The sequence below is a fragment of the Pleurodeles waltl genome, chromosome 3_1 (assembly GCF_031143425.1).
Source record: "Pleurodeles waltl isolate 20211129_DDA chromosome 3_1, aPleWal1.hap1.20221129, whole genome shotgun sequence".
In the NCBI taxonomy this organism is placed as follows: Eukaryota; Metazoa; Chordata; class Amphibia; order Caudata; family Salamandridae; genus Pleurodeles; species Pleurodeles waltl.
The window spans coordinates 1553356111-1553500289 of NC_090440.1; positions in this window are offsets into that span (position 1 = coordinate 1553356111).

Consider the following 144179-nt stretch of genomic DNA (forward strand, 5'->3'; position numbering starts at 1 on the left):
GGTTCTTCCCTGTGTCTCCAAAGGTGAGTCCTTTCACTTCTGTAAAGTGTTTCTGCCAGGCTTTTGATGGCATTGGCACCGCCCCAGAAAAGGTGGTGGATTGTCTTGTCATAATATGGTGGTCGGTACTTTGACTTCCACCTGGCTGTAGGCCGCTACCGCTGTGGTGACTGTTGTTTCCACCATGGCGGTCGGTGTGGAATATTGGCTGTCTTTCAGAGATCTTTCCGCCATGGTCATAATTTGGCAGTAGTTAACACCAGCCTGTTGGCGGTATTACTGCCACTTTACCACCAGGGTTTAGTGAGGGCCATAGTCTTGGGCTTAGGTTGGGTGGTGCCGTTGGTGCAGGAGTGCTGCTTCCAGGTTCCTTCCCGGAGGCTGGTGTGTCAGACACACATCTCCAGAAAAAGGTTGAGATAAGCATGCCACTGGTTGAAAGCTGCTTCCTCTCAATAACCACTTTCTTGGGAGGAACTTTCTTTGGAGACATCCTAAAGCTCTCAGTTCACAGTGACACTTAGCTGCCCTAGCGGAAGGGATTGGAGGACTGAAATCACTCTACAGGCCTTCTCATTGGCAGTGTTGCGGGTGATGTCTCTTCTTCTCTTGTGCACCTAAAAGCAACCAAGCAAGAAAAACATGTAGTTAATGAAACATGGCATTGCTGCAGGTTCAAATAGTACAGACAAGTGCAATATTAGTGTGGTTGGTTACTTATGTGTTAGACCTGGCATCATTTGGTGTGTTTCCTCTGTCTTTTTCCCTTCTGACCTCCTGTTTTTATGGGATGCTGATTTATTGTCTTTGCACACTTTACTACTGCCTGTCAGTCCTAAAGTGCAAGTGCTCCCTATGTAAATTGTATTAGTAATTGGTTTATCCATGATTGGCTTATTTGATTTACTAACAAGGTCCTAATAAAGTGCACTAAGTGTGCCCTTGTCCTGTAAATCAAATTCTACTAGTGGGCCTGCAGCTCTGATTGTGCCATCCACATTAGTAGGCCTGTAAACATGTCTCAGACCTGCCACTGCAGTGTCTGTGTGTGTAGTCTTCCACTGCCAATTCGACCTGGGAAGTGTACACACTTGCCATGCCCAAACCATCTCGTTTTATACATGTAAGGCACCCCTAAGTTAGGCTCTAGGTAGCCCCATGGGAGGGTACAATGTATGTTAAAGGTGGGACATGTACTGATGTGGTCTACATGTCCTAGCAGTGAAATACTGCCAACCCCGTTTTTCACTGTTGCAAGGCCTATCTCTCTCAGAGGTTAACATGGGGCTGCTTTTAAATATCCTTAAAGTGCAGGTTCCCTTTGAGAGCAGATAGAAAAATGGAGTTTGAGGTCTCTGAACTCCCAATTTAAAAATACACCTTTTGTTAAAGTTGTTTTTTAAATTATCTATTTGAAAATGCCACTTTTAGAAAATGGGCATTGTTTTGCTTAAACCATTCTGTGCCTCTGCCTGCTTGTGTATTCCATGTCTGGGTCAGACTGACAGTTGGGCTGTTGTGAATTCCCTCTAGACAGTGACACAAAGGGAGCTGGGGTGTAGCCTGCATATCCTGATGGGCCATCTGTGATAGCGTGGAGGGAGGAAGAGTCACTTACAACTGAAAGGGTTGTGCCTGCCCTTACACAATGCAGTCTCTGACCCCTTGGTGTGGGTCTGGGGCCAAGCCTGGGCAAGGCAGGATCATGTCAACAATAGAGACTTTCCTTCAAAGTTTGCCTACTTCAAAGGCAGAACTGGGTATAAGTAGGGGACTCAAAACCCCAGACTTTTAGAATATTTCTGGATCAAGGGGATCCTCTGCTATTGGGAAGAGCAGCTGAAGAGCTGGAGGAGTACTGCCCCTTTGCTGTGTTGGCCTGCAGTTGCTGCTTGCTTCTGCCTTAAAAGAGAGCAAAGGGTGAACTTTGCTGTGTATCCTGCTTAACAGAGTTCTCGAAGGGATTGGAGTAGAGCTTGCCTCCTGTTGTAAGTCTCAGAGACACAAAAGACTTCAGTTTAATCTGTATATAGCACTGGGAACTTTGTGTTTTGTGCTGTTCAGGACAAAAAATCACTGCAACGCCACCAACTACGCTGCTGGTCTGCACAGTAACCTGCCGGTACCGCACGGAGCCACACTGCCCCACTTCACACTACAACCCTGGGCTCACCGACGGCACCATCCAACGCCGCCACCGAGCCGCTGCTTGCACCATGACCTGTGGGCCCCACACTCCGGCATCGCCTTGCTCACACCATAGCCTAGACATAACAGACGTCAGCACTATCGACTCCAGTGTCGTGACCAGGCGTCCCTGCCTGCACGACGACCCGTGGACGCCGCACAGAGCCTGTCCCGCGCTGCACCGCCGACTTGGGCCTACCGATGACAGCACTTCAGCAACAACGGCACCCCTGCCTGTGCCATGACCTGGTGACACTGCACGTTGCACCGCCCCACTTCACACCACAACCCTGGTCTCACCGATGCCGCTGGACATCGTCACTGAGCCGCTGCCTGCACCTTGACCTGTGGGTACAGCACATCGCATCATCCCGCACTAAACAGAGAACAATTCACTTACCTGTGCCTTTTTCATTCTTTTCCTGCATGTGCCTCCCGGGAGTCCTAAAAGAGAAGACGAAGAAGAGAGTCTCAGAAGGACCATCAACCAACCACAGAGAACAAACAAACTTTTGTTCAGCATTATTTCATAACAAATAAAGAAACTTACCAACGCATCTGACCACTGGCTATCTGTCCTCATTGTGCCACCCTGTCACAAGTGGTGTCAGGAATGGGATTTATCACCAGCAAAGCCCACAACAAGCAGGGACCGCAATGGAAGAGAAACCTACCCTCGCCGACATGATAGCCCAGTTGGCAGAAGGGCAAAGACACCTCCAATTGGTATGGGAGGAGCAGTTGAAAGAAACCAAGGAGGAAAGGGAGGCTCTGCAGACCGCCCTGAAAAGCCAGGCCACAATCATGGCAAATAACCAACTGGTACATGAAACCGCGTTGGGCAAATTAACCGACACCATCGCACATACCAAGGTACACCCTAATGTCCTGAGTAGCGTCCTTCAGAAATATCAGGAAAATGAGGATCCTGACTCCTTTTTCACCAATTTTGAATGAGTGGCGAGTTCTGCTAATTGGTCCATGGACAAATGGGGACAATACATCACCTCCTTTCTTACGGGCCATCATCAGGCCGCCTACCAGGCGGTAAACCCGGGAGGCAAAACTCCTTATAATGAAGTAAAGAAGGCTATTTTGGAATGAATTGGTTTAGATCAAGAAAGCTAGAGAGTAAGGTTTCGGCAGACAAAATGGATGTCGCAAGAAAACCCTCTTATATTATCGTGTCTATCATGCAGGGGGTAAATGGCTCCACCCTACTAAAACAACTAAGGAAGAAATGTTTGACGCCATTGTACTAGAACAATACTTGAAAGCCCTCCCAGCCACTACCCGTAATTGGGTCAGACAGCATCCGGATCCGACCAACCGCACAGCAATAGATCGAATCCGAGGGGCCCATGCGAAACTCACTCCCTCGGCTTCCCAGATGTCAGCGGGGAAACCCATACAGCCCCGCCAGATGACTGGTCCGGGTTCTGAAAAGTTAGCCCCCGTACATCCCTCGTCCACAAGGGAGGCCCTAACCGTGCCGCAATGTTTCCATTGTTCTGAATGGGGACATATCGCCTGTCATTGCCCCTTAAAAAGGGACCCTGAAGAACCCATGGAAATAGGTATGACGAGGGGACGCTTCCTGTGGTCTGGATGCAATAAAACAAAGTACACTATAATCCTGAGACTCAATGGTAAAGAACTGAGGGTGTTGATAGACTCTGGGTGTAGCCAAAGCGTGGTGAAACAGGATCATGTACGCCCAGAGCAATGGATTCCACACACTCAAGTCCTTATCACTTGTGTTCATGGAGAACAGAAAACCTATCCCGTAGCCACAGTCTCCCTAAATTGGAGGGACCAAGAAGAATGCCTACCCGTGGGTGTTATCCCTAACCTGGGCGAAGACATGATTTTTGGAACGGACTATGAGGGTTTTGCTCACCTGTTAGCTAATACTTCTCGGGATCATGTAGCCGATACCTGGTGGGAGGAGGCGCCCTTTGGTTCCATCGACATAGAGGAACCCCAGCTCAGGCAGAGACACAGTAAAAAGAAAAGGAGAGAACAGAGGCAATACCATTATAACTACAGAAAAGAACCATTCCATCCTCCCAATGATACACCCACTGCGGTACTGAAAGCAGCCGGTAGTTTTCGACAGGCCCAAAGGGAAGATCCAACCCTGAAGCACGCCTGGCAACATGTCTTAGTTCCTGCAGGGCCCTCGGTAGGTCCAACATTTGCCATGACCAATGACCTGTTGTATCGAATCTGTCCTAATATCCTGGAAAAGCCCCTCAGTTAGTAGTACCTCAATCATATAGAGAACAAGTCCTCCACTTGGCCCACGGGGATACTGGGGAAGGGCACTTGGGAAGGGAAAAAACAGAGGCCACAATACTAAAAAGGTTCTATTGGCCAGGAATATACGGGGACATAAGGAAACATTGTCAGAAGTGTCCGAAATGTCAATTCATAAACCCATCCCCTCACCGATTGGTTCCCCTACAACCCCTGCCCATAATAGAAACACCGCTTACCTGGGTGGGACTAGATCTCGTCGGACCTTTGACCCCGTCCAGTAAAGGCCACCAATATTTGTTGGTGTTAGTCGATTATGCTACAAGATATCCGGAGGCTATTCCTATAACCAGCATGAACACCAAAACCATAGCTCAGGCTATGATTGATTTTTTCTCACGAGTAGTATTCCTAAAGAAATCCTTACTGATCAAGGGACCCCTTTCATGTCCGACTCATGGCTGAGATATGTCATACCCTGGGAGTAAAACATATCCGTATGTTGGTATGCCATTCACAGACGGACAGTTTAGTTGAACGCTACAACAAAACCATCAAGACATTGTTACGAAAAGTCATTAGTGAGTCGGGAAGAGACTGGGAAAAGAAGTTACCCTTAGTCCTCTATGCCTTGCGTACCCATATACAGTCATCTACCGGATCTCAGCCCCTTCGAGTTATTGTTCGGTAGACAACCTCGTACCCTACTCGAGATGTTAGCAGAACAGTGGAAGGAGTCTGAAGACAAGGAAAAGGATCTTTTAACCTATACCAAAGATCTTAGAAATAACCTACATTCCTTGTGGGAAGAATCCCACAGTAAATTAAGGGAAGCACAGGCCAAACAGAAAGCACACTACGACGTACAAAGTACTTCTCAAAGACTAGAAGTAGGAGGTAAAGTACTGGTATTATTACCCACCAGTGAGAATAAACTGTTGGCACGTTGGCAAGGTCCATATAATGTATTAGAACAAGTGAACCCAACCACCTATAAAATCGAGATACCAAGGGGCACAGGTAGAGAAGAAATCTATCATATTAATCTGTTAAAGAAATGGTACGATCAGAGAGAGTCACACACATTGATGTACATCACGACAAAAGGCGATCAGGAAATACCCTTGTATCATCTCCAGTATAGTGGTCAGGGGAACACCCCATGCCCCAAATAAATAACTCCTTAAAACCCGAGCAACAGAAGCAGCTTGAACACCTAGTTCATTCCAACCTGGACGTGTTCTCTAAAATACCCGGCCGAACTTCATTAATTCAACACCCCATTGGCGAAAACCATGTTAGATGCAGGTATAATTGAGCCATCATCCAGTCTCTGGTGTTCTCCTGTCGTCTTAGTGCCAAAACCGGATAGGAGCACCAGATTCTGTATTGACTTTAGGCAAGTCAACGCAGTGTCCCTCTTCGACTCCTATCCTAGGCCCCGCATAGATGAACTCTTGGAACGGTTAGGCCAGGCCACATATATGGCTGCCATACAACAGCAGGAGCACAATAACATCATCTCATCCCGAATAAAGGGCGGAGACAGCTACAAGGCGAAGGAAACAGACACAAGCGAAAGGGAGAGAGAGATAGTGAGAGAGAATAAAGGAAAAAAAGAAAAGAAACGAAAAGGAGAAGAAAGGAAACAGCGAGTACAAGAATCTGAAGCACAGAAAAGAAGGCAGGATCAGTGATAGGAGAAACAAAAGGGGGGGAGAAAGGGAAGGAAGAGAACTAAACAGAGAACAATTCACTTACTTGTGCCTTTTTCACTCTTTTCCCGCATGTGCCTCCAGGGAGCCCTAAAACATAAGACGAAGAAGAGAGTCTCAGAAGGACCATCAACCAACCACAGAAAACAAACAAACTTTTGTTCAGCATTATTTCATAACAAATAAAGAAACTTACCAACGCATCTGACCACTGGCTATCTGTCCTCATTGCGCCGCCCTGCCACAGTCTTGTTTTATATAGATAAATATTGGCTATTCTTCTAAAACTGGTGTGGTGTCCTTGTGTAGTGTTTTCACTGCATTACTGTGTGTTATGTGCAAACGCTTTATACCTTGCTTCTGAGATAAGTCTGACTGCTCATGCCAAGCCAAGGGGGTGAACAGGGGTTATCTGAGCGAGTATCTCCCTTATCCTGACTACAGTGAGGGTCCCTACAGGGTGCAAACCAACTGCCAACTAGAGACCCAATTTCTAACATTATGTAATAAATGATAATTTATCCAAACGTTGTAATGTCAAACCACACCAGCTCCACATCATAAAATGCCATTACATATCAGGCAACACATCATATATCTATAGCTCCATCTATTTTAAAGGAGAAACCTGTGGTAGTGAGAGAGGTGCATGGGTAAATGGAATAATCCTTACAAAATACCCATGGTCTCAAGGTGGTCCAGGGGCAATGGAATAATCAATAAAAAATGAATTATGCTGCTAATGTGTCTGCAGTGCACCATAGCCAGGGTGTCCAGGGGGAATCGGAAGTATACTTTAAGAAACAAACTGCTGCAGCACAGTTGTGCACCTATGGTAGATGGATGGATAGAGAAAGGCAAAATGCAAAAACAAATTACATAAATACATTTGAAATCTAAAGTTTTCATTGAAATTTTTTTTAACTCTAAAATAAAAAAGGAAAAAATAAACAAAGAAATTAAAATTACAAAAATTTAAAATAAAATGAAAACATTAAAATAATAGAACTAAAATAAAAGATTAAGTTAAAAAGAGATTAATAATTGCTGATGTTTGTAAGGGAGGACTAGAAGAAAGAAAGCCATTGTGAGGTAAGGAGGTGCAAAATAAAAATTGCAAAACAGGCATGTAATAAATTAAGCACTGTTCATCAAAATCATATTTTTGTATACACACTCTACAATGATCCCCAAGCATAAAACTGGTATCACATCCATCCTGCAAGCCTATGGCAAAGGCACACTGGCTGGATGCACAAAATGTCCGCCAGCCACATGTACAAATAACAACAGGAAGCAAGGAGGCAGAGAGAACAAAGAACACATGAAAGTCTATGGCAAATGCACACTGGCTGGATGAACAAAATGGCTGCCATACAACAGCAGAAAGCAATCAGGCATGGAGAACAAAGAACACATGCAAGCCTCTGGCAAAATCACACTGGCTGGATGCACCAAATGGCCATTAGCCGCATGGTCAAAGAAAAGCAGCGAGCAAGGAGGCATGGAAAACAAAGAACACATGCAAGTCTATAGCAAAATCGCACTGGGTGGATGCACAAAATGACCACCAGCCACCTGGTCAAAGAACAGCAGCGAGCAAGGAGGCATGAAGAACAGAGAACACATGCAAGTTAATGGCAAAAAAACACTGGCTGGATGCACAAAATGGCCACCTGCCACATGGTCAAACAACAGCAGCGAGCAAGGAGGCATTTGGAACAAACACATTTAGGCCTGTGGACGTACACTACACAAAATGGCTCCTGGCCACAAGGCATGGAAAACAAAGACAAATGGCGGCAGATGACAAACAAGTGGCTGAGACACAGACAACATAGGTGCACGAGCATGTTGCTCCCTTTGGAGTAAGTGTGACTACAAAGGGCAACCCCCCTCTGTTAGTTCCCAGACCAGAAGCTATCCACCTTTTTTCGCAGGGCCATACCCCCTCAAATTTTCCAGGTAGGCCTATTTTCTTAGAGCACTTATCTTTCCAAATGAGCAAACAATTCTGCTCCTCACCTTTAGGGATCCTTGACCCTGATGAATGATACAGAACTTTTTGGCTCTTAGTGTGGGCAGAAACATGTTGGTCCCCATTTTTTAGACCCCTTGAGTCATCAGACTCAAAAGAGTCCCCATCCCCGTTTTTACTCTTACCTACGAACACCTACATTAAAACTTCTTAACTAAACAGGTGATTTTTAAGGTCATTTTATCTTTCACTACCCTTATCTGGATCCCTTGTATTATCCAGCAAGATTCAATCTCCGCACTCCCTCTGTAGTTCTTTTGACAACAAGGTTGAGTCCGCCCGGTAGTTTCATCTTACCTGGGTGGGGTTAGGTGTTCATATGATGAAGCATGACACTATAATGTGTGTGAGTCCACCTAGTCCGTAAAGGGAACTCCCTCAAAGGTCCAGCCACCCTTCACACCCATACATCCTTTTCCATTACGGCGAGCGCTCAACCAGCGTACATTGAACAGGCCACAAGAGACCTGTTCTCCCATATTCCACCCCACACACTTTGTGTGTTTGCAGTTTCTAGCTTAGACGGGAGTTAGTGTGGGGTTGGGTTACTCCTGATACTCTCCCTTTGTGTTGTAATAAGATGACAAACACACACATGCACACACACAGGCCAGAAAAAGGGGTCATGGTGGTAACATTAAAGGAAACACTAAAATTAATTCAGCAATGAAAACATGAAAATTAGCTGAGCTAGAAACACTTTACAACAACACACATCCTCCTTTGCCATCAAATATTATCCCATATATACACTTTTTTGAGCTGTGCAACAATTTGCCTTTACAAAACATGAAAATTCAATGAAATGCAAGAAAAAAACTATGCCCATGCTTGAACTCCAGGCCACCCACCACAATGAAATTTAAACATCAAATAAAACTACAAAGAAATACTGGTGCATGTCATATCAAACAAAACAAAACCTTTATACAGTAGTTTGTTAACTTACTTGTGTGATATCACAAAAAAAAGCCCTTGAATCTAAAAGTATATATCCAGGAGACAATGAGAGTGATTCTTCCACCTTGAAATCCAAGTGAAAAGTGACCAGGAGATGGACCACGCCCTTGGAGGAGCCTGCTGGACAGGAACAGGAAGTTGGAGTTTCTGGGGCAGTTCCTTCCTGTTGGAAAAAAAAGTTTAAAAAATCTTCCCACCCTAAAGAAAAACTTAAACTGTCTGTTCAGTGGCATAACAAAGGCCCCCACATCAGCGCAGTGTGGAAGAGCCCCCTCAGCACAGTACACTGTGCATGGGCGGTAGGCCCCTGACTGGGTCCAGTAGAGAGGGAGACCCCTTCCAGGCACTGCGCAGGGCCCCCCCTCAAGTTTTGTTATGCAACAAGGTCCATTGGAGAAGAAAATCCACTCAAAAACTATTTTTGAGTAGATTTAGCTGCTTCGTGAGGTGAAAAGCTACGTGAGGTGCATATGAAGTTGAGAGCCTCACTATATCGGAGCCATTGCGGCCGGAAGCCATGTGAACAGGTGGAAAATCTCATGGACGAGAGCTAGCGTCCTGAGAATATTGTGGCACTCTCTTGCGAGCGCCAAAAACAAATCTCGCTCACGCAAACAGATAAAAAATTAACTCCACCTCATGCCGGATAATGGAATTCAGGAACTCCGCACTGCTCCATGTAGCGCAAAGTGCCCGAATTCTGAAAACTCTGCAAGCAGAGCAGAGGTTTCCACTTAGGCCTAGTAAAAAGAGTAATCTTATATTGATTAGGACTAGATGAAGAGAGCTACTGTCTTACTTTTCATAAGGAGAGGGGAACAATTAGAGACTCTCCTAGGAGCTTTTTCTTTAAATTAAAAGATGCTGCAGATAATTGGCTAAAGCCCAATAAAGCACAAAGGAGAAATTAGTCATTAAAATCTATGTAGAACAAGTTATAGAAGCCCTCCCAATAAATATACAAAGATGGCTGAAGCAACATTTGAGACTCACCTTGCGACTGCAATTGAGGTGGCTAATTGATACTCCTGAGCACACTATACCAGATGTTCCCTCTAAAACATACAAATAGGTAAAACTCGCCTCCTCGGCACAGACAAAATAACACAGAGACCCATAACCTACAAGAGTAAGATATCTCCTCACCCTGGGCCCGCTGGAAGCAGCAATACGACAGGGCCACAAATTTTTGAATGTGGTGAATGGGGATACATAGCCAGATTTTGCAATTCCAGTAAGAGGGAACAAGAACCCATGGAAATGCATTGTGGTACCAGACCAATATATTTTACACATGAAGAAGGACTTAGCTGCTGCCTAAACTTGCAGGTGAGTCATACATTAGATACCACCTTATTAGATTCCGGGTGTACGTTTTCTGTTATCAGGGACAACCTGGTTTCTCCTTCTCAAATTATATCACAACAAAAAGTTATTATCAAATGTGTGCATGAAGATCAAAAAGAATATAACATAGATAAACTCCCAATGGTCTTCCCAAACAGAGTACAGTTACAATTATAGAAGTAGGAGTACTCCCAAACCTTCCAGAAGAATTAATAATAGGGACAGACAATCCTCACTTCCTTACTTTCTTAAAAAAAACACTTTAAAGGAAGAGAGACCCTGGTTAGAACAAGCTCCACTTTCCCAAGAAGTTAAAGACTATCCCACTAACCATTAATTACCTAAGTACTGGAGAGAGAGAGAGAAATCCATAAACAGAAAAAACCTCCCAAAGAATACATAATAAAAACCAGAGTTTAGGAATTAAATAAGAGCGTCTCAAGCTAATGATGATTCCCTCTAATATACATGGTGGCAAATGCAAGTAGATGAGAAACAAAAAAGTCAGGTACACCCTTGCATTAGTATACAAAAGGGGTTATTTTATTGAGTGGAACCGTCTGGTGATAAAGTCCAGTTGTTGGTTCCTGCTGACTTTCATGAGCAAGTACTTTGTGTCGGTCATTCATTTAGTAGCAGGGTACTTTACACTACAGAAGACATCTTACAGCAATTTTATTGGCCTGGTATATACCACCAGATTAAAAGGTACTGTCAAGAATGCCATATTTGTCAAAAAAAGAATACCTATAAGCCTAGTATAGTATAGTAGAAATTTTCTCTAGGTTAATATTTCCCAAACAAAATCTGGACAGATAGAGGTACATCTATTGTCTCTAAATTGATGCAATAATTGTGTCAAAACCTGGATAGTAAACATTTACGTACTTCTGTTTACCGCCCTCAAACAGATGGGTTAGTACAGAGGTATAAAGGGACATTAAACTTAACACTAAAACAGATGACAGGAGTAGGTAGAAATTGGGATCAGTTATTGCCTTTAGCACTTCATGTCTTTGGTAACCAGGTCCAGAGCAGTTTAAGGTATTCGTGAATTTGGGATTCTCTAGGGACGGAAGCTAAGAACCCTGCTAAAAATGATTCAAGAGGCCTGGGAAGATGCATCTACAGACTCTAAAACTCTCCTAGAATATACTATGCAACTCAAGTGCAGCTAGATGAAACTCAAACAAAGCAGAAATATTTTTACAATAAAGGGACACAGTGGAGGGAATTATATGTCGAAGACTGGGCTCTCATATTAATGTATACTAGTGAGAATAAACTGATAGTGGAATGAATAGGAAAATTCCCATATAAGCTCCAAATGACTGGATATAGATGGCAGAATTATTACATTCATTTTCTGAAAAAATGGCTATGCCCTGTCTCCTTGAAGTAAACATAATAAAACCTTCTACAATGAAAGGCACAATGCTGAACGAGTTGTTTCTCAGTGATAATCTTACAGAATAATAGAAGCAAACGCTACATCAAACCTTATTCCGTTTCTCAAGAATATTTTCTGATCAAGCCAGAAGAAACCTATTAACACACCATTCTATAATCATGGAACCTGGGGAATTATAAAGCAAAGAACTTAAAGGATTCCAGAAGCCCGTAGGGAAGCCAAATGCTACAATTAGGGGTGATTGAATGCTCCTTTTGTGAATGGTCCTACCCCATAGTGTTAGTCCTTAAACCAGACGGTAGTATATGCTTTTGTATTGACTTCAGAGCTGTCAACTGTATTTCCAAGTTTGATAATTACCTCCTGCCCAAATTGATGAAATGATTAAACAACTGGGAAAGCAAAATATGTACCGGCCATAGACCTTACAAAGGGTTATTGACAGATTCCTCTTAGGGCAGCAGATTATGAGAAAAACACTTTTGTTACACCCCAAGTGCTCTTTCAATTTACTGTACTACCATTTGGATTGCATGGCACCCCTGTCACATTCCAAAGATTCCTGAACCAGATTCTAGAACCACATAAATCGTATGCACTCACATACCTGGATGATATTGTCATATTTAACAAAACTGGTATTTTTACTGCCCTTCAATGGCCTGTGCTACATGTTAACTCAAAAAAGTGTGCCCACTATAAAGTCAAATATCTAGGATATCTTCTTGGTAATTGTGTGATTGAACCTCAGGAAGGGAAAATAAGAATCATTACCAAAGTCCCCTTCCCTACAGGTAAATATGAACGGAGGGCCTTTCTGGATCTTCTAGGATATTACCGTAGATTTATCTCTAACTACTCTCACATATCAGCTTCTCTCTCATTGATATGTTAAAGAATAGCCAAAATTGGCTTCTTACCCCTTTGAAGAGGCCCTATCTGCTTTCTCTGCCTTGAAATGCTTGATTTCCTCCAGACAGATCCTTTAATCCTTTGATTTTAGAAAACACTTTCTCTTACAGATTTAGGGGGTCATTCCAACCCTGGCGGTCGGTGTTAAAGCGGCGGCTAACCCGCCAACAGGCTGGCGGTTAAAAAAATGGAATTCTGACCCTGGCGGAAACTGCCAACAGAGACCGCCACTTTAACACTCCGACCGCCACGGCGGGACAAACAAACAGCGCGGCGGTCACCGCCAACAGACAGGCAGGAGTCAATGTACCGCCCACCCTATCACAACCCACCAATCCGCCACCTTTTCCGGGGCGGTAGCCCCGCCGATAAAAACACGATGGAAACAGCCATTTCAAACGGAAAACGCTCACCTCCATACACCCCACGAGGAATCTGGACAGCATGGAACCCGAACTACACATCCTACCAGCTATTGTATTCCTGCTCCACTACCAGGAGCACGAACGCCGGCGCAGAAGACAACGGTGAGTACTGCACCTACGACACAGGGGAGGGAGGAGGAGAAAATATTACGGGCACACACACACGCGACACACCGACCACCACCCTCACCCACTACAACACACACATCAATGCATAGCAATACATCACTGTTACAACCCCCAAAGCCCCCGGAAGAATGCAAAGACAAAAGGAAATGATCATAAACAGTCGAATATATTGTATTATTGGCTTATAAAAATATCACACATTTAAAACTAATATATACATAAATATTAAAAGTCCGATAATTTTAGCAGTCATTGTCCGTGGACCACTGGGCCCAAATCACATGGGCAAGGCCCACACAGGATACCTGACAGCAACGGAGAGAACACTGCAGGGGCATCAGATAGAAAAACTACAGGCACCTCAGGGGGAAGGGAAGGGGGGGCACCTCAGCCACATGAGTGCACGACGCCAGATCCACGAGGGGCCTCCATGGCCACTGTCCCATCCTGGGGAGTGCAAAGCCACAGTCTCTCAAGTCCATACAGTGGGTGGTTTGCCCACTGTACCATCCTGGGGAGTGCAAAGCCACAGTCTCTCAAGTCTATACAGTGGGTGGGTTGCCCACTGTACCATCCTGGGGAGTGCAAAGCCACAGTCTCTCAAGTCTCTACAGTGGGTGGTTTGCCCACTGTGCCATCCTGGGGAGTGCAAAGCCACAGTCTCTCAAGTCCATACAGTGGGTGGGTTGCCCACTTTTCCATCCTGGGGATGTCCATACAGTGGGTGGGTTGCCCACTGCTGCATCCTGGGGAGTGCAAAGCCACAGTCTCTCAAGTCCATTCAGTGGGTGGGTTGCCCACTGCTGCATCCTGGGGAGTGCAAAGCCACAGTCTCTCAAGTAGATGACAGTGTCCACTGGTTCTGGAGGGGGACTGGTGCCCAGAGTGCTTCGTGCAGCCCTGCCCGACACAGATGCGGCACTGCCCCTTCCGCCAATGGGTCAGCGGTGCTTGAGATGAAGGGCCCAGTTCAGCGGTGCTTGAGACGGCGGTGCCCTGTTCAGCGGTGCTTGAGATGAAGGGCCCAGTTCAGCGGTGCTTGAGACGGCGGTGCCCTGTTCAGCGGTGCTTGAGACGGCGGTGCCCTGTTCAGCGGTGCTTGAGACGGCGGTGCCCTGTTCAGCGGTGCTTGAGATGAAGGGCCCAGTTCAGCGGTGCTTGAGATGGCGGTGCCCTGTTCAGCGGTGCTTGAGACGGCGGTGCCCTGTTCAGCGGTGCTTGAGATGAAGGGCCCAGTTCAGCGGTGCTTGAGACGGCGGTGCCCTGTTCAGCGGTGCTTGAGACGGCGGTGCCCTGTTCAGCGGTGCTTGAGACGGCGGTGCCCTGTTCAACGGTGCTTGAGATGAAGGGCCCAGTTCAGCGGTGCTTGAGACGGCGGTGCCCTGTTCAGCGGTGCTTGAGACGGCGGTGCCCTGTTCAACGGTGCTTGAGATGAAGGGCCCAGTTCAGCGGTGCTTGAGACGGCGGTGCCCTGTTCAGCGGTGCTTGAGACGGCGGTGCCCTGTTCAGCGGTGCTTGAGACGGCGGTGCCATGTTCAGCGGTGCTTGAGATGAAGGGCCCAGTGCAGCGGTGCTTGAGACGGCGGTGCCCTGTTCAGCGGTGCTTGAAACGGCGGTGCCCTGTTCAGCGGTGCTTGAAACGGCGGTGCCTTGTTCAGCGGTGCTTGAGATGAAGGGCCCAGTTCAGCGGTGCTTGAGACGGCGGTGCCATGTTCAGCGGTGCTTGAGATGAAGGGCCCAGTTCAGCGGTGCTTGAGACGGCGGTGCCCTGTTCAGCGGTGCTTGAGATGAAGGGCCCAGTTCAGCGGTGCTTGAGACGGCGGTGCCCTGTTCAGCGGTGCTTGAGATGAAGGGCCCAGTTCAGCGGTGCTTGAGACGGCGGTGCCCTGTTCAGCGGTGCTTGAGATGAAGGGCCCAGTGCAGCGGTGCTTGAGATGAAGGGCCCAGTTCAGCGGTGCTTGAGACGGCGGTGCCCTGTTCAGTGGTGCTTGAGATGAAGGGCCCAGTTCAGCGGTGCTTGAGACGGCGGTGCCCTGTTCAGCGGTGCTTGAGACGGCGGTGCCCTGTTCAGCGGTGCTTGAGACGGCGGTGCCCTGTACAGCGGTGCTTGAGATGAAGGGCCCAGTTCAGTGGTGCTTGAGACGGCGGTGCCCTGTTCAGCGGTGCTTGAGATGAAGGGCCCAGTGCAGCGGTGCTTGAGATGAAGGGCCCAGTTCAGCGGTGCTTGAGACGGCGGTGCTCTGTTCATCGGTGCTTGAGATGAAGGCCCCAGTGCAGCGGTGCTTGAGATGAAGGGCCCAGTGCAGCGGTGCTTGAGATGAAGGGCCCAGTACAGCGGTGCTTGAGACGGCGGTACCCTGTTCAGCGGTGCTTGAGATGAAGGGCCCAGTTCAGCGGTGCTTGAGACGGCGGTGCCCTGTTCAGCGGTGCTTGAGATGAGTGTCCAGTTCAGCGGTTCCGGCCCAGGCAAGGATGTCACTCGCCACCTGACATGTGGCTGGCGGGGCCTTCCTGCCCATCTGTCTGTTGGCTTGCGAGGCCCTCCTGGGCTGCAGTACCGGGCCTCTGGGTGTCCTCCTGCACACCTGGGATGGGGCTGGTGTGGCCCTCCTGGGCAGCTGGCCTGCTGCCGGACTTGTCGGGCGTGCTGCACTTCCCACCCTTCCCTGGTCGTCTGTGGCCCTTTCCCACCTTTGGCGGTGTGCCAGGTGGCACCCCACTTCCAGCCGGAGCCAGGGTAGGGATTTTGGTCCCTGGTGTCTTTGGCCTCTCGCGCCGGGCACTGGTAATCTTTGGGTGCTTTTCCGGGGGTGGGCTGGCCGTGCCTTGGCTCCTAGCAGAACTAGTTGCCCTTGAGGGTGGGGGACTCCACAGTCCTAGGACAACAGTCTTGATAGGTCCTGGTTTTGTGGTGGCTGAGGTGCTGATTGCAGTCTTAGGAGATGGACGGGGTGGGGGAGTTGTTGGAAAGAGGTCAAGTTTGGAAAGGAAAAGCAATTTGGAAAGAGAGGGACGGGTAGGTGTAGTGGGTATGGGAGTGGAAGAAGAGGATGTGGTTGTAGGAGTGTGAAGTCTGGTGTCTTTGGGTGCAGGTGCTTGGGCTGGAGGCTGTCTTGAGGTGGATGGCTGTTGGGTGGGTGGCTGCCTACGTTTGTGTGGTTTGGAAGAGGGGGTGACAGACACACTGGGAGAGGACACAGGGGACATGTAAATGGTAGTGGGGGTGGTGACTGCACGTGTGCGGAGTGTTCTGGTGGGTGTGCTGGTGATGGACGTAGTGGCTGAAGATGTTGTGCATGCAAGTGTGAGTGGAGACGTCACAGGGAGGGAGGAGGGAGACGAGGAGGAGGGGGACACAGTGGATGCAGTGGGTGTTGGTGTGTCTGCATGTGGATGTTGCTTGTGTGAATGCTTGTGTGATGTGTGGTGCTTATGTCTGGATGAGCTTCCCTTGGGTGTTGAGGTGTGTGCAGGCTGGTCTGATGGTGTGTCTGGGATAGGCAGAGGTACTGGGGATTGGGTCTGGGTGGAGGAAGTTGGAGGGGGGAGGCTAGAGACAGGGACAATTGCTGCCGTCAGAGCTGAGGCCAGAGCGTTGAACGATCGCTGATGGGCAGCCTGACCCGAATGAATGCCCTACAGGTATGCATTACTCCGGTGCACCTCCCTTTCTACACCCTGGATGGCATTCAAAAGGGTAGACTGCCCAACAATGATGGTCCTCAGGAGGTCAATGACCTCCTCACTGAGGGCAGCAGAGGTGACAGGGGCAGGGCCTGAGGTGCCTGGGGCGAAGGAGATGCCCACCTTCCTGGGTGAGCGGGCACGGGGCAAACGCTGAGGGGCTGCTGTGAGGGCGGTGCTGGTGCGCTGGGTGGCAGCTGTACCTGTTGTTGCGGGGGCACGGATGTTGCCGCCACTACAAGGGAGCTCCCTTCAGAGGACGAGTCGCTGCCACTGACATCAGCACGAGTCCCCGCTGTGGAGCTCCCATCGCCCTCCGTCCCACTGGTATACTCAGAGTCCGTTGCATGGCCCTCCAGGGCCATGTGGGATGCAGCTCCCTCGTGCTCCGATGCCACTTCTCCTCCAGCTGATGATGCTAATGCACACATGAACAGGAAGACCACAAAAAAGGGGGGGGGGGAGAAAGAAAGACATGTTGAGTGCATGCATAGGCGACACCGTTGGCGGAGAGGACAGACACAGAAGCCCCCTGCACTACGCTGCGCACTTGGGGTCCACTACTCAATCAGTGGGACATGGCCTACAAGCCTATGGACGACAACTGCACACATAGATGACACAGGGCCATGAATACCTGAACTTGGCACCCTACAGAGGTGGGGGGCAGGGGCACAGGGCCATGCCTTACGGAGGGGCCTAGCCTACAGCCCTCCTCCCCCACCCAGACACCTCCACTGCGCGCAAAGTCACCAGAATGAGAGTGTACTCACCCCCTTGTGTCTGCTGTGAATTCCTCACGCGCCCATCCAAATCGGGGTAGGCCACTGCCAGGATCCGGGACATCAGGGGGGTCAAAGTACGACTGGCACCCCTCCTACGTTGGGAGGCCATCCCCAGCTGAGCTTCCGCCGTCTTCCTGCTCCAGCGTCGGATGTCCTCCCACCTCTTCCGGCAGTGGGTGCACCGTCTGTTGTGGACCCCCAGGGTCCGGACGTCCTTGGCGATGGCACGCCAAATAGCGACTTTCTGGTGGGCGCTGACCTATGTGACATGTATAGGGGTAGAAAAAAATCATCACCTTCTGCATGCTCGATGTGAGTGTCCCCCCATCCCCACCCTTGCCATGTGGCACATGCTCTCATCTGTCGTCTGATGCATGCCTCAATCGCTCCCCTCCCCACCATCTTTCATCCACCCGACTCAACCCAGGCATTGGCCACAAAGCATGGTCCCAGTGTACTTACCTGTTGGTCTGGAGGACCGTAGAGTAGCGCATACTGAGGGAGGACCCCATCCACGAGTTTCTCCAATTCTTCAGAAGTGAAGGCAGGGGCCCTTTCCCCAGTCGCAGCAGCCATTGTCTCTTCCAGACCGAGGTCACAGCAGCACTTGCAGTGTAGGTCCTCTCCTGTGGAAGATTAGGTATCGAGTGATTAAGTAGATAGAAAATGGCGGTCACGCCCGCGGCGGTGCGTACCGCGACCACCGGCGCACATCGTCATTGGCTCGTGAAACCCATAGGGTTCAATGTTAACCAATGCTGCTTTGCGCCGCGGTCTTCGACGCCTACCGCCACGGTGTGCCACGCCAGCGCATTGACCTCACATCCCATTGTCACACTTCACAGGTCAGGCAGCCGCCATTTCAAGGGCCCACATGGCTTAATTTCTACTGCGTCACACATACATAGGCCTTGCATCAACACTCATACAAACCATTCAATGCATAGTGAATCGTGTTGTGTGCAAGCTGTGGGAACGTACCTGTGGGTTGATTGACTCTGTGCTCGCTGTTGTCCTTCCTAGGCACCGTCCGCTGGGACATGCGAGGAGATGGAGGAATCTTCCCGTGTACAGACCGCTGGTGGACCTGTCGACAATGGAGGAACGACATGTCATTCTGACATACAGGCATGACCGAGCCACTATACATGAACTGTGTGCCCAGCTGGAGGCAGACCTGATGTCACCCATCCGCCAACCCACAGGGATCCCCCCTCTAGTGCAGGTGCTGTCAGTACTCCATTTCTTAGCAAGTGGGTCATTTCAAACAACAGTGGCCATATCATCAAGGATGTCCCAGCCCATGTTTTCCAAGGTGTTGTCCAGAGTGTTGTCTGCCCTGCTCAAACACATGCGGAGCTACATCATTTTCCCTGAGGTGGGGGATTTGCCTACAGTGAAGGGTGATTTCTATGCCCTTGGACATATCCCCAACATCATAGGTGCCATTGATGGGACACATGTGGCTTTGGTACCCCCCAGCAGGAGTGAACAGGTGTACAGGAACAGGAAAAGTTATCAATCCATGATTGTACAGATGGTGTGTTTGGCTGACCAGTACATCTCCCATGTTAATGCCAAGTTCCCTTGGTCAGTGCATGACGCCTACATCCTGCGGAATAGCAGCATCCCTTTTGAGATGGGTCAACTCCAGAGGCACCGGGTGTGGCTATTAGGGGACTCTGGTTACCCCAACCTGTCCTGGCTACTGACCCCAGTGAGGAATCCCAGGACCAGGGCAGAGGAACGCTACAATGAGGCCCATGGGCGGACTAGGAGGGTGATCGAGCGAACCTTTGGCCTCCTGAAGGCCAGGTTCAGGTGCCTCCATATGACAGGTGGATCCCTAATGTACTCACCAAAGAAGGTGTGCCAGATCATCGTGGCCTGCTGTATGCTTCACAACCTGGCATTGAGCCGCCAGGTGCCTTTTCTGCAGGAGGATGGTCCAGATGGTGGTGTTGTAGCAGCTGTGGAGCCTGTGGAGAGTGAAGAGGAGGAAGCCGAAGAGGACGACATAGAGAACAGGAACACAGTAATACAGCAGTATTTTCAGTGACACACAGGTAAGAGTAGACACCAGCATATTACATTTACTTAAAGACTCCTACCTCTCTACTGTCTGACTTTTTCCCCCAGTGTATGCTAACTGTGTTGTGACTTTCCCTTCCGTTTTCAGAGCTGTGGGCCCCACTGCGTGACATCTGCTTTGTTTTCCCATGGACTACAGCTGTGTGACAGCGGTTTGTTAGCATCACAATGTGAATGAACATTTTGGCACGGTCATGTCTAATACATTTGTTCTAAATCACAGCCAGACTCCAGATTGTTTTGTGCAATAAGTGTTTTTATTCAAGTGCTCTAAATTGGATGGGTGGTTGCAAATCGGTGAGGGGTGATGGTGGAGGATTGTCCATGGCAGAGTCCAGACTATCAGTTTCACAGGTGCATTGTCCAAATGCCTGTGGGAAGTGGAGCAGGGGCAGTTTAAGGTTGGACAGGGTGACAATGTGGGACAGTGGGTTGACAATCAGGGCGGTATCCTTTGCTGGCGGGGGTCTTGACATCTTACTCTGTCTTCTTCCTGGATCTCAGGCCCCGCTTGCGGGGTGGTTCTCCTTCTGCAGGGGGTGGGGTTCTGGTGGCCTGTTGGTCTTGTGTCGGGGCTTCCTGTCCACTAGCGCCGGCGGAGGTGGTAGGCAGTTCTTGGTGCATGCTAGTGTCAGGGGCCCTTTGAGGTGCCACAGTGTCCCGCAATGTCGTGTCTACCTCATTCAGGGCCACTACGATGGTACCCATGGCGGAACTGATGTTTCTTAGTTCCTCCCTGAACCCCATATACTGTTCCTCCTGCAGAAGCTGGATCGCCTGAAACCTGGCCAGGACCGTCGCCATTGTCTCCTGGGAGCGGTGGTATGCTCCCATGATGGAGGAGAGGGCCTCGTGGAGAGTGGGTTCCCTGGGCCTGTCCCCCCCCTGTCGCACAGCAGCCCTCCCAGTTCCCCTGTTTCCCTGGGCCTCTGTCCCCTGGACCGTGTGCCCACTACCACTGCCCCCAGGTCCCTGTTGTTGTTGGGGTGGTGGGTTAGCCTGGGTTCCCTGTAGTGGTGGACACACCGCTGATTGACGTGTCCTGGGGACAGAGGTATGGGCCCGCTGGGTGGGTGCTGTGCTGGTGTTCCCAGAGGGGGGAAGGTCTACTGTGGCCTGTGGCTGTGCGAGTGGAACCGACTGTCCCGAGGTCCCCGATGGACCGGGCTGGTCATCTAGATCCAGGGAGACAGAGCTGCTGTCCTCACTGTGGGCCTCTTCTGGGGGTGGAGGGGACATTTGTGGACCCTCCTGCGTGGTGACGTGGCGTTCGGGTCCTGCAGGGGTATAAAAGCATGGTTATTGCTTCTGTGTGTGTCATAGCGTGCAATGGGTGGGTGCCCGTGTACCCCAGTGCTGGCATTCCTTTGTGGGGGCTGTTGTGACGGTGGTTGGGGGGGGGTTTGTATGTGTATGTGCAGTGGGCATGCTTAGGTGATGGGTGTCCATGCTTTGTGGACGCATGCAGGGCTAGGTGTTGGGATGGGTGGGTTGTGATGGTGAGACAGTTGCAAGGAGTAGGATGTGATGGGGGTGAGGGTGAGGGTGGGGGTATGAGTTGGCATGCAGGTGGGGTGGGGGGGAGAAGTAGTTAAGATTTGCCTTACCAGAGTCCATTCCTCCGCCTACTCCTGCGAGGCCCTCAGGATGCAGGATGTTCAAGACTTGCTCCTCCCATGTTATAAATTCTGGGGGAGGAGGTGGGGGTCCGCCGCCAGTCTTCTGCACTGCGATGTTGTGCCTGGATACCATGGAATGCACCTTCCCCCGTAGGTCGTTCCACCTCTTCCTGATGTCGTCCCGATTTCTTGGGTGCTGTCCCACAGCGTTGACCCTGTCGACTATTCTGCTCCATAGCTCCATCTTCCTGGCAATGGTGGTGTGCTGCACCTGTGCCCCGAACAGCTGTGGCTCTACTCGTACAATTTCCTCCACCATGACCCTGAGTTCATCATCAGAGAACCTGGGGTGTCTTTGCGGTGCCATGGGGTGGTGTGGGTGATGTGTAGGGTGGATTGTGTGGTGCTAAGTGTGGTGATGTGAATTGTTGTGTTGTGTGAAGTGCGTGCAAATATTGCTGGGTGACAGTGAATTGGGCGTCTGGGTGCTCGGATGTCTTTTCTCGGTGCGTGTTCATGAATCTCTAGCAGTGGAGGTTTGTGGGTGATATGGGTGTATGTTTTATATTTAATTGGGTGTGTGGGAGTGGTGTGTGTATGTGTCTCAGGTGTGTGTGTTTTGAATTGTCCAATGTGGTTGTATTTTGTAAGTGTGTGTGTATTTTGAGCGCAGCGGTGTGTACCGCCAATGGAATACCGCGGTTGAAAGACCGCCGCGTGGATTCGTGTGTCGTGATAGTGTGGGCGTATTTCTGTTGGCGTGACGGTGGAGGTTTGGTCATCGCCAGTTTCTCGCTGCCCTTTGGTGTGGCGGACTTTTGTGGATGTCTGTATTTTGGCGGTTTGCCTGTTGTGGTCAGAATGACCGTGGCGATTTACCGCGGCCGCGGCGGTGTTATGGCGGTCTTCTGAACGGAGGTAAGCGCCTTTTACCGCCGAGGTTGGAATGACCCCCTTAAAGCCTCAGACAGTAGGCTAGGGGCTGTCCTATCCCATCTGAATGGCAAACAAGAAGAAAACCCCATTCTATTTATTAGCCACAAGTTGTCTCCATGAGAACTGTCTTACCCTTCCATTTAAAAGGAGTGTCTGGCTATCAAATGGGCAGCTCAAAGACTCCAATACTATTTGGAAGGAAAACCATTTGTACTCTATACAGACCATGCCCACTCACCTGGATGTGCCTCAATAAGGGCAACAGTCCTAGAGTACTTTGTTGGTTTTTGTCTCTTCAACCTTTCTGATTTGAGGTTCAGCACAGAACAGGATGTGAGCAAGCGAATGACAACATCCTACCCTGCTCCCCTATTTTTCCCTACTGGAAAAATCTAAAGGGGGAAGTATGTAAGGAATCAGAGGATAAAAGTGAGTACTTACCCATAACCCCAAGTGCTTTGCTGCTCCCCTCTGTGACGGATCCAGCTCCCCTAGAAAAAAAGAGATAAAGAGAGATTAAACAGAGAAAACAGTTGATACAAAGACACAGTCAAAAATCATCCTCTATCTCCAAAGGCAGAGAAGCAGGAAGAGAGAGGATGGTGAGGATGGAAGTCAGGCAGAGGAGACAGGGAGACTAATAATTAGAAGTACCAAAGAGGCTACAGCATGTAACCGAAAGGAAGAGACCCTGAGTGGTGTCGGGACATCACTACAGAGGAGCACGAGGAGACCAAACCACAAAAACCAAAAGCAGGAGGCCCACTTTCTAGCCCCCATGCCTCCCAGGAAAGTGGGGTAATGGAGAGCCACTTGGTTCCTGCCACACTCACTGTGGAACATGGTTTTGTCATGTGAGCAGTCACAAATGTGAATGAAGAAAACCCAATCACAAGGGAGTAGGCTGGTAGAAGTCCTATTGAGGGCAGGTAGAACAGCAAAGTATTTTTGGGGTTTTGAATGGGAGTAGGTCACACTCCGGAGTAAATGAGCCACACAGCAAGAGAACTTTATTTATATTGTGGCGAGACAATCAGAGGAAGTGAAAGAGAAAAACAGTGACTCATTTGAGCACCATGTTTTTCCACTTTGGCTTTAGTTGGTTTCGGCTATAGAAGTTCCTCAAGAATACAAAGAATGGAGGAAGAGGGATACCTTGAAAATCCCTGATAAGAGAAGAAATTAGGAAATGACAGAAAGAGTAATCAGATAAGAAGAAAGCAAAAAATTAGTATACTATAGGAAATGACAGAAGGAATAAAGAAAGAAGACAGAGGAGTATAGGGGAGACTAGAGGAAAGACAGAGAAGGGAAACTTACCTGACCTTCTTTCTTTTCTGAGGTCTGAAAAGGAATAACATAGAAGATGAGAAGAAGAAGACTTCTGGATGGAGGACCTTGACTGACAGATGAAACAGGAAGGCCACCAAATCCATGTGAAACATTCAAGAAAATAATCTTTTTGACAAATAATATAAGAACAAACTAATTGGCTTCACAGTTCATTTCTCACACCCATATGTATAACATGCATATAGTGATGAAACACATCACTGAAATAGGCAAAGTAAGGTTATAGTTGGGTGCTTAAATGAAATAAAAACTAACATTTAAAAAACAAAAAAGATACTGAAATTCACAAAGTATAGTGTACTAACCCAAATATAACGTGCATTCATGCACTGCTTATGAGCTAACATGTTATATCATTCATAATATGTTAAATGACATCTCTGATGACAACTGAAATAACACTATTGAGGACATCACTGATACCATCATAGTCATATACAGCATAGAGTTATTCTGTGTACACATGAGGGTGCATAGCAAGAAAGCAGTGTAACTCTGGAGACAAATGTGATTGTACTTATTGACAGTTATGCAATACTCCATTTACAAATCACTACTGGGGTGCAAGTGGTACTCCACCTTACATGAGGTATAGACCGATCACACCTAATTGGTTTAAAGACTAAAGTTTATGTTACCAATAGATTATTTACCAGTGGATGTCTGGGCATTTACATGTGTTTAATAGTTGTAATGCAATGCTGTAGTCAAATTCTATGCAATGAGTACATTTAGAAGGTGCGGATGGTTATTTCCACAAGTTAGCTGACGATTTTGAGGAGTTGCAGATTTTTTAATACTGTACAAGGTAGGAGTGTCCCACTTTGAAGTGTTTTATTTCACACTAGTGTTATAAGGATGGTACTAAGATTGTATTCCATTGTGCCCATCTCCAGAAGGCGTCCTGCATTTTATCAAATTATGGAGGACTGTCATAAGATGTAAGTCTTTTTAATGGATAATATATACCTGTTGACCTCGTCATTTAAAAATTAAAATTGTCCTCCTCTTGACTTAACGTTGCAGGTCAAGTAAAGCCTTTAAGAGGTGAATCCCTTTACAATGACTAGAGTGCAAACTCTTTTTTGGTGGGCATTCAAGTTAGAAAAAAACTGGTGGTCTCATTAAAGTCCATAGAGCCATTTTGGGCACAATTATGGATACAGTTGACCTAGGACAACCTCACCCATGGTGGCGGTCCAACCGCTGCATCCTTGGTGGTCTGACCACTAGATTATGCTGCTGGTGGCCGGACCGCCACAAGACCACCACCAGGATCTTAGATCCCAATGTGCTGGAAGTGAGGAAAGCTGTGGTCAAGCACGACAGTGCCGATGTCAGCACCATCGCTGATCACAACTTGCCTTTCTTCCGGCCTTTTAATGGCTGGGGGGACGGTCAGCACAGTCGGAATGCGCACTGTCTGCAATGGCAACAGGATGTATTCCGAATGTGCTGGTGGCGCGGACAGTGTGGCGGCATTGGCCTCAGCTCTCCCTTAGAGCCAAAGTCAATGCCATGCACTGTCTCTGCTGACCGGCCCTGCAGGAACATCATAATACAGCAGTGGGGAGGCTGCAGGCTTAGCAGTATCCTCCCCACCGCCGCATTGGTGGTCCAGCAGTCAGACCACCTACTTCATAATCAGGCCCTTTGTCTGTTAGATGGGTGAATACCAGCAAAAAGAGGGTAACATCACCAAATGTGAGTGTCTTGACAGATATGGTATGTGTCGAGCATGTGGTAAAAGGTTATGGTTATTATCATGTGATTGGTGATAGAAAATTGACACTAGTGTGGCTTGTTAAATTAATTCAAGTCCATAAACCCTATCTTAATGACTGAATAATGTCATCAGTGATGTCACCATTTATGTCATTACATATCATGAGTGTTGTAATATATAAGGCTTTAAGCAGTGCATGGTGAGGTGAATATTATGTCTGTATATACATATATATATATATATATGTGTGTCTGTATATTATTTTATGCTTAACATGTTCATAGTTCATTGCATCGTTTCTTTGTAACTTGTTTGATTAGATGCTTAAGAGTCTCCGTTTTTATTTTATCTGTCAATATATGTAAATATTACCATAACTATTTATCTATGAGCATTTCACTGCTGAAATATTGAGGAAAGATAAAATAATGTAAAAAAGTACAAAAATAATTTAACTTCAAATACTGCAACTCTTAAAAGTCGGTGTTTATACAATACAACTCAAATCTCACATTACACCTATTCCCTTATGATGTAATCATGCATCTATATATTTATTACTTCAGTCCTACTGTACAAGAGGAAAAAAAACGACTCTCTCAAAAGCTTTACTCTGTTTCACCATCACCCTATACCTCTACCAATCTATCCTCTATCTCCAGTCTCTGACTCATCCCAAACACATTCTACTACTATGATCTAAAAAAAAAATCTTCCTAGACTTCCCTGCTCTACCCCTCCTGGCTTACCTCAAACCTCATTTATCTCTCCTTTAACTTATCCAGATCTCCATTTTACTACTATGAGCTCCCCAATCCCTTTGGCCCATTAAGGGAGGGGTAGGGCGTAGGTTACCAGAGGGGGTTGTGCAAGTGCTCAGCTTAGAATATGATTAAAAACAGAAACCCAAGTCTTGATGCACTACAGGCAATTCTCACTAGTCCCACCCACCAGCATATCATTACTAAATAATACATAATATTACAGTGGTATGAGGGACCTATCCATTCTGCACTGTTTCTACTCATTCTAGCAGAATGGACTTTCTCTTGCACTTTGACAGAATGGACTTTCTCTTGCACTTTGACAGGAATGTTCACATCGATCTGTAACTCACACATCATTCACTTCAAATTCCTGCACCAGATGTATTATACACCTACCAGATTGTTGAAATATGGGCTTAAACAAGATGATAAATGCATACGATGTGGGTCTCTCTGGCTGGATTTTCTACATTTAGCATGGTGATGTGCATTGTTATTCGAGTACTAGGTGCAGGTCATGAACGTCCTTACAGAAGTAGATTGTTGGACCAGTGTTGTGCACTCCTCGAATCTGTCTGTTAGGATATGACAATGCATTGCAGCCAGTGAATCATATACTGGTGGTGATGTCTTTCTTACTGGCCAAGAGGAGGGTGGCTATACACGGGGGAAAGCCATCTCCAAAACTAAGCCAGTGGTACCATGACTTTGCATACTGTAGAGATCATTTGGAGATATATGCTGAGGAGCTACTGCAAGCTTTGAGACCAAAGGATATTTGGGCACCAATAATCACATATCTATTGTCCCTTCCAGAAGAAACTCCTGTGAGTCATGTTATGTAATGTTTTGCATTGTTGCCATAAGTCTATGATGAGATGATATCACTTTTCGACCCGTCAAAACAATTATGACATGTATTGTTATTGATGGCAATTGCTGTCATGTTGTTGTATGTGTTTCTTATGATGAAAACCACTAAATAAGATAGTAAAAAATAATATGGTTTAAGAATAATTTACAAAAAATAAAAAAAATAAAAAATAATATGATTTAAAACAAGAAAGAAATTCACTGAAGAAAGACAAAGGTTAAAAATATGTTATATTTAGGTATGGTAATAATATCTTAACTGCGGTTAAAAAAATAGAAATTCACTGAAAAACTAGAAGTTAAATTGGTGTTATAGTTAGATGTTGAAATGAGATAAAAACTAATGTTTAAAAACTGAAAAAACCCTAATTGGTGATACAAAATTGGGCACAGATGTAGCTTGGTGAAGTACTTGAAGTCCAGAAAGCATATTGGACACTTTCAGAATGATTGTATGATGTCATTTGAGATATCTTCATTCATGCCATCAATGATGTTGTTTAGCATGTCGCAGATGATGTAATATATCAGGTCATGAAAAGGCCTTGGCGAAATTTTTATTACACCGGCATACTTGCCGTCATTTAGTGTAGCGCAATTTACGTGCAATTATGAGGTCAGACCATTAAGTCATGTCAAGCAACAAGGCTTCTGTACCGTGAGAAATCCTAACAAGAAATGGAGGGAAACAACTTGTCACAAACGTGAGCAACATCTTCCCAATGACAGCAGTAGTTTCTTTAACAAGGGCAGTCAACAAACATTCCAGATAAGTTTCTAACCCTGAGCCATCAATTCAGGTAAGTTTTGAAATCCACACTACAAATTCGAAACCAGCAGTATCAATCCCAGTATGAACGTCAGTTCCTTTAACACAGGCGGTCAACAAATATTTCAGGTTGATTTTTATTACCCGAGTGGACTGTAATTTCCGGGTGACAAGCACAACTCCAAACCTAAGCAGCAGTGTTTTGAACATAAGCAACTGAAATATCAACTTGAAATTACATTTTCGTTTGAATATTTACCCTAATGGACAGTCCATGTTTATTTAAACTGAAAGAACAGGGCCATACAGACTGACAGGGTGCTATACATATGGTAGAGACTTCCTCTTCCTGTCGTGACGTCTCCTCCCTATGATTTGTGCAGACCTTGGCCAGTTTGGATTAAGATTTTGGGGGGAAAACGTAATTCTCTTTTTGTCTGTAATCTTTGCTTTTTTGGGAAAAATCAAGTAAATTAAATGCAGCACTTTGCAAAAAAGCTTGTTGTTTAAGGGAGGGCAATCGCCAACATTTTTGTTATTTTTGTGTTTCATTTTTGGTTTTGTATTATTGTTGTTTTATGGCTGGAGTACGGCGTAGGAACCAATGTGGCACTTACTTTTTTAGAATATTTTTTAAGGGAAAATGTTTGCTGCCTCCTCCATAGCTGCTACTAGGATCTGGGTTGGATTAAAAAAAAAGTGAATAAAAGACAAAACCAGTAAACACAAATATGAAATAAATATGCGGCGGGAGTGGAAATAACGTAAAACAAAAAGGTGACAGTGGTGCCAAATGAGTTGGATTGGGTTGGATGGGGCCTTGGGATCGGAAAAGTTGAGGCAATGGTTAGGCAGGAGCAGACTGGTATAAACAAAATGGCCATGTGCTGGTGAAATGTGAAGTGCTGTTCATGTTGTTTTTTTGCACCTGAAATGTGTCACACAAGTCATTTTTCTGACAAGAAAACCGTGAGTAAATAAACATTTGTTAAACAGGTTTAAAGAGTATGGGCCTGATTGTGACTTTGGCAGACGGGATACTCCGTCACAAACGTGACGGATAACCGCCCACTTTTTTACAAATTGTATAGGATATAATGGAACTGGTAATGCAGCTGGTGGGATATCCGTCACGTTTGTGACGGAGTATCCCATCCACCAAGGTCATAATCAGGCCCTATGTGTGCAATTTATTGTTATGACATAGTAGCAATACATATTTCCTACAGAACTATTCATATGTAGAATATACACATAATCAGATTAAAAATATTTATCAACACAGGTATATGCAGTCCATTGCTGTTTGAATATGGTGGTTATGAAGGAAAGAGCTAACTCTTGGGTAGTCTTCTGAAGACAAGATAGTGATCCCTGGATCTTATATTTGGGGGTAATGAATTCCATAGTTTGGCTGCTTGAACAGAGAAGGATGTACCCCTATAGTCTTTTTCTTGTATGGTGGTGTTCTAAGGCAGGGTGACAATTGAGATTTTCCTAGCCTTGGTGTCTGAAAGGCTAGATTTTATTAAAGACACAGAGGCGAGTATTATGCAGTCTTTTCTTGCTTTAATTTTTAATAGCAGCCAAGTAAAAGAACTACAGTACCCAGAAAAACACAAACTACAACAATGACATCATAGCTGAACAGCCAATAGGGTATCATACAGCAATACTAATATCTTAACTGCGAGAAACAAGTCCTCTTTTCTTGATGCGAAACTAAAGAGGAGAAGTAACAAACAAAACGGCATAGAAAATAGAAACCAAAGTCACAATGTCCATGCAACAATCTCGAAAATGCCGAAAGCGGAGTGCCGTCTGGGAAGAATAGACGTTGAAGGTCGAATCCAAAATCGGTAGGAGTTGTTCGTGTGAATCATGACGAGCCAACGCTGGAAGAGGGAGTTGGCACTGAAAGAAAAATACAGGGCGGGTTAAAACAGTGGTGGGATAATACTCGCCTCCGTGTCTTTAATAAAATCTAGCCTTTCAGACACCAAGGCTAGGAAAATCTCAATTTTATTACAAGACCGGAGGCTCATATTATGCATGTTCAAAGCATAGCAATGACTGAATCTGAAACATGAGAAATCGGCTTACAATAAAAAGTCCTAAACATACTTTCATTCGACCAATCTGCAGACTTGAGAATATCCTGTAAAGAGGATCCTGCCCAAAAGGCGTGAGAGGCCATAGCACCTCTAGCCGAATGGGCACCGAAGGAACTTATATCAATGCCAGCTAGGGACATGACCCATTTAACCCAACGAGCCAGAGTAGGGGAAGAAACAGGGTTATGTGGTTTCTGAAAAGAAATAAGTAATTGGGAGGCAGAGGATGATCTCAAATCTGCAGTACGAGTCACATAACTTTTCAAACAATTTCCAACACATAGTTTGGGTTGAGAGGGAAAAAATGGATAATTAACACAAGCTAAATTAGTTTTTGTACGTCGCTTGACCTGGAAAGAAACACGAAGGGGGGAGAAGAAAAAGGAAGTAACATCCAATGCCTTAACGTCTGAGACACGTTTTATAGAGACTAGACATAAAAGCATGGTTAACTTGGCCGAAAGCTGTTTGAGAGAGAGCAAATCATTATTGGGCCAAGAGGAGAGAAATCGTAATACCAGATTAACGTCCCACATGACATTATATTTAGGAGACGGTGGAAAAACGTATCTTACTCCCTTTAATAATTGGCAGACGAGAGGATGTTCACCAATTGACCAACCATCGACTCTTTGATGTTCAGCAGAGATGGCAGATCTGTAAATGTTAATAGTGTGATAGGCCTTACCTTGAGAGGCTAAAGAAGCCAGGAAATGTATAACTAAAACTACATTAGCTGAAAAGGGATCTGAATTCCTGTCCAAACACCAGCTGCTCCAAAGGGCCCATGCGGACTTGTAGGCTCTGGAGGTTCCAGGGGCCCTGGCCTGCTGGATGAGTTTAGCAGCATCTTCCGAAATTCCTGGGGTTCTCCAGGACGACCCGAAATTCTCCAGGCTATGAGGAACAAAGAGCCGCTGAGAACTAACTGATGTTGTTGGCCTTGGGGATCCAAGAGGAGGTCGGGAAAGTGAGGAAGCCAGACGGGTCGATCGATTGCCAACTCCAATAGAGTTGGGTACCACGGTTGGGTCTGCCAGAAAGGAGCTACGAGTACCAGAGTGGACAGTTGTCTGCGTACTTGAGCAAGAACCCGGGGAAGGAAAAGGAAGGGAGGAAATGCGTAAAGAAGGGATGACGGCCAAGTCTGAAGGAAAGCATCCGTGGCTAGAGCCTGCGGATCTGGCCTCCAACTGAAATAGGAAGGAAGGTGAGAGTTGAGGCGAGAAGCGAAAAGATCTATGGACATTTCGCCAAAGATGGAAGTAAGATGCCTGAATATTGAAGGGTGCAATTGCCCATCGCTGGAATCGTGAAGATGTCTGGAATACCAATCCGCTACTGTATTCAGTCTGCCTGGCAGAAACACTGCCTTGACCGAGATCCGACGAGGAAGACAATACTCCCAAAGATGCTTCGCCAACGTGGAAAGAATCTTGGATTTGGTACAGCCTAGGTGGTTGATATACCTGACCGCGGACAAATTGTCCATCCTGAGGAGGATGGTGCAACTTACTCTGTTTTTTTGCAAAAGTGCGGATGGCCAAGGAACCTGCAAGCATCTCTAAACTGTTGATGTGCAAGAAGAACTCCTTCAGAGACCATGCGCCCCCAGTCGAGAACTGACCACATCTTGCGCCCCAACCAGTCCGACTTGCATCAGATTCTAATACAAGATCTGGGGCGGCAGAGAAGATAGTTCTGCCGTTCCAGGCATCTAGATGTGTCAACCACCACAGAAGTTCTTCCTTGGATTCGGCGTCTAGGACCAAGGGATCCGAATAAGCGAGACCCTTGTGAAGATGACGGATCTTGAGCCGCTGGAGGGCGCGATAATGTAAAGGACCTGGGAAGATGGCTTGGATAGAGGAAGCCAAAAGTCCTACTAGGCGTGCCAGAGTCCTGAGGGAGATATGAGGGAGGGATAGGGATTGACGAATCTCTTTCTTGATTAAGGATACTTTGTGTTGAGGGAGCTGCAGCACCGACAGAGTAGTGTCTATCAGAAAACCGAGAAACTCTAACTTTTGAGTCGGAATTAGCACCGACTTCTGAACATTGATAAGAAAGCCTAGGCTGAGAAGAAGGTTCTGACAAAGTTGAAGATGGTCTAGGAGCAGACGTTTGTCCTGTGCCATCAACAGAAAGTCGTCTAAATAAAGGATTAGACGAACTCCGTGAGAACGGAGAAAGACCGCAACGGGTTTGAGAATTTTGGTGAAACACCAAGGTCCGGAAGAAAGCCCGAAGGGAAGAACTCTGAATTGATATAAGGAGTCTAGCCACTGGAATTGAAGGAATTTCCTGTGCGAGTGATGAATTGGCACTGTGAGGTAGGCATCCTGAAGGTCTAATCTGACCAGCCAATCGTGCTGAAGCAGAATGTCCCTGAGATGGAGAATAGTTTCCATCTTGAAGTGTCGATAAACAATAAAGTTGTTGAAAGCCTTTAGGTTCAACACCAAATGAAATTTCTGATTTTTCTTTTGGACGAGGAAGATGGTGCTGAGGAACCCCGAAGGGTCGAACGGGACAGGTTTTATCACACGTTTGGAAAGGAGAGAGTGGATTTTGACGCGCAGAAGCTCGGTTATATCTTGGGAAAAAAACAGGGGAAGAGGAACACTGGATTGAATTGGGGTTTGATAAAATTCTAACAGGTACCCTTGAATGGATTGAATTACCCAGGGATCTGAGGTGAGAGAAAACCATGAATTTAGAAACAGAGCCAATCTGCCTCCTACTGGAGGAAGGCCAGAACTGGAAACACTTACCGGAGGTTTGGTCTCCCCTGTTGGCGTAGCCCCTGTGACGGTAGCCTCTTGATCGACGGGGATAGAATCTTGGTTTATATCCCGTGTAGGTCTCAAGCTGGGATTGCTGATTGTAGGAGTCTCTGTTGGCGTATTGGCCTCTGATGGAGCGGCCGGCAAAGCGACTCCTGCCTTTGCCGGCCCTGGCAAAAACCCGAGATGAAAAGATCTTTTTCATAGAAAGTTGGGCCTTGTCCAGGGAGGCAAAGGTGGACACATATTTCCCCAGATCTTTGATAAAAGAGTCCCCGAATAATTGGCCCTTAGCCAACGGGCCATCATCCTTGGAGGCTAAAGAGGCCAGTTTAGGATCAATCTTCAATAGGAGACTTTTCCTCCTTTCAATAGATAGCTGAGTATTGGCATTCCCCAGCATGCAGATGGCGCGTTGCGCCCAGTTCGAAAGAACTTCAGGATCTATAGGACTGTTGTCCATTTTAGCCTCTTCCGCCAAGTCAAAAATTCTGGTGAGAGGATACACCAAATCCAGGAGCTTGTCCTGACAACCTGACCAAGCTCTATCAACGCCCTTCTTGGGATCTTTGCCAAATTTGATGAAAAACATCAGCATGTTGGGATCAATAACCGGGGTTGAAGTAATGTTATCTGGTAGTGAGGGACGAGGACACTCAGACTTAAGCTTATTGCGAGTAGCTTTGTCGAGGGGATGGCGTAAAAAGAAAGAAACATAATCAGATACATGATCAGATGGATACCACTCCTTTGAATTTGGATGAACCATGAAGGAAGGGTCGAATAAGGGTTCGCCAGCATGGTCAACCAAAACATGAGACACAGGGTGAATGTCACCACCGTCACTCAGAGAAATTTTACGCCTTTTCTCCAGAGGCCCACACAAAAATGGATCTGCAGATCCGTCGATATTATCATCATGACTGGAATCATCATCGTCATCATCAGTGTCTCTCAATTGTGCAACATTCACTGGAGAAGGAGGGGGACCCGATTTAGATACCTCTCGGGTGGAAGGACCAGAAGAAACGCCTTTGGACGGCACCGGGAGGGTGGCCGCACGTTTCTTGCCTTTATTAACAGGCAACTTGGAAGAAGACATAATTTTGGAAAAGGAGGCTTCTAAATTTTTTGTGATATCTGACATGGAAACAGCCACTGCCTGTTGTACAGAATCCTTAATAAAGGATTTTAAATTTTCTTGAAAGACTTGGGAATCTTCTTCCTCAGTCATAATGACAAGCCAGTAAAATATACTAAAATAAGTATATAAAATAAGTATATAAAAATAATAAACCTGAAATCTAAAGGAAACTGGAGAAACAGGGGTTAAATATGAAGAAGAAGGGAGGGAGTGGCTGAAGGGGCAGGAACCAGGAAATAGGGGCGGTTACCAAAATGAAGGTAGAACCTGGGCGAGACCGAAAACGTGAGAGCGGCTGAAATGAAGTGCAGAAACTAGCCGGGAGAAAACGAGCGAAAATACGCTCGAAATGCCGGAATACTGGACGCAGCGCGGGCCCTGTCAAGAAGGTATGCTGAATATGAGAGGAATGCCAGGAATGTCCGCGCGTGCCCGCGCGCGTCTACAACGGCCGAAAAACGACCGTTGAAAGACGCGCTGCAGAGAAAAAAGAAAAAGACGCGCGTTTAAGCAGGAACAGCAAACGCGCGTTTATACTGAAACATAGTGCAAAGAGAAATAAGTGAAAACAGTTGGTATAAACATAATATGGAGAAAATAATGAAGGTACTTATCTTGACTGCGAGCAGCAAGAAAAGAGGACTTGTTGCTCGCAGTTAAGATATTATATTGCTGTATGATACCCTATTGGCTGTTCAGCTACAATGTCATCGTTGTAGTTTGTGTTTTTCTGGGTACTGTAGTTCTTTTACTTGGCTGCTATTAAAAATTAAAGCAAGAAAAGACTGCATAATATGAGCCTCCGGTCTTGTAATAAAATCTTGAGCTGAGGTTTCTTTGTTGAATGTATTTGGTTATTTTGTTTCTGATAAAAGGTGATCCTATTCCATGTATAGTTTTGTGGGTGATACAAAGCAGCTTGAAGGTGGATCTTCAGGCAACGGGTAACCAGTGTAGTGCTCTCAAGGCAGGGGAGATGTGGGCTTGTGGCTTTACATGTAATAGGAGCCTGGCAGTGGAGTTCTAAATAAGTTTTTTCATAATAGATAGAGATGATCCATGGTAGAGGCCATTAGCATAATCCAGTTTGAATAGTACAAGTGAGATAGTAGCCTGCACCTTGTGTGGATATCCGAGATGAGGGAAGATGCGTCGCAGAGTCTTCAAGGTGATGAAGCTTGTTTGTGCTAATTTGTCCACTTGAGCATTAATTGTTAACTTGGAGTCAATGGTAATTCCAAGGTTTTTAACTTCCTCAGATAATTGAGAACGTGATCTGAGATTGTCAGGCCAGGCGCATAGTGGGTCATAATTTTTCCAGTCACCACATGTGAGTATTTCCGTTTTGGAAGCATTTAGTTTGAGATGGCACCAAGTCATCCAATGATCAACGGACTGAGGCAACTGAAGATTTGTGAGTTTTCAATGTCTTTGGGGCATTCCAATTTAAGTAGTATTTGTGTGTCATCTGCATAGTTGTAGCATGTGAGTTGAAAATCATTGATCAACTCTGGTAATTACATCATGTAGATGTTGAAAAGCAAAGGTGAGTTGATTGATCCTTGGAGGACCCCTCTTTTCGTAAGGTACAGTTTGGACAAGAAGGGGGAGAATAGATAATATTAGTTCTGTTTTGAAGGTAGGATGTAATCCAGTCGAAAGCAGTTCCTTCTATGCCGGCTTCATGGAGTCTGAATTTGGGTGTCATGGTCAACTGTCTCAAAGGTAGCCGAGAGATTCAAGAAAAGTAGTGCAGCAACTCCATTGTGGTCGACTGTGTTTTTCAAGATCAGCCCAGATTGCTATGAGTGCCGATTCAGTGCCTCTTCCTGGGTGGAATCCAGTTTGGTAGTCTGAAAGTATTCAATTGTCTTCAATGAATTGTGACATCTGGGCGAATGCTACTCTTTCTCTCAGTTTGCCCAGGAAAGGTCAATTTGTGATTGGTCTGTAATTGTTGGGGTCCTATGGGTCTAGTTTTGTTTTCTTTAATAACGGACGTATGTATGCCTTTTTCAGGTATTCAGAAAAGGTTCCTGTAGTTAAAGAGTTGTTGATAATTCGTCTTACAGGTGTGGCAGCAGAAGTAGATAAGAGAATGTTCTTGAAGATGTGTGGTGGACAAGGGTCAGAAGGGCAACCGGAAGGCCTGCTTGCTTTGACCAAATCCATAAATTCACCTTGTGATATTTATTTGAAGGACTGTAGAGGCTGGGTTGTTTTTTTCTTAGAGGGTATTTTAGGAAACGGGTTGGTGCTGATAGTTTTCTTCTGTTTCAAATAGAAGTCCAATGTGTTTGCCTTGGTTGTATAATGAGTTGCAATTTGCTTGTGAAATCTTGAGTAGTGGGATGACTTCCTTCCATGCATTTAGGTTTGTGAAATTCATTGAGGATTTTATAAAATTCTTTGGTTGCAGATTTGGTATTTTGAATTCCATCTGAGTAGTACCTTTCTTTTAGCTTTTTTGATTGATGATTTGTATATTCTGTTACGTTTGTGTAGCTGCAGTTTATCTTGAATGCTGGTTGTTTTGAGCCAGGTCTGCTGCAACCTTCTGATTTGTTGCTTTATTTTTTTAAGTTCTGGGCTTCTCCAAGGTGTTGGTTTTCTTTTGTCCTGATTAGTTTTTCTGAGTAGTTTTAGGATATCAAAAGCTTCCTGTAGCCACTCATAAAGTTTTGGAACATAATTAATTGCATCTAGATCTGTGTTGGCTGTTAGTTGTTTTTCTAAGTCTACAAAATTGAGTTTGCTCCATGGTCAATAGGTCCATGTATGTAAGTAGTTGTGGGGTGTGCTGATTTGTGGTGTTTCATGTTGGAAAATTAGCAAATGGTGTTCTGACCTAGTGATTGGCATGATGCTATGAACGGAAACTAGTTCTGGCTTAGGAAAAATGACATCTAGGATGTGTCCAACGATGTGTGTGGGATTGTGTACAATCTGATGTAGGTTCAATGCGACTAGGCCAGTGGTGATAGCTTTTGGATGGAGCATATTGGGTTTGTCAAACCAAATATTTAGGTCCCCAAGAATGCATAGGTTGGAGTATAATGTAATAAGGTTTGAGACTGTATCTAGAAAAGCGTCTGGGAATGTTGAGTTGTTAGGTGGAGATCTGTAAAGGAGGAGAAAGTTACAGGAGGAAGTTGGAGTAGGGTGGCATCTAGTGAGGAGGGCTTCACAACTTGTGTGGAAATGTTGTCTGTTTTACTGAGATTTATTGCTTGTTTGAATATAATAACTAGTCCGCCTCCTCTCTTGCCCATACGGTTTTATGTGATAGTTTGATAGCCCGGAGGAACGGCTTCATGCAATACTGGGGCCATGTCATCTCCCAACCATGATGCTCTTAAGAATAGTAAGTCAGGTTGTGTGTCTGTGAGCAGGTTGTAGATGTGGTGCTCGTTTTCTGAGAGTGATCGAGGATTTATGGGCAGGCAGTTTAGAGAAAGTGTTAGTGGTGGTGGTGTTTTGTTAAGGAGAAGGGTGAGCAGTATATTTTGAGCTTGTAGTAGGTGTGTTGTTAGTTGTGATAACTGTGTAAGAGTTACAATAGTCCTGTTTTACAATATAGTGTTCCTCTTCCAGCGGGCTTAGGAGGCATTTTGCTGGGTCTGTGTGTGTCTGTGGTGGACTTGGTGGCTGAGAGAGACATGAAGAGTATACTTTTGTTTTGTAGGGTACCCTTATTATGTAATAGACAAGGGGATGCGAAGTTGTGAGTGGGATGTTGTTTATTTTGTTTGCATCTGTTTAGTGTGGAAGGAGTGTGGATTAGGGGTGGTGGAAGAGCATGTGGATCATAATGTAAGGCTCTAAATTGTGCAATGGATGAGAGGCAGGTGAATGAATGTTGTTGTGTCGGGGTGCTCGTGGTAGACGTTTGTGAAGATTGAGAATGTAGGGGTAATGTTTGGTCAGGATTTGTATTCTTTGTGTAGTCATGCGGGGAGTGAGTGTGACAGGAAGTATAATGAAAGTTTGTGTTATTTTGATGTGCTGATGTGTGTGGTCTGTATTGTTTTTGTGGAATAGCGAGAGGGGATATTGATCTAGTGGTTTTCTGTGAAGGATTTGGATGTCAGTTAGTGCTCGTGAGTGGTATTAGAGTATTACAGGGAGTGTTGATGTATTTTGGAGATGAGTGTATGAGGTGTGTAAGAGGGGATGGATGTGTGTCAGGGGTGTTTGTGTTAGTTGTGATAACTGGAAGAGGTAATATGTGTGGTAGAGTGGAGTGTGAGGATTGTATGGGTGTGTGTAATTGGTGAAGAGAAAGGAAGGGTGTTTGTAGATGATGTGTGGAAGGCTTGGTTTAGGTATTGTCATGATAAAAGGGGGTCTGGCAGCAGCAAATAGAGGGTAGTGCTATTGGTTTGTATGAACAGGGAGTGTGTATCTGGATGGCCGAAAGTAATGTATAATGTGGTTTTGTGTTGTGTGGGCGTTGGCAGGTTGTATTAGTGGGAATGGACAGAGTAGTGTTTGCTGTGGGAATGAAGGTGTTTTACTGTTTTAGGTGTGGTGGATATTGTGTATAGGTGTGGTATGTGGGGTTTTGTATTGGTTGATGAGACACTGCAATCTGAATGGGGTCATTTTGTGATTCAGGATTTGGATGTCTTTGCTGATAATGTGTTTGCATGTTGATTGATGTGTAGAAAGTAAGGTCCTTTCTGGTCAATGGAGAATTGGGCAGCATTTCTTGCCCCAGGCCCGACCAGTCCCGTACAGGCCCAAACAGGCAACTGCCCTTGCCCTCTCTGCCCTTAGCTGAGACGCTGGGCTGAGACGCCCAGAGCCCTAGGATTAAATAGCCCTATTGGCCAATAGAAACCTAGTCCTAATCCTAACCAATCAGATTTGTAACCCTAAATCTCACAACCAATGGGAGACCCAACCCTATTCACCAATCATATCCCTAATCCTGACAACCAATCACAACCCCAACTCTAAAAACCAGAAACCAATAGGAATCTCAACCCTAGTACCAATCACAAACCCAACCCTAATCCTTAAACCAATAGAAGGACGAACCCCAACAACCTATCACATCACCATGTGCAACAACCAATAGAAACATATACAAAGGCCAAGTTAACTGAAACCCTAGCCGCTGTGGGAAGGGAGGAGTTAGATGTTGCTCTATTCATAATATCCTTGGATACAGACAGTCTGAATTCACACTTCCAAACTAGCAGAGTCTACTTTCGGGCTAAGGGAGCGATTGTAAAAAACACTGAAAAACTGCTTGTCGTGCTCTCCAAAATTTGACTTTTTCAAGGCAAAAACAGGTAATGCAGACAGTTTCTAAACACAATTTAAATCACAGAAACAGATTAAGCAGTCTCCTAAACACACACTGGTTAGCCACTGAGGTATATATAGCCTTTTGACTTAAAAAAGAAGGGGGGCTTTATGCAGTCTTTTGCCACAAACTAGGAGGGAAATTTCAAACAGTCACTGCTAAAAACAACACTTTAAAAAGGCCAAGCTTGCTGAAACACAGAGAGTCTACAGTTAACAGGCATGGTAGCAGTAGAAAACACTTTTAATCTTTTGACACCACGTTTAACATGAAAATATTTATCATTTATAAATGTGTGAATTAGTAATAAATATTAACATGAAAGTATTATTTCCAAGTAAAAACAGTAGAAACGAAATGTATTATGAGTATTAACTGAAAATGAATTAAACACACTTACATTGAAATAAATGGATTTCATAACGAATAATGTGTTTAGAAAATATATACACATTTAAATCTGTTTGACATAACATGAATGATGTTTTAGACAAATAATTTGGTATGCATATTCTATTTTAATTAAATGTGCGCAATTGTTTTTATTAATATATTAAATGTATTAATGTGCATTTATGTTTCTTATCTTGACTAGGCCTTAAGATTAATTTCGCAAGCAGTTATGGAAAATTGTATTTGTTTGTTCTGTCCCCTCTGACCTGAATTCTTTCCCTAGGCAGCAATGTACTGTTGAATGCTCAGTTGTACTGCAGGAGAAAAGACATCTCAGATGCAATAATGTAATAATATTTGTTCTAGCTGTTGAAATGGAGTAGGAAGCTATGTGAAAGAATATTAGTTTAGTTTATTGTGGATCGTGTGAAAAGAACTGCAAGTTGCAGATTATTAGAAAATGTAATATTTTGAAGTACCCTGTAATCGGAGCAAGATGAAAATGTACTTTTGCTTAGGACATTTCTGAAAGTTGCAAACTTGGTGGTGCCATATGCAGTGATTAGATGCTGAAACTGATGCCCAGTATGTGCCAATCTGAAGGATATCAGATGGATTTGGTTATCCCCTTCAGAATCTTCTTGAAGTTAGACCTCCTTCTGCCTCATACCTGTCTGCTCACACATCTTTTCTTTAGTTTCCTGATGAGTTTCCTCATCATAGTCTTAACTGTCCTATTCTGTTAATTCTGAACTGCTGATCTGTCCTATGTGCAGCTCATGTTCTGCACTGTTCTGATGATGATGTCAACCGATGCCGGAAGATGGTAACCGCTCTGTCTCGATAAATCAACACTGCCTGCTGTCCCATGAGGAGAGGTATAACTAACTGTGCTTTCTAGTTTACCTTTCTAGTTAGTAACTTACACCAGCACATTTTTGTAGTGAGTTATTCTAGATAGAATATTTCCAAGTTATTTTTGTCTTCTCTTATTTTTGCTTTTGCCCACATGTGTTAGCCCGTTCCCACACATGAAAGTTTTAGTTCTATTATGGAGTTTATTCAAAGTATTCAAACATGGGAGCATGAGATAAATGGAAAGGCAGATGGGTGAATAAAAGAAGCCAACTGCATCTTCCAATGAAGTACAGTAGGCTGAAAGAACTGTAAAAATGATGTAAATGACAGAAATTCAAGGAGGGAATTTTGTTCCTGTCTCTTGGAGTAGAAGTGACATACTGTCATTTACAAATGATTACCCAAAGTTGCGGCAGAAACCAGTGGAATGGTACCAGCAAACAGACAGGTTTGTCAAGCTTGTGAAGTGCTTGTAGGAAGATGTAAATACTTTATTTGAGATTGTGGTTCCAGCAGATTTGTGGGCTGAGTGCAAGAGTAGCGTTGATTAACCAACACGTGAGCCACTGAGACATGCAGTAGCAGGTGCATTGTCTAAAGAACTGATGACAACTATTACAAAGTGATTGAGTTTCTGAAAATTAGAGTTTCCCCTAAAAACATTGATTGGCAAAGAATTGACAAAATATTTCAAGAGGCAAAGGAGTCTCAGTTCATGCTTATTGTGAGAGATTGATGAAAGTATTTAGACAATTCAGTCCCCAGAAATTATTGAGCCAAGAAACATGATTCATTTTGTGTTTAGATTCATTCAAGGTTTAAAGCCTGAGGTTAGCAATATGATTAAGAATCATTTCATTTGCTGCCAAGGAAAGCTGATTGATGAAATGTTGCAGTACACAAAAACTGGTAGTGATGTGATTGATATGAACAAGCAAAGGTTGAAGGAAAAGGCAATGGTGATACAGATTAAGTCAGCTCAAGCAGGAGGAATGTAGGGAGCACAACAGCAAAGCAATATGGGGCCTCAGTTCAGAGATAGAGGTCATGGAATTTGAGTAGATCTGAATGCAAATGTGGCTGATGTTCAGAACATGAAGAAAATGCCTCCTTGTCATGCGTGCGGCAATGTCAGACATTGGAGACAGGAGTGTCCCTTTAATAACGTAAAGAATTTGGTGCAAGATGGTGGTGTTGCGCAGATGGTTGACAACAGTAAATTTCAAAATCAGAAAGCTCAAAGGCCCCAAAATCAAAGATAGATGTCCCTAATGGAGCATTCTAAATGCAGGTTCCTCAGCAGCATGTACAATTTCCCCAACAGCAAATCCAAGTCCCACAGCAGATGCATATACTACATAGCTCCGATGGCACAGCAACAGGTGATTGTTCCTCAGCAGAATGCGAACCAAAGAACAAATGCAAATCTAAATCAGTTAATCACACAGTAACCATTGATTGATATCAGTGATGATGAAATGAGTGAAGAATGCATGAGTGAGAGTTCGGAAGAGGAAGAATGTGTGTTGGTCTCCTCATTGGAGGTGTGAGAGAACAGGGCTGATTGCAGAGGCCCCCTAACTTTTTGCCCTCATTTTCCACTTTTTGCTGGTGTTTTCCTGACTCTGATAGTGCCCTGGGTACTGCTAACCAGTCCCAGGGCCTGTGCTCTGTGTAAAATCAGTCTGTAAATTAGGCTAATTATAATTGGCTAAGTCAACCTACCTATAAGGCCCTAGTATATGGTAGGGCATGTAGGTTTAGGGACCCCAGCATAGGTAGTGCCCCATAGGTGCACTGCTGAGGTGCCCAGTGTCATTTTAAAGGCAGGCCTGCCTTGCTGGCTACTTTTAAATTAAAGTTATATGCAAATTCGACTTTGGAATTAAAAGTAGTTCCAAAGTCTTAAACAACCTTATTTTTACATATGTCACCCCTAAGGTGTGCCCTATGTGCCCCTGGGGCTGGGTGCCATGTAACTATAAGCAGGGACCTTATAACAATAGTTTTATAAGCCCTGGTGAGGTAAAAACTGTCAAATTTGTTTTTCCCTCATTGTAGTGAATGGCCTCCATAGGCTAGAATGGGGAGACTTTATTTTAATTTTTAAAGTCCCCTTAAGTAACAGATACCAAGAGTTTGGTATCAAATTTATTGTTATAATAAATCCCACAACTTCCAGTTGTGGTATTTAATATAACTTGTTCAGATAAAGAGTTTTAAACTTTACCTGAAAAGTTGCCAACTTCAGCCCTGCAGTGTTTTTGCTGCTGTGTTGTGACTGGCCAGCCTCTGGCAGCCTAGTCAGGCTGCCTTGATGAGGTGTGAAGTGGCCTGGCTTCACACAAAGAGATGTGCCTGTGGGAGGAGATATCCCCTCAGCAGATGGTGAGGCAGGAAGGGGGAGGACTGCCAAACTGGTCTTCAAAGGCAGAGAAGGACATTTGGAGCAGCCCAGCAACACCCCCACATCCTGCAAACCCAGACAATTAGGGGCCCCCTTGATTAGATTAGGAGAGGGCAGGAGAGGGGTGTGTTTAGGATTTTTAGCCCCACCAGTGGGTGGGCTCAGCCAGATGTAACCTCCAAAAATCACTTTCAGCTATGATGGGTTTTTGAGGAATGTTGCCCCCTGGGATTGATTTTTGCCACACTTCCCAGGAAGTGGTCATTGCAGGGGGAAGGACCCTGCACCTGATTGGAGAACCAGGACCCCCCTGTTTTTCACCCAGGTGCAGGGATAAAACTGGCAGGTGCAGGGATAAAACTGGCAGACCTGCACCCACACCTCAGTTCCCTACCAGATCCCTACCAGGAAGAACTACAGAAGAAGAAGGACTGCCCTGCTGGACCCGTGGCCTGCACCTGGACCCTGCACTCTGAAGGACTGCACCAGCTGCACACTTGGGCTTCACCACAAGAAGGACTTTGCCTGGCTTCAACTGGTTCAAGGAGGGAATCCCTGTTTGCTACAGGTGAAAAATTGCTAACCTGAGTCCCCTGCACCAACTCCGAAACCAACCAGCTGACCACTGTCCAGTGGCTAAAAATGAGTTTGCGCCAGGTGCATTCTGGGAGTTGTAGTCCACACCCCCCAAGGAGCATCTCAGAGCTTCTGGAACCTTGGGGTGAGCTGTGGACCCCCAAAAGAACCTTAAAGGAACATCTGGAAGAAGATCCAGAAGTTTGGAGAACTTTTGAAAAAAAGCTCCATAGAGGGACCGACCCGCCGCAGCAACTCTAGCCGGCTTGCCTCAACCGTGACCCGGCCTGACTTGCAGGTTTGCCCCGGTGAAGAAAATCTCACAAAAAGAGACTAAAGCGGTCATTCTGACCGCGGCGGTCGGCGGACGCCGCCCGCCAAGCGGTTCCCGCCCAAGGACTGCTCCGCGGTCAAAAGACCATGGCGGCCATTCTGGCTTTCCCGCGGGGCCGGCGGGCGACTGCCAGAATACCGCCGGCCAGCCCAGCGGGAAAGCCCCTTCAACAATGAAGCCGGCTCGGAATGGAGCCGGCGGAGTTGCAGGGGTGCGACGGGTGCAGCATCACGGCACCCGTTCCCGCCATCCTGGTTCTGGCGGTGGACACCGCCAGAAACAGGCTGGCGGGAAAGCGGTCGGAATCCCCATGGCGGTGCTGCAAGCAGCGTCGCCATGGCGGATACCCTGGGCCAGTGGGAAACCGGCGGGAAACCGCCGGCTCCCCTTTTCTGACCGCAGCTTTATCGCACCGGTCAGAATCGCCCAGGAAGCACCGCCAGCCTGTTGGCGGTGCTTCCGCCGCCCTCCGCCATGGCGGTCATGGACCGCCAGGGTCAGAATGACCCCCTAAGTCCGAACGTAGGAAGTTGACTGGGACCTCCCAGCCAGCGTATCCGAGGAGGGCTCCAAGGATGTCGGATCAAGATCCAGGTTTGCCCCGGTCGAAGGATTTTCACCACGACTAAGCCCGAAGGTAAAAATCTCCACCGAGGGCTCCCGCGACGCGTATCCGAGGAAGAGTTCCAGGAGGTCGGATTGGACTGGCAGGTTCGTCCAGCTGAAGAAAATCTTCTGAAAAATGACTAAGTCCGAAGGTAAACTTTTGACCGAGGCCTCCCACGGGCTGTAGCCAAGCCGGGCTCCATCGCGGTCAGCCTTAAACTATGACTTTGCCCCGGTCGAAGTGCGACCTGATGACCAGATTGGCGCTTTTTGTTTCTAGGCACTAGAACATAATCATTCTTTACAAATTCATATCTCCGGTTCCCCTTATCTGATTTTATTCGTTTTTGTGTCATTTTAAAGATAAAAATATAATCTATTTGTATAAATTGGTTTTGGATTTTTAAACTGTTTCCTGTGTTCTGTTTAATTACTGTTTTGTGATATTTGAATGCTTTACACTCTGTCTCCTAAGTTTAGCCTTGCCGCTCGTTGCCAAGCTACCCAGGGTTGAGCTGGGTTTAATTTTCTGAGACCTAACTGGACCTAAGTGGAGGTTAGTGGCCTATTGCTAAGTATAGGTACTTACCTGCCCTTACCAATAACCCATTTTCCAACAGGAGGTGAATCAGCGTGGTTCTTCTGTGCGAGTGTCATGGGTCATGATGTTTCACTTCTGGTTGACACAGGAGCAACTTGTGACATTGTCAGATCTGCAGAAGTCCCAGATGTGCCCCTGTCAGGAAGAACAGTTTAGGTTGTGGGAGTAGCAAATCAGCAATTGGTGAACTCTATTACAGAGAGAGCCCAATCAAGTTAAAATTGGAATCTTTGAGGATCTGCATCAATTTGTAGTTTGCGATTCAAGTCCTGTGAGTCTGTTAGGAAGAGACTTGCTATGCCAACTAAAATGTTCCATTACTTTTACACAAGAAGGAATTCAGACTAATAGCTATGATGAAACTTTCAGTAAAACAGATGAGAATTATCCTCTCATTACATTGTTTCCTGCTGTGACAGTTAAAAAATTACCAGACCAATTGCAAGAGACAGTAACACTGAGAGTTTGAGATCTCTCTGGAAAAGATATTGGACTTATTTGAGGTGTTGATCCAATTAAAGTAGCTGTGAAGCCAAATACAGTTTTACCCAGAACTCCACAGTATCACATGAATCCAGAAGTAATTAAAGGTATTACCCCAGTAATTGCACATTTCATTGAGCAGGGTGTGTTAAAAGAAGTGATGGGCAGTCCATGTAATTCACCAATTGTGGGTTTGCGAAAGCCAAGTGGGAAGTATCGCATAGTTCAGGATTTGAGAAAGGTGAACTAAATTGTAGTATCATGTTGTCTTACAGTGCCAAATCCAGCAGTGATTTTATTTCAGATTCCATTTGAAGCAGAATGGTTTACACTGATTGATTTGTCACAAGCATTTTTCTCAGTGCCATTGCATGAGGATAGTCAGTTCCTCTTTTGTTTCCAATTCTGCAACCGTGTGTGTTCATGGTGTCGTACTCCACAGGGGTTTTTGTAATCACCATCCATTTTCAATCAGATCCTGAAGAAGAATTTAGAGTCTTTGAACATGCCATTTCAGTCTGCCCTTGTGCAGTACATTGATGACTTGATGGTTGCATCCAATGCACATGAAGCTTGCAGGCAAGATACCATTGCTTTATTGAATCATTTGGGCGAGAACTGACACAAGGTTTCCCCTGCTAAGTTACAGTATTATCAGAAAGAAGTGACATTTTTGGGTTACCAAACTGATAAAGGTGTGAGGAAAGTGCCCCGAGAGAGAGTTGTAGCCATTATGCAAATGAATCTCCCAGTTACATAGGAAGATGTCAGAATATTTTTGGGAATATTGAGCTATTGTTGCCAATGGATCCTGATTTTTTCAGTAATTTCCAAACCATTGCAGAAGTTGGCACATGAAGAAGTCACAGATCCAGTCCCGTTCTCTGAAGAATGTCTGAAAGCTTTTACTGAATTGAAAGAGTTTTTGCAGAACTCCTGCTTTGGGAATGCCTGATTGCATGAAAGGTTTTGCACTGTTTTGTCATGAACGTGATGGTTGTGCTCTTTCTGTTTTGACACAGTCACATGGAGGAACAACAAGGCCAGTGCAATATTTTGCCACCATATTGGATCCTGTAGCTGCTGCTTTGCCTGGCTGTCTGAAAGCTGTGGCTTCGGCTGGTGTGACCATTAGTCAGTGTGAAGGCATTGTGATGGGAGATCCTTTTACTGTCTTTGTCCCGTGTTCAATTTTAAACCCTGCCACATTAATGCCTATAATTGGTAAAGATACAGTTGATGTTAATGAAATGGAACATGACTGCCTCAATGTCACTTAGCAGTGCACCAAACTCAGACCTGATGTTCAGGATACTCCTTTTAGAGGAGACTCACCAAGTTGTCATTGTTGAGACCGTGAAGGTAGTCTGAGAGCAGGATATGCAGTTTGCACCCTCTCAGGAGTTGTTGAACCCTCAAGGCTTCAAGAAGTCGTTTCTGCCCAAGTAGCCAAATTGGTTGCTCTTACAGGAGCATGCTGTGTATCAGAACAGCTCAAAGTAGCAATATTCAAAGATAGTCAATATGGATTTGGTGTAGTCCATGATTTTGGGCAGTTATGGCACCAGAGAGGTTTTATGACCTGAGAAGATTACCTGCGGTTGTAAAATGTACAGCACATGTAAAATCGAATGACTGTTTTAAATTGGGTAATGCCTATGCTGACCAAATTGCCAGATTTTGTGCACTTCGTTACGTCACCTTCTATGAAGAGTGGAGTAATGAAAGTGACACCAGTGAGACAAATCAACATTTCTTGATGTCAGTGGTTGATACTTGAGATGAAATTAAGAGTCTGCAGGAAGAAGCAACAGAAGAAGGAACACAAAGGTTGGATAAAAACAGGTTGTGCGCAATGAGAGGGAGATGATGTCTGAATTTCAAATGAAGGGACAATTGTGTTGCCACATTGTCTTTTGAATTCAATGGCTATATATTATCATAGCCAGGTTCATCTCGGCAGAGATGCAATGATTCGCACATTCAAACAGACATGGTACAACCCCCAGATTTAGATAGGTTGCAGAAGTGGTTTGTCACATATGTGTTACATGCCAACAAATGCACTTAGGGAAACGCACAATGGTTAATTTGAGCCACATAGGCAGATCGGAAGGTCCATTTAACAGAATGCAACTTGATTTCATTGAGATGACTGCCTGCAATGGATTGAAGTATGTGTTAGTCATTGTGTATGTGTGGTTTCCAAATGGATCAAAGCTTATCTAATACACAGGAATAATAGTCTCACTGAAGCTAAGTTGCTGCTCAGGGAACTTTTTCCATGCTATGGATTCCCAACTTCTTTGTAATCAGATTAAGGAACTTGTTTTAATAATGAGATCATAAAGTTGTTGTGTGTAGCACTAAACATTGTGCAAAAATTGCACTGCAGTTACAGACCAGCGGCATCTGGATTGGAGGAGAAAATGAATGGCACACTGAACAGCATTGAAATGGCCTGATGTATTGCCACTTGTTCTGATGAGCATGCGTAGCACCCCTGACAGGAAGACATGACTGTCTCCTCATGAAGTCCTGATGGGTTATGCAATGAGACTGCCAGCAGTGCCTGAAAATGCACTTGTGAACATAACAGATGACCTATGCCCTCATTACAACCCTGGCGGTCGGTGTTAAAGCGGCGGTAATACCGCAAACAGGCTTGCGGAAAAAAAATGGGATTACAACCGTGGCAGAAACCGCCAACAAAGACAGCCACTTTAACACTCCGACCGCCACGGCGGTAGTAACAAACAACCCGGCGGTCACCGCCAACAGACAGGCGGGAGACAAAGTACCGCCCACCCTATTACAAGAGGCCTAACCGCCACCTTTTCCGGGGTGGAACCAACGCTATCAAAAGCACGGCGGAAACAGTACACAGAAGGGAAAACACTCACCTCTCGACACCCAACGAGGAACCAGGACGCCATGGAGGCCGAACTCCACATACTGCCCATGTTGGTGTACCTCCTCTTCTATGAGGAGTACGAACGGCGGAAGCGGCGGCGACCACGGTGAGTACTGCGTCTACAGCACAGGGGAGGGGAGGAGGAAACAGAGTGACACACACACGCAACACCCCCACCCTCACCACCACACACAACAACAGACACACAAATACATGCAGCAACATTACATATACACCCCCCACCCCCTGGAAAAACGCAAGGACAAAAGGAAATGATTGTAACCATTGTAATCAAGAAAAATCCAGTATTCGAAAGTCAAAATTCAGTATATACAAATATGTACACCAACTACACAAGTCCGGATAGTGTACTAATCCTTGTCCATGGAGCACTGGGCCAAAAATGCATGGGCAAGGCCCACACATGATACCTGACTTGAAACGGAGAGAACATTGCAGGGGCATCAGATCGAAAATATACAGGCACCTCAGGGGAAGGGGGGGCACCTCAGCCTGATGAACGCACAACGCCACTGCTGCACGAGGGGGCTCCATGCCCATTGATGTATCCTGAGGAGTGCAAAGCCACAGTCTCTCAAGTCTCTCCAGTGGGTGGTTTTCCCACTGCTGCATCCTGGGGAGTGCAAAGCCACAGTCTCTCACGTCTCTCCAGTGGGTGGTTTGCCCACTGCTTAATCCTGGGGAGTGCAAAGCCACAGACTCTCAAGTGGATGTCATTCTCCACTGGAGGGGGCTTTGTGCCCAGAGTGCTTCATCCTGCCAAGGACTGAGGTAGTGGATGCTTTTCTCCACTGGTTTTGGAGGGGGCATGGTGCCCAGAGTGCTTCATCCTGCCAAGGACAGAGGTAGTGGATGTCAATCTCCACTGGTTCTGGAGGGGGCCTTGTGCCCGGAGTGCTTCATCCTGCAAAGGACTGAGGTAGTGGATGCTTTTCTCCACTGGTTCTGGAGGGGGCATGATGGCCAGAGTTCTTCATCCTGCCAAGGACAGAGGTAGTGGATGTCAATCTCTACCGGTTCTGGAGGGTCCTTGTGCCCAGAGTGCTCCACGTGCAGTGTGGCTGGTACAATCCCCTCACCTGGGTGTGCGTGCCACGAGATTTGCGAGGTTCAGGTAGCATGATACACCATGGAGGCAGAGACATACCCCACACTGCTATGGCTGCGCCTTCCGGCTGCAGGTGCAAACAGTGATGGAAGAAATGCCTCATGGAAGCTGCCCAGGGTCCAGGAACTCTCCTCCAGCCTCAGACGACTGACCACTGGGGATGGTAGCCATGTCAGCGGTGGTGCCTGTGGCGGTGTCTGTCGCGGCAGTGCTTGCGGCGGTGCTTGCGGTGGTGTCTGTTGCGGCGGTGCTGGCAGCGATGCATGGGTCAGTACCTGCAGAGGGACACAGCAGGACTTTTCCTGCAGCCTCGGACGGCTGCCCACTGGGGAAGATTCTGGGGACTGTTGCTGAGGCTGTAGACGTGCCGGGGTGGTACCTGTCACGGCGGTGCTTGCAGCGGTGTTTGTTGTGGCGGTGCTGCTGGCAATGCATGGGTCAGCACCTGCAAAGGGACACAGCAGGACGGCTGCCCACTGGGGAAGATGCTGGGAACTGTCGCTGAGGCAGTAGACGTGCTGGGGCGGTGCAGGTGATAGTGCATCGTTTGCAATGGGTGGTTGACACTGTACTCCAGTTCTTGCATTATTGGCTTGGTCCTTGTGTGATTGGTGATTTTGGGGCATGAGGGAGTCTCTGTAGTTGACATGCTTGGGTGATGGGTGTCAATGCACTGGTGTTACATGCAGGGCTTGGTTTTGGGATGTGTGGGTTGTGTTGGTGGGGTATCTGTGGGTTGTTGGGGTGATGGGTTTGAGGGTAAGGGTGGGAGTATGTGATGCCATGCAGGTAGGGTGGGGGATATAGTAGTAAAGATTTGCCTTACCAGAGTCCAGTCCTCCTGCTACTCCTGCGAGGCCCTCAGGATGCAGTATAGCCAAGACTTGCACCTCCCATGTTGTTAGTTGTGGGGGATGAGGGCGGGGTCCACCGCCAGTCCTCTGTACAGCAATCTGGTGTCTGGAGACCAAGTAACGCACCTTCCCCTGTAGGTCGTTCCACCTCTTTCTGATGTCATCCCTAGTTCTTGGATGCTGTCCCACTGCGTTGACCCTGTTGACGATTCTGCACCATAGCTCCATCTTCCTTGCAATGGATGTCTGCTGCACCTGTGATCCGAATAGCTGTGGCTCTACCCGGACGACTTCCTCCGCCATGACCCTGAGCTCCTCCTCAGAGAACCTGGGATGTCGTTGAGGTGCCATGATGTGGTGTGGGTGATGTGTGAGGTGGTGTGTGTTGTGATGTGTGAGGGTGTGTGTTGGTGTGTGTTATTTGAGGTGCGTGGATGTTGTGTAAGTGATGGTGTTGTGTGTCTGTGGATGCTGGTGTTGTTTTTGGTAGTGTATTTCTCTGGCATGGTTTCAAAATTTTGGTAGTAAGGGTTTGTGGGTGATGTGGGTGTGTGCTTTATATTGGATTGGTTGTGTGGGAGTGGTGTGTGTATGTGTATCAGGTGTGTGTATTTCAAATTGTCCAATGTGGTTGTGGTTTGTAAATATGTGTGTATTTTGAGCGCGGCGGTGTGTACCGCCAATGGTTTACCGCTGCGTTGATTCGTGGGTCGTGATAGTGTGGGCGTAATCCTGTTGGTGTGACGGTGTCGGTTTTATTATCACCAGTTTATCACTGACCTTTGGTGGGGCGGACTTGTGTGGGTGTCTGTATTGTGGCGGACTCCGAGCTGTGGGTCGTAATACCTGTAGCGGAATTCCACGGCCGCAGCGGTATGTTGGTGGTCTTCTGCACGGCGGTAAGCGGGATTTACCTCCAGGATTGTAATAAGGGTCTTAGTGCTGGATTATTACAAAGGTCTAGAAGATGTGGTTCACTCTTTGTCGCATCAGGTTGAGCAGCCACAATTCAAACGGCCACAGTGTTACAGCTTGAAAGGTGGTGACTGGGTCGTAATGAAAAAGCACGTGAGGAAGACTTGCCTGGAGCAAAGGTGGTAAGGTCCATTCCAAATTATCTTGGTAATGACAACAGCTGCAAAGTGTGCTGGTCTTCCAAACTGGATACAAGCAAGACACACGTGCAAAGTTCTGTGTCCTCTTGAAAACAGATTCTGATTCTGCAAGAGCACATGCAGATGAAGAGGGTGTTTGACTTGACCAAACTGTGAGGATGGAACCTGTGGCTGAAGCAGAAAACATGCAAAGTGGTGTAGGCCCAAGCGGTCTGCACACAGATAAAGGCACAAACAAAGACACAGATAAAGGTGCAGACAAAGGTGCAGACAAAGGTGCAAGCAGCCTGCAATCAGACAGAAGTGTAGGAGACCCAAGTCGAAGTCAAAATCAACTGATTCCTGCCAGTGCGGCAAACATTGTGAAAGCAGTTGTACCAAGAAAGGGAACTGTGAATGGAGACAAATGGCCTACAGCCACACATGAACTGGTTTCTGATAAACTCCCGTCAGTAACAGATGCAGTTGAAGAGTAAAATCAGAGTGAAGATGAAGATGGTGCTGTAAGGAAAATTAAAAGAAAAAGAGTGCCAAGTCACAGATACTCTTACCCTGAATGGATCTATTTTGCTACAAATGAATGGGAGAACGAGTTTATGGCCTTTTGTTTTGACTGTGAGAATTCAGTTGAACATTCTGGAACCTGAAATTACATTTGAACTAATTTTGACGATCTTGTCTGAGCTATAGCACTTTATTGGAGATCGACAACTGCTGTAAATAGTGCAAAGAGATTTTGAAAGAAAATCTTTGTTATGATTTTTGCTTGTTTTTTCTTTTTCTTTTTCTTTCCTTTTCTGACTCTATGGAACCATGAATCCTGGACAGGGCAAACACAGTAGGTGTGCATTGGTTTCATAATGGTGTTCATGATTTTGTGCATTTTATTAATTGCAGGAATGAGTGTTTCAAAGAAAGAAGAGGTGCAAAGTACAACAGCTCTAGTTCTGAAAATAACAACATCTGAGCAGGATAAGTTTTATGAAGATGAGGGATTGCTTCACTTAGATGATGGAGATTTGTCTTCCAATGTGTATTATAGCTTGCTGTTGAGAAAGTGAACATGACAAATGTGCATGATTGTTATGTGTGTACATAAATTCCTTCATCAGTGCAAGAAGGAACCACTTATCACAGCGTGCCACTTGCTTATGGGATTAGTTGCTGTCTGTTATTAACACATTTGTACAACCGGGAGTACATTCAATATTGTTCCTCAAATTTTGATTTGGTTTTCTCTTTTGTTCCCATTAATCAGCATTTGAGCAGCATTGTAAAGGCTAGAAACATAGACATCGTAGGAATTTTCTTTGAGCCTACACTGACATTTGGCACAGCATATACACACAGGAATAATTTGACATGTATTCTCACACAGGTAGAAAAGGAGTTCATTAATCAAGTAGATGATAGAAGAAAAGCAATGAAAGATAATGGTATAGTTAGCAAAAATAAATCATTTCATAATACACCTAACACACAAGGACGTTTAGCTTTAGATTGGCCACATGTAGGAAAGCTTTGTATATGGAGGCCGCAATCAAGAACTGACAAATTTGCAGGAACAACTGAATGCAGACATGAGTTCCTATTCAAGAGTGTATAGGATTTTATTCTAAGTGGACCAGACCCGCTATACCTGGTGTTCATTACATCTGTGGTAAAACGCTTATTACAAATTGCTGAAAGGTTGGTATGGTACATGCTATCTAGGAGTGGTTTTCCTGAAAAATTACCAAGCGGACAACATTGACAATCCAGAAAGGATTGAGATACCTAAAATTAGATTTAAGAGAGGAGCAAGTAGGTCAGACATTACATGAGATATTTTGGGAACTATTATTCCATCAGTGGGAGTGATCTTGAATGTTATTAAGAAAAGGAAGTTATCAACGATTGTAGATAAGATCTCAACTGATTTTTCAGGTGCAGTGCTGCTAATGGACACAGAAATGGTTGATGCAAGGTCTATGATTCTTCAGAATCGCCTCGCATTAGACATTCTTTTAGCAAAAGAGGGCGGAGACTGCAGAGTTTTGAAATCACAGCACTGCTGTATGTATATTCCTAATAACAGCAAGGAGATACTTATCTAATCTGGCAAGTCTGAAAAATTACTTAAGTGACCTAAAAGAGACAAATGTTTGGGAAACAGTAGGTGAAGGATCTTCTAAGGTAAGATATTGGTTTGGTAATTTAGGAAATGGTTTTGTGAAGATTATCCTGAAACCTCTACTGATTGTGACAGTGTGCAAAATTTGTGCACTTTGATTTTACAAAGCTTATAATTTCTGGAGAAAACAAAAGCAAAGAATATGAGAAACAGGTATTATCAGACGATAAAGAGAATTGACAATTATTGAAACCTATATCTATGTGTTAGCAAACTGCAAGGTTTTGACTTTTCTCATAAATTTATAATTCTTTTGTGACAGCATAGATTGCCGTCGAAGGAGGGATTGAGCGAGATCAAGTTTTAATAATAAATTGGTGGCACAGAAGTAGCATATGACAGCTAATAAATTTGCATTCAAAAGGCCTAACAGAAAAAAAACATAGAAATATGAATCGCATTTTGACACCACATTTAATGTGAATGTTTTGCATTTATAAATGTGTGTATTAGTAATAAATATTAACGTGAAAGTATTATTTCCAAGTAGAAACAGGAGAAATAACTAAATATAAATTAAAGACACTTAAATTGAAATAAATGGATTTCATAATGAGTTATATGTTTAGAGAATAAATACATGTTTAACCCCTTCGCTGCCAGGCCTTTTCCCCCTCCTGTGCCAGGCCTTTTTTTGCCTATTTGGGGCAGTTCGCGCTTAGGCCCTCATAACTTTTTGTCCACATAAGCTAACCAAGCCAAATTTGCATCCTTTTTTTCCAACATCCTAGGGATTCTAGAGGTACCCAGACTTTGTGGGTTCCCTTGAAGAAGGCCAAGAAATTGGCCAAAATACAGTGAAAATTTCGTTTTTTTCAAAAAAATTGGAAAAAGTGGCTGCAGAAGAAGGCTTGTGGTTTTTCCCCTGAAAATGGCATCAACAAAGGGTTTGCGGTGCTAAACTCAGCAGCTTCCCAGCTTTCAGGAACAGGCAGACTTGAATCAGAAAACCCAATTTTTCAACACAATTTTGGCATTTTACTGGGACATACCCCATTTTTGCCATTTTTTGTGCTTTCAGCCTCCTTCCAGTCAGTGACAGAAATGGGCATGAAACCAATGCTGGATCCCAGAAACCTAAACATTTCTGAAAAGTAGACAAAATTCTGAATTCAGCAAGGGGTCATTTGTGTAGATCCTACAAGGGTTTCCTACAGAAAATAACAACTGAAAAAGAAAAATATTGAAATTGAGGTGAAAAAAACATAAATGTTTCTCTACGTTTTACTCTGTAACTTTTCCCTGCAATGTCAGATTATCGAAAGCAATATACCGTTACGTCTGCTGGACTCCTCTGGTTGCGGGTATATATAGGGCTTGTAGGTTCATCAAGAACCCAAGGAACCCAGAGCCAATAAATGAGCTGCACCCTGACGTGCGTTTTCATTCTATACCGGGTATACAGCAATTCATTTGCTGAAATATAAAGAGTGAAAAATTGCTATCAAGAAAACCTTTGTATTTCCAAAAAGGGCACAAGATAAGGTGTTGAGGAGCAGTGGTTATTTGCACATATCTGAATTCCGGGGTGACCAAACTAGCATGTGAATTACAGGGCATTTCTCAAATAGATGTCTTTTTTACACACTCTACTATATTTGGAAGGAAAAAATGTAGAGAAAGACAAGGGGCAATAACACTTGTTTTGCTAATCTATGTTCCCCCAAGTCTCCCGATAAAAATGATACCTCACTTGTGTGGGTAGGCCTAGCGCCCGCGACAGGAAACGCCCCAAAACGCAACGTGGACACATCCCATTTTTTTGAAAGAAAACAGAGGTGTTTTTTGCGAAGTGCCTACCTGTAGATTTTGGCCTCTAGCTCAGCCGGCACCTAGGGAAACCTACCAAACCTGTGCATTTCTGAAAACTAGAGACCTAGGGGAATCCAAGGAGGGGTGACTTGCGGGGCTCGGACCAGGTTCTGTTACCCAGAATCCTTTGCAAACCTCAAAATTTGGCTAAAAAAACACATGTTCCTCACATTTCTGTGGCAGAAAGTTCTGGAATCTGAGAGGAGCCACAAATTTCCTTCCACCCAGCGTTCCCCCAAGTCTCCCGATAAAAATGATACCTCACTTGCGTGGGTAGGCCTAGCGCCCGCGACAGGAAACACCCCAAAGCGCAATGTGGACACGTCCAAAATTTTGGAAGAAAACAGAGGTGTTTTTTGCGAAGTGCCTACCTGTAGATTTTGGCCTCTAGCTCAGCCGGCACCTAGGGAAACCTACCAAACCTGTGCATTTCTGAAAACTAGAGACCTAGGGGAATCCAAGGAGGGGTGACTTGCGGGGCTCGGACCAGGTTCTGTTACCCAGAATCTTTTGCAAACCTCAAAATTTGGCTAAAAAAACACATGTTCCTCACATTTCTGTGGCAGAAAGTTCTGGAATCTGAGAGGAGCCACAAATTTCCTTCCACCCAGCGTTCCCCCAAGTCTCCCGATAAAAATGATACCTCACTTGCGTGGGTAGGCCTAGCGCCAGCGACAGGAAACACCCCAAAGCGCAACGTGGACACATCCAAAATTTTGGAAGAAAACAGAGGTGTTTTTTGCGAAGTGCCTACCTGTAGATTTTGGCCTCTAGCTCAGCCGGCACCTAGGGAAACCTACCAAACCTGTGCATTTCTGAAAACTAGAGATCTAGGGGAATCCAAGGAGGGGTGACTTGCGGGGCTCGGACCAGGTTCTGTTACCCAGAATCCTTTGCAAACCTCAAAATTTGGCTAAAAAAACACAGGTTCCTCACATTTCTGTGGCAGAAAGTTCTGGAATTTGAGAGGAGCCATAAATTTCCTTCCACCCAGCGTTCCCCCAAGTCTCCCGATAAAAATGATACCTCACTTGCGTGGGTAGGCCTAGCGCCCGCGACAGGAAACACCCCAAATCGCAACGTGGACACGTCCAAAATTTTGGAAGAAAACAGAGGTGTTTTTTGCGAAGTGCCTACCTGTAGATTTTGGCCTCTAGCTCAGCCGGCACCTAGGGAAACCTACCAAACCTGTGCATTTCTGAAAACTAGAGACCTAGGGGAATCCAAGATGGGGTGACTTGCGGGGCTCGGACCAGGTTCTGTTACCCAGAATCCTTTGCAAACCTCAAAATTTAGCTAAAAAAACACATGTTCCTCACATTTCTGTGGCAGAAAGTTCTGGAATCTGAGAGGAGCCACAAATTTCCTTCCACCCAGCGTTCCCCCAAGTCTCCCGATAAAAATGATACGTCACTTGCGTGGGTAGGCCTAGCGCCAGCGACAGGAAACACCCCAAAGCGCAACGTGGACACATCCAAAATTATGGAAGAAAACAGAGGTGTTTTTTGCGAAGTGCCTACCTGTAGATTTTGGCCTCTAGCTCAGCCGGCACCTAGGGAAACCTACCAAACCTGTGCATTTCTGAAAACTAGAGACCTAGGGGAATCCAAGGAGGGGTGACTTGCGGGGCTCGGACCAGGTTCTGTTACCCAGAATCTTTTGCAAACCTCAAAATTTGGCTAAAAAAACACATGTTCCTCACATTTCTGTGGCAGAAAGTTCTGGAATCTGAGAGGAGCCACAAATTTCCTTCCACCCAGCGTTCCCCCAAGTCTCCCGATAAAAATGATACCTCACTTGCGTGGGTAGGCCTAGCGCCAGCGACAGGAAACACCCCAAAGCGCAACGTGGACACATCCAAAATTTTGGAAGAAAACAGAGGTGTTTTTTGCGAAGTGCCTACCTGTAGATTTTGGCCTCTAGCTCAGCCGGCACCTAGGGAAACCTACCAAACCTGTGCATTTCTGAAAACTAGAGATCTAGGGGAATCCAAGGAGGGGTGACTTGCGGGGCTCGGACCAGGTTCTGTTACCCAGAATCCTTTGCAAACCTCAAAATTTGGCTAAAAAAACACAGGTTCCTCACATTTCTGTGGCAGAAAGTTCTGGAATCTGAGAGGAGCCACAAATTTCCTTCCACCCAGCGTTCCCCCAAGTCTCCCGATAAAAATGATACCTCACTTGCGTGGGTAGGCCTAGCGCCGGCGACAGGAAACACCCCAAAGCGCAACGTGGACACGTCCAAAATTTTGGAAGAAAACAGAGGTGTTTTTTGCGAAGTGCCTACCTGTAGATTTTGGCCTCTAGCTCAGCCGGCACCTAGGGAACCTACCAAACCTGTGCATTTCTGAAAACTAGAGACCTAGGGGAATCCAAGGAGGGGTGACTTGCGGGGCTCGGACCAGGTTCTGTTACCCAGAATCCTTTGCAAACCTCAAAATTTGGCTAAAAAAACACATGTTCCTCACATTTCTGTGGCAGAAAGTTCTGGAATCTGAGAGGAGCCACAAATTTCCTTCCACCCAGCGTTCCCCCAAGTCTCCCGATAAAAATGATACCTCACTTGCGTGGGTAGGCCTAGCACCAGCGACAGGATACACCCCAAAGCGCAACGTGGACACATCCAAAATTTTGGAAGAAAACAGAGGTGTTTTTTGCGAAGTGCCTACCTGTAGATTTTGGCCTCTAGCTCAGCCGGCACCTAGGGAAACCTACCAAACCTGTGCATTTCTGAAAACTAGAGACCTAGGGGAATCTAAGGAGGGGTGACTTGCGGGGCTCTGACCAGGTTCTGTTACCCAGAATCCTTTGCAAACCTCCAAATGTGGCTAAAAAAACACATGTTCCTCACATTTCTGTGGCAGAAAGTTCTGGAATTTGAGAGGAGCCACAAATTTCCTTCCACCCAGCGTTCCCCCAAGTCTCCCGATAAAAATGATACCTCACTTGCGTGGGTAGGCCTAGCGCCGGCGACAGGAAACACCCCAAAGCGCAACGTGGACACATCCAAAATTTTGGAAGAAAACAGAGGTGTTTTTTGCGAAGTGCCTACCTGTAGATTTTGGCCTCTAGCTCAGCCGGCACCTAGGGAAACCTACCAAACCTGTGCATTTCTGAACACTAGAGACCTAGGGGAATCCAAGGAGGGGTGACTTGCGGGGCTCGGACCAGGTTCTGTTACCCAGAATCCTTTGCAAACCTCAAAATTTGGCTAAAAAAACACATGTTCCTCACATTTCTGTGGCAGAAAGTTCTGGAATCGGAGAGGAGCCACACATTTCCTTCCACCCAGCGTTCCCCCAAGTCTCCCGATAAAAATGATACCTCACTTGCGTGGGTAGGCCTAGCGCCGGCGACAGGAAACACCCCAAAGCGCAACGTGGACACGTCCAAAATTTTGGAAGAAAACAGAGGTGTTTTTTGCGAAGTGCCTACCTGTAGATTTTGGCCTCTAGCTCAGCCGGCACCTAGGGAAACCTACCAAACCTGTGCATTTCTGAAAACTAGAGACCTAGGGGAATCCAACCTAAAATCGGCCAATCTGCCCCCAAGGGGAGCGACCCTTGCCTGATGGGTCGCTCCCCATCTCGAAAAAAACAAACAAACAAAAAAAAAACACAACAAAAAAATTTGCCCTGGTGCCCTGAGGGTTCTGCCCCCCCCCTGGGGGCAGTTCGGCCTAATAATAGGCCGATCTGCCCCCAGGGGGGGAAGAAATGGCCTAAAATAAATTCCCCCCCAGCCCCCACCCCCCCCGGGAGCGACCCTTGCCTACGGGGTCGCTCCCACTGCGTGACATTGGCGCCAAAAAACAAATCCCCGGTGCCTAGTGGTTTTTGCCCCCTTGGGGGCAGATTGACCTAAAACCGGCCAATCTGCCCCCAGGGGGGCAGAAATGGTCTAAATACAATTTGCCCAGGGGGGCAGAAATGGTCTAAATACAATTTGCCCCCCAGGGGAGCGACCCTTGCCTGATGGGTCGCTCCCCATCTCGAAAAAAACAAACAAACAAAAAAAACACAACAAAAAAATTTGCCCTGGTGCCCTGAGGGTTCTGCCCCCCCCCTGGGGGCAGTTCGGCCTAATAATAGGCCGATCTGCCCCCAGGGGGGGCAGAAATGGCCTAAAATAAATTTGCCCCCCCCAGCCCCCACCCCACCCGGGAGCGACCCTTGCCTACGGGGTCGCTCCCACTGCGTGACATTGGCGCCAAAAAACAAATCCCCGGTGCCTAGTGGTTTCTGCCCCCTTGGGTCAGATTGACCTAAAATCGGCCAATCTGCCCCCAGGGGGCAGAAATGGTCTAAATACAATTTGCCCCCCAGGGGAGCGACCCTTGCCTGATGGGTCGCTCCCCATCTCGAAAAAAACAAATAAACAAAAAAAAAAAAATTGCCCTGGCGCCTAGAGGTTTCTGCCACCCCCCCCCGGGGGCAGATCAGCCTAATATTAGGCCGATCTGCCCCCGGGGGGGAAGAAATGGCCTAAAATAAATTGTCCTCCCCCCCAGGGAGCGACCCTTGCCTAAGGGGTCGCTCCCTTTGCGTGAAATTCACGCAAAGAAAAAACTCCCTGGTGTCTAGTGGTTTCTACCCCCCTTGGGGGCAGATTGGCCTCATCAAAATAGGCCAATCTGCCCCCAAGGGGGCAGAAATGGCCAAAATATAATTTTCCCCTAAGGGGAGCGACCCTTGCCTAAGGGGTCGCTCCCCACCAAAAAAAAAAAATGAAACATAAAAAATAAAAATAAAAAAAAAATGGTCCCTGGTGCCTAGAGGTTTCTGCCCCCCCTGGGGGCAGATCGGCCTAATAATAGGCCGATCTGCCCCCAGGGGGGGGCAGAAAAGGCCTTCCCGAAAATATGCCCCCGTTGGGAGCGACCCTTGCCCATGGGGTCGCTCCCTTTTGTCAATAACAATAAAATAAAATAAAATCCCTGGTGTCTAGTGGGGTTTCAAAAGCCGGATTACAAGCAATCCGGCTTTTGAAACCCTCGGAGAGACTTCAAAGGGAAGAAAATACTTTTCCTTCCCTTTGAAGCCCCTCCGGGCCTCCCCAGTGATTGAAAGAGAAATGCTTTTGCATTTCTCTTTCAATCGCGCTGGAAGCAGAGCTCCCAGCGCGACTAGGGAGGCCCCTGTGACAAATCAGCGCGCGCTCGCGCGCTGACGTCACAGGGGGGGTGGAGGGGTGGGGGGGTCGGGGGTGGAAGGGGAAGGTGTTCTCCTTCCATCCCCGACTTGGGGGCGGGGGGGGGTGCACGGGGGGCACGCTAGCGCGCCCCCAAGTTCCCCTGTGCCATGGACGAGATGATCTCGTCCAAGGCACAGGGGAACTGTAGCCTTGGACGAGATCATCTCGTCCAAGGCACAGAAGAGGTTAAAACTGCTTTGACGTAACATGAATGATTTTTTAGACAAATGATTTGCTTTACATAGTTTATTTGAATTTAATGTGTGCAATAGGTTTTTATTAATGTATTAAATGTATTAAGGTGCATTTAGGTTTATTAACTTGACTAGGCCTTGAGATTAGTTTCACAAGCAGTTATGGAAAATCTTATTTGTTTATTCTGTCTCCTCCCACCTGAATTATTTCCCTAGGCAGCAAATTAATGTTGAATGTTCTATAGTATTGCAGGAGAAGAGGCATGTATCAAATGCAATGATTTGACAATATTTGTTCTAGCTGTCGAATGGAGCAGGAAGCCACAGTATTTATGTGAAAGAATATTAGTTTAGTTTATTGTGGATTGTATGAAAAGAACTGCAAGTTGCAGCTTACTAGAAAATACAATATTTTGGCAGAACCCTGTAGCTGGTGGAAGATTACAACGTACTTTTGCTGAGAACATTTCTGAAAGTTGCAAACTTGGTGGTGCCGTCTGCAATGATTGGATGCTGAAACTGATGCCCAGTACGTGCCCACCTGAAGAACCAATCAAATAGATTTTGATTATTTTAATTAGTGAAGGACTTTGGAATTGAAGTCAGACGCCTTCAGAACCTTCTTGAAGTTAGTCTTTCTTCTGCCTCGTAGCTGCTGCTCACACATCTTCTCTTTATTTTCCTGATGAGTTTCATCATCACAGTCTTAACTGTTGGATTCTGTTATGTGGTTTAATACTAATAAGGCCAACTAATTCTGAACTGCTGGTCTGTCCTATGTGCAGCTTATGTTCTGCACTGTCCTGATGGTGCTGTCAACCGACGCTGGAAGATTGTCTGCATTGTCTGCTGTCCCATGAGGAGAGGTATAACTAACTGTGGTTTCTTGTTTCCCTTTCTAGTTAATAATAACCAGCACATTTTTGTAGTGAGTTATTCTAGGTAGATGTTTTCCAAATTATTTTTGTCTTCTCTTATTTTTGCTTTTGCCCTCATGTGTTAGCCCATTCCCACACATGCAAGTCTTAATTCTGGTTAGTTAAAAGGATGGGCCAGCTCTGATAATTGATTATTAAAACTGCATTTTGATGATTTACTGGTGTCACCATCCTCTGCTTTGAATTCTAATAATAATGTACATATTGTGCTGTTGCTAATCTACATAACTCTTTTGGATGTATTGATGTTTAGTAAACTGAATCTTTTCAGATGTTTCGGTTAGCCTATGGTTTTCATGGGTGTTTATAATTTAGTTTTGTGCACCCTTTATGTGACATTGATTTTGGGATTTGTAATAAAGCTTTGAAACTTTATTGGGTTTGTAGTTAGATTTAATGTTCAAATTTTTATGGTGTTTAGTATTGTTTATATCATAATGTCATTGATTTGCAATTGAATGTTTCTAACTTCTACATTCTTTGACAAGTCTAAAGATCTAGTCGACCTCCATAGGTGAGAAAAGTGATGGTGTCTCACCTGCGCGCTGGTGGTTGTTGAACCCGGAACAGGAGATTGAAAACTCCTTTCCAGGGCCCCAGCAGCGCTCCAGAGCTCACCTCAGATCATCCAGAAACCTAGATGCAACTCAGTTCACAGTATGTATTATATTTGTCATATGAAAAAAAAACTACACACACATACAAAAGCAATATTCATAGGGAGTGCAAAATCGAGTAAAACGCGTAGCGTGTAAGCAAGACTTTATTATTAGCATGAGCGACTTTAAGAGGCCCTTGTTGAGGAGTCGACCTGTATTTGCCTGTAAAGTTAACTACATTAATATAGGTCCCGGCGAAGACCCATTTTAGGGTCAGTTTTAATCACTGCAGGTCTGAGAAGCCCCGCTTCGGACTAATGTCTGCTGGACATCACCAAGGTGTTAGCACCACTGTCGAACAGCACAACCACAGATTGGCGGACTGTATGCCTCTCTTTGCAACCCATTTAAATACATCTAAATCATAGCTGCAGATGTAGCAGTGTATCTAGTTTGAACCGATCAAATGCATATTATTTTACGTGTCCTTTTCTTATAAATTCATGCCCTATAAACTGACAGCTGTGACATGCTCACTGCTGCATCTTTAGAGAGGTTTTCCTTTTTTCTGGCAGTTTTGCCGTAGTGAACACTGAAAAATTATGTGTAACGAGAAACCAGTCCTGCTGTTTCTTTCATACCTGTCACTCTTTTGTCTAACAGTAGTCTCCCTGTGCCTCCCCAGACGTTCCAATTTACATGATGTCACATGCTCAAATCAGGGATTCTGCGAGCTCAAAGGGAATTAAAGTATTAAACTACAATCGCTCTGTTTCAGGCAAAGAAATGCGTGGGATTTGTATTTGTCAAAGAACATTTACCCCCTGCTATAGTGGTAGCAGAAATACAATCGAAAGAATGAAAAAGACTCAGCCTACAAATGTAAGAGGGGTATTTAACTGAGATTCCTGTGGCAGCGGGCCATTCCACAGCCAGAGAGTAATAACGCGGAGAACAAAAGTCTCTGTCAAGCAACAAAATCCATGAGGATCTTTTCTTTATACAGAGCAATTGAATGTGCATTTCTAAAGTTCCTGCCAGCACAAGAGCGTGTTTTTGTCAATCGGTGGACCTAGTGAAAAATATAGAGGTCACATGGAAAACTAAGCAGCATTAGATTTTAAATTTAGAGAATTTCGATATTGATGTCCTCACTGTAGATCCCCTTCTCTGATATGGTGAATTGCCGCATTTACAGTGCTTTAAATGGGCCGGTGCTGTCCGGTACTGAGTACCGGTACTTTTTTATTTTGAGAAGGAGAGTACCTGCATTTCTCAAGAAAAACGTAATACTTTTGATTGGAGAGTACCCACACTTCTCAGAGATTAGCAGGTACTCTGGTACAGGGTACTTGCACTTCTACTTTTCCATTTCAAGCAGTGCGCATTTACATATCAATGTACATGGGGGAGGAGATGAGAGGAAACCCTGGAGCTCTACAGATACTCAAAGGTGTCATTTGTTTGTCCATTATTTTTCAAATTCATACATAACAATACTTATTGCAGGTGTGAGCATCAATGTAGAAGACACTGATCAATAAAATGACTCTTGGCGCTGTGCATTCATTTCTGTTTGATGCTGTTGAGAATGGGGTATTAGTTTCAGTGATCGGGGCAACAGTAGCTACGGAGGGGCTTGGCATGGCCATCGGCTTCTCCCCAAGCCACTGGCTGCTCGCGAGGTTCACAAGTTAAGACTTTGGGACAGATGTACTTACATTAGGAATATCGATTTCCTAATTGCAATTCTCTCCGAATTTCAATTAGGAAATTGGTATTCCGAATGTATGAAATTCTTTTGAGTTAGTTAGCGATTCATAGTGGGTTGCAAAGCCTCTTTCATATTCATGAGGTGGGTTGCAAATTGCGACGCATTAGGAATCGCAGCCATCACAAGGATGGTAGCCTGCTTAGGTCAGCATACCACCATGTCTGAGATTACTTTTCAATAAACCAATTTTTTTTAAATTGCATCCTATTTTCCTTAAATGGAAACATGATGTGATTAAAAAGAAAAAAATGAAACTTTGCAGTTTCATTTATTAAGAGTAAGCAGTGGTCTGTGAGACCACTGCCTGCTCTTAAAAGTATTTATTTTACCATTTTCAAAGTGGAAAGGGTCCCCAAGGGACCCCACACCCTTTGCAAATGGGTTACCACCAATTTTAAGCTGGTGGTAAAGTATTATAGTTTTGTGATCGGAATTCTGTCGCAAAACTGTAATGCATACCATACCACTTCGGCATATGAAAGGGACACCTTAAACATGTCTCTTCCAACTAACAAATCACAAATGCAAAATGCAATTCAGTAACAAGTTACCGAATCATATTTTACATTTTGTAGATTAGAAAAAGCAATTTTCTGGTCGCAAACGGTCCTATTCTGCGAATCGGGTGTTTGCAATCGGAAGAATTCTTTTTACATCTGGCCCTCTGTTTTTAAATATTTTCAGCAATTTTTAAGCATCATTCACTGTAACTACGTACATCATCCATGCTAAAGTGTACTGAATGTTTTGCATTTAAAAGAGCCTAAAGAGCCACAAAAACTGATACTCTAGCGTCACAAATCAAAATCAAAATTAGAACGCGATTGGAATAGGAACAAGGTAAGGCAATAAAGGCACTGACATCCTGAATCAGGGACACTTTCCCCAAGACACTGACATTCTAATACAGTAAGACTGACACACATAGACAGGGCCACTAAAAATATTTAATTCTGCTATCAAGATGTTTTCTGCTTAGTTATGGGTTTTCCTCAACTTACTGACAGTATTTTGTCATTCAGTGGTGCTCACAAGGGCCCAGTGGAGTTGTGCCATTACACAAGTTTATGTCAAAAAGCTCTCCAGCCTATTGCCCACCTAGCTCCACATCACACATCAGTGATTCCACATTACCAACCTGATACATTCTGTTCCATATAGTTCCTTATGGCATCAAACCTTACTAGGTCACATCCTGGAGGGAGAGCTCTGTTCAGTATCACTGTTCTTGGTTCCTATGAATATACTGAACAATATGTGTATGCTTTCTGAATTCTCTCAGCTCTGATCCATACTCCATTACTGGTTTCCCTGTTTCCTTTCTTGTGATTTCTGGCTTTCCTAGTCATTCCCTCTCCAAGTCCCACCTAAACCGTGTTTCTATTGGTAGATTCCTGATTCCCAGCATCTGGTCAATTATTCACACTCTGGTTAGCAATTTGTCACCTGTAGCAAACAGGGAGTCCCTCCTTGAACCAGTTGAAGCCAGGCAAACCCCTTCTTGTGGAGAAGCCCAAGTGTGCAGCTGGTGCAGTCCTCCAGAGTGCAGTTTCCAGGTCAGGGTTCCAGCAGGCAGTCCTTCTTCTTCTGTAGTTCTTCCTTGTTGGAATCTGGTAGGGATGTGAGGCGTGGGTGCAGGTCTACCAGTTTTATCCTTGCTCCCGGGTGAAAAACAAGGGGGTCCTGGTTCTCTAATCAGGTGCAGGGTCCTTCCCCCTGTGATGACCACTTTCTGGGAAGTGTGGCAAAAATTAATCCCAGGGAGCAACATTCCTCAACTATCCATCACAGCTGAAAATTACTTTTGGAGGTTACATCTGGATGAGCCCACCCTCTGGTGTGGCTAAAAATCCTAAACACACCCCTCTCCTAATCTAATCAGGGGGGCACCTAAATGTCTGGGTTTGCAGGATGTGAGGGAGATGCTAGGCTACTCCAAATGTCCTTCCCCGCCTTTGAAGACCAGTTTGTCAGCCCTTCCCCCTTCCTGCTTCCCCATCTGCTGAGGGAAGATCTCCTCCCACAGTCACATTCCTTTGTGTTGTTCAGCCCAGACTACTTCACACCTCATCAAGGCAGCCTGGCCAATCAGAGCAAAGCACTACAGGGCTGAAATTGGCAACTTATTAGGTAAAGTTTAAAACTCTTTACCTGAACAAGTTATATTAAATCCAACAATTGTAAGTTGTGGGATTTATTATAACAATGCATTTGATACCAAACTTAAGGTATCTGACACTTAAGGGGACTTTATAAATTAAAATAACATCTCCCCATTCTAGCCTATGGAGGCCATTCACTACAATGAGGGAAAAACAAATGTGGCTGTTTTACCTCACCAGGCCTTATGAAACTATTTTTATAAGGTCCATGCTTATAGTTACATGGCACCCAGCCCTAGTGGCACACAGGGCACACCTTATGGGAGACTTATATGTAAAAATAAGGTAGTTTGAGACTTTGGAACTACTTTTAATCCCAAAGTCGAATTTGCTTGTAACTTTAATCTAAAAGCAGCCAGCAAGACAGGCTTGCCTTTAAAATGACACTGGGCACCTCAGCCAGGAGTGCACCTATGGATGCACCACCTATGCTGGGGTCCCTAAGCCTACATGCCCTACCATACACTAGGGACTTATTGGCAGATTAATTTAGCATCATAATTAGCCTAATTTGCATACTCATTTTGTACAGAGTACAGACCCTGGGTCAGGTTAGCAGTACCCAGGTCACCATCAAAGTCAGGAAAATACCAGCAAAAAGTGAAAAATGGGGGCAAAACGTTAGGGGGCCTCTGCAATCAGCCCTGTTTTCTCACACTGTTCCTACATCCATCTTTACTGCTGAAAATCTGGAGAGCTGGTGTTATCTTTCTGCTTTGCTTTAAGGCTTGCTCCTAATATATTGGCTCTTCTATGTGTTATTTATTACTCATTTTTTCACTTTACCTGTACTGCTACTTTAGCTTCTCTGGTCCTTGATGTTGCAGCCCTCTCTCCCTGTTATATTGCTTGAATCCTATACCCACTCAGCTTGCTTATTCCATAAACGCTGTTGGATGTCTTTCAAGACATTAATTGCTCGTTGTCGTATTGCTAGATGTTTTCCATTACAGATGGATAAATTTTCCATAGAGCATGCAAACTATCATTTACAGTAGTTTGTCTGCTTTTCTTCAGATTTCACTTTCTTTTTGCCTTCCTACTGTTTACACTGTTGTATTTGCATTGCATTGCTAGTTTTCTCTTACAGATTTGCTCAGTGTATGGCCAGTGGCCCAATAATTATCTGTTTCAATGAGCTCAAGTCTTTAGCTTCTGTCCTGTATACCGCCTTCCATGTTTCCAGGTACTTTGTTGTGCCTGTTAATCCACACCTCCTGAATTACTTTGGGCCCCATTACGAGTTTGGTGGTCTGTGATAGCGGTCCGACCGGCGCAACTTTGGTGGTCGGATTGCTGGATTACGAGTTTGGCGGTCAAACCACCAGAAGACCGCCAGTGGACACCCCAAAGGCAGTGCAGCAGGGACCGCAGCAGTCCTGACCGTGGTGGCCAAGGTTGGAGATCCCAATGCTGGGACCACAATGGCCATTACGACCTGCAGGACCGCCAAGCTTTCAATGGTGATCCCATCACCATGGAAAGCTTGGTGGTCAGGCAGGTAAGGGGTCCAAAACGGGGGGCTTTAGGGGGCATGGCCCTATGGAGGATGAGGTTCGATGACACAGGGTTCGGGGACGCACTATGTCCCATGCACGACATGGTGCATGGGCACAGTCCGCCCATCGTACCGCAAGGGAGGGTAGCATGGCCAGCAGTAGCTCCAGTATACTGTCCCCTGCCTCCCTCCACCAGCCCCGCAAGTTGCGTGGGAAACTCATAATCCGGTGGTCAGAGGACTGTCGGCTTGGTACCATGTGAAAGAACCCTACCAGGGCGGTCCGGCCGGCCGACCGCCAAAGTAGTAATGAGGCCCTTTGTCCCTGCAGACAACAAACTGTCCTTTTTAGGGCTGAGTCTGCGTCGCATGCGCTTGTGCATGCATTTCGCTTGCAAGATGCTTTAGGAGTTAGAAAAGGGCTCGGAGCCCCGTCCATGTCACGTCAGTGATCTTTCATTGGTTCGTGGGCTTGCCTGTTAAAATCTGATTACTTTCATTAGTGGAAGGCATGCATACCTCATGCTTTTTCTGGTGGTTAGCCCTCCTCGAGCGCAATGACCAAGTACAGAAAACATAAGAGGCTCGCTGTTTTCCGTCCGGTTTGTGGACTACTTTTTATCTTTGTTCGCAGTGTGATCTCGCTTGGCAGAAGTCGAGCGCTTTCCAATACATCGAGCCTGTTACATAGTTAATTGCACTTTTGCCGGTTCCGCAGATAATTGCACTTTTACCAGTAGGTTTCACTACGAGTGAACTGTAGCAGCGCGATCACGCTCTTTTTTTTTCATTTAATGTGGCAAGAAAAGTCTGGTTGGGGGTTTACAACTGCTAATAACTGTAACTCGGAGAAATGCGAGACCCGTTGCATTGCAAATGCTTGTTAGTCTTGCCCTGATCTCAGGAGGAGTCGGAAACTTGCAATATAATCCATCATCTGATGCAATATGTGCAAATGTAAAATCAAATGTGTCTAGTTTAAATAGATCGAATAATACTAAAAAGGCATCACTCCCAGTGCCAAATCTTTTGCAAACGTTAACTGGTTATCTTTCAACTGCTGATTACTAATGAGTTAAAACATCTTTCTCAGTCAGTATAACTAGCTGTTAAAATGACAAATAGAGAAACAATTCAGGCCTCATGATTTGCCCTTTCTTCCTTAATAATTTAGTCAGCTGGCATGTAATTTGGTGTTTTCATAACTCATAATTCCAGTTGTCTTGAGAATCACAACCTGGCATGAGGATGCTGACACTGGCACTGACATTATCGTAATGTGTTGTTGGTGTGACAAGGAAGGTACCTGAACAAAATAACGAGTTGTAAATATCAGGAGGCAGAAACATTGGTAAAAAACTATTGTGATACAAAAACGTTGCGACGAAGAAATATTGTTAAGAATATATAGTTTTTTCAGGTAAGTAACATTGGGCCAGATGTATGAAATATTTTTGCACTCGCAAACTGTGCGAATCGCAAAATTCGGCCGTTTGCGAGTGCAAAAAAGTGGTCTGCGATGCATGAAAGGCATTCGCAGACCACAAATAAGAAATCGCAAAAATTGCGATTTCTTGAGTTGCAACCTTGTTTTGCAAGTCGCAATTTGTGATTTGCAAAATCCACATCGAAAGGAGATGCTGCAAAAAATTGCAAATTGTGATTTTACGCAGAATGGCATTTTGCACATGCAAAATACCATGAAAAGAAACCAGGTGGTAACCTGGTGCAAAATTTTAAAATGCATTTAAAATGCATTTTTAAATTGAACATGTAAAGCACACATGCCCTTTTGGCATGTGTGCACCTTACATGTCCCCCAAAACATTTTTGGGGTGCAGCAGAGGGGGCCTTAGGCCCCCAGCACCCTGGGCTTTTGCATTTCCAAAATTGTGATATCTGGTTCAGAAATCGCAATTTTGGAAATGCAAAAAATTCGTAGATATGGGCCAACAGGCCCAGAGATGCGAATGGGGCCGGTATCGCAATTTGCGATTCGGTAATAGCATTTGCGATTTTTATGAAATCGCTATTATCGAATCGCAAATGTGATACATGGCACTTTGCGAGTCGGAAATATCGATTTCTTAAAAATCGATCTTTCCGACTCGCAAAGGGCCGTGATGATACATCTAGCCCATTGTTGTTAAGAATGTCCTTGTTGTTAATATTGGTTTCAATAATATAGTTGTGAAGACTTTAGTTTTTTAATTAAATTAGTGTTTTAGTTTCTATTCTATTTTTCAATATTTTAAATACAGTTCGTAAGTGATTTAGAATTTTTTATTTAATTGTTAATAGTAATTTATAGTGTCATAGTGGGTTGCTGAGTTTGAAAGGGGATAGGGTAGGAATTTAATTGTCATTATTAATTAACTAATATTTTTGAAGTAAGCATTTGATTGATATTACTTATGAATACTATGTAATACTGATTTAATTTACTTATATTTTAGGTGCAGGTTGCTTTGTTTGTAGGGGTATAGGCTGGGAAGTTAATCAGGTAATAATTAATTAAAAGATAATTTTGTATTTATTAATAATTATTTATTTGATTAGTAGTTGTGTGATAATCATATATTGTTCAATTTTAGGGGTGGGTTCCGAGGTATAAAGCACTTTAGGGTTGGAAGCTAAGTAATAATTTAAAAATAATTATTATTAATGTATAATTACATATTTAATTGATTAATAATTATGTCATCATCATCATCATCAAAATACTTTATTCGATTGAATTTAACAATCATAAAAGTAATTGCACATAAAAACGATATTCAAAAAGAAGCAAATGCTAATATATATATATATAAATATAAATACAACCAAATAAGAGAATAAAGGAAGTTTAAAAAGTTAATAAGCAATTTGGTTAAAACAAATAAGAAAGTCTCAGATATAACGCCTAAAAATCTCACTCATTTACCTCAAGGTGTAATCTAGCCTTAATCACTGAGCACAGGAATAAGGCTAGTCCATTGCAAACCATGATAGACGGGAGGGACAAAAGATACAGAAAAGCTGGGCGACATTGTCTAAAATGCATTAGTTTTAAAAATGGTATCACAAACATTTTCCTAGAAGTTAAATAATATTTGCAAAAGAAAAGTATGTGCATTGTATTTTAATCAGAGATATTATCGCAAGGGCATTTTCCCAGTTGTGGAGAACAGTCATTAGTCAAGGGAAAGCTAACAAGGCGATGAAAAGACTCTAATCTCAAACGCGTAAGGACATACCGATGTCTTGGGTTCAGAACTTTACATAAATATGGTTCCATACCGTTCTTTTGCTATATCATATGGTTTCTCCTGACACTATGTTTGTTTGCCTCTACAACCCATCTCAATTCGGCCAGGTAGGTGAGGCAAGTATTTTTCAAGTCTTTCCTGGTGATTGTTTTCATTTTATCTGGAGTAAAATACAGCTCGGGTGGCCCAGTTTAACCAAGAAGTTCTTTATGTAGTTTAGTAGTTTAGCCATGGGATTTTAAGCGAGTAAGTAAGTGCTAGGGAATCAGCTATTATGGCCCTGTTCAGCCTCGCAGGGTCAGAGGTCCAAACTTTATGCCAAATAAGATCTATAAGGTACGTTACTCCCATTTCTGAGTGGCATACTAATGAAGAGGTTGATTGCGGGACGCTTAGGACTGTTTTCAGGAAAGCGTTTTCAGTCAGCTGTAAAGTAGTGCAGTCCCGATAACCCTAAAGTCCTGCCCCATACATTGCTACTGAGACGCATTTCGCGTTATAGAGAGTCATCATATATTTGGGAGTTGCTCTCCCCACCCTTTTAGAGAAGTTTTTTATCGCCAAAACGGTTTTTGTGAATAGCAGTTTTCTCACTTTTATAGCTTGTACCCATGTTCCTTTATCGTCGAACATAATACCTAAATACGAGAATCTCCCTGTATCGGCTAGTTTTGCGCCTTTTAACTCAATTTGACAATTCTTTGAGCGGCTTCTGGAATATGTCATTGAGAAGGTTTTAGTGTGATTAATTTTAAGGCCCAAGGCATCCATGCAATTATCAAAGGTTGTTACTAATCGTTGTAGAGCCACTGGGGTACGGACCATCAAAACTGCGTCATCCGCATACAGGAGTGCCGGGATCTTCCGAGGCCCTACTTGTGGGAGATCGCTACATGCATCGGGTAGAGTCCCCTCTAGGCTGTTGATGTATAAAGTGAACAGTAGGGGAGCTAGCACACTGCCTTGACGCACCTCTCGTTCAATGGGAAAAGATGAAGTACATTCCCCCTGGCGCCCATAGCGAACCTTGGCATTTGCTCCGGCGTACAGTTCCCTAATAAAATGGACTATATTAGTGTCAACCCCCATATCCAGCAAGATAGGCCACAATTTTGAATGCACCACACAGTCAAATGCGGAGGTCAGATCGACAAATGCAAGGTATAGGGCTCCGGGCTTGGCCCTTGTATATTTGCCAAGTATGATCTCTAGGTTAAGAGCCCGTTCTGTTGTCCCTATACCAGCCCTAAACCCATATTGTAGATCAGAGAGGATATGAATTTCCTCTGTCCAGTCTTGCAATCTATTTAGGATGATACGTCCCACAATCTTTGCAAGTGTATCGAGCAATGAAATTGGACGATAACATGCAGGGTTATGGCGATCTCCCTTTTTGTAGAATGGAATAATTATAGACTCAGCCCAGACTCCATCTGGGCCTGGGGCTTTTCCGCTTTTACTTGCGTTAATAGCATCAGTGACCTCATTTAGAGTAAATGGTGAAATGATGGCATGACAGTCTAATTTAGGGAGATTTGTTTCCAGTACCAAATTTTCTGAGGAGTATATGGCAGAGAAAAAAGCAACCCAATCTTCTTCAGTGATGGCGATTTCAATTTTTGGTGTTTCTCCATCACATAATAGCGGGGAATTCACAATTTTCCAGAACTTAACATTATCATTCCGGAGACTTGCGTCGTGGAGGGATTGCCATGCCTCATTTTTTAGATTCTGTTTTCTTTTATTTATGGCGTTTTTATACTCCTTCCTCTTTAAACTTAGTTGGCGTTTATCCGGGTTTTGTAGGTGTAGGTAACATTTTAGATTCTTACGGGCTTGTGTGCATTCAGCATCAAACCAGCCTTTATCCTCCTTCAATCTCGATTTGTTAAAACTTGCCTTAAGAAGCTGTTTTATACCGGCAGTAATTACGGTGAAGGCTTTAATGCAATCTCGTGGACTCGTGTTATCTGCGAGACAGGTATTAAATTCTTTAAAATAATTAGTCACTAATCGTTTCATGAGACCTGTGGGTTCAATCTCAGACCACCGGATAGTATAACCGTTTCTTGCTCCCAATTCGATATTTTCTACTATCTCTTCCATTTCCTGTGTTTGGGAATGTGTTGGGGAAATGTAAGGCCTACGATTTGAGGGTTATGGTCACTAAGTGTGGTATCTTGAATATTATAATCAAGTACATGAGGAAGGAGATTATTAGAGAGTAAAATAAAATCAACAATCGTATTAGCATGCCTACCATTAAAAGTGGGTTTCAGTTGTGGTCTACCATGGGTCAGGCTATTGCACAGGATAATATCAGAGCTAAATAGGACTTCATTCAACAAATTGCCTGGGTTATTGTGTATAAAGTGTAATAGGTCATCATCGCCGTCGGGGGCATAGGGCAGTAACCCTTAATCGTTCGAGGGCGCAAATGTATATTGAAATCACCTCCCCACACAATATAGGACTGTTTTTTTGAAGAGTCACAAGCTCGATTTATATCGTCCTGAAGAAGGTTAAGTACTGATCGAAAATCTTGAAGGGGTACATTATTATAATAAAAATTGATGACCACCAATTGTGCAATATTTTTTAAATCACATGTAACCACTTGATAAAACATATTAGAAGTTAAAACAATGTCCTTGATTATATCACACTTATTATAAATAAAAGTACACAAACCGCCCTTAGCCCTGCCCCGTGGAGAGGGAACGGCAGGAGTATGTAATGTCCTATAGCCATTTATATGAATCGGGTTCAGAGACCAAGTTTCTTGAAGACATACCCAGGGAAAACGCTAAATATTTTCTGACCAAGCCTCATTCTCCACTTTAGATCGGAGGCCTGCCATATTCCAAAATAAAAATAAAAGGTGGTCTCTATGTATTTTTTTTACCTGCCCCGTAGGGGGCTTATCAGCTACCTGAGTCTTCCCTGGGATGATGTTGCTTTCTTTACGTACCAGAGGAGTCATTGTGCGGGTAGGGAAATGTTTTGACGGGACTCTTAAAAACAGTTCATCTTCGGCAAAATGGCTGGGGGAAGGTTCCATATCCAATCGTTCTTCTCCAAAGTCTACTGACAGGTTGTCAATGCCCAGTTGGACAGAGGCTGGTGGTTCTATAGGGTGCTTAAGCCTGGGAGGTTCCTTATCAGGTAGTAGTCAATCTGTATCTTCCAGGCTGAGCCCCCAGAATCTATTCGCAGTAGGAATCATGTATTGCGACTCAGGCCTGATTCTTTGATCCTCAGGACGAAGGCCAAGGCCGTCATGACCTTTAGTACTCGTGTAAAAAAAAAAAAAAAGGAAACAGGGCAACGCCATGGTCAGTGTTCTGTTGTGGGGTTAAATTTCTTAGGATGTCTTCAACCAACGTAGGGGTTTTAAATTAAAGAACCACACAATCGCCCCTAAATATTTTGTGGTTTCTACCCACCCATTTCACCCTTCTAACCATTTTAATATCTTCAAAAAGTTTATTAGTCAAACCAGGTTTCGAACGGGTTGCAATCCAATTCAGGGCCTTGTTCCTCAAAGCTGCCCATGATTCCCCCTGTGCTCCAGATAGAGTAGGAACGTTGCCAAGAACTACCACACAGGGGGTTGCCGCAGGCGGGAGGTCAAGTATGTCTCTCCCTGTTAAGGGGGTGCCCTGATGGACTTTGGGAGTAGTTACGTGTTCCCCACTTTTTTGCACCATTTTATGAGGTTGGGCATTACCAATTCTATCGGGTAGGATGCGAGAATCGACTTGTTTTTGGGTAATCTGAGGAGTGGGTGGTTGAGTCTGATGTGTTGAGGGAGAACTGGCATTAGGATCAGTGTCGCCAAGTTGCTGTATAGTTGGAACTGATGAGTTTATAGATTGTGGCTTCAATAGTTTAAGGAGATAGTCCATTTTTCCCTCCAATTGAGTTAGGCATTCTGTTACTTGCTCAAAGCATGAGCAAACTAATTTTTCTAAAGCAGTCGGGAGCTCTGCAGCGCTAGTTTTCCCTTTCGCCATATGGGATTTGTTCTTATAATCAGGTTTTATGTTTTGGGAGCAAGTTTTGGCGTTTTGAGTGGGTGCGTTAGATTGGGCTTCCAAAGAGCCAGGTCTAACGTTAACAGGTGGCTCTTGTCCAGATGCTATGTCCTTCCTTCCTAATTGGGGTTTCCTCTTGCGTTTTGGTGAGGGGGGATGCTCATCAGCATCTGAAATAAAATCAATTGTATCTTGAATGCAACCATTTATATTTTTGGTCTGAGTTCCACTTTCAGAAGGCTTTACCAAGTAGTCAGGAGTTATTGTTAGTGAGGGGGGATTAGGGGGTACTAGTGGCCTGTTCTGGGTAAGTATTTTTCCCTCAACATTATTAATCTGTTTGTCGATTTCCCCCATAGCTCCTGAGATAAATTTCAATGTTGACGTATGTTTTTTTTTAGACGAAATATAGTTTGCGCTAGATTGCTTCCTTTTTTCCATTATTGCTAGCTGCCTTAGACGCGGGGGATCTATAGTGGTAAACTATGGAATAAGAGTTCTCTTGCGGGGTATGGTAGCTAACAATTGCTTATAGGAAAAATAGAGGCAGAGAAAAATAAAAGGATTTATCCCAGTATTTGGAAGTTTTCAAAAGGACAGAGGTGCAGGCTATGGGGGTAAGATCACAGGGAGTCAAGGAAGATGCAGTACCTGTTTGGAGTCTTATGAACCAAGTCCTGAGTTTGCGAGGGAATTCTCAGAGGGGTGGCCCAGCCCAGCCTCTGCCAGCCACTGATGGGCGCAGGACGGGCCCGCCCTTGGCCCGGGCGCCGCCCGCGCGCATCCCGCGAGGCGGGAGCGCTGTGTTGTTTTTAAAGGGCTCCTGCCCTTTCAACGATGCCTGGCGTCTCCTCCTCTCCCCCAGGTGATTCTGCAGCGCGCAAGGCGGAAGCGCTGTGTTGTTTTTAAACGGCTCCTGCCCTTTCAACGATGCCTGGCGTCTCTTCCTCTCCCCCAGGTGATTCTGCAGCGCGTCCCTCGAGGCGAGAGCGCAGTGTTGTTTTTAAAGGGCTCTTGCCCTTTCAACAATGCCTGGCATCTCCTCCTCTCCCCCAGGTGATTCTGCAGTGCGCGTCCCGCGAGGCGGGAGCGCTGTATTGTTTAAAGGGCTCCTGCCCTTTCAACGATGCCTGGCGTCTCCTCCTCTCCCCCAGGTGATTATGTAAATTGTATAATAGTTATATATTTTAGGTGTGAGTTGCTGGATTTGTAGGGTAGTTGGGTGGGAAGTTAGTTAACTAATAATTAATTAACAACTAATTATTAATTGTCACTTAGGGGGTCATTACGACCTTGGCGGGAAAAGGCGCTTACCGCCGTGCAGAAGACCGCCAATACATCGCGGCGGCGGCGGGAGACCGCCACAGCTATTATGAGACACATTACGGAATCCGCTGAAATTCAGACACCCACACAATACCGCCACACCAAAGGTCAGCGATAAACATGCGGAAATAAATCCTCCACCTCCACGCCAACAGAAACACGCCCATGCTATTACGACCCACGAATCCACGCAGTGGTCTTTCAACCGCGGTATTCCATTGGCGGTACACACTGCCGCGCTCAAAATACACACACATATACAAAACACAGCCACATTGGACAATTACAAATACACACACCTGATACACATACAAACAACACTCCCACACACCCAGCACAATATAAAACACACACCCACATCACCCACAAACCCCTACAACCAGAAATTCTGAGAGAAGGCCAGAGAGAGACAGCACAGAATAGAGAACCCCATCACACAGAGGCACACTACACCATCACCCACACAACATCCACGCACAAAACACCACATACCACTACACTCACCACACTCATCAACACATACACCGCCCCACACATCACACACACCACCCCATGTCATGCCAAAGACACCCCGCTTCTCCGAGGAGGAGCTCAGGGTCATGGTGGAGGAAATCCTACAGGTAGACCCACAGCTATTTGGCTCACAGGTACAGTACACATCCATAGCCAGGAAGATGGAGCTATGGCAAAGAATAGTCGACAGGGTCAACGCTGTGGGACAGCACCCAAGAAATAGGGAGGACATCAGGAAGAGGTGGAACGACCTACGGGGGAAGGTGCGTTCCACGGTATCCAGGCACCACATTGCGGTACAGTGGACTGGCGGAGGACCCTCACCTCCTCCCCCACAACTAACAACATGGGAGGAGCAAGTCTTGTCCATCTTGCATCCTGAGGGCCTCGCAGGAGTCGTTGGAGGGATGGACACTGGTAAGTCAAATCTCAACTATCATATCCCCCACCCTACCTGCATGCTATCACACACCCCCACCCTCACACCCTCCACTAACACCCTAACTCCTCACTATGGTACCCATAACACTAACCACCCATCCCAACACCAAGACCTGCATGACACAACTAAGCATGGATACCCATCACTAAAGCATGCCCACTGCACATACCCACAACACCCCCCAACCATCACCACACAAGCTCCCACACAGGAATGCTAGCACTGGGGTACATGCACACCCAACCATTGCACACCATGAAACACACACATGCAATAATCCTGTACTCATACCCCCGCAGGAACCCGAAGGAACGTCACCACACCAGAGGGTCCAGACAACACCACTCCACCCCCAGAAGAGGCCCACAGTGACGACAGCAGCCCTGCCCTACTGGATCTTGATGACCAGCCCGGACCATTGTGGGCCTCAGGACAGTCGGTTCCCCTTGCCCAGCCACAGCCCAACACCGAGCTGCCACCCTCTGGTAACACCAGCACAGCACCCACCCAGCGGGCCCATACCTCCCTACCCAGGACAGGTCAATCAGTGGTGTGTCCACCACTACAGGGCACCCAGGCTAACCCAACACCCCAACAACAACAGGGACCTGGGGGCTGTGGTAGTGGGCACACGGTCCAGGGTACGGAGGCACAGGAACATAGGGGAACTGGGAGGGCTGCTGTGCGACAGAGGGAGGACAGGCCAAGGGAACCTACTCTCAACGAGGCCCTCTCCTCCATCATGGGAGCATACCACCGCTCCCAGGAGACTATGGCAACGGTACTGGACAAGTTGCAGGAGACCCTGCGTCTGCAGGAGGAGCAGTATTTGGGGTTCAGGGAGGAGCTCAGGACCATAGGCTCCGCCCTGGGCACCATCTTAGGGGTGCTGACAGACATTCAAAAGACCTTGAGGGACACCGTGGCACTCCAAGGGGCCCCTGACACTAGCCAGGACGACAAACTGCCCACCACCTCCACCGGCGCTAGTGGACAGGACGCCCCGCCATAGGACCAACACACCAGCACCCCACCCCCTGCAGATGGAGAACCACCACGAAAGCGGTCCCTGAGATCCAGGAACAGGACAGAGCAAGATGGCAAGACCCCCGCCAGGAAATAAGACTACCCTGATTGTCCCCCCACTGTCCCACTTTGTTACCCTGTCCACATTGGAACTGCCCCAGCTCTACTTTCAATGGCCAGATGTGCAATGTACCTGTGAAACTAATAGACTGGACTCTGCCATGGACATTCTTCCACCATGACCTATCCCCATTTCACAACCCCCCTACATTTTTATGCACTTAAATAAACACCCTTGAAACCTTAATAATATTGGAGTCAGTCAATGATTGTGAACTTTGTATTGTCAATTACAGTGTTAAAAAAGGTTACCCATTGGAAGGCCAACATACCAATGTCACACATCACAAGCCTTTCAAGGGTGCAAGCTGTTGACACGTAGGTTACCACATTACTGAAACTGAAATGGAAGGGGACAACTCAGTTAACAAATAGGGAGTGAAATGCAGGTACAGGATAGAGGTAGACGTGTGAAATTTAATATTATGTGAAACATGAAAAAGTACTCACCTGTGTCTCACTGAAAATATTGCTGTAAGACTGACTCCCTGTTGTCGTTTTCATCTTCATCAGCTTCATCCTCATCACTGTCCACAGGCTCCACACGCTCACCCGCTGCAACAACACCGTCATCTGGATCATCCTCCTGCAGAAAAGGCACCTGGCGTTGCAATGCCAAGTTATGGAGCATGGAGCAGGCGATGATGATGTCGCACACCTTCTTCGGTGAGTAGAATAGGGACCCACCTGTCATATGAAGGCACCTGAACCTGGCCTTCAGGAGGCCGAAGGTCCGCTCGATCACCCTCCTAGTCAGCCCATGGGCCTCATTGTACCGTTCCTCTGCCCTGGTCCTGGGATTCCTCACTGGGGTCAGTAGCCATGACAGGTTGGGGTAACTAGAGTCCCCCAATAGCCATACACGGTGCCTCTGGAGTTCACCCATCATATCAGGGATGCTGCTATTCCGCAGGATGTAGGCGTCATGCACTGAGCCAGGGAACATTGCATTTACCTGCGAGATGTACTGGTCTGCCAAACAGACCATCTGGACATTCATCGAATGATAACTCTTCCTGTTCCTGTACACCTGTTCATTCCTGCGGGAGGGACCAGAGCTACATGGGTCCCATCAATGGCACCTATGACGTTGGGGATATGTCCAAGGGCATAGAAGTCACCTTTCACTGTAGGCAAATCCGCCACCTCAGGGAAAATGATGTATCTCCTTACGTGTTTCAGCAGGGCAGACAACACTCTGGACAACACGTTGGAAAACATAGGCTGGGACATCCCTGATGCCATGGCCCCTGTTGTCTGAAAAGACCCACTTGCAAGGAAATGGAGCACTGACAGCACCTGCACGTCACGGGGGATTCCAGTCGGATGGCGGATTGGTGACATCAGGTCTGGCTCCAACTGGGTACATAGTTCCTGGATTGTGGCACGGTCAAACCGGTAGGTCACGATGACATGTCGCTCTTCCATTGTCAACAGGTCCACCAGCGGTCGGTACACCGGCGGATTCCGCCATCTTCCAATATGTCCCAACTGACGGTGCCTAAGAAGGACAACAGCGAAGAAACTGTCAGCATTCCTCCAGGTATGTACCCACAGTCACACACAAGACTACACCAGACAATTAACCCATCCGCGAAAGATTTTGAGTGTAGGCCTCGGTATGTGTGACGCAGTAGTAATTGAAGCCATGTGGGCCCCTGAAATGGCGGCTGCCTGATCTCTAAATTGGGACAATGGAATTGTGGGGTAACTGCGCTGGCGTTGGACACCGTCGCGGTAGGCAGTCGTAGAGCGCGGCGCAATGCTTCATTGGTTAACATTGGACCCTATGGGTCCCAGGAGCCAATGAACAGGTGCGCTGGCGGTGATGATGTGCACCACCGCGGACGTCACCGCCGCGGACGTCACCACCATTTTCTATCTCTTCAATCACTAGATACCTGACCTTCGACAGGAGAGGACCTACACTGCTAATGCTGCTGTGACCTCGGTCTGGAAGCGACGATGGCTGCTGCGTCTGGGGAAAGGGCCGCTGCCTTCACTGCACAGGAGTTGGAGAAACTTGTGGATGGGGTCCTCCCCCAGTATACGCTACTCTACGGTCCTCCAGACCAACAGGTTAGTACACAGGGAGCACGTTGTATGGGCTAGGCCTGGGTGGAGAGGGCTGGGTGGATGAGGGAAGGGGGCAGAGTACATAGAACAGTCATGCATGGGGATGAATGGGCCACAGGGATAGAGTTGGGAGGGGGCCAATTACAACGACGGTGCAGTAGGTAATGACTGTTCCTCTTTCCTTGTGCATGTCATGTAGGTCAGCGCCCACCAGAAGAGGGACATTTGGCGTGCCATCGCCAAGTAAGTCCGGACCCTGGGGGCCCACCAGAGACGGGGCACCCACTGCCGGAAGAGATGGGAGGACATTTGCCGCTGCAGCAAGAAGACGGCGGAGGCTCAGCTGGGGATGACCTCCCAACGTGGGAGGGGTGCCCGTCGCACCATGACCCCCCTGATGTTCCGTATCCTGGCGGTGGCCTACCCGGAGTTGGATGGGCGCTTAAGGACATCACAGCAGACACAAGGGGGTGAATACAACCTCATCCTATGGACTTTGCGTGCAGTGGAGCTGTCTGGGTGGGGGTGGTGGGCTGTGGGTGTCCCTAGGCCAGGGCGAGTTAGGTAGGCAAGGCCCCTCCATTATGTAGGCCATGTGGCACTCTACCCCAGCTCAAAAAAAAAAAGGCAAATTGATGTATAGTTGCCCCTTTGCCATCCATGTGGGCAGATTTCTACCATTGCCATGTAGGCCATATCCCAGAAATAGCATGTGCAGAGGGCAGGAGCACGGCGTAATGCATGGGGCTGCTGCGTCTGTCTTGTCCGCCAACGGTAGCGGTATGCCATGCACTAAAACTCTCTTTCTTCTGTGTCCCCCCTTTTTCTGCTCTCCCTGTCCTTCTGTACATCAGCATCAACAGGCGGAGGTACAGTGGCACCAGAGCACGAGGGAGCTGCATCCCACATGGCCATGGAGGGCCACACCACAGACTCTGAATTCACCAGTGGGACGGAGGGCGAGGGGAGCTTCACGTCGGCCACCGGATCACCAACCAGCGACACGGACTCGTCCGCCGATGGGAGCTCCCCTGTGGTGGCGGCATCATCTGTGTGCCCCACTTCCACAGGTACAGCCGCCACCTCCCCTACCAGCACCGCCCTCCCAGCAGCCCCTCAGCCTTCGCCCCGTGCCCGCTCACCCAGGAGGGTGGGCATCACCTTCACCCCAGGCACCTCAGGCCCGGCCCCAGTCAACCCTGCTGCCCTCAGTGAGGAGGCCATTGACCTCCTCAGGTCACTCACTGTTGGGCAGTCTACCATTGTGAATGCCATCCAGGGTGTAGAACGAGAGTTGAAACACGGTAATGCATTCCTGGAAGGCATTCATTCTTGTCAGGCTGTCCTTCAGCGAACCCTGCAATTTCTGGCCTCAGCACTGATGGCAGCCATTGTCCCTGTGTCCAGCCTCCCCCCTCCAACTTCCTCCACCCAGACCCAATCCCCTGTACCCCAGCCCATCCCAAGCACACCTACAGACCAGCATGCACACAAGTCAACACACACAAGTAGCTCAAGCAAACATAGGCACCACACACACCACAGGCACTCACACAAGCATCACACCCATACAGATACAGCAACATCCACTGTCTCCACTGTGTCCCCCTCCTCCTCTTCTCCCTCCTCCCTCCCAGTGTCGTCTACACACACACCTGCATGCACCACATCTACAGGCACTAGGACTCGCACCAGGACACCCAGCACCACAAGCCGCTCACCTGCACCCACCACCTCCACTGCCATATACACGTCCCCTGTGTCCTCTCCCAGTGTGTCTGTGACGCCCCCTCCCAAAGTACCCAAACGCCGGCAATCACTCACCCAACATCCATCCACCTCACGACAGCCTCCAGTACCTGCACCTGCACCCAAAACAGCTAAAGTGACACTTCCTACAACCACCACCTCTTCCTCCACTCCCAGAGCCTCTCCAGCTACCCATCCCAGTGTACGTCAGAAACTGTCCCTATGTCAAATTTACCTTTTTGCCCCCACCCCCCCCCCCTCCAATTCATCAGTCCCGTCGTAGTGCCTCAGCCAAAAAGCCTCCAGTACCAGTGGTGCGTGCTCCAGGATTTTGGAGTGCCCCGTCCACCAGGGCAGGCAGTAGGACCCGGAGCCAAGGCACTGTCAGCCCACCCCCTGTAAAGGCTCTGAAATTGGAGAGTGGACGACGGGACCGTGTCAAGACTCCTGGTGGGACAAAAAGTGAAATGGGATCCAAGGCGATTGGTGAGTCAGCTGTAACTCCAAAGAAGGTGGGGAAGGTCCTGAGGAAGTCTCCCCAACCTGTTGTGAGTGTCACAGCGGAGAAGTGCGCCATCATTTCCGGCGGTCCTGACACAACTGCCAGCACCGTCGTTTCTGGTCCAGAGACCACCGCCAGAGTCACAGCCCAGGAGGGATCAAGTATCGTTACTGGTCCAGAGACCACCGCCAGAGTCATTGCCCAGGAGGGCCCAAGTATTGTCACTGGTCCAGAGACCACTGCCAGAGTCACAGTCCAGGAGGGCTCAAGTATCGTTACTGGTCCAGAGACCACCGCCAGAGTCACAGCCCAGGAGGGCTCAAGTATCGTTACTGGTCCAGAGACCACCGCCAGAGTAACAGCCCAGGAGGGCTCAAGTATCGTTACTGGTCCAGAGACCACCGCCAGAGTCACAGCCCAGGAGGGCTCAAGTATCGTTACTGGTCCAGACACAACCGCCACCGCCGGAGTCACAGCCCAGGAGGGTCCAGGATCCCACAGCCCCGCTGGGCAATGATGGAACGTCAAGCCACACACCAACGTCCAGTGTGGAGTTCATCATGACACACACCAATGTCCAGTGTGGAGATCGTCATGCCACACACCAATGTCCAGTGTGGAGTTCGTCATGCCACACACCAATGTCCGTACCAGAACCGCCATGGCAAAGCACCGCTGAACAGGCCAAAGACTGCCATGGTGAAGACCGCTGAACAGAGCAAAGACCGCCATGGTGAAGACCGCTGAACAGGCCAAAGACTGCCATGGTGAAGACCGCTGAACAGAGCAAAGACTGCCATGGTGAAGACCGCTGAACAGAGCAAAGACCGCCATGGTGAAGACCGCTGAACAGGGCAAAGACCGCCATGGCAAAGCACCGCTGAACAGGCCAAAGACTGCCATGGTGAAGACCGCTGAACAGAGCAAAGACCGCCATGGCAAAGCACCGCTGAACAGGCCAAAGACTGCCATGGTGAAGACCGCTGAACAGAGCAAAGACCGCCATGGTAAAGACCGCTGAACAGGGCAAAGACTGCCATGGCAAAGCACCGCTGAACAGGCCAAAGACAGCCATGGTGAAGACCGCTGAACAGAGCAAAGACCGCCATGGTGAAGACCGCTGAACAGAGCAAAGACCGCCATGGTGAAGACCGCTGAACAGAGCAAAGACCGCCATGGTGAAGACCGCTGAACAGGGCAAAGACCGTGTGGGTATGAATAGTCCGGCACATCAGGCATCGTTCTCCCATGTGCAGCTGGGACAGTGACAGGACATGTACTTTCACGGGGAGACTCATCCAGTCTGGGCACCAGTCCCACCCAGTACCAGTAGAGAACTGCATCTACGTGCGAAGATGTGTCTTTGCACTCCCCAGGATGGCTCAGTGGGCAACCCACCCACTGTAGAGACTTGAGAGACTGTGGCTTTGCACTCCCCAGGATTGAACAGTGGGCAAGCCACCCACTGTAGAGACTTGTGAGACTGTGGCTTTACACTCCCCAGGATGGTACAGTGGGCAAGCCACCCACTGTAGAGACTTGAGAGACTGTGGCTTTGCACTCCCCAGGATGGCATACATGGGCATGTAGCCCCGTCGTGGATCTGGCTTCGCATTCATCTGGCTGAGGTGCCCACCCTTCCCTTCCCCCTGAGGTGCCTGTATTGTTTCTATCTGATGCCCCGGCAGTGTTCTCTCGGATTTTGGTCAGGTATCTATTGTGGGCCTCGCCCATGCATTTTTGGACTGTTGGTGCACGGACATTGTTGTGTACATATCTGCACTACTTCTTGTATTGTATATTTAATTTTGACAGATTTCGTGATATATATCAGTATATTTTTATATGAGTAGTATATTGGCACAATACAATGTTTGACCGCAATTCGCTTTGTCTTTGCATTCTTCTGGGGGGATTGTGGGTTGTTACTGTGATTTTTGTGACTGCATTGGTGTGTATGTTGTCTAATGTGAGGGTGGAGATGGGGGTGTTTGGTGGGTGTCCCCCTAACTTTTGCTTCCCCCCTCCCCCGTGTCGTAGGTGCAGTACTCACCGGTATCTTCTGCGCCTACGTCGCTGTTGGTCGTATATGAGCAGGAATACAAGGGCAGGGAGTATTTGTAGTTCCGGCTCCATGGTGTCCTCGTTCCTCGTGGGATGTGTTGAGGTGAGCGTTTTCCCACAGCAAAAGCTGTTTCCGCCGTGTTTTTATCCACGGTGAATCCGCCCCGGAAAAGGTGGCGGATTGGTGTGTTGTGATAGTGTGGGCGGTACATTGTCTCCCGCCTGTCTGTTGGCGGTGTCCGCCACGCTGTTTGTCTGTACCACCGTGGCGGGCGGTGTGTTAAAGTGGCTGTCTTAGTTGGCGGTTTCCACCAGGGTCGTAATTCCCTTTTTTTGTCCGCCGGCCTGTTTGCGGTATTACCGCACCTTTAACACCATCCGCCAGGGTTGTAATGACCACCTTAGGGTCTTCAGACCGCCAAACTCGCAGTGGCGGTCAGACCCTCACACTCCTTGCAGTCTGACCGGCAGATTACAACCCTGGAGGCCGGACTGCCAGGAGACCGCAGCCCCCACCAGGAATCACGGATCCAAACGGGGTGGCTGCAACCAAAGTCATGGTCAGCCATGACGGTGCCCATGGCAGCACCGCCATGCTGGTCATGACTTCACTTTCCACCAGCCCTTCCATGGCAATGAAACTGGCATGGAAAGGCTGGCAGAAAGCCAGTGTGGGGGCCACAGGGGGTTCCCTGCAATGCCAACGATCATGCAATGGGCAGTGCAGGAGCCCTTCTGCCATTACGACTTTCCCACGAGGCTAACCGGTGGAAACCAAGGCTTCTGCCGGTCAGCCCAGTGAGAAAGGTGCAGAAACATTGTCGCCAACTCATAATAAAGTCAGCAGCAACGCTGCCACATGCAGGAGGCTCCAGCACCTTCGAAATGCCCAGACGTGGGTCCCGTGCTTCCCATGCCACTGGATTCAAGCTAGCCTGGCTGATGAGGGGTGAAACCCTAAAACCGGTTTCAGGATGCTTGTTTCTAGTCCAGAGAAGACCTGGCCTGGCAATGCCCGCTGGACTGTTCTCATGGGGACAGGGTCAAGACTGATTTGCATATGGCTGGGTCCAAACTGGAATGGCATGGGCAGCAAAAAGACGATGGATTTAGGCCCAGGTTTCTATACTGGGGATGAATGTTTGACATTGTTCAGCATTCCGTCCATCCCTTGTTCTTTTTGCCTTTGTCGCCCTAAGTGGGATGGGTATGCAAGACGTGGGTCCCGTGCTTCCCATGCCACTGGATTCAAGCTAGCCTGGCTGATGGGGAGAGAAACCTGAAACCGGTCCCAGGATGCTTGTTTCCAGTCCAGGGAAGACCTGGCCTGGCAGTTCAGGCTGGACTGTTCCCATGGGGAACAGGGTCAAGACTGATTTGCATATGGCTGGGTCCAAACTGGAATGGCATGGGCAGCAAAAAATGACGGATTTAGGCCCAGATCTCTGTACTGGGGTGAATGTTTGACATTGTTCAGCATTCCGTCCATCACTTATTCTTCTTGCATTTGTCGCCCTTAGTGGGTCCCGTGCTTCCCATGCCACTAGATTCCAGCTAACCTGGCTGATGAGGGGTGAAACCCCAAAACCGGTCCCAGAATGCTTGTTTCCAGTCCAGGGAAGACCTGGCCTGGCAGTTCGGGCTGGACTGTTCCCATGGGGAATAGGGTCAAGACTGATTGGCATATGGCTGGGTCCAAACTGGAATGGAATGGGCAGCAAAAAAAAGATGGATTTAGGCCCAAATCTCTGTACTGGGGGTGAATGTTTGACATTGTTCAGCATTCCGTCCATCACTTGTTCTTTTTTAACTATACAACATAACCTACAATGGCATACTGAGGCATACACTGATTATTACCTTGGCATCCAAAGACCATGCCAGGCATTAGGAAACAAATATACACAGAGTGTACTCACCCCCTTGTGGCTGCTGTGCTGTCCTCAAGCGCCCATCCAACTCTGTGTTGGCCACCGCCAGTAAGGTCCGACGGCACCCCTCCCTCGTCGGGAGGACATCCCCAGCTGGGCCTCAGCAGTCTTCCGGGCCCAGCGTCTCAGGTCCTCCCACCTCTTTCTGCAGTGGGTGCTCCGCCAGCTATGGACCCCCAGGGTCCGTACATTCTTGGCGATGGCACGCCATAACCCTTTCTTCTGATGGGCGCTGACCTGCATAGGAAACACAGACAGAAGGACACCATTAACTACACACAATGTTCAGTTACAGCAATGGACTACATACTACATTGAGCCAACATTCATCGTACATATCATTCGTACCTCTGTGTACATACTGCATGCAGCAAACAACACTCCCTAAAGGAGACACTGCATGCACACACATACATCAACATACAGCCATGTTGCATCCAAAATACCTAAAAGGTGCTCACCTGTTGATCTGGAGGCCCATACAACTGTCCATACAAGGTTAGGACCCCATCTACAAGCTTCTCCAGTTCTTTGGATGTGAAGGCTGCGGCCCTATCCCCTGTAGCACGGGCCATTGTGGGTTCCAGACACAGGACACAGCAGCTCACGCATTGGAGTTCTTGATAGGGTGAAGTCAGGAGTCAAGTGACATGGGGATCTGAAAAAGGCAGTCACATCCACGGCGGTAATCACCATCACCACCGGCAGTGATCATCATTGGCCCCTGTGCTACATAGACTGCAATGCTAAACACTGAGAAGTTGCACGGCGGTTCAGACCGCCCTCCGGCATGATGTCAAACGCTGGCGGAGTGAGGTCACTTCCACCTGTCCTCTGCAAGCAGGGCAGGCGGGTGCCATTTCCTGATGATTGTAATCATGGTAGTCAATAAAATGTGTGTCATAGGTACATATGGTATACACAAAGGCAATTCCAACATGTCTAGATTATACATTTGGTGGGAGAATCTGGCGCCTCAATGAGAGCTCATACCAGTGCACTGCTTGCAGAAGGGTAGTTGAAAATACATGTTAAATATGAAGGTACAAATCACGTCTCACAACTTCGACTACATCTGTAAATCACTATGACAAATTATTGAGAATGTTTGGTTTCAGAAGTCTGTTTGCATGTAGAGTTCACAAGAGCAGATTTCAATCATTGGTTGCCTGAAATATATGAGACAACTCTGTTTACTGTGATGTGGGTTTCTATCCTTCCTGCTATAACACACTTGTGATGTTTTGTCTGTTCAGATGCCAACCACTGCGGAGGAGGAGGAGGAATGCACTGGTGTACAGACCCCTAATTGACTTGGCTACACTGGAGGAACGCCATATAATCCTCAACTGTCGTCTGTACAGGGCCACAAATACTGAACTGTGTCAACAACTGGAGCCAGATCCCACTCCTGCTCTTTGTAGTCCTACTGCAATACCTCCTACAGGATAGGTGCTGCCAGTGCTCCAGTTCCTGGCCAGTGGATCATTTCAGGTGACAATGGGTTTAGCTTCAGGTAAGTCACAGCCAATGTTTTCTAATGCGCTGAGTAGATTATTGGCTGTTTTGTTGAAACATTATATCACATTCCCCCAAAGTGATGATTTGCTCACTGTGAAGGCTGCTTTCTATACAATGGGCCACATTTCACATGTGATTAGCGCCATTGACAGGACCCATATTGCTTTGGTCCCTCCCAGGATAAATGAGCAGGTGTTCAGAAACAGGAAGAATTACCATTCTATAAATGTGCAGATAGTGTGCCTTGCTGATCAGTATATTTCCCACTCTACTGCCAAGTTTCCAGGATCTGTGCATGATGCCTACGTAATGATGAACAGCAGTGTCCCACAGAATGTGGCACAGCTACAGAGAGAGAGAGCCTGGCTCATTGGTGAGCATGATGTTTCACACAATGTATGTCACAGTGTTGTTGGAGTTGTTCTCTGTGCCATTGTACACATGTAATATGAGTTTCTCACTACTTCCAGGTGACTCTGGCTTCGCAAACTTATTCTGGCTGTTGACACCAGTGAGGAATCCAAGGATAGGAGCAGAGAATCGATACAATGAGGCACATGGACGGATCAGAAGAGTAATTGAAAGAACATTTGGGCTGCTGAAAGCCAGATTCAGGTGCCTCCATATTTCTGGTGGATCCCTATGCTGCTCCCCTGGAAAGGTCTGCCAGATAGTAGTGGCCTGCTGCATGCTTCACAATTTAGCCCTTGGTTTCCGTCTGTCAGCCTAGCGGGGTACAGGCTACAGCATTGTCACGACTCGTAATCAACCCACTGGCAATGCTGTAACCTGCAGGGTGCACCAGCACCCTCAGAATGTCCACTGTCTGCAAAGCAGAGAGTGAACATTGAGATGGTGGTGGGTAAGGGGGCCCCTGCACTGCCCATGCCAAGTGCATGGGCAGTGCAGGGGCCCCCCTGTGGCCCCCTGTACCTGTTCCCCACCAGCCTTTTCATGGTGGTGTCACCGCCATGAAAAGGTTGGCAGAAAACAAGGTCATAATCTCCAGGGCAGTGCTTCTTGTAGCTCTGTCCTGGCTGATTGGTATCTCCACCACCTCCAGACCACCAGGATCCAAGATCCTGGCGGTGCTGGTGGTTCTATGGCGGTCTGACCGCCAGGGTTTTAATGTGGCTGTCTATAGACCACCACACTCATAATTAACCTCTTTATTTAAATGCTAGTAGTGCAAGCAATAGTTTAGTTTGGTTGGAGATGTTTGGTTTGAGTTGGGGTAAGGATTGTTATATTATTATTTTTTTAAACTTTTATTTATGCATTTTTATTCAGTAACATAACAGAAAGTGCACAGTAATAGGTGTCAGAATCATTAATGAGAAAATTAGGGATGCACTCACCAATTAGCTAGGCATACATAATACATTTGTTGAGACAGTAGGCAGATTGTAAATGTAGCAAATCAAAATAATTCTCACTTGGCAATGTTATCTCTCTTAAATTGTGTGGGGCAATATCTCTTCATAACTCTAATTCCCCCACATCTGAGTCTGTATCTGTGTCCCTCTATTCATTAAATGAGTCCAACATTGCACCCCAGGTTACCAAATCCCCCATGACCTTACCATCTGTATGAGAGAGCCTCATGTGTTTTTCCTCAGCGACCCCCATTTCAAAACATCCTTCACCCATAGGATCTCACTAAGTGTCCGTGGTCCTATCCATCCTATCACTATTGTCGGTTTGCAAAAAGTAATGCCAGCCCGTAGGAGCTTATACAAGAACTTAAGGCCCATATTTATACTTTTTATAGCGCCGCATTTGCGTCATTTATTTACGCAAAAGCAGGGCAAACTTACAAAATACAATTGTATTTTGTAAGTTTGCGCCGATTTTGCATAAAAAACCGACGCAAGTGCGGCATTAAAAAAGTATAAATATGGGCCTAGATCCTTTGGACCGCCGTACTCCCCCTAGCAAGCATGCACCAGATGTCATAGGGGTATCTATCCCTACTGTTTCAGGGATGCGGAGTATTACCATTTTCCAAAATCCATGGGCCCACACACAATTCCAAGCCAGATGAAGAAAAGTGGCTCCTTCCTCCCTGCAACATGCACATCTTGCCCTCTTATTAGGATCAATATAGTTGAGTCTGGCCGATGTTACATATGTGCAATGCAGGAAGTTAAAGTGGAGTAGTTTAAATTGTTTATTACATGAGACTGATTTCACCAGACTGCATGCATGCTTCCAGTCTGATCTGGCACTAGGTTCTCCCACCCAGGCCACACTTGCTTTATATTGCTGGTCTGTTTGATCCTCTCAGAGTGCTCTGTAGAACAGGGAAATAAGGTGCCTGCCCTCCCACCAATGAAACAATCTCCCCAGTGTCTGTGAGGGTGTAGGGGCCACTGGGTGTGTGTATTATAGTTCTTTTGCAGTGTTTTCCAATTTGGCATAGTGTAGGAAGTGTCCCTGCCCTACCTCAAATGTAGCCTTGCTTCCTGCAATGTTATGAAGTTTTCCCCAGGATATAGATCCCCTGCTATAAGACATCCACTCTCTCTCCACCGCTCCATGTACATGTCTTGGTCAATGGAGCGGAAGGCCTCCAATTCCGAAAAGGGTAACTGCCTGTCAAAGGGGGCTATACACAGTACCCTCTTCACCACTGTCTCCCATAGGTGTACTGCATGTCTAATCAGATAGTATATGAAGGTGTCTGCCTGACCTCCCCTAATTACGAGACGTGGCAATGTGTCCCCTCTCGTCGACCCCTGAAGGAGCCGCTTCCCCCAATTGATGCCATTGGTAAGCCATCTGGCAGCATGTTGTAGTTGTGCTGCATAATAGTATAGTTTTATATCTTGGAGCGCTAGGCCACCCTCATCCATGTCCCTTTTTACTACTGAAAAGGGGACCCTGCTATGTTTCCTTGCCCACACCAATGAAATAAATAGACTACCTAGGTTCCAAAATAATGTTTTGTGCAGCAGAAATAGTGCATTTTGCACAAGATGATGGCATCTAGGAAGGAAGGCCATTTTTGCCACTGCTGCCCTCCCTATGACTGATAGGGGGAGTGTATTCCAGAAGGCAACTGATTAAGTGAGCCACCGTACTACGCAGTCAACATTCATTTGTTGATGCTCCATCAGCGTCCTGGTGACCATAATGATGAGGTACCGGAAACTTTCTTGTTCTGATCTGATTCCCAAGTCTGGTAGTTCGTCCTGAGGTATCCGGGCCAGTCTACCCAAAGGAAACAGTAGCATTTTCCTAAGACTTATCTGCAAACTCAACACAAGTCCAAAAATCTCTGGGTGCTACATGAGTACAGGTAACGCCTCAATAGGAGAGTGGACATATACATGTGCATCGTCGGCATACAATGAGATGACTTGGATTGTCTCACTCTCTCATATGCCCCATGCCTCCAATTCTCTATGTAATAGAATGGCCATAGGTTTAAGTGCCAGGCAAAATAACAAGGGTGAGTGAGGGCATCCCTGACGGATGCCCTGCTCAGCTGACCAAGCCTCGGAAATTTCTCCTCCCAATAGGCGTACCCATTCCTGGAAAACTGGGCCAAAGCCCATCTCCTGGGACATTCTCATGAGGTAGCTCCACCACACTGTGTCAAATGCCTTCTCGATATCTAATGCCACAAGGGCAAGGTCCAGGTCAGACACCTCAGTCTCGTGCAATATGTATGTTAAGCATTGCAGATTGAAGTTTGTGCTGTGCAAGGGCATAAAACCACATTTGTTCTCATGGACCAGGGTACCCTTCTGCAATACTTTGCAAAAGCAGCCATGCTGCCAATACTTTGCAAAGGCAGCCATGCTGCCAACACTTTGCGAAGGATTTTAACATCAGTATTGATCATAGAGATGGGTCTATAGGAGGAGGGTCTCCCCCTGGTTTCAGCAGAAAGCTAATGATGCCCTCACGCAGAGTTGGAGTTAGGGTACCGCTGTGCCTCTGAAAAAAACCTGCATCACTTTTTCCCCAAGAACATCAGGGTACTCCTGATAAAACTCGGCGTGGAAGCCATCACCTTCTGGGGCTTTTGCCCTATTCAGGTCCCAGAGTGCTGGCCGCAGCCCTCCAGGGTAAGATCCGTTTCATGGTCTAGTGCATCATCTGCTGTGATATCGGGTAGTACCGCTCCTGCAATAAATCTCTCTGTCCTTTTAGTACTGACCTCCCCTCCCTTCCAATATACAGTGTGGAAGGGGGACACCAGAGTTGTTAGTATGTCATGAAGCTGCATCAGCACCATTCCCCCCGAATCACGCATCTGCAAAATGGTTGGGATCTCCTGCTCTCTCAGCAGTATCCATGCCAGTAGTCAGCCAGACTTGCCCACCTCCCTGTTTAGTTTCTGTCTATAGGAGTTGAGGGTATGTCTATCTAGAGATGCCGATAGTCCCTGTAAATCTTGTTGGGTCCGCATTCTTTCACTTATAATGGTGGCCTAGTTTGCTTCATTCCTGTTTAGTGTCACTAATCTCCGCTCTTGGCTCTCAATGTCTGTGACAAGTTGTCTCCGGACCCCACATGTCATCCCGATACAGGTGCCCTACAGAACAGCTTTAAGGGTCTCCCATTCTGTCACTGAGTCCAGATCGATCCCCAGTTACTGTCAAAGTATGTCTCAGGTGCCACTCTCAGTGTCTCTTGACAGGCCGCATCCATTAACATGTCTGGGAACATGCACCAGTGTTGAGTGGCAGGTGGCTCCCCCCCAACCCAAGGAGATCAACACCAAAGCATGATCGAAGATGTATCTGCCCAAGTGTTCTATCCTCCACAGTGCCCTGGGGTCGAGTCCTGAAACAAGGACTCTGTTGAGGCGCCTGTATGTAGAGTGGGTCAGTGTTTGACAGGTATATCCATGTTGTTAGAAATGGGGTCTTTGGTTGGCAGTCAGGTTACCCCCTGTCCAAGCAAGGACTCTCACTCTAGTCAGGGTAAGTCACACACAATCCAAATTATCCTGTGCCCACCCTCTGATAGCTTAGTACTGAGGAGTCAGGCTTAACTTAGAAGGCAATGTGTAAAGTATATGTGCAATAAATCCTGAAATAACACAGTATAGTACCACAAAAATACACCACACAGTATTTAGAAAAATATAGAATATTTATCTGGTTAAATGCACGTCAAAACGATCAAGATTTGATAAGTACCCATTGAAATATCACTTCAGAGAATGATAAAAAGAGTCTTTAGTCTTTAAAAAGCAACAAGTGTCTCTTACAAGCACAAAGTACCTAGTTTGCGTTCAAATTTTCCGCAAGGGACCGCAGAGGAGGAGATGCATGGAGAACGGGGAGGTGTGCGTCTGTTTCTCTGTGGGTACACAGATGATGCATCAATAATTTTCCACGCAGGGAAGTCTTTGCTTCGATTTCCAGCACGCTGTCTTGGATCCTCTTCAGGTTGCAGGGTATTCGGAAGCTCGGGGGATGATGCAGAGAAATCCTGGGCGTGCAGGACGAAGTCACAGGAGCAGAGTCGATCCTGTAGGCGATGCAGGGAAATTAATGTCACACGGCAGGCGCTGTGTCGATTCTTCTCACAGGAAGTCAGGCTGCATCGTTCCGGCTCGGCTATGCATCAATCCAGTGGGCCGTGCATCGAAGTTCCGGTCACAACGTTAGTGCTGCATCAATCTCCTCTCGGGGAGCCGGGCTGTGTCGTTCCGGTTCAGCATGCAGTGATTTTCTCACCGCAAGGCAGGCTGTGTGTCTTTTTTGGCAGGGTGTGCGTCGAATTTTCGCCATACAAGGAGTTCTTTGCAGAATGAGGTCTTTTTGGTCCTGAGTCTTCAAGGAACTGGAGACAAGCTCTATCCAAGCTCTTGGAGAGCACTTCTCAGCAGAGCTAGAGGGCAGCAAGGCAGCAGGGCAACAGCAGGGCAGCAGTCCTTTCCAGGCAGTTCCTCTTGGCAGGTTGCAGGGTCTGGTTCAGAGTTTCGTCACCAGTGGTATCTTGTACAGAAGTGTCTGAGTTGGTAGGGTCAGCGGCCCTGTTTAAATACCCAAATGTGCCTTTGAAGTGGGGGAGACTTCAAAGAGTGGCTTAGAAGTGCACAAGGTCCCCTTTCAGTCCCATCCTGTCTGCCAGGGTCCCAGTAGGGGGTTTGGCAGTCCATTGTGTGAGGGCAGGCCACTGTCCTTTCAAATGTAAGTGTCAGGCCCTCCACCCTCCCAGCCCAGGAAGACCCATTCAGTATGCATATGTGTGCAGGTGTGACTAAGCATCCTGTGTTTGGGGTTGTCTGAGTGAAATGCACATGGGAGCTGTCAAGTAACCTAGCCAGACGTGGATTGGAGATAGGCTTTGAGAATCTGAGTGTAGAGAAATGCTCACTTTCTTCAAGTGGCATTTCTAGAACAGTGATATTAAATCCAACTTCACCAGTCAGCAGGATTTTGTATTACCATTCTGGCCATACTAAATATGACCTGGCTACTCCTTTCAGATCGGAATCTACCACTCAAACAGTATGTGAGGGTAGCCCTAACACTACCTTTGAAAGGAGCAGGCCTCACAGCAGTGTAAAAACAAATTTGGGAGTTTTACACTACCAGGACATATAGAACACACATGTTCATGTCCTGCCTTTTACCTACATAGCACCCTGCCCTGTGGGCTACATAGGGCCTACCTTAGGGGTGACTTATATGCAGAAAAAGGTGAGTTTAAAGCTTGGCAATTACTTTTAAATGCCAAGTCGAAGTGGCAGTGAAACTGCACACACAGGCCCTGCAGTGGCAGGCCTGAAACATGGTTAGGGGGCTACTTATGTGGGTGGCACAACCAGTGCTGCAGCCCACTAGTAGCATTTAATTTACAGGCCCTGGGCACATGTAGTGCACATGACTGGGGGCTTACAAGTAAATTAAATAAGCCAATTGGGTATGAGCCAATATCACCATGTTTTAAGGAGAGAGCATATGGACTTCAGCACTGATTAGCAGTGGTAAAGTGTGCAGAGTCCTAAAGCCAGCAAAGAGAAGGAGGAAGGCAAAATGTTTGGGGGTGACCCTGCAGTAAGGCCATTTCTAACACATGTTTGTGGGTGTAATGCATGCCAGCAATCACGCATCCCCATATGCATGACTTGAGCCAATGCTTCAGTGCCCTGTTTTGGTGGGTGCTGTACCCATTCTTCATCTAGGATACAATTAAAGACATCTTTCCATATAGTGAGATGCTATACTATCTTCCAGTAGCCCTTGCATTGTGATGTAGAATAGCCCATCATCTATATTGGGGCCATAACTATTCAGGATAGTTATGGCCTTACCATCTAGCGTGTCCTGCAGGAGAACATAGTGTCCCTTTATATCTGTTTCACTGTTGATTTGACAAAATGGTACCCCCAGGGCCACCCATATCGCCACTCCCCTGGCATATGAGGAGCATGTTGTGGAAAATAGCCGCCCTCTCCATTTTTTTGCTGGCTTTTGCACTCCTGTGCCCACAAGGTGTGAATCCTGCAGGCAGGCTACTTGGACTCTGTGGCATCTGAGATACGAGTGAGCTCTATAATGATTTGTGTAATCCCACAGGTCTCCAGATGATAATACGCAAATGTTCAACCACAGTCATCTGTAAACCCTGTCTGAGCCTGTACCCATCCCCTTACAGGTTAAATCAATTAGAAAAATGCTCCATTCAAGGAGTCAGCTGTATTTGCACCTACCCATGCACAGTAACGAGCATCACCTGAAAACATAAACATGAAGAATAGTAACTAACCCCCCATCCGAACAAACATCAGAACAACAACAACCCAAAATATTGTCTACCCACAGATCTTGACGCTGTCAGGACTAGCAGCCTAACCCTACCCCCCTAACTAACTCCTACCACTAACATGGGAAGGGCTCTCCACCATCCCGCTTTGTCAAATTGCTGAGGTGTACATAATTCGCTGCTTCACCAGTACAAATGAACATTTGTAGCATACAACTGTACCTACTCATATTAAGAATGTTTCCGCACCCCCACTGTAAAATAGAAAAACTTTATAGGTGAAGAGGAGAGAAACACAGACACATGTAGCTCTAAGATCTGTCATTGGAAAATCTGCTCACATCATACAGCAGGGTCTCCTGTAATTGCGGTCGACAGTGGGCCCAATTCAGCATCCTCTGACCCAGCCAATGCCACTGGGGAGGCTCGTGCCATGGTGCGGTCCTCATGCAATACAATACACCCAGAGTCTCAGATGTGCAGACTCTGAACATCCTCCTCTGATGATCTTTGCTAGGACCTCCAGTTTGGGCCTCGTGCCCCTTGTCCGGAGTGAGCCGTTGGTTTCCAAGTGCCCACCCTACCCCGGGGGACCTAGACCCACACCTCTGGCCATCACCAGGCCTCCTCTGGAAAGTCAAAGAAGTGGGGCCTGCCCACTGCGATCACTCAGAGGCAGGCAGAATATAGAAACATGTATCAGAGTCACATTGAGCTCAGTTTACTCTTCACCTCTAGGAAACTTTTCCGGTTGCATTGCACATTGTGGGTATTATCAGGATAGACAGGTATTTTGTGGTTCTTGAAACAGGTGTTTTAAGTTTCTCAGGCCACATGAAGAGCACAGTCTCTATCTCTATAATTAAGGGTGAGTGCTAAGATGGCCCTTGAGGAGGCCCCCAGCTGGCAAGGGGCCACTAGTGTGCGATGCCCCCACTCAAAGGCAAAGAACGGCAAGAGGTCCGTGGGCCGCAGAGTCTCCTATATCCAACTTTCAACAAATTTCTCCGTCTGTGTCCCCTCTGCCTGTTCAGGGAACCCCAACAGGTGCAGGTTGTTACGGTGTGACTTCCCCTCTGCATCCTCAGCACAACCTCGAGCGTCACAGTTTTAGCTGTGACAGTGACCAGCTGTGTTTTGAGTGCTGCTACCTCTGATTATAGGTCCCAAATAGATCCCTCTTCAATAACTTTGGTAGGTCGGCGTAGAGGAGGTTTACTTCCAGGGCCACAATCTTGATTTTTTCCTCCAGAGCCACATGGGATCCCTGGATAGCTGCCATGAGTTCCACCTTTGATGGCCCCTCCACTGAGGGGGCCACCATGGTATCCCCTCGGGTGTTCCCCTGACGTGGGGTATGGTTCTGGGGTTGACTGCATGGAATATTGCTCCATTGTGTTCTCCTGTGGGCCTCCAGTCTGATTAGTCCTGCCCATGGGGAGACTAGAGGCTCTGTATCACCCATCCGTGTCACCCATCTGCTGCTGCACCAACCGGGTACCAGGCATCTCGACTGGGGACACCAGGCCCCCACCAATATTAATGAGCACGGTCTTTCCCCAGGGTTCCATTCCCCGGGACCACAAGGCCCAACCAGCATCTCAGGAGTAACTGTCACAGTGCAGACCCCTGGGAGGACCCCACTCCCCAGCCATAGGTGCGCAGCCATAGCACAAACCCCAAGCGGGGCAACTGACTGGGCATTTGGAGGCAAGGGGTCCAAAGGGATTTTGTAGACAACTGATGAGACGAGGGGGCATCAGGAAACAACTCTGCTGCATAGGATTGTTACCCCCCCACCTCCTGGAGGTGATTCTTTTTCAGTCACAGGTTAACATCCTATCTCTTTGCCCCGAGTAGTGGTCCCCTTTTCTTATCCTCAGCACGGTGGGCCCCACCCAGTGCAGTACTGCCTCGACGAGGCCTGAGCACTTCTCTGCCCGACGTGGTTGTCCTTTTGGGTACCCCTCTGAGGAAGGAGGAGCACCCCCACGCAGTCACTCCTCCAACCGGGGGTCCCCCTTCACCAGCAGCAATGCAGGGGCCCACACTGCACAGCTCCAACCTGTTTACACTAGGGCAATCGGCCACGAAATTCAGTCCCCAGTTGGAGTCAGCCTCCTTGTATCAGGGACCCCAGGACAAGCCTAGAAGGCTGGCCACACCGTGCTGTGCTCCAGTAACACAGCAGAGGGGAGGGAGGTTATGGGGGACTGCAGGTTAACCGCTATCAACAGGCGGCCTCTGTAATTCTGTCCTCAATGAGGCGGCCATGCAGACTGTGTCCTATGAAGTTTTCCGACCCCAGACAGGTGGGCCGGCTCTCAGCCACGCAGGCCTGGCACACCATGCGGTCGCCACCGATGGACCCATGCCCTCTGTGGCTATCAACTCTCTCCGGACCCAGTCGTCACCCAGAAGGTGGCCCGCTCTGCAAGAGTGGATGAGCAGAAGTCAGTGCCACAATCTGCCAGTTGTTTTGGGCACCACAGACACAGGATTATGTAGGATTTAGTGGAGCTTATCAGGTACGCGTACCATTGGCCATTTTGTATGGCCACACTATATTCTTAGCTTCTAGTGGCTTTGATCTTTTTATAGTATTTCTAGGAATGTAGGGTGGCTTCTTCCAAGCGTTGAATATAAAGAATTGTGCCACTGCTGTATTTCTCTTTGCTTCTTGGGACACTGTGCTCTCATCGATTTTCCATCATGGAATGTGACACTTGGGTTGGCATCTGTTGCCTGATCAATGCAGGCCACCAACCCAAGTATCCTCTAATTAATCCATTGGTGGATCTAGTTTGGATTCATGTTGTTGGTAATAGGTGGAATTAAGAAGCATGTCATAGGTTTTAGAGAATTTAGTGACAGGGATATATGCTAAAACTATCTATCTGCTTTTCTATTTTGTGTGCACATTCTAACTTAGTTTCATATGCTATGCTCAGGGTTGATTTTTTGGAGGTGTCTCCAAATACTCTGGTTTAAGTGGCAGTAGCACCTCTGATCTGCAGTGTGTGGGTAGATTATAAGTATGGTCAAAATCATTGCCTGTTCAAAATCAATAATGATTTTTGTGGCTTATAATTGTTAGTTTGTTGTTTTATATATGTTTGCTTTTGTATTTGTTAGGTAAGAGTGTATAAACTAATGGGATGTTTGCATTTTGAAACTGAACATGTATTCTGTATATATGACTTAAAAACGTTTCCTCCGTCATCCATGTGTTACTTTGACTTAAGTTTAGAAAACTGTTATTGGTACCATATATTATTATCTGTGTATTGTTATTGTGATTGTCATATAATAAAAAGGTCTCTTTTTATGTGTAATTAGTAAGTGTTAGCCTATGTCTAGATCTTCGTATTTTTATGTCCTACTGATGTTTTTATATGTATTCTATGCGATCTGGAAATTAATGTTTTTCAGGGTGGTATGCCAAGGACTTTGCCTGTTGTTTTTTGAGCAAAGCTTGGTACAATATTTTTAATTTATGTTTCAAATGTCTTTATTTAATTTTAGTTTAATTAGTTTGTCTTTTCAGGTCTATTTGATGTTGTTGTGGCACAGTTTCCTTTGTTGAAATCAATTGAGAGGATAAATCTGTTAGTTGTGTTGATTTATATTTTAACCTAAAGTTTAATTGGAGGTTTGCATGCTTTATTGCATTTTTTAATCTGTTAAATTGTTATTTGGACTTTAATATGAGTTTTATGCTTTGGTTACTATACATGATTTCTAAGAGGTCTTTTTTAAATTTGGAGTAATTCAGTTTCTGTGTATTTATTTTGCTTTCCCTTCTTGTGGAGGATGTACCTGTTATCTGGAAAATAAGTATGTAGCATAGTTTTGATTACTTAAAATACTTTTAGTTATAATTCATTTTGTTAACTATCATTTGTTGTAAAAGTTGCTTTGCAGTATTTAGTTGTCTGTTAAAGAATTGCATTAAATTTGCAATAAGGCAGAGTGACAGCATCCTGCTGTAATTCCTTTAGGATGTAGGTTCTGTGGCCTATTTATAATGTTTGATAATTGGAAAGTCTTTCTATTTGTTAACTGTCTTGAAGTTTAATTAGTTTGGTTGGCTGGAGACTAGTTTAACATTTTTGGCAATATTTATGCCAAATGTTAATTAGTGTTTTCATTATTTATTTAATCTATATTATGTTTATTTTGGCTTAATTTTATATTTGGGCATAAATGTAAAGTAATAGTGTACATTTTATTTAGAATTATTTTCATTTCCTCAGTTTTAATGTATAAGCATTATTTATTTCTTTATTTTTGTTTATGATATTGATGTATTTTAGATGTTTTTCTGCAATAAGTTCATCATCAATATTTGTGTGTATACTGTTTATGTATAGGGCCACATTATTTATTTTTTCGATATTTCTGGTGATATTTTTGTGTGTCAAGATTCATTTTCTTAATATTGTATCATATAACTGTTAAGAGATCTCTTTTGTCTTGCAAGTTTATCACTTTTGAAAAGGCTAAGGAAATGTTTAATATGTGGATTTTGGATCTTTTAAAACACAACAGGCTGGTAAAAATGAGGAAAGATACCTGAGAACAGTTTCCTGGGCAACCTAAGACCAACAGCACAGTAGAAGTCATAATAGAGTCAAATTGAGTATTTTATTATGGGGAACTTCTTTTACACTCTTCAGCAACAGCCAGCATCTAGACCCTTGATGAAGACTCCCAAGATCCTAAATGCACTGGGTAAATGAACTTACAGGATGATAAAAAGTTTGATTTGCTGTATATGATGTAACATTGATTGTTTAACAAGGAAAAACAATAGTTGATGAACCTTCGGGTCACAGTAAAGAGCGTCTGGGGGCTGGTAAGCGGCACTGTATTATGATGCTTGGGGTCCATAGACAAAAGACCTCTGCGGTCCTGCCGGCATGGACAGGCAGTGCAGACTACCGTGTAGCGAGATACCAAAATGCACATGTTGGAGGATGGACCGACAGTGTTCCCCACTGGTCAGATTACGATGATACTTTTGTCACGCCTAGTGAGACCGCTGGTTTAGGGATGACAGCACATTTGTTTGTATGTGACTAAGTGTGAGAAAGTAGCCTCTTTCTAGCCTTGTTACCCCCACTTTTGGCCTGTTTGTGAGTATATGTCAGAGTGTTTTCACTGTCTCACTGGGATCCTGCTAGCCAGGGCCCAGTGCTCATAGTGAAATCCCTATGTTCTCAGTATGTTTGTTATGTGTCACTGGGACCCTGCTAGCCAGGACCCCAGTGCTCATAACTTTGTGACCTATATGTATGTGTTCCCTGTGTGATGCCTAACTGTCTCACTGAGGCTCTGCTAACCAGAACCTCAGTGGTTATGCTCTCTCTGCTTTCCAAATTTGTCACTAACAGGCTAGTGACTAAATTTACCAATTCACATTGGCATACTGGTACACCCATATAATTCCCTAGTATATGGTACTGAGGTACCCAGGGTATTGGGGTTCCAGGAGATCCCTATGGGCTGCAGCATTTCTTTTCCCACCCATAGGGAGCTCTGACAATTCTTACACAGGCCTGCCAGTGCAGCCTGAGTGAAATAACGTCCACAGCCATTTACCACTGCACTTAAGTAACTTATAAGTCACCTATATGTCTAACCTTCACCTGGTGAAGGTTGGGTGCAAAATTACTTAGTGTGTGGGCACCCTGGCACTAGCCAAGGTGCCCCCATATCGTTCAGGGCAAATTACCCGGACTTTGTGAGTGCGGGGACACCATTACACGCGTGCACTGTACATAGGTTGCTACCTATGTACAGCGACACAATGGTAACTCCGAACATGGCCATGTAACATGTCTAAGATCATGGAATTGTTACCCCAATGCCATTCTGGCATTGGGGGGACAGTTCCATGATCCCCGGGGTCTCTAGCACACAACCCGGGTACTGCCAAACTGCCTTTCCGGGGTCTCCACTGCAGCTACTGCTGCTGCCAACCCCTCAGACAGGTTTCTGCCCTCCTGGGGTCAAGGCAGCCCTGGCCCAGGAAGCCAGAACAAAGGATTTCCTCTGAGAGAGGGTGTAACACCCACTCCCTTTGGAAATAGGTGTGAAGGCTGGGGAGGAGTAGCCTCCCCCAGCCTCTAGAAATGCTTTGATGGGCACAGATGGTGCCCATCTCTGCATAAGCCAGTCTACACCGGTTTAGGGATCCCCCAACCCTGCTCTGGTGCGAAACTGGACAAAGGAAAGGGGAGTGACCACTCCCCTGACCTGCACCTCCCAGGGGAGGTGCCCAGAGCTCCTCCAGTGTGTCCCAGACTTCTGCCATCTTGGAAACAGAGGTGTCTGTGGCACACTGGACTGCTCTGAGTGGCCAGTGCCAGCAGGTGACGTCAGAGGCTCCTTCTGATAGGCTCTTACCTCTCTTGGTAGCCAATCCTCCTTCCTAGGTAGCCAAACCTCCTTTTCTGGCTATTTAGGGTCTCTGCTTTGGGGATCTCACTAGATAACGAATGCAAGAGCTCACCAGAGTTCCTCTGCATCTCCCTCTTCACCTTCTGCCAAAGGATCGACCGCTGACTGCTCAGGACACAGGCAAAACTGCAACAAAGTAGCAACACCACTACTAGCAACCTTGTATCGCTTCATCCTGCCGGCTTTCTCGACTGTTTCCAGGTGGTGCATGCTCTGGGGGTAGCCTGCCTCCTCTCTGCACCAGGAGCTCTGAAGAAATCTCCTGTGGGTCGACGGAATCTTCCCCCTGCAACCGCAGGCACCAAAAGACTGCATCACTGGTCCTCTGGGTCCCCTCTCAGCACGACCAGCGTGGTCCCTGGAACTCAGCAACTCTGTCCAAGTGACTCCCGCAGTCCAGTGACTCTTGAGTCCAAGTTTGGTGGAGGTAAGTCCTTGCCTCCCCATGCTAGACTGCATTGCTGGGTACAGCGTGATTTGCAGCTGCTCCGGCTCCTGTGCACTCTTCCAGGATTTCCTTCATGCACAGCCAAGCCTGGGTCCCCGACACTCTACCCTGCAGTGCACAACCTTCTGAGTTGTCCTCCAGCATCGTGGGACTCCCTTTTGTGACTTCGGGTGGACTCCGGTTCACTCTTCTTCCAAGTGCCTGTTCAGGTACTTCTGTGGGTGCTGCCTGCTTCTGTGAGGGCTCCCTGACTTGCTGGGCGCCCCCTCTGTCTCCTCATCCAAGTGGCGACATCCTGGTCCCTCCTGGGCCACATCAGCATCCAAAAACCCTAACTGCAGCTAGCAAGGCTTGTTTGCAGTCTTTCTGCGTGGGAATACCTCTGCAAGCTTCATCATGACGTGGGACATCCATCCTCCAAAGGAGAAGTTCCTAGCTCTCTTCTTTCTTGCAGAACTCCAAGCTTCTTCCAACAGGTGGCAGCTTCCTTGCACCCTCAGCTGGCATTTCCTGGGCTCCTGCCAACGCTCGACACTGTCGCGACTATTGGGCTTGGTCCCCTCAGGTCCGGAAATCCACTGTTGTTGCATTGCTGGTGTTTGTTCTTCCTGCAGAATCCCCCTATCATGACTTCTGTGCTCTCTGGGGGTAGTAGGTGCACTTTACACCTACCTTTCAGGGTCTTGCGGTGGGCTATTTTTCTAACCCTCACTGTTTTATTACAGTCCCAGCGACCCTCTAGAAGCTCAAATAGGTTTGGGGTCCATTCGTGGTTCACATTCCACTTTTGGAGTATATGGTTTGTGTTGCCCCTATTCCTCTGTGCTCCTATTGCAATCTATTGTAACTTTACACTGCTTGCATAAGAGTGAACAGAAAAGTTCATACAGGGGGTGACAAGGATGGCAAGAAGAAAGATGGTGAGAAATTTCAGGATAAGCATGGGGATAAGGGTAAAACCAAAGATCCTCCTTCACATCCTAAATACTCTTCTGGGGGTGAGGATAAATCAAACTCTTCCTCTTCTTCACAACATACACACACTAAAAAGCCTTGGTGCTATGTGTGTAAAAATAAAGGCCATTGGCAAGGGGATAAGTCCTGTCCAGGTAAACCCCCTGAGCCAACCACCACTAATACATCAAACTCTTGTGCCCCTAGTAGTAGTGGTAATAGTGGTGGGACTGCTGGCAACAGTCAAAGTAAGGGTGTAGTTGGGTTCACTTATGGGTCCATCATAGAAACTGGGGAAGTCAGTCCCAATATAGTTTCTGTCACACCTAGTGGCATTGGCCTTGCCACACTGGCTGCTTGTCCCCTTACAATGGATAAGTACAGGCAGACAGTTTTAATAAATGGTGTTGAGGCCCAGGCCTACAGGGACACAGGTGCCAGTATCACTTTGGTGACTGATAACCTACTGCCTCCTGAACAACACATCATTGGACAACAGTACAAGATTATTGATGTCCATAACTCCACTAAGTTTCTTCCCTTAGCTATAGTTCAGCTTAGTTGGGGTGGAGTTACTGGCCCTAAGCAGGTGGTAGTGTCACCTGGCTTACCTGTAGACTGTCTCTTAGGTAATGACCTAGAGACCTCAGGTTGGGCTGAGGTAGAGTTTTATACCCATGCAGCCATGCTGGGTATCCCTGAGGAATTGCTTCCTCTCATTTCTACTGAAATGAAAAAGCAAAGGAGAGGAACAGGCCTGAAAACTCAGGATCCTTCTCCAACAACAGGTAAAAGGGCATCACAGTATTCCCTACCCACCCTGCCATTCAGGATACCATTCCTGTGGTAGGAGAAACCTCCCCTGGGGTGGCACCTGTACCAAGGGAATCATCAGCTGGCACAGCTGTACTCCCTGAGGTGAAAGTACCTCTCTGTGGGATAACTAATATTGGTGAGAAAAAGGGCACCATTTTTAGTTAACATGGAGCATCCCTCCAACCCTCCCAGAGAAACTTTAGTGCAGAAACCGTGCACTGCCTCACAACACTTAGGACAGCAGTCCTGCCCTAGTGTGGAGCTCATAGGACAGCATCCCTGCCCTGTTCCAACTAAAGAGAACAGCATCCCTGTTCTCTCTTACAGCCATATGGACAAAGTTTTTGCCCAGCTATGGCTTTACTGAGACAGCATCCCTGTCTGGCATTCTCATCACTAGAAATAGGTTCAGTAGACAATTCCCACTGTTCTAAACTAAAACGTACTGATAGGAACTCTGAAAATATATCTTCACATTGTTGGTTAGCTAAAAAACTTCAAACAGAGTGGTTTACATCCCCACAGGGAAGTAACCATATAGTGGATGATAAAGGGAGTGACCAGTCTATTGCAGAGCTACTCTCCACTTATCACCACTTAGACAATAAAGACTCAACTGGCCAAGGTTAGCCTTATTGTCCTTCGTTTGGGGGGGGTTGTGTGACAAAGTAGCCCCTTTCTAGCCTTGTTAGCCCCACTTTTGGCCTGTTTGTGAGTATATGTCAGGGTGTTTTCACTGTCTCACTGGGTTCCTGCTAGCCAGGGCCCAGTGCTCATAGTGAAAACCCTATGTTGTCAGTATGTTTGTTATGTGTCACTGGGAGCCTGCTGGCCAGGACCCCAGTGCTCATAACTTTGTGACCTATATGTATGTGTTCCCTATGTGATGCCTAACTGTCTCACTGCATAATTTTGGTTTGTGTACATATATCTTGTGTATATAACTTATCCTCATACTGAGGGTACTCACTGAGATACTTTTGGCATATTGTCATAAAAATAAAGTACCTTTATTTTTAGTACCTCTGTGTATTGTGTTTTCTTATGATATTGTGCATATGACACCAGTGGTATAGTAGGAGCTTTACATGTCCCCTAGTTCAGCCTAAGCTGCTTTGCCATAGCTACCTTCTAACAGCCTAAGCTGCTAGAAACACCTCTTCTACACTAATAAGGGATAACTGGACCTGGTAAGTACCTCTGGTACCCACTATAAGCCAGGCCAGCCTCCTACACTAAGCCAGTCCTACAACAAGTCGCAACTGTCAGCCCAACCTCCCGGCTCACAAGCAGCATCTCACCAAAACCCAAACAGTAAAAGGTGATTCCTGGCGGCCTTATGCATGGACTCTAGATTGCAACATCTCAGGGAAGTTGTGGTGGAACAGAAGTTCCCTTTTCTTTAATTTGCAATAAGTCTCAGTCACACCCAGGCAGTAAAGGAGATGCAGGAGAGTTTTCAAAAGGTTTATTGAAAAGACTGCAATCTACAATAAAATGCATGAGCTGCAATGATAAGGATAATGAACAGTAAAAGAAGCATAATTGTGAAGATGAGAGTTGTGAATACAGAAACCCCCACAATCTTGCAATAAACATGAGATGTCAAACCCCTAGCATAGAGAACCTAATCTCTAACCTAATGAGAGCTAGGTATGATAAACCTAATCTGCCAGTACCGTGTCCATGAGAAGCACCCCCAACCCCTGTTACCTTCGTATGAGGTCTCTAGGTCTGACTCCGTGATGACACAAAGGCTGAATTCTGCAGCAAGGTGACGTGCAGTGTAGATGGCATCTGGAAGGAATCCCTCTCATGACCTTGTCCGTGTGCGATGTATTTACACAGATCATGTAGGATCCCTGAAGCAGGTATGTTCCCAAACAAATGATAGGGAGGCAGACTTGTGGCGCCAATTATATAAACAATCCCCAACAGTGTACATTATGTCCCTGTCACACATAATTGAGAAAATGACATGATGTTAATACCTACGTACATCACTGATCATGATGCTAATAGTGACGCCTTCACAGAGTGGCGCTGATAATGCAAATCAAAACATTTCTATAACTATAAACAATGGCAGCTATCTTTAAAGAAATAATTAAATAAATGGACTAAAACAGAGCAAACTAAGTAGGTTAAAAGTCACTAGGTGACGGGGGCAAGGCCTGCAAGCCAAAGGGCTAAGCTAAATTCCTGAGCCCCAATAAAAACTAAATTGGATTCACCACACCCTCCCCATTGCCGAAACGAGGATACTAACTCGCTATTGAGGGTGCATGAGTCCAAGCTAAAATGCTCTGAGCTAAATAAAGTCTCAAATCTAATTAAAAATTAACCTAAAACATACAAAGAGATCAAATATCAACCATGACAAGCACATCAGGCCAAATGCGAGCCAAATTAATAAGACAATTTGGTGTTATATTTAAAAATTTTAATAAGGCACATAGTAGAAACATTCAACAATAATCATGATTTTGAAAAATGTCTCAGAAGTCATCAAATGGGAGTGTGTCCAGGAAGGACTCCACATCATCAGATGTGAGATTGATCACAGCATTGGCACAAGGATCCATGGAGCAGAAGTGCACAGAAGCCTCAAGCACAAGATCACCCACGTAGGCAGCACCATCCATAGTGCCTGACGTCAATGGAGCCAGATAGTTAACCAGCTGTAACTCATAAGTGGCCTCACAAATCAACCTCAGTCTCATGATGCACTACCCTGAATGAACCTTCATTGGTAATTTAAGCAGTTCCTTGTACACAGGAGGCACTGACTGAACCGCAAGGCACATCCATGACAGACACATGAAAAGGCACCAAGTGCAATGAAAGACAGGTTGCATGCACCACAGGACTGGTCGGAATGACAATTACCAATCATGCTCCAATTCCTCCAGTAACGAAGCACTAAGAAACTGTACCCTGAGATCACAACACAGCTGGGCTGGTGGTAGTAACTCCGTTACTCTGCTGAGCAGAGAAGGCACAATCACTGCGTATTAGGAATAGCAGCAACAGGATCCTGCCAATCAGTGGCAAAGTCACTTTAAAGTCACCAAACACACTTGAAAAGAGTGAATGGATAGCTTATGTAATGACCCCAAAGACAGTCTTAAAGATGGAAACAAATCCAGACCCAACAGCCTTAAAGAAATGTACAATCCTGCAGTGCTCAAGGCATTGAAAATTCTGAAGACCAGCTGTTCAAAGTGCTTGAGGAAGTTGGTATTTAATAGGGATTGTATCTCGGCTGATGACCTTGCTATTTGGTGGGCATACATCTCCTTGGCCGATGTCAATGCCACTTGTTTCTGGAACTGTAGTGCCTTTAGTCGGCTCAGTTTGTCATAGTTTACATTAGTAGTAAAGCCATATTTTTACTACTTTTATCTCTTGTGTTGGGGGAATAGAACATGTCCACAACAAGTTACAATTTGAAAGACTGCGATTGTGGTCTCATTCCGCAGCATCTCTGATTGCTCAGGATCACATAACTTCCATTCAAAAGTATATGAAATGCTGGATGAATCAAAGGGACGGGAGTACCCTTCAAAAAGCATGGCAAGTTTGCGACCCCTGCATTGCAGAAACCATGAACTTTGCCATATTATGACACACACACACTAAACTGACAGAATACTGCCACAAATCCGCCAGACCAAAGGTCAATGTTTAAGTGTTGGTACGAATACCCATAGCGTTACGCCAACAAAACAATGCCCACCACATTATGACCTGTGAATCTCCACAGCGGACATTCAATGGTGGTACAAACTGGCGCCTTCAGAATGGCCACCCAAATACAAAACAACACAACATTGGCCAAAACTAAAATCACACACCTGACACTCATACACACACCACCCACACCCACCCATAGCACTATAAAACACACAACCATGTTACACACAACCGTTTGCCAACGTGAAAAGATTGCGATAGCTTTCCACAAAAATCACAGAGACAACTCCACACAACCACCCATACATCGTCACACACTCCACATCCCACACCCCACCACATTACTCAACACCCTCTGCACAACACACACCACACAACACCGATGTCTCCACTAAGGCACCCCCGTTTCACAGATGAGGAGTTGCGGGTCATGGAGGAAATAGTCAGGGTAGAGCCACAGCTCTTTGGAGTACAGGTACAGCAAATATCCATTCCCAGGAAGATGGAGCTATGGTGGAGAATTGTGGACAGGGTGAACGCCGAGGGACAGCATCCAAGAACAAGGGTCAACATCAGGAAGAGGTGGAACGACCTACGGGGTGAGATATGTTCTGTGGCAGCAAGGCACCAGCTCACCATCCAGAGGACTGGCGGAGGACCTCCACCTCCTCCCCCACAGCTTACAACATGGGAGGACCAAATCATGGCAATCCTGTATCCTGAGGGACTCACTGGAGTAGCAGGAGGACTGGACACTGGTGAGTCAATATTTACTATTTATCACCCCCATACCTGCATGCCATCTCATCCCCTCACCCTGACTCCCATCACTCCACTCCATCCCACACAGTGCACCTACACGAGACTAACCCCAATGCCAAGCCCTGCATGCCATACGTGGAGGCATCTGAACCTGGCCTTCAGGAGGCCGAAGATACGTTCTGCGATTTGCCTGGTTCGCCCATGTGCATCATTATACCGATTCTCAGCCCCTGTCCCTGCATTCCTCACAGGGGTCAGGAGCCACAACAGGTTTGGGTAGCCAGAGTCACCTGCAAGAATTGAGGGACAAATAATAGTCTTACATAATGGTATGGGGGATGACTCCAGATGGCATACACCAACACATCTTGGTTAGGGACTCAGGCTCACCTATCAGCTACACCCTGTGCCTCTGTAATTGTGCCATCACATTTGGGATGCTACTATTCCTCAGGACGAAGGTGTCATGCACCGACCCAGGGTTCTTGGCCATGGTGTGAGAGATGTACTGGTCCGCCAGGCACACAATTTGCACATTGAGTGAGGAGAAACTCTTCCGATTCCTGAACACCTGTTTATTGTGGCTGGGGGGACAAATGCAATATGTGTTCCGTCAATCGCCCCAATAATATTAGGAATATGTCCCATTGCATAGAACCCAGCCTTCATAGTGTCCAAATCTTCCACTTTGGGGAAAGAGATGAACCTGCACATGTTTTTGACCAAGGCAGACAAAACCCTTGCCAGCACTATTGAGAACATTGCCTGTGACATTCCTGCTGCTAAGCCCACTGTCTCTTGGAAATAACTATTTGCCAGGAAATGGAGCACTGATATAACTTGCTCAAGAGGGGGGATCCCAGTAGGATGGGTGATAGCTGATATGAGAACAGTCTCCAATTGAGTACACAGCTCTGTGATTGTGGCCCTGTCCAGTCTATAGGTCAGTGTTATATGCCTCTTCTCCAGTGTAGCCATGTCCACAAGGGGTCTGTACATGGTGGCTTGCCTCCTCCTCCTATTCCTCCACAGTGGGAGGTATCTAAGGGACACAAGAGTGAGAAGGGTGACACAAACTGAACAATGGAACCACCACCCCAATGCAATTGGGCATGTATGTAATTGGACAATGTGAATGGCGATGTATGTACAATTCACAGAAATGACACAGTTTCCAATTTCTGATTGTTGTCCACCACCATGAAATGGCGACTGCCTGTCATGTAACTATGGACAAGTTGGTCATCATGGCGGAAGGTGATCTTGCACCGCCGTGCTATTCCAACAGCATCAATAGCCACCACCATCACAACCACATCATGCAGCACACACACCTCACTTGCAGACACCTCCACAGCATCCATCCATGCGTCCCCTGTGTCCTCGCCCACCCTGTCTGCCCCCCTCCTAAGAGACACAAACGCACACACTCAGACTCCCAACATCCATCCACCTCACACACGCACTGTCCATGCACCTGCACCCACGTCCAGCAGACGTACACCTCCGACAACCACTCCCTCAACCTCCACTCCCGTCCCTCCTCCCTCATCCCACCGCAATGTACCTAGGAGGCTTTTCCTTGCCCATCTTGACCTCTTCTCTCCTCCTTCACCCCCTGTCCTGTCCATCAGAGCAGGGTCCCAACGACCCAGCACAGCACCTCAGCCAAACAGTCTGCCACTGCTCCCATCAAATCCTCAGCTGCTGGCACAAAGGGGCCCCAGAGTGTGATGGCTGCCACTCCTATTGTGAGCACACCTCTGCCTCAGAAAGGCAGGACTAGGGTGGTGAAAACCAAGGGACAGGTGATTGGGACAGTGGAGGTACCTCCTAGAGACAAGAAAGGGAAGGTTCCCACTCCACCACCCAAGAAAGGGAAGGTTCCCACTCCACCGGCAAATAAAGGCAAGAGGGCCCCCTCCACCAGCAGAGTGCAAGGAGACCTCACCTCTAGCAGAGGTAGCCAGGGTAACACCTCCACCAGCAGTGGCCAAGGAGACCTCACCTCCAGCAGAGGAAGCCAGGGTGACACTTCCACCAGCTGTGAGCAAGGGGCCCTCACCTCCAGCAGAGGCAGCCAGGCACCCATTCACCAGCAGTGGGCAAGGAGCCCTCACCTCCTGCAGAGGGCATGTAGGCCACCAACCAGGGACAATTGGGCAAGGAGCCCCCTCCAGAACCAGTGGGCATGCTTCCCTCTTCAGAGACTGTGGCCTTACACTCCCCACAAGGGCCAATTGGGCAAGGAGCCCCCTCCAGCACCAGTGGGCATGATCCCCACTTCAGAGACTGTGGCCTTACACTTCCCACCAGGGACAATTGGGCAAGGAGACTCCTCCCGGACCAGTGGGCATGTTCCCACTTGAGAGACTGTGGCCTTACACTCCACACCAGGGACAATTGGGCAAGGAGCCCACCCCAGAACCAATGGGCATGTTCCCCACTTCAGAGACTGTGGCCTTACACTCCCCACCAGGTACAATTTGGCAAGGAGCCCCATCCAGAACCAGTGGGCATCTTATCCACTTCAGCTGAGGTGCCTGCCCATTTCCGACATGAAGGCCCTGCACAGTGGAGTCCTGATAATGTCAGGAGTCAAGTTGGTCCTTGGACTGTGCCCTGTGGACATGTGGGCGTTTTGTACTTTGGACTGGCCATTGGCTCTTTCTGAACATTGATGGATGCTTTTGTTTTCGCATAGACAATATGGTGGCTGTTGGCATTAAATAACAGTGTCACTTAAACCTAAATATGGTTCTTGTTTTAATTAGATGTGTGTCCTGTGACATTGGTTTAACTCTGCAGCTGGTTGTGTGTATGGTGTGTGTGTGTGAATGGTGTGTGTTGTGCAAGTGTGTGTGTCACTCTCCTTTTCCTCCCTCCCTCCCTTGTGTGCTAACCGGCTGTACTCACCATTGTCGTCTTCGTTGTCATTTGTGTTCCAGAAGGACCATGGCATAGAAGAGCATCAGGACGACTTGAAGTTCCGGTTCCATGGCGGAGGCGGTCTCCTCTGTGTCTTTGATGGTGAGTCTTTCGTTTTCTATGCAGTGTTTCTGCCAGGCTGTTGATGGCATTGGTACTGCCCCGGAAAACATAGTGGTTTTCTATGTCATAATATGGTGGGCGGTACCTTATCTTCTGCCTGGCTGTTGAAGGCTACCACTGTGGTCAGTGGTGTTAACGCCCTGGCGGTTGGTGTGGTACATTGGCTGTCTATGGGAGGGATCACCACCATGGTCATAATTTGGTAGTAATTACCACCAATCACCGGCAATGTCATAATGAGGGCCTAAGATGTTCTTTAACTGCTTCTAAGGTGTTAGTGCGTAACCATTGTTGGCACAGTTTACCCACACTATACGTGGTAACTATACCCAAGTGTTGACCCGAGACATAGCGAAAGTGCGGCCGGCTAGCCTTGAAATGAAAAGCCCTGAGGAATTAACAAAACACACTTGACACCCATTTGTGTCTATTGGCCACAATAACCACCCACCGGGACTTGAAAGTGCGGAATTATAGGTACCATCCTGAACCCAAGCATTCAGTTCTTCCTCTGTGACATTTAGGAACGGTTGCCAATCAGTAAATTTAGCAGGTGTAGGGATATTGGGTGCATTAATTTCTTTTATTTTTGCTAACCCTAGGCAGGATGTTTGTTGAACTGTGTCATTTAAAAATATCGTTTGAACAGGAATAAGGCATGCACTGAACAAAACTTCCCTACCCTGAGTTTGCCAATCTTGTGTTCCCCATACACTTTTCACATTGATAGTGCTCTTCAAGCATTCATAACCTTCAACAGCACGTCGGGAAACAAAGTTATCTGAATAGATTAATTTGGTGTCAGTTACCAAAATCTTCCGCATTTTGGATGGTGGTAATGTGAAATATTATGACTCTGCATTTGTAGTGTCATGCCCAGAAAAGAATGCAGATTTGTCTGTATATGTTTTGGGGCTCTCCACAGGTGGAGTGGAACAATGTTCCCACTGTGTGTAATTAAATACTGATCTCTGTCTAGTTGCTCGGTGCAGAAAGCAATGTCCCCACTGGTTATAACAGAACATTTCCCCATAATTCACTGTGTTTATATACACATAGTCACTTCAAATACAGTGTAGTCCTGCAGTAAGCATAGAATCAACTGTTTTAACATCCCAATCATCAGAAACAACACCATGTGTAATTACGTCAGTAATTGAAATTTTAAATACATAAGGAATTTGTATAACCTCAGTATGCCCATTAAGCAAAAGGAACTTTATCCCAAACAATCCCATCTGGAATAGATACTGCTGAAATGTTCACAAGGGACAAGTCTCTTTGGATCTTATGTGAAGAGAGATATGGTGTTAAAACCTCATCCACTGGCTTGACAGAGGAGCGTTCAGGAAGAAAATGACCATTTATCAAGAGAAAGAAAACAGTCACAAAACCAATCTATAACAGAAAGGCAAGTCATGTCAGAAATATCCACAGACAATACCATGGATATACCAAATAGGTATTTTTAAGCCATATGTACAGCTTACATGTCTCTTGAAACAGTTTGAGTTGCAGGTGAAGATGAAGTTGAAGAAAAGTCATCAAGGTTGATGAAATAACCAGAAGTAATTTCTGCGAATACAGGAGCAGGTGCATTACTGGTGGATGGATCCCCTTCATGTGGAGGTTCATAGTAGAAAATGTTGTTAGTCTGTGCTGAATTGGATTAGAAAACAGCCACATCTTGGTCATTTCTTGTCAGTGAAGTGCTGACAGGAATTAGGAGAAGCTCATTCTCTGCCCTCCCCGTGCTTAAGGAGGCATTTGTAGCATCGTTGTACATGCTGGTATTTTCAGAAGGGTTGTTGTTTCTTCTTTGGAGAGGTATATCCTATTAGGTAGTGAGAGGGTCCCGGGGACTACCCAAGGGACCTCTGGGTCTACGGTGGGGGATCAGCCATTTGATGCAATTTGATGTTGTTGATGGGGACAAATGTGATCCCTTTGGAACCTGTCAGCGGTGGTAGGGTGACAGTTCTAGTGCCTTGTATTCCCAGGTCTGGAACAGGTGGAAATGGGCTGGATTCCTTCTTCACAGCAATCTTCTCACAAACCAGATCCACAACTTTAGGAATCCAGCCTGTAGAAGTTGTTGGCAAATCCCTTATTCCTATAGTGGCAGCACTGGCGGATGAATTATCATCACAAAATTGCTGAAGCTCTTGTAAGACAGTGAGATGTTCATTTATGTCAAACGGTGTGTCTGCTGCCACAATACCAGGGTCATCTAGATCTGGGACATACATAGGTATCCCAAAGAGGACCTCGTAAGGAGTGCGTCCACCCAAGGACTGTCTTGGCAGATTATTCAGTGTTCTCTGGACCCCACATAGGTGATGAAGCCAACTGTAGCCTGAACCTAATACTCTAGCTGTTAAGGACTGCTTTAGGTCATGATTCTTCCTCCCCACAACAGAATTACCTTTGGGATGATATGGGGAAGAGTAAGTTCAACACCCATTGCCCTCATGGTGTCCCTGAATGACTAAGACAGCAAGTCTTTTATAACAGTTCAAGCGTCAGCCGACCACTGTGGCCATACCGACAGGAATCTAGAACAAGGATCAACAGTGACTAAAATACATTTGCATGCACCATCAGGTTGTAGGGGACCACAATGGTCCAGGTACACACATTGTAGTGACCTATTGGACACTAAGAGGGATGTCTGCGTTGGGCGTTTGATTTTTTAGTCCTATATTTGCTGGCAAATGTCACAGCAAAAGACATATTGCTTGGTCTGTTTGTACAGACCCGGCCACCAGAAGCGTTTCTGGAAGAGTGATATTGTGGCCACGACAACAGAATGAGCTGATGTGACTTCCTCTTGTGCTGCTTTCATGAGCTCTAATCTCTGGTCTTGGTCGGGGATCACTCGATCTCCCACCCCAGGAATTGTCACAAAGGCAACATTCCGTGGACTGGTATCGAAGGCATATTTTGTAGGGTATGCTTTTGGAAGAAGCTTGCCAAAGCTTTCATGGCAGCCTGAATTTCATTATCCAATCTCATGTGGGAACGAGTCACTGCAGCAACAGAAGCAGTAGCTTCCGCTGATTTGGCTGCTTCATTAGCCAAAGTGTTACCAATAATGTGTACTCCTACACGTTGGCGGCCCAATGTATAGACTACATGAGCATCTGTTAGCTTCTCCTTAAGATCAGCCACTCTCCTCCTCAGAGTTCTATGTTTTATAGTGTTCCTCTTTGAGTCTCTGCATCCGTTCAACCGCCAGTGATTGAGATAATCATTGTAGGAATGGACACAATAATACGAATACCACACAATCAATGTGAGCTGTTCTGGGTCCGTATGTTCAAGTGCCAAGATAAGAGCTTTACGCTCAGCCAGCTGTGCTGTGCAGTCCCACAGGGTCTGCTTGTAAGTATGTTGATGGTAGAATACACCATCCTTCATTACTCCGCTCACGACTGCAATACGGCTGAGTATTGATGTTTTGTACCCACAGCTGCTTGTGTTGACCATCAGTGTAAATGACAGTTTGATATCTGTCAAGTGGTAAGATGTTAAGAGGTGCGGGGTACTCTTGCTCATATTGGAGAAAGCCTTGTTGTTAAAGTTTTGGGTCAAAGATGTAATCAACATCAGTGGCAGTCAGGGAGGTTGCCCATTGAATCCAAAATGGATGTAATGCTTTAGTGTTAGTAATGCTTGCTTTGGTAACAGCCTCACACGCCGGCACTGGGGTAAAGAAAATAATGTGTTTCCCTTGGGCAAATGGCCTCTCCTTAATGACAGCCATCTGTACAGCAGTCAGAATCTTTTCTGTGGGTGCAAAGTGTTGCTCTGCATTTGAGTATATGATGTGTATAGTATGTGATTTATATACTATGGTCACCATGTTGTCCTCATTATAGGTGAACCCAATGGCATCAACAATTATTCTTACAACCAAATATGTTTTGTTGTCATGTGTAAGTGTTTTGCTTCTAGCATGTCTTACTACAATCCTCTAAGGATGTATGTGTGCTCAACTGTCCAGTGTCTCCTTGAGAAATCTGGGCGTATTGAACTATAAAGTGGTTTTATGCGTTGTGCAGAATCTGGAATGTAAGTTCTGCCAAAGTTAATGAAACCAAGTAAAGACTGAAGTTTCTTGAAGGTATTTTGTGGTTGAAGTTGGGGACATTTTTCTAAAAAGTGTGGGGCCAGTCTCTTGCCCTCATTTGATAGTTCATACCCAAGAAACAATACACTGAAAAAGGCTGTTTTAGTTTTTCTAAAACTGAATTTGTAGCCAAGGGCTGCGAACCCTAAAACAATCTGATCAATACTGGCAAGATGAACGTTGAGGTTGTCATCTGTGAGATAGGTATCATCCACATAGGTCAACACCTCTCGATCAATATCATGCAATATTGATGTTACATCGGCTGAAAACAACCCTGGGCTGTTCTTATAGCTCTGGGGCAAATGGCAAAAACGTTTTTGTGAGCTAAATGAGAATGCACTCAGGTCCCGACTTTCATGTGTTAAGTTTTTGCAGAAAAAAAACATTGGAAATATCCAAAGTTGTTTTGTATTTGTTACGCACTATGTTGTTAATTAGTGCTGTGCTATGTGAATTTTATATTGCATATGTGCATGTATAATTGTTTAAGTGTCTGTATCTAAGACTATTCTATATGAATGGTCTAGTTTTGCGAAGAATAACAGGTTATTCATTGCAGAGACACAGGTCTCTATTACTCCCTGGTACTTGAGCTGAGTGAGGATCTCTCTCACTGGAGCTTTAGCCTCGTGTTTAACAGGATATTGGTGCTGAGACTGGTGTGTGGACCTGATAGGTATTACATGCTCGTGAGAATCCTTATCCCATCATATGTGTTTGCAGTATAGAGCGGGTGCCTGCGCCAAAGCCCATCTAACAGCGTAGGCTTCTTTTTCCGCATCCGGAACTAAATCTGAGAAAGAAGGTAAAATTACATCTTCCCCATGTGGGACCTTACGGATGTGTTCAGAAGGCCAGTCTCTTTCTGCCAATAGGATATCACAATTAAGTTCTTACCAAAACATTACTCTGATAGTGTGCTCTATGTGTCCCCCAATGTGGATATTTAAATCATAAACCCTGTCAGGTGGGAGAACATGCCCGACTGCAGTCTAGTCTGCAAGAAAGTCATTAGTTGCTGTCATTTACAGATCATCTTTCAGACTCTGACAACATATCATGACTTCTGCCACGCTGTCCAGCATGGTCACTGCCCATGTCTTATTCCTCGGCAATGTTCTCAAGTTTGCTGGCATGTTTCATTGAAATTGCTGCCACCTTTTTCTTTTTAAATTGTGGCTTTTGCTGTGGGGATTTGTCTTCTGTCTCATCTGAGGACTGCTGTAAGTCTTTCTTCTGTTTCACATAGTCAGGACGTTGCTCTGACCGGCCTACTCTCTTACTCCGTCTATCTGGTCTGTCCGGAAAGGAACAAGAGGGACTTGAATCAGTATATCTGACAAGAGTCTTTACAATTTCTCTATTTCGGAGATAATATCTCCTTTCGGAGCTCTCCAGATGTGGAGAGTCTGCTCTCTGACTTTTTCTTTATTTTGTGTTTTTTTATCCTAGCGTTTTTTAGAAACCTCTTGTGCTTATTTAGTACCGTGCTTAGGGGTGGTACTCTGAATTTAGGCCTCTTCAGCTTGACTCCCAAACTATCCCGTCCTATACTAGTATGTGTCAGAAATAATTTTCGGTAGTTGATGCTCCTGTTCCAACTGTGGAATCTCCCAGAGCTGCTGGCGGATAGCCAACCCTACTGCTTCCCCTTTAATATTACTTAGTATTACTGAGGAGACTGTGTTCAAGTTGTGCATCAGTTTCATCCCCAAATCTAGGGCTGAAGCAGCCCTGTGCTCATTTTGAATTTCTTTTAACACTTCCGGTAAATTGGCAAGTGCTGGGGTACCTTGCATGGTAGTGTAAATTGCAGCAATGACTGTACCCATTGTGATGTAGTAGGCCACTGAGGGAACCACTCCGAACGGCAAGCATATTGTGATAATTCTATGTTTATCTTGGGGTCTTGTATGGGGAAATACTGCATCCAGCTGGTTAGGTTTTTTGTGCTATCCAGAACAGAATCTTTTCACATTCTGTGGGCCCATGATAGAATGTACTGTTTGTGGGTTAATTCCAGTAACGGCCAATTGGTGACCAGCTGGTGCATCCCATGCTGGGGCAGTGTTCAAGGTCCGCATACGAATTGTACTAATAGTCTGTAAAGTTGTACTAGCTCATTATAAAGTGTGCATACATCACCTATTTGCATTGCCTGTATGCCAGGATGTGGTGTGTATGTGGCAATTAATGGCCACGTTGGTCCATCATCAGTTAAGAGACCTAATCTCACGGGTTGTATTACCTGTAATAGGGTGCCATTAAACCAATTTTGATGTTCTTGATAGGAAAGCGGTATTTCTAGATACCGGTAAGCTTGGTACTGCTACGGTACGTCTGCAATTATTTATGTGTTCTGTCATCTTCCTCTGGAAAGGTGACCCAAGAATAGAATGTTTCTGTTTGGTAAGCTTCATGAGATTCCACGATAAATGTGACATCCCCGCCATCATTTGTTAAGCCCTGGGCTTCTAGATATTGTGTTAATGCGTGTCTGACATTTTCTGAATTGTCTATGGTGTTAGCCATTTTGAATAATGGGTGCAGAGATGGAACACCAAATCGGGAGAAGGTCCTTTCAAGAGTTCAAACTTGAACAACCTACATCCTAGTTAAGTACTCCCTATTCAGCTGAGTAGGATTATCCCTAAGACCACAGATGACTCTATATAATGGTACTTAGGGTACCTGCTGTGTGTGAGACAGATATACTCAGGATATCCATAAATTAGTACCAAAACACCATCGTTGGTGGCACCCTGTGGTAGTTAGACTCTCGCTCCTAGCAAAACTGCTGGCTCAAGGATGACGGCACTTTTGTTTGTAGGCAACTAAGCCAGTCCTACAACAAGTCGCAACTGTTGGCCAAACCCCTCCCCCCCCGGCTCACAAGCAGTCCCTCACCAAAAGCCAAAACATTAAAAGGTGATTTCTGGCAGCTTTAGACACGGGCTCTAAATTGGGACATATCAGGGAAGTCGTGGTGGAACGGAAGTTACCCTTTTCTCTCGTTAGCAATACGTCTCAGTCACACACAGGCATTAACGGAGATGCAGGAGAGTTTTCAATATGTTTATTGAAAATACTGCAACCTACGATAAAATGCATGAGCTGCAATGATTAGGACAATAATGAACAGTAAAAGAAGCATAATTGTGAAGATGAGAGTTGTGAATACAAACCCCCCCCACCATCTTGCAATAAATATGAGATGTAAAATCCTTAGCACAGACAACCTAATCTCTAAACTAATGAGAGCTAGGTATGATAAACTAAACCTAATCTGCCAGTACCGTGCCATGAGAAGCACCCCCCAAACCTCGTTACCTTGGAATGAGGTCTCTAGGTCAGACTCCTTGGTGACACAAAGGCTGAGTTATGCAGCAAGGTGACGTGCAGTGTAAATGGCATCTGAAAGGAATCCCTCTAATGACCTTGTCCGTGTGAGATGTATTTATAACTGATTAGGAGACAGACTTGTGGCTGCAATTATTTAAACAATCCCCAACAAGTGTACATTATGTTCCTATCACACATAAGTGAGAAAGGAACATAGGCCCTCATTATGACCTTGACAGTCAGGTTACCGCCACGCCGGCAATGGCGGTAGTACCGTCACCAGGCCAGCGGGAATGACCGCCAAATAATGACCATGGTGGTGATCCCTCCATAGAAAGCCAATGTACTACACCAACCACCAGTGCAGTACGAACACTGAACACGGTGGTAGCAATCTCCAGGCAGGTGTTAGACAAGGATCTGCCCACCATATTATGACATAGCACACCGCCAGGATTTCCGGGACGGTAGCAATGCCACCAACCAGGGACACAGAGGAGTCAGCAGCCGCCATGGAACCTGAACTGCAAGTCTTCCCGATTCTATACCACGCCATGGCCATCCTGGAGCACCAACACCGATGAAGACGATGATGATGAGTACAGCTGCCTAGGACACAAGAGAGGGAGGGAGAGAGGAAGGGGAGAGTGGCACACACACACAGACACACACATAACACACACCATACACACACACCACACACCCAGAACTATCCGCAGAGTAAATCAACAGTAACAAAACCCAGGAGCAAAGAAAGCCAGGACACATACCTCTGTTCCAACCACTGTAATCCAGTAGGATGAAGAGCCCAAACCTAAATAAAATAGAAAAACATATTTATAGGCAGGGCCATTGGTCAGTTCAAAGTCTGTCATGCCCATTGGGCAAAGTCCAAGCCCCAACTTGGCTCCTGTCAACATCAGGACTCCACTGTGCAGGGGCATCATGTTGGAAATAGGAAGGCACCTCAGGGGGAAGGGGGGGAAAAGGGGTGGGGGGATTCTTTTTGGGAGGGGGCTCCAAGGGTTTTGGTTTGGGAGAGGGCTGCTTGGGTTTTGGTTTGGAAGGGGGCTCCAAGGGTTTGGATTTGGGAGGAGTCTCCTTGGTTTGGGGTTTTGGTTTGGAGGGGGGGTGGCACTTTAGCCTTCCGTTTTGTTGGTGGAGGAGTGGGCTTAGGGCATGGGGCCGGAGTCACACTCATGTGCCCCTTAGTGTCAGCTGAGGTATTTGGGGGTAGAACAGGGTCAGACTGGGTGTTGGAGATACTGGGCTGGGGCTGGGACCTTTCTCTTGCGGACAGGACAGGGGGAGAGGGAAGGGAAGAGGTCAAGGCGGGAAAGGAAAAGCTTCTTAGGGCCAATGGGGCAGGTTGTGGGAGGAGGGATGGGAGTGGGGGTAGAGGGAGTGGTTGTAGGAGGAGGAGGTGTGATGGACTTGGGTGCAGGTGCATGGGCAGCGTGCATGTGTGAAGTGGATGACTGTTGGGGGTCTGAGTGTAAGCGTTTGTGTGTTTTTGGGGGGCAGACAGGGTGGGAGAGGTCAAACAGGGCGCATGGATGGATGGTGTGGTGGTGTCTGCAAGTGAGGTGGGTGTGTTGCATGAGGTGGTGATGGTGGTGGTGGTGACTGTGCATGTGGTGTGTGGGGTGCATGCCTGCGGGTCTGCTGTTGTGGTGACTGTGGGCAAGGCTGTGCAGGTGGCAGGTTCAGGGACTGTTGATGGAGTGCATGCAGGTGTGAGTGCGGATGTGACTGAGGGAGGAAGAGGATGGGGAGACAGTGGAGGCAGTGGATGATGTCTGTGCATCTGTGTGTTGGTTGTAAGTGCTTGTGGACTGAAGTATGCTGCCCATGTTTGTCGGTGCAAGTCTTGTCTGTTGTTTTGTGTGCATGCTTGTCAGAATGTGTGTGTGGGATGGGCTTGGGGTGAGGAGAAAGGGACTGGGAAGTGGTTTTGGCGGGGGTACGGAAGAAACAAGGACACTGGCTGCTTTGAGGGCGAAGGCCAGAGCCTGAAACGATCTCTGTGGGGCTGCCAATCCACTGTGAATGCCATCCAGGAAGGCATTGTTGCATCTGGGATGCCAGCGCCTGGATGGCATTCACTATGGTTGACTGCCCTACAGAGATGGATCTCAGGAGGTCAATAGCATCCTCACTGAGGGTAGCAGGGCTGACTGGGGCAGGGCCTGAGGTGCCTGGGGTGAAGGAGACACCCACCCTCCTGAGTGAGCGGGCACAGGCAGCTCGGTGGGGGATACTGGGAGGGTGGTGCTGATACGGGGGTGGTGGCTGAACATCTAGCGGGGTGGTCCCAGAGGGGTCCGCCACCACCAGGGAGCTCCCAATGGAGGAGTTATCAGAGTCAGTAGAATCCTGTCCCCCTCATGGTGCTCCCCGCCCTCCGTCCTACTGGTCCCCTCGGCGTCGGTGCTAATGCACACATGGACAGGAGAGGAAGGGAGCACAGGGTCAATCTCAGCAACAACAGCGCAGATGGCCTTCACATCATCATCAAACACAGGGACTAAGAATTGGCAGTATGGACCACGCTAGCATACCATTGGCTAGGTACCACAGCAGGAAGGAGACAGGCATTGCCATTTGCACATCAATTGGAACCAACTAAGCCCTGTCTGACATGGAAAGCCTGCTACCTAGCTATCTTAAATATGCATTACACCCAAAATACCTAAGCTGGACCACGCTGCAATGTCTAAGCTGGTATATTGTGGCATCCACTGACTAGAACCTTGCACCAAGATCCCATGCCAGGCAGCATAGATGGTTAATACACACACTATACTCACTCCGTTGTGGCTGCAGTGATGCTCTAAAGCGCCCATCCAGCTCTGGGGAGGCCATTGCCAGTATACGGGCCATCAGGGAGTCAAGTTCTGACAGCCACCCTCCCTCGTTGGGAGGCCGTCCCCAGCTGGGCCTCTCCGGTCATCCAGGCCCAGCATCTCTGGTCCTCCCACTTTTTCCTGCAGTGGATTCTCCGCCGGCTATGGACCCCCAGGGTCCGCACGTCCTTGGCGAGGGCATGCTCCAACCCCTTCTTCTGATGGGCGCTGACCTGCAGAGGAAACACAGACAGAAGGACACCATTAACCATACAATCCAGCCTGTCAAAGAAATGGCTCACATACTGCATTTGGCCCTCATCAGGCACACACATGACCCGTACCACTGCACGCCACAAGCCATACCCTCCTAAATGACACACTGCCAGCACACACACATCTCCGTGCAGCCATCCCTCATGCAACGTACCCATGGTGTACTCACCTGTTGGTCTGGAGGCCCATACAACTTCCCATACAGGGGTAGGACCCCATCCACAAGCCTCTCCAACTCCTCCAACATGAAAGCTGGGGCCCTTTCCCCTGTTGCACGCGCCATGGCAGGTTCCAGACACAGGTCACAGCAGCCCACACAGTTGAGATGTTATCCTGTGGAAAGTCAGGAATCAAGTGAAGTGGCAGAAAGAAAATGGCGGTCACCGCCGCAGCGGTGAACGCCGTCACCGCCGTCATTGGTCATCATTGCGTCCTATACTCCATAGAGGCACATGTTAGCCAATGAGGAATTGCACGGTGCGCAGACCGCCTCCCGCCATGACGCCTAACGCAGGCAGAGTGAGGTCACTTCCAACATCCCTGCATACAGGACAGGCGGTTGCCATTTTCTACTGCTAGTACACATGTAATGATTTAAAAGTGTATCATTGTTGTCAAATGTACACACCTAGACAATGCCAGTGCCAACATAAAAACATGCTCTGGGTACACTGAAGTAGTGTGTCTATAGTTCCTGTTGTCACTCCCTTCGTACATTTGAGTTCCTTAGGTACCAACCACTGCAGAGGAATAGGAGGAGGAGGCAAGCACCCGTGCCCAGACCCCTTTTGGACTTCGCTACACTGGAGGACAGGCACATCATACTGACCTATCATCTGGACTGGGCCACAATCACAGAGCTGTGTGCACAAGTGGAGCCTGACCTGCTATCTGTTGCACCACAGTAATCCCCCCTCTTGCGGAGGTACTATCACTGCTCCATTTCCTGGCAAGTGGCTCTTTCCATGTGACAGTGGGCTTGGCTCCAGGAATGTCACAGCCAATGCTCTCTATTGTGCTTGCAAGGATTTGGCAGTCTTGCTCAAACACATATGCAGCTACATTGCATTCTCCAGGTAGATGAATTGCCTACTTTGAAGGCTGGATTCTATGCAATAGGACATATATCACATATTATTGGGGCCATTGACGGGACCAATATTCCCTTAGTCCCTCCCCCCGTGACAATGAAAAAGTGTACAGGAACAGGAAGAGTTTCCACTCACTCAATGTCCAGGTGGTGTGCCTTGCTGACTAGTACGTACATCTCCCATGTCACTGCCAAGTATCCTAGGTTGGTGCATGATGCCTTTGTCCTGAGGAATAGCAGGGTCCCACAGCTGATGGTACAACTACAGAGGCACAGAGTGTGGCTTATAGGTGAGCCTGAGTCCCCACACAATGTATGCCAGTGTTTGCCTTCAAGAGTCATACCCCCTGCTATTGAGCTAAACATTTCTCCATCTAAGTGTTGTGCTGTGTGGCTATAGCACTATGCCAGTCACTGCCTTTGCATCCCAACTGACTGTCAACTATGGCTTCCCATATTGAAAATGTTGATGTGGTTACAACAGTGTGATGCTGTGATGTGTACAGACTGCTGAGAAACATTTGTAGGATGGATCAACATATTAATGGACATCTGCACAGGACCATGCAGTTCAATACATTGTAAATTTACTTCTGATAAATCACTATTACCCAAATTGTGTCCAAGGGTGTTTATTAATTATTCTGGTATACAATGCAAAGTGCAGTAGAGTGGTGTGATGGTTGGTAAAAGTCCAGTGTAGTGGGCCAGTCTGTTTGTTGCATAGGTCCAGTGTCCAAAGGGCCATAGGAAGGGGGGAAATAATGGCAGTTCAAAGTGGAAGAGGTGACACAGTGTGACACAAGGGGGTCATTCAGGAGGGGCTCATTTCCTAGCTGTGGTCTTCGCAACTGTCTCTGGTGTCTGTCTGGGTCACAGGAAACGTTTGCGGGGTGGTTCATCTTCTGCAGGGGCATGTGCGTCCTGTGGCAGATCCTCCTGTCCGCTAGCTGCAGCAGATGTGGAGGGTTGGTCAGTACACTGGCTAGTGGAAGGGGCCCGCTGGTGTGCTGTGTACTCCCTCATGATGTTGGCCATGTCACCTAACACCCCTGCAGTGGAGACCATTGTGGTATTCAAACCCTGCAATTCTTGCTTGATCTCTTGGTGGTGTTCCCCCTGCAGCTGCTGATTCTCCTGCATGATGTTTAACACCTGACCCATCTTGTCCTGGGATTGTTGGTATGCCCCCAGGACATTAGTGAGTGTCTCTTGGGCAGACAGTTCCCTAGGCATGTACTCTCCCTGGCGCACAGCTGTCTTCCGACCTGTGTCCCCTGAACAGTGTCTTATTGTCTTGCCTGTGTGGTGTAGACACAGGTCCCTGAACAGGTGGGCACACTACTGATTGACGTGTCCTGGGGACAGAAGTCTGGGGACGTTGGGTGTCAGTTATGGTGTTGGATTCTGAGGTGGGAGGCTCTGTAGTGGACTGGGAGTGGCATGGGGAAGCCAACTGACCAATGGTCCCAGATGGGCCAGGGAGTTCATCCACATCCAGAGCTCCTGAGTTGTGTCATCACTGGGGGCATCTTCTGGTGAGGTACTGGGTAGCCGTGGCACCTCCTCGTCGCTGACATTGGCTGGGGCACCTGTGGGGATGTAAGTGGTGTTTTATGCTACATCTCTGTGACATATTCTGCATCACTAGCTTACACAATGTTATTGCTGTTGTCCTGCCACCTTTGGTTGTATATGGTGATGGATTGTGAGATTGTTAGTTCTCCATGCTGTGCATGCATTGGTGGTGGGTGTACATGCAGGGCTGGAAGGGATGTGCATGCAATGGTATGGCACGCAGGGCTTGGCATTTCATATTGATAATTGTGGTGGTGCACTGTGTGGGATGGAGTGGGGTGATGACTGTCAGGGTGAGAGGTCGTGGTGGCATGCAGGTATGGGGGGGTGATAGGTAGTAAATGTTGACTCACTAGTGTCCAATCCTCCGGCTACTCCAGGGAGTCCCTCAGAATACAGGAGTGCCAAGACTTGCTCCTCCCATGCTGTCAGCTGTGGGGGAGGAATTGGGGGTCCACCGCCAGTCCTCCTGATGACGAGCTGGTGCCTTGCTGCAATAGAACACACCTTCCCCTGTAGGTCGTTCTCCCTCTTCCTTATGTCATCCCTTGTGCGTGGATGTAGTCCCACGGCGTTCACCCTGTCCACGATCCTCCCCCATAGCTCCATCTTCCTGGCATTGGAAATCTGCTGGATCTGTGCTCCAAACAGCTGTGGCTCTATCCTGACTATTTCCTCAACCATGAACTACAACTCCTCATTGGTGAAACAGGGGTGACTTTGTGGGGACATGGATGTTATGTGGTGTGTGTATGTTGTGCAGAGGGTGATGTGTCAAGTGGTGGGGTGTGTGGTGTTTGGTGGGGTGTGTCGGAGGAATAGGTAGTTGTGATATGTATGTGAAGTTCTCTTTAGGATTGGCGTAGCAAAGTTTAGCCATGTTTGCAAAGGATTTTGGGTGATATGAGGGGGTGTTTTATAGTGCTGTTGGTGGGTGTGTGGGCTGTGTGTATTTGTGTCAGGTGTGGTTTTTTGTTTTGCCAATTGTTGTCTTGTATTTTGGTGGCCATTACTGCTATGGCGGTGTGCAGCGCCAATGGTTTACCACGGTTTAATGTCCGCTGTGGTGATTCGTGGGTCGTTATTTGGAGGGCGTTGTATTGGTGGCGTAATGGTATAGGTGGTAGTACCAACAGTTTTTCATGTTCAGAGGGTCTGGCGGATATGTGGTTGTGGCTGTTTTCTGTCGGTTTTGTATGTATGTGTCATAACCTGGCAGACGGATGTCTGCCTCCGCTGCGGTATGCTGGCGGCAGTGAGCACGGTGGTATTCGGTATTTACTGCCAATGTCATAATGAGGGCCATAATGTTAATACCTATGTACATCACTGAACATGACACTGATAGTGACACCTTCACAAAGTGGCACTGATATTGCAAATCAAAACATTTCTATAACTATAAACAATGGCAGCCATCTTAAAAGAAATAATAGAATAAATGGACTAAGACCAAGCCAAGTAGAGTAAAAGTCACTAGGTGATAGGGGCACAGGCCTGCAAGCCAAAGGGCTAACGTAAACTCCTAAGTCCCAATAATAACTAAATCGGATTCACCACACATTCCGCTGATGTGTCTGTGGCGGTCCAACAACCACATACCAGCTGGCGGTATGCGGGGGTATGAGGGAGGAAATCAAGTGTAGGCAGCTGCACTCATCCTGTGCCACCATGGATCCGATCATACACATCCTGCCACTACTCATGATGATCGATGATGCCCAAAATCCACGCCACTGTGGATGCAACCGATGGTAAGACAACATACCTACCTGTCACCACAAACTACACAGAAAATCGATGGACCACCATTCACCAGATATGTGGGCTGTGGTCCGTGGACCAAGTACATCATGTTTGTCCCAGCTCCGATGCGTACACAACATGACACAATTCCAGCCCCATACCGAACACTCACACTGCACCCCCACATTTGGCAAAACTGGACATGTCTGCACATCCCAGTTGCAGGGGGCATAACATTGTCTCACACAACAGCAAAGTCACATCACAAGCACACATACAAATGTTATGTTATGTCATGTTATGCAGTTTTATATAGCGCATGGCTACCTGAAGGCCTCCCAGCGCTGATACGGATAACTTCAAAAACACAACCACTTGCGAGAATCAGAATAGCCAGGTCTTAATCAGGCGATGAAAGGAAAATTCATGACTAGTGTGACGTATGTCCATCGGCAAAGAGTTCCACAGCTTAGCGCCCAGGAAGGCCAATGATCTTCCACCCCATCTAGCCATAGAAATGACACCCATACATTCATCACATACCATGGCCTGTCGTTATATTGAAGACACTTATGTATGGATGTGTCATTGAACCCAAACATCCCTTCCCTGAAACATACCTCTTATGGACTCACACATATCACACACATTGCAGGAGTATCTAAGCTAAATGGGAGGCACACTCTTTAGTGAGACAAAATAACCAAAAAACACAATGTGATAAATACATGCAGAATAGGGATGGTGGCAACAGGGGGACCCCAGGAAGGATGCTGTCCTGGGATACTTTTGACTATGCAAATGACTCATAAACACTATCTGCACAGGTACTGGAGCCTCGTGTATATCAGGGGTAACCAATAGTACTAACAAGTGCCATGCCCAAGTACCATATGTAGAAGTGCAGGACAGGAAAGCATATATAAAAGCAACAGCATAGGTCACACATGTTAATGAACTAGCTGGAAGATAAACACACGAAAATGAACACATGACCATTCAAAGGTATAGGAAGGTAGCACAATTGAATACCTTCCATGTGTTGACAAACCAAACTCCAGCTCACACACATGATAACAATGTGCAACATATATAAGGGGGACAAATGCAACACAAGAGATGTTGACAGTGGTCATTCTATTGAACATTTCCTCTTGTCCTGGGTGACTCCAGCACTGCTTCTAAAGTCAGATGATGACAAACACAGCACACGGATCAGCAGTCAGGGTGAAACAAACACAACTGTAGGCATACATAATTAATTACTCTGGAGCAGCAAAAAGGTAGAAAAGGATTGGCAGGACAACTGTAAAGCAAACCAAATAACTTTGCTTTATTAACCATAATTCCAGTGAGGAGTAAAGGCCAATGGCCAGGGTGAATGTCCATAAATGGATTGCACGTCACTGTGTACCACACCTTAACTCAGTGAACACTGCCACAGGAACCTCCACAGGAAGGGGCATCAAGTGGTTATACCAGGCACCTCAATTATCACCCTTGGGTGTGGTGGGGTCAGGTTTGTGAGTGTGGTAGTTTGTAATGGGAAGTTGGGGACTTCACTTTAGGAGGGTTGGGCGTCTTCTTGGGTATGGGAGGGACATGGCTGGGTCTGGGGGGGTAAAGGCAGGTTCAACAGGGGAGGACTTAGAGGTGGTAGGGATGACTTGGATTTCGGTGTGGTCTTCTTGGTCTTAGGAGAGGAGTGGTTTTGGCAGGGGTAAGGGCAAGGGAAAACAGGGAATTCTTTTTGTGAAAATGGGTAGGGACATCAGAAGGGGGTAGGGGTTTGGAAGTTGAGGAAGTGGTTCTGTCTGATGTGTGTGTTGTTGGTGCTGGTGTGTGGATGTCTGATGTATGTTTGGGTTTGGGGGTGTCTGTTGGGTGAGTGATTGTGTGCATTGGAGTTTTTTGGGGCAGTGAGGTGGAGGGGATAGGGATGGTGTGTATGTGGTGGATGTGTCTGTTGGGTTGATGTATGGGGTATAGGATGCATGCTGGTCTGTGTCAGTGAGGGTGGTGTTTGGGGGAAAGTTGGTTGTGGGTGTGTGTGGCTGTTGACTGCTTGCATGCTGGTGTGTTCTGTGGTGCTTGTAGGTGCTTGTAGTGGCTGTTGAGGTCTGTGCATGCACATGTGTCTTTGTGCTTGGGAGAGGCATGGGAACAGGAAAATTGGATGAGGAAGAGGTAGGTGGTGGGGTAGGAAGGTGGAAGGTGGATCAAGTAGGACACCTTGTAACCTTGAATGGCTTGGTTCTTGTTGCATCCCTCAGTAACCTGTTGTCATCAAATAGTATGGCAATGCCAAGTTAATGCTAACACATCCCAAACTAGGTCATGAATCTAGCAAACTTCATTTCCCCAAATCCACATCATGATGAAATGATGGACAAATAACCCAGCCATGTTTCAGCAAGAAGTACCGTAGCTGGAAGAAGGTGACATATGAATATCCATGCCATACTGTCAAAACACCACAATAGAAACTACTACGTCTAAATAGTCTTATGGAAGTTGTACCAAAGTTGCTCTGAAAGATAACACATCTTGTACAGAAATGTACACTGGAGACCATTATTGCAATATATCTGGTAAACTTGTCTACAAATATCCATAGCACAAAGAATCTGCTAGCCCCAGGGAAATATCACATGTCCTGATTGGTACTCCTGAGAATACCCTTCTAACACTGGATGAGTAAAAGCCAATAGTCCATTGAACATGTTGCCCAATGGGAAGGTACATCAGTGTCCATTTTTGTCATGGGAGCCCAGATTCCCTTGGATGAATGACTGTACACACTCACATATGATTCCAACATTCCTTCAACTCACTCCCTGATGCATTTCAATAGTCAGTCAGGCAGTCAAGAAACTTTATTGCAGCCACAGGGGCCATAAAAGCACATAGCAGCAATAAATAAATACACAAGGTTATATAGAATATGTATAGTACATGTAACTAAATAAAAATAATAAAATTAAGTGCACTCTCAGAGTGAATTGATACATTCTTACTAAAACCATTATACAGATAAAGGTTTTCTTCTAACAATCCAACTAGCCCTAAGGAACTTGGCAACAGCAATCACGAACCTCGAGCGAGTATCTGATCTGAGAATTCGAAGGGCTATGTCAAACCTGGGGACTCCAAGCAGTCTACAAGCTGGGGCCAACCATTTCCTGCGAGAGGCAGGGCACAGGGCAGACAAATAAAATATGAGAGAGGTTTTTAATAGGTGCTTTGCATGTCAATAGTCAGGTAATGAACCTATATCAAATAACATGTGCAAAACTCTTACAAAAATGTTTCCACAGAGATGACGTGGAAATGCACAATGTGAGTAATTACTTTAATCCTAACTTGCATGTCCTCATTGCTTCTGGAATTGTACATGAAAAATGTCATGTCCTGATGGGTTACGGTATGTGTGTGTCACCAATCAATGGTGACACACTCCTGTCTGGGGCACCACATAAACTGTGTACTCATCAGATATGTCTGAATCCAAACACATATTGGCATGCACACATATGTGATCGAATCAGACATTATACCATGTAGACAGGTAGAACAAGTAGGAAACATCAGTATCCATGATATGACAAAAGTGAAAGGGACACCTGTTAACATGTGGGCCCAATGAATGAGGGCAACAGTGTCTGCACTGAAATCAGGTCTCTGGACATTCCATACTTACCAAGGGGAAAGATTGCTCTGTAACTGCACCTAAAGGACAATGTATGCTATGTCACATTTATGATAGCCAACGTCATATTTAAGACATTATTTGGGCACCAACATTCTTGACACACTGAAGTGAAGACAAGCGGCCTGTGGGGGGCAGATGGCAGCATACTCAATTGAGCAGACACATGGCTGAGTACAGTAATCTATTAACTCATGATGTTTGCTGTTGTGGCTAATGCACTGAAGACAAGTGGACTGTTGGTAACAAATGATAACCACAACACCAAACAACATGAACTGATTGATCACTGTACTCAGCCATGTGTTTGCCCCGGAGAATCTATTTGTTGTAGACTGTAATCTGTTGCGGCCCAGGTCACTGGGACACTAGTCAAGGCACAGAAGCATGCAGCATCTTCCATCCCTTTCTATAGACCCTCTGCGCAGAACGTTTGCACGCTAGTGTCGCCAGTGCCGGGTGGTGCGCGGCTGAGTGGAGGAGCGAGGAAAGTGGAGCAGAGCACACGCTGGGACACGCCGAGGCAAGGCGAGACGGGGGGAATAGATCCCGCCGTATGGTGTGGCCCACCTCATCACGGCCATTTCCATCGACTTGGCCCAGGACCCCCTACCGGCCCAACACGTCTCAGTCACCCCACCAGAGCCGTGCTCCAGCATCAGGAAGCATCTGGTTTCGACCTGGTCCTGTCCTACTGCATGCAAAGGTTGAGGCAAGAGGAGGAGCTTAAGCCCAAGGCCAGGCGGCCCAAGGCCCACACCGAGTTCATCAAGGGGAGTTGAAGGTGAGGGGGCAGGGATTTGGGGGTTGGAGAGCGTGGTGTGCAGGCACTCAAGCCCCCACTCACCATCAGTCAATCGCCGACCACACCCAAGCCAGCGTTCCAGTGGAATTGCAGCGCGGTGTTTGCATCCGGGCAACACATGGGGCCACCAGACCACTCAGCTAGAAGTGAGTGAGTCAAGCGCTAAGCACCAAGCATCAACTCGCACCAATTCGCACCAGCACGGCACAACACAGGTCCAACATAGACTAGTGCAAGCAATAGTGCAAGTAACAGTGCAAGTAACAGTGAGCAACTGCAGAGCTTCATACCTCACAAGCCAAGGACATTTATTGGACATTATTGAGGGTGCAAGCTACTTCAGGGCTTTAGGCTGCAGCCATCTTTTTGCATGGAAGCGGTCAGTGTTAGACCGGTGCGGCTTGTGCCTAAAGGAAAGCTGCCAAGCACCTCATCACCTCATCACCGGCACAGGCACTCAAATCTAGCTTGGTCGCCTAACCATCAGCTACCGTCAAAAGGGGCAGAGGAGCAAGGATGACACTAACTCAGAGGAGGAGAAAGTGGCAAAGAGGTTAAGGCAAAGCTCCCCAGGACTTAATGGTCCAACTGAATGACTCTACTGAGTGGAAGCTTTCCATTAACCCAACAACGACCAAGAAACCCATCAACACCTCAAGTAAACTAATTAGACATCACGGAAAGAGGGATACAAAATCACTGACTTTCTGTTAACTAAGCTGGCGTATAAGTCCATCCCAGCTCACAATGGCTCACAGCCAGCTCTACTGCATATGGACGCTGCTACTGGGACAACTTTTGCAGTGACAGAGAGGCCTCCTCAGGAGAAGTAAAGCTTCCACAGCAGCCCCCTAAGCACTCCTAACATAATAACTATGGCAGAAGTACATACTGGTAATCAACAGGACTCCTTATCCACTTTCAATCTTAGCAACTGGAATAACTACAGCCAGAACTCCCTTCTATAGTCTCCACAAGTACCGCAAATACAGCTATTACAGCAAACACCGCGGGGAGGTGTATCAGCAACTGCACAATGACGCATGATCCACCTGTAATTGACCTCTCTGATACTTGCGTCACTGTTTCTTCAACTGAGCCAGCGGATTTTGTGGGATCCACTAATGCAGCCCAACCGTCCAACACCAACAGCATGCAAGGAGGGGAGGAGCATTCGGAACATCCAACAACTATTCTGAAATAGTGTATTACCAGTAGCAGCAGCTCATTGGCGGAGATGGAGGCATACCCCTCCTCCAATCCACGGCGCCCTAGTGCCCTAGCCAAGCTGGATCAGGCAATGGGCACCTTGTTGGGCTATCTAGAGGAGGCAACAGCCCCGGTGGATCCTTCTCTGGAAGCTAAACTCAAGGAGGACCGGTCAGTTTCCAGGGAGGCCAGGGCCTTTTGGCAGGCCCTCCTATCGACCATGGATGCAATGTCGGCAGCGATTTATTATCAAGCAGAAAAACAGGAAACTCAGGTGGACCTACTCAACGTCTTGGCAGTGCATATCGTGAGTATCGATAAGAAACTTCAAGGGTTGAATGACCTGGTAAGAAGGGCTGAGACCCATTCTTACACTCAGCAATTGCTATGTCAATATGCTTCTATAGGAGACAACTCACCCAAGACTATTGAAATTCTGAAAGTGAAAACAGAAAACCACAGACTACTTGCTTCTTCCAGCAGGAGGAAAACCAGAGATCATCCAGGGGTAGCAAAGACTCCAACACTCAAGCAACAAGTCCCATCAAGGAAGGGATAGTAGGAGAAGCTTCAAACACCTCAGCAGCAAAAGAGGTCTCTCTTACTAAAAGGGAAAAGAAACGACAAAGGAAAGCTTGGAAGAATGCCAAGGTGGCTCAGCAAAACAGTATCTGGAAGTCATTCACAAAGTCTATTTCCACACAGGGTAAAGACCCTGAAGGGAAAGATGAGGGAGATTTGGAGGACAGCAGCATATACCTCACGCAGCAGACGACTAGGCAAAAGGTTAACCAGGATACCCCAACACAAGCCGTTTCCGCATGCAAAAATCAACAACCTCATCGAAATCAGCCACTTAAGGATATCAGGTTACCACCCAGCTGCCGGGGTAGAAACCCAGTTCAGTGGGAGCTTACGACTAGCGACTCCCCGGAAGTGGATCGTAACATCAATCACATTACTGTTCAAGGGAACTGAAGGGGCAACGCTGGTTGAGAAGCCTTCAATTGTAGGGAAAACAACCAAATTCCTGCAGTAAACGATAATTGTCAGGCCTCACAACACCCTCCACAGGCAAACACCATGCCGAATACAGGCAAGAAACAATACACAAGGGATGATACCAATCTTATTCTGCCGGCATCAATAAGCCCGCCAGGAGGACAGACCTTACAACAAACTGAGGCTTTGAGTGACTACAAACTACTCTTCATCCCCCGATACAATTCAAAAGGGGCCTTTGACATCTTAAATAGAGAAACAATCATTAAGCTCTTAAATGAAATTCGGCCCCTAGCCCAAATCATTACAGCTAAGCTGCAGGCAGTGGAGTTTGTTCCGCACCCGAATAATAGGGACAAAGGGGCAACACTCACATCTTGGGCCTCTCCAGCCACTGCCGCCCAAATTCTGCCACACCAGGACATCTTTAGTTCATGCGGCATTACGCTACAAACACAAGAACCATGTCGATATCCCAGCCCCCTGCTTCCAGGAATTGTGAGGGGGACCTAAGTGTTTAAAGGAGCAGTTGGAGTGGAGGAGACTCTAGGCAGATGAGAAAATTTTACTATAGTAAAGAATCAAAGTTCACTTCATCAGGGGAGTAGTTATCAAGTACTTATTTGCAGGCCTCCAATTTGGAATCAGGCAGAGCGGCAATTCATTATGGTCTACAGTAGTAATTGGTCCCTACGAAAGATCTAGATGGGAAACAGCCATAGAGGACAGCCTCTACATATGCTCTTGGAATTGCCAGGGTCTGAAACAAATGTTAACAGACGCGGAGGCATCGACGTTCTTACAGAAATTTGATGTCATCATGCTTCAGGAAACCTGGTGTAGGGAGCCCATTTAAATCTCAGGCTATGTCAGCTGGCATGTTCCTGCAGTCAAGATCCAAAAATGTGGGCATCCCAAAGGCGCCCTTACTACCTTCTGTTCAACTAAAACTAATTGGGCCATCAAACAAATTGATCTTGGAATAGACTAGCGGCTGCCAATTATGTTGGAACCTCAGGGGCTAAACGGTGCTAATACAACACTGCTATTAACCAATGTGTGCATTCACCTGAATAAGGAGCAAAATGGAGAAAACAATGAAACACTGTTAAATATCCTCAAAATGTTGATGAGGCAGTACAAGGAGGCCATTCATATTGTTTCCAGTGATTTTAATGTTGACTTGAGCAAAGGCTATATAAAACAGGGTCAAAAATACCATGGCTTGCATCTGAAAAACATGTTTGGAAATCATGGCCTCCGTCGCTTGATGATACTCTTAAGGGGAGATTCTCCTTTACCAGTAACATTTTCAAGTGGTTCAATAAAATCAACAATTGAGTTCACCTTAATAAATGAAGCAGCTCTGCCACTAGTCGCCGCCTACAATATTTATGCACGTCTATAGAGTGATAATTTTCCACAAGCCATACAGTTAAGATGGGTATGGAAGCGACTCCCAACCGCAAGCATCATCAATACAAAGAAGTTAAAATGGCAGTGGCGTGGCATTAAGAAAGTGATGGAAGAACTGTATCGACGTGCAGGGTCAATCGATGAGCTCAATAGAGAATCTGAGAACCAGGAACTAACTGCATTGTGTTCAGGAGGTCGGGTGAAGGCATGAAAGCACCTATGCGATTCATTACTAAACAAATTTCCTAATAAAATCCCTCTCTCAAGCTCTACAATTGTTACAAATAAAAATCTGAAAAGTGTTAATGAAGAGCATCCATGGTACAACAGATCTCAGCGTAAATTAAAAAATCAAGTCTGATGTGAGACAAAATAAGTTGCAAAAGAGGCACGAATGAATAAGAACCCCGATAAAACAAAGCTCCTTAAATTGAGATCACATCATAAGAAATATTCCGGGAATAAAAAAAGGCTGTCCTATGAGGATTTGTGGTCAAAGCTCCTGATTTCTAATAAACTGAAGAACAACAAGAGTTCTGGCAACTGGTGAATAGGCTGGTACATGGGAGAAAACATCATTCTAATGCAGGCATTGATGCTGCCTCCTGGGAAGCCTACATCTCAGCGTTGTATTCATCCTCAAACCAAAAGGTGAAGGGAGGGGACCCTCTGCCAGCAATCTGCAGCATCTCAAGCTCGACCGACTTTGGCTTTAGAGTAAAGTTGAAAACAGGCGCTTCCCTTCCCGACTCTGATCAAGACAATGCTATCACGGATATAGGCATTGAGCAGCTAATAGGCATTTTAACGAAGTTAAAAATGGAAGGAACAGCAGGACAAAGTGGTTTCCCTAATGCCCTTTTTAAAGGTGATGCAACATACTGGGCGCTCCTTTTTAACGATCTCCACGGCACAGAGATGCTTCTAGATGCCTGGAAAGGTAACATTTTCCATACAACTTATAATACTGGCAATCCTGCCTCTCCACTAAATTACAGGCTAGTAGCCTTGATTGATGTTGGAGAAAAGTTTTATGCATCCTATTTGCTGTTACAATTATCAGTTTGGATACACAAGAAACATCTCCTACCAAGAAGTCAGACTGGTTTCAGAGTAGGCATGGGGACTTCAATCAGCTTGATTACCTTGGCCTTGCTAGGCATAAAGTCCAGGCCCAAGAAAAGCTGACTATTTGTCTGTTTTATTGATCTTAAGTCTGCATTTGATCGTGTCCCAAGAGCTCGCCTATAGGAAAAGCTGGGGTCTCCCCAGTAGGCTGTTGAACACAATGATGGAACTATACTCAGGCACATGGGCGCAAGTCAAAATTGGAGAAGGTGGTCATGTTACTAAAAGAAATCAAACGTTAAATGGTCTAAAGCAAGGATGTGTCTTAGCGCCTATGCTTTTTAGTCTAAATCTAGCAGACCTAGCCAATGCTCTTTCTCCGGTAAACAATCACCCGCCAGTTCTGGCTTAGGAAGCAATTGCATGGTTACAGTACGACATAGTATTACTTAGTCAAACTCTAATTGGTCTGCAGCACAGCATCAACGCACTTACTCATTATATAGCCAAGCAAGGTTTGGAATTGAACTTGAATAAAACTAAAGTAGTCAGACTGGTGGACTCAAAATTTAAATCTTTGTCGTGGTTCATCAACAGAACCCAGGTGGAGGTTGTTCCCGCATATTAATACTTGGGTTTCATAGTGGACCATAATCTAACCTTTAAACCTCAGCTTGTTGCTGCTCAAGCAAAGGCACAATCCTTGGCCTATGGGTTTAAGATTTTGAAACAAAAAATTAGATGTCCATCCTACAACCATCTTCTCTCTGTAATGTCTGCACAGCTAATGCCAACAGTTACATATGGGGCTGAAACAATGTTGGGCAAAGAAATAGCAGTTTTAAATCAAATTCAAACACAGGCTTGTAAAACAGTGTTCCACATTCCAAAATCAGCTTCGCCAGCTCAGGTACGCTTAGAAATTGGATTCATAAACTTCAAATTTCAGAGCAAAAATGCATACGTAAAACTCTGCTGGAGACTGCGATCTGCAGAGTCAGGAACCATAAGCAATCTATGCTGGTGTGAAATAGAGTAGCAACAGCGCTGCAACACTATAGGCTTATGGGGAAATCATCTAAACAACTCTATAAAGGAACTGGGCCTGCAAAACGTTTGGGGCATGAGCTTGAGCAAAGCAGAGTTCTACTGGATGGTAAACGCTGCAACTTGGTTACTGTTGCTTATAACAGACAAGAACACGCTTACCAAAAAATGACACGCCTGGACCGTACTATCATCATATAAAGTTCTCCAAGCACCGGAATATTTATCAGCATTTTTCACACAATCGCTGAAATATCAATTCATGCTTCTGCACTTTGGGATGATTGAAACTAGAGACATGACCTCTTCCTGGAAGCAGCAGTTCAGAACTCAATCTTGTCGTCTTTGTGGGTACAAACAGAGTCCTTTGTGCATGTTTTTTGTGCGTACCCGGCGTTGGCCGAACAAAGGAAAATATACCTAAAACACATTTTTATGGCCCTGGATATACGCTCATGAAGGCCAGCCATCATTAGCTGGTTAAGTGGCTCTTCAATTCCTCTTGCCTATTAGGGCACTAAGTTTATGGAGCTGACTTTCAAAAAAATGTCAAATATTGCTGAAATGGGAGTTCTAAGTCAGGATGGATAGGGGTGCCGCTGTTTATAATGTCCTCGGGTGCTTGCTGATGGGTAGATATTTGGCTAAGCACAGGAAACTGAGCAGGTTGTGACATATCAGAGTTTAGTTGAAGCGTTAGCATCTTCCAAATCCCTTGCTTCTGATGGGTGTTGACCTGTATGGGTGCAAAGGACAAATGAAAATTTCATAAATCCATTTTTCTGAACAAATGTGTGTGACACACATATTTTACAAACACCAGCCACAACAATATTGTATTTGTTATCAGACCACAAGTCTAAAGCATACATGGTCACAGGCACAGGGACTTAAATACACACTTTTGGAGTCACCTGCAGACTAACCCACAACTCTGCTCATTGTCCATACTGACTGAGTGAGCCCACTGACATCAGGTAGCCTCAGCACAAGCTAAATGTACTGTGATGTGAGCCACAATGATACACAATCAAGCCACTTTGACTCACTGCATACAGTCCCTACAGGATATTACCATAGTACTCACCACCCCCTAACAATTAAGTGACAAGGAAAGGGCTGACATGAGTGTCACAGAAAACCTCTTCTCTGTGCATGTGTGAACAAGTGGGCTACCCAATGGAATAACAATACCATTCCTGAGTGGGTTTGTGTAGTTGCACAGGTATTCCTGAATACACATTTTACAATATGTTTTACACCTACAGAGATAACATCAAACATACCAAGGTACGTTTTGTCTGTTTTGTTGCATGTAATAAAGCCAATGGGTTTGGCCACATCCAAGGATTTGCAGGTCTACAGGGAGTGTGCCCCTTGCACTAACCTGGTCTATTTCACATACTGAAAGCACATCTGATAGTCCTTGTTCTCTGCAGGCTGAGCATACAGAACATACAGGGCACTCACATTACCATCAGTCCCATGTATCACAGCACGTCATGTGCCCATCATCTGTGAGTACGGGGTTGTGTGGCACTCATAAGGGCACAGCAAGTTTAGCATTCTTCTCAGACAGCAGTTTGCCAAAGCCAGATGTGTCCTGAGTGTTCTGTGACACTACACATATTGATGAGGAGGTCCCCATAAGACTCAAACAGCATACAAAGGTCATGCTCTAATGCACATACATGTTGGCCTTCCTTTACAAAAATAATATCCAAAGATACATCATTGTATACTTGTAAAGTCTGCTTGCCTAGATATATCTATGCAGCAGAAGGAGAATGTATGCCCTATCACACAACACAATGGTAATGTGTCTTGCACAGAGTATAGCTCTCCACTACAGATCTGTGACTGGGGATGAGTGTTTGCATTGTGCATTGTTCAGCACTCCGTCGATCATCCTTTTGTGTTGCTATACGAGCAGCATCTACATCCTATGTATGGACCCCAGAATGTGACTACAGGCACCCTACACAACTCACTGGCACTTACAGGCACATTGTAGCCTATGTGGAAGGAAAGGATGGTGTTGAACAGAGGCAAATATGTCTATGATGTCCTTACCTGCTCCTCTGGTGAGCCATCAAGCTTAACATATATGGGAAGGACCTCCTCAACGAGCTTCGTCAGTTCCTCTGGGGTGAAGGCTGTGATTCTTTTCACTACTTGGCCTGGCACGATTGCTCCAAGAGGCAGCAGACAGCAGCTGAAGTGGTGAAGGTGTTGATGGCAGTAGTGTCAGGAGTCAGGTAAGTGATTTTGCTCAACCAGGTGTACATGTACACCACGTACACGGTCATCACCGCCGAAGGACACAGCTATTGGGCTGTGATTGTCACAGTTAACAGCATTAGCCTATGGCTGTGTCCACCACAGTTGTAACCGTGTAGTAGACCTCAGCTGGCGGACACAGACGGTTCCTAATGTCCAATGTAGGAGGTCAGGGATGCGCCATTTTAGCGGTTGTCACAACAGTGTTGGGGACTTTTAATGCGTCACAACATCTATAGAGGTGTCAGAACCTCTCAACACATGTGCAGCAGCCTTGTTATGTAGATTCAAGGACACAATCATGTATTTAGTGTGCTGCTGGTCACAGATGGCATAAAATGGCAGTTCCTGGTTTACCACCAGTGATGATATTTTTCTCAGTCAGAATGGGCCTGTCAAATTTAGAGGGGCAGATGAGGAGCAGATAGTTGGGTGATGTCCAAATCCATGTTGTACACACATGTGAAGATAGCCATGGCGGTCACATTTGGGCCTTGAGTAGTACACGGTTTGGATGTGTAATAGGTGTAATAGGTGTAATGTTATTCCAGTGATTCCTGCATTGTCACATGGACTTTTTTTGTATACATCATGTATGTTTGTGTGCACACATTTACTAATGCACCAACTCATCTGATGTCACAGATAGGTACCCTGGGAGAGGAAGGAGACGACAAGCTCCAGTCTACCGTCCACTGTCGTATCTTCAAACCATGGAAGAACGTCACATAATAAAACTGTTCCATCTGAATAGGCAACCCATTGTGGATTTATCTTGTAAGTTGGAGCCCAATATAATGCCTGAAAACAGTAATCCGACATGCATACCACCCATTGTGGGACTCATGGCAATATTACACTTTCTTCCCACATGGTCCTTCCAACATACAGTAGCCTTATCTGGTAGCATGTCCCAACTTATGTTCAGTGGTGTGTTAAAAGACGTGCTGTCAGCACTGCTGAAACACATTCACAGCTATATCAGGTTCCCCACATGTGAGGATTTGGCCAATACAAAGGCTGACTTCTATGGTTTTGGTAAGCTCCCACATGTGGTGGGAGCCATTAATGGGACACATGTTGCCATGGTACCACCGCAAGCCAGTGAACAAGTCTATCGAAACAGTAAGAACTTCCATTCTATCAATATGCAAATTTTCTGCTTGTCAGATCTCTACATCTCAAATGTTTCTGCCCTGTTCCCTGGATCAGCCCATGATTCCTTTGTAATGCAGGACAGCACCATACCCCAGCTGATGTCACAACTAAAACCAGAGAGAGCCTGACTGGTAGGTAAGTCACATCCGTTCTGATTTTGTGTGTACAATGACAGCTGCTACAGTCATGAAGTGAGTGAGTAATAATGCCACCCATGTGTCATTCCTAAACAGGAGACTCAGCCTTACTTGGTTGTTCACACTGTTAAGGAATCCAACTACACCAGGGGAAGTCATCTTCGGTGAGGCCCATGGAAGAACAAGGCGGGCAGTGGAGCGGGCATTTCGGCTCCTAAAGGTCAGAATTTGCTGTCTGGACAAGACTGGGGGAGCCCTCCTCTACTCACCCGGGAAGGTGTGTCAGATCACCATGGCATGCTGCATGCTTCATAACATCGGCCTGCAGAGGAATATCCCTTAAACCCCAGAGGAGAGAGAGCCTGCAGTGCCACCAGGTGAGAATCCTGACATGCAAATGAAAATGATAGTGGTGAAGAAGAAGGAGCTGAGTTGCGACCAGCTTCTTCTCATGAGTGTAAGTATGCCATGTGTTGTCAGGACGTTGACTGTACAATGAGCTGTACTGTGCTAATGTGTGTAGTAAATCCTCGGAACTAGGGAGCTAATTCTCAAGCAAAATCAGCCAAAGGGTGTTTGATGATGTAGCTTTTGACACATCCACATCTTGATGATGTTGCTTTGTTTGTGTTAGATTTATTATAATGTACTTTGATTTTCAGATGATTGCTATGTGACTTGTGTCATATGTATGGTTTCGTACCTATACTCCTTATTTTGTTCTTTATTCAGGTACCTTCACCATGACATCTTCATGTGGGCATTTCAGAGTTGTGACATTGCCAGGTATGTGATGCTGTTCAAACATACATGGTGGACGTGGATTGTTCAAGGGAATGTAAGTCACAGACTTTGGGTGTAAAAGACCTGTGCCAAGACAACATGCACAGTGATAGGATGGAAGTTTAGAAGACTCCATTGGACTTGTTCCTTGTCATGTGGTGGCACTGATGCATCATGTATGCCATCATGTGGTCAGACAATATGTAGTCCTAGGCCAAATTCATGTTAATTTCCCTTCTCATTGGCTAAACGCTATTTTTGTTTGAACTGTATTTAGTTGTTGATGTGTTTCATCATTGTAGGCCAAAGTTCCTGTGCCACATCACTGACATTTGTTTGTGTCATACCATCAGATGCCGAAGCACGGGATTGTAATGACCCTGTAATCAGAAACTGCTGTATTGCCAACTGTCTGAGTCTTACATTATATAATGTTAGATTACATTTGTGTGGTAGGCAATATGGCTCTAGCTGATGACATCAACTACTTAAATGTTGTCCTAGTCTACAACAAAATGTCTGATAAATCCCTTCTTTCCATGGTCTACATATCTGTACCTATAAATTTGAACATTTAGCCAGCATGATTCATACATGTACGGTTTGCTGTTTCTGACATATTGACAGCCTATGTGCTGAACAATGTAATACAATGTCTTCTTTTGACAAGACACTTGTATGTTTGTGTTTGTGTGGAATGGTTGTAATCCTGAGCTGGACACTGTGTACGTGCAACATATTGCTGCTTGCACAAGTACCTTGGATCATCAGCGTATGGTTCACATAGTCTGACATATGTACATGGCTAAATGTCAATCAATCAATCAGAGTTTATGGAGCGCAGCTACTCACCAGTTAGGGTCTCAAGGCGCTGGGGGGGGGGGAGCAGCTTGTACAGGAGGTGGATGAGAAAAGTCATGTCTTCAGTTCCTTCGTGAAGCTGGGGAGGGAATTGGTTTGTCTGATGTGGATGGGTAGGGTGTTCCAGGTGGTGGCAGCGAGGTAGGAGAAGGAGCGTCCTCCTCCTATTGTGTGCGTAGGTGAGGATTTTGAAAGTGATTCTTTTTCAATAGGAAGCCAGTGCAGTGTGCGTAGGTGTTGTGAGATGTGCAGTTTCGGAGTAGGTAGAGGAGCAATCTATCAATAGTATCACCTGTGTGGATAGACTTCCTATGATGAAGCATGCCATGATCAGTGGGTGAAGCGACTACTCCAATTCTTGGATTAACCCATAGGTTGACTGAAGTATAGGTCATAGCTATATAATGGACAGGAATCCATGTCTATTCACTTCTTTCACTAAGGCTTTGGTGGCTTAGTTACTTTGAGGTGTTTGACACTCCCTCTACTACACACACTTGACAAATGGTATCCTTGCAGGTGAGTACACTTCAATTGAGAGTTAATTCAGGGTTATTTGGGCAAATGAACACTGGGCTGGTGTTTGGAGTTGCAGACACAAGGCCTCCTGGGAGTTGCAGTCAGGTGTCATCCTCTACTACTACACCTGGCAAATGGTATCTTCCCAGGTGAGTACACTTCAATTGAGAGTTAAGACACAGGGGTAATTGGTCAAGTGAACACTGGGCTGGTGTTTAGAGTTACAGACACAAGGTCTCCTGGCTTTAGCAGTAAGATCACTCCCTCTGCTTTCCACACTTGACAAATGGTATCCTCCCAGGTTAGCACATGCCAATTGAGAGTTAACAAACAGGGTTCTTTGGCCAAGTGAACACTGTACTGGTGTTTGGAGTTACAGACATAAGGCTTCCTGTGAGTTGCAGTCAGGTCATCCCCTCTACTACACACACTCACCAGTCAAATTTTAGGTATTGCATATCTGTATGCAGACTGCATTTAGGTTTGACCATACATTTACATGTTGAGACACACCATGAATCCTGGGATTTGTTTTTATATTGTAATATTTACAAGCACCATTTCCACATATAGCATGTGATGGGCCTTGGTAGCTGTGATGTTGGGTCCAACAATACACATTGACAGTGTTAAAACTCAGATACTCTGGGTATTGAATGTTGTTTAAGTACATGAACAAGACAGTGGCAAAATCTGAGCTGTGAGCATGCAGGACATTGAAGTTTTGTGAGA